General features: G+C 42.8%; 5 protein-coding genes and 2 long non-coding RNA genes across 14 annotated transcripts; 5 read left to right on the top strand and 2 right to left on the bottom strand.

Moving 5' to 3' along the window:
- Positions 1–1,869: 1,869 nt before the first annotated feature.
- Positions 1,870–21,137, top strand: LOC109205098 (uncharacterized). Of its 4 annotated transcripts, none has more exons than XM_025898052.1 (6): positions 1,870–2,087; positions 13,894–13,968; positions 14,109–14,120; positions 14,228–14,353; positions 15,876–16,027; positions 20,447–21,137. In XM_025898052.1, the coding sequence occupies exons 2-6, from the start codon at positions 13,902–13,904 to the stop codon at positions 20,651–20,653; spliced, it is 564 nt and encodes a 187-aa protein (XP_025753837.1). In that variant the 5' UTR covers positions 1,870–2,087; positions 13,894–13,901; the 3' UTR covers positions 20,654–21,137. The 4 variants fall into 4 exon arrangements, with proteins under 4 accessions (XP_025753837.1, XP_025753838.1, XP_019223281.1 ...); XM_025898053.1 differs by having other exon boundaries at positions 14,234–14,353; XM_019367736.2 differs by having other exon boundaries at positions 1,884–2,087; positions 15,888–16,027.
- A 328-nt stretch (positions 21,138–21,465) lies between these two features.
- Positions 21,466–29,800, bottom strand: sdhdb (succinate dehydrogenase complex, subunit D, integral membrane protein b). Its single transcript, XM_003457609.5, has 4 exons — positions 29,662–29,800; positions 27,190–27,300; positions 25,158–25,308; positions 21,466–22,691 (listed from the first exon to the last, which is right to left on the bottom strand). The coding sequence occupies exons 1-4, from the start codon at positions 29,708–29,710 to the stop codon at positions 22,526–22,528; spliced, it is 477 nt and encodes a 158-aa protein (XP_003457657.1). The 5' UTR covers positions 29,711–29,800; the 3' UTR covers positions 21,466–22,525.
- Positions 29,801–30,588: 788 nt separating this feature from the next.
- On the top strand, positions 30,589–32,777 carry timm8b (translocase of inner mitochondrial membrane 8 homolog B (yeast)). Its single transcript, XM_003457599.5, has 2 exons — positions 30,589–30,834; positions 32,372–32,777. The coding sequence occupies exons 1-2, from the start codon at positions 30,733–30,735 to the stop codon at positions 32,537–32,539; spliced, it is 270 nt and encodes an 89-aa protein (XP_003457647.1). The 5' UTR covers positions 30,589–30,732; the 3' UTR covers positions 32,540–32,777.
- Positions 32,778–35,475: 2,698 nt separating this feature from the next.
- On the bottom strand, positions 35,476–43,145 carry il4i1 (interleukin 4 induced 1). Of its 3 annotated transcripts, XM_003457603.5 has the most exons (9): positions 43,127–43,145; positions 40,423–40,485; positions 39,569–39,659; positions 39,134–39,348; positions 38,872–38,984; positions 38,387–38,588; positions 38,246–38,314; positions 38,032–38,168; positions 35,476–36,844 (listed from the first exon to the last, which is right to left on the bottom strand). In XM_003457603.5, exons 3-9 carry the CDS (start codon positions 39,597–39,599, stop codon positions 36,076–36,078), a joined length of 1,536 nt encoding a protein of 511 aa, XP_003457651.1. In that variant the 5' UTR covers positions 39,600–39,659; positions 40,423–40,485; positions 43,127–43,145; the 3' UTR covers positions 35,476–36,075. The 3 variants fall into 3 exon arrangements, with proteins under 3 accessions (XP_003457651.1, XP_005462478.1, XP_025753836.1); XM_005462421.4 differs by lacking the exons at positions 40,423–40,485; positions 43,127–43,145 and adding an exon at positions 39,842–40,416; XM_025898051.1 differs by lacking the exons at positions 38,246–38,314; positions 40,423–40,485; positions 43,127–43,145 and adding an exon at positions 39,842–40,416 and having other exon boundaries at positions 38,032–38,207.
- A 2,681-nt stretch (positions 43,146–45,826) lies between these two features.
- On the top strand, positions 45,827–95,856 carry snx19b (sorting nexin 19b). 2 transcript variants are annotated; one of them, XM_005462423.4, is made up of 14 exons: positions 45,827–45,977; positions 46,717–46,994; positions 51,656–51,850; positions 53,038–54,249; positions 55,537–55,735; positions 57,216–57,316; positions 57,407–57,526; positions 57,703–57,827; positions 58,721–58,814; positions 59,951–60,098; positions 64,020–64,161; positions 86,195–86,379; positions 86,505–86,592; positions 92,188–95,856. In XM_005462423.4, exons 2-14 carry the CDS (start codon positions 46,791–46,793, stop codon positions 92,309–92,311), a joined length of 2,937 nt encoding a protein of 978 aa, XP_005462480.1. In that variant the 5' UTR covers positions 45,827–45,977; positions 46,717–46,790; the 3' UTR covers positions 92,312–95,856. The 2 variants fall into 2 exon arrangements, with proteins under 2 accessions (XP_005462480.1, XP_005462479.1); XM_005462422.4 differs by having other exon boundaries at positions 45,855–46,067.
- A 10,092-nt stretch (positions 95,857–105,948) lies between these two features.
- On the top strand, positions 105,949–109,462 carry LOC109194605 (uncharacterized). Its single transcript, XR_002056400.2, has 3 exons — positions 105,949–106,679; positions 106,975–109,330; positions 109,412–109,462. It is a non-coding gene; the product is annotated as an uncharacterized LOC109194605 (long non-coding RNA).
- A 24,883-nt stretch (positions 109,463–134,345) lies between these two features.
- LOC109194658 (uncharacterized) lies at positions 134,346–135,652 on the top strand. Of its 2 annotated transcripts, XR_003213948.1 has the most exons (4): positions 134,346–134,613; positions 134,688–134,776; positions 134,848–135,230; positions 135,400–135,652. It is a non-coding gene; the product is annotated as an uncharacterized LOC109194658 (long non-coding RNA). The 2 variants fall into 2 exon arrangements; XR_003213947.1 differs by lacking the exon at positions 134,848–135,230.
- Positions 135,653–144,179: the final 8,527 nt, after the last annotated feature.

Consider the following 144,179-nt stretch of genomic DNA (forward strand, 5'->3'; position numbering starts at 1 on the left):
GGGATTTCTCTTTAATGTATTGTCTTGATGAAAATCCTTTGATGTCACTTAGTTTTAGTGTGTCTGGTTCACACCTTATTCATGCTGGGAAACCGATGGTGGGAGCCTGGTGAGCGTCTCTCGGGAAATGGAAGCTCACACAGGAAGGTTTGACCCGAGAGTGGGGGAGAGTCCCACAGGTGATAGATGATTTCTGTTTAGAGTGAAGGTGTGAACTACAACTGCGAAAAGCCTTTTGTTCCATGACTGTGTTTAAAAGGGGACCTGAATTGTTCATTGTCGGAGACGACTCTCAGTGCCCCCTGACTGACGTGTGGGAAATAAAGGTGTTGGGTTTTAACTGCTCATTGTGTCTGCAGACTTTGTTCACAAATTTCCACCACAAATGATTAATAGGTCATCATGATGTTGCTTCAAGAGAAAATCTACTTTTATAAGGGGGTGTCACAGTAGCAGTTCACATTTTGTCACAGTTTTCCACCACATGCCCTTTCTTACACAAATCACGGGAGGATTTGTCTCCTGAAATCACACTAGGGCGCACTTGCTTATTAGGAAAATGCATAAAACACTACACCATGGAGCTACTAAAATTAAAAAGAAAAAAACCCTCTTTCGAGGTTCACCTGAAAGCCCCAAGGTTTAAAGGTGTATTCAGTATTTTTATGAGGTTATTTAATGGAAAAAAGGTATATTTAATGGTAAATAATTATAGAGTAATTCCAATTCCAACAAACTGAAAATACAGTTGATCCAAGCTCTCTGAACAGCTTTCTCCTGTGATGGAAATACTTGTTGCACCCAAGTAGGATGTGCCGGACTGTTTCAGTGCTCTTATAGTCACTTTTGCCATCTGATTATATTCCTGTCAGAGTAAGGGAAACCCCCATCCTGAGCGCACAGCTGTCACGTCTCAGTCTGGTAACAACAACGGAGTCTCTTCTCTTGCCAAAGAACCCATTTTTTGTTCTACATTGAAATGCATGCCTTCTTTTTTCTTCATTTTCCAACATGCCCTTCCAATGTTTCATTTATTAACTTTTCATGAATTCTGATGAACCATACTGCAGAAAAAATCCATCATAAAATCCCTCATATACTTCATTTTTTGGCAAATAATCCGTTCCATTGGCTTCCTCTGATGAACGTGATGGAACTCATAAATCACAGCCTGTTCTGTATGGTGTTGTAAAATATTTTTAATAACAAGTCTGATCTGGATTTGAAATTCAGTTCCTTAATTGTGAACAATACTGCTGTTAAATCACTGCACATGAGTGAATGAATGAGTTTGCACTTGGTCCTGAATCCACCAGTGAGCCCATAAAACTGTAAAAACTGACATGTGATACAGAAGCAGTAAGCCTACAAACCACTCTGCTGCTCTCTGGCAAGGAATGGTGGTGGTAGAGATCAGTTTAAATACTGCATTGAGTCCTGAGAGAAAACGGAGGCCGTTGAGACCACGCCCACCACTTTATTTACACAGACACGTCAGAGAGAGAAAGAGGACAGGAGGGAGCGTGACACCGTGGAAGTGGTCAGCTTCTGGGCTGACAGTGAGTAAAAAAACGATAAACTCTGAGTACATTCAGAAAGTACTCAACGATTATTCAGAACCACTTTAAAAACTATAAGAAAGTCTGAGACTCATGTAAGCGAAACATAAAGACTTGACTAAGGACTTTTGCACAGTTTTATATACACAGGCTGTCTAAGCAGTAAATAAATTCAATCAAGTGATATTTCGACGTGAACTGGCTTGAGACCAGAGAAAATGAAACAAGAAATAGGATTTTTGTTTCACTTAATCTCGATTCCTTCCTTTTTTACTTCCGCCCTTAGACTTGAAAGCCCCCGCCCCGCTCTCCGTCTCTCTCACACACACACACACACACACACACACACAGTGTGAGAAAGTGTGACGCTGTAACGCGTCGAGGAAGGTGCGGTGACATATGAAGGCACTGTAAAGGCTGGGGTGCAGTGTTTTCCCCTCCTACAAACGGGCTCATTTCTCTGCCATTCAAAGGGAAGTAAGTGCTGACGTTCCGAGGACAAAGACAACTTCTGCAGGTTCGCCAAAGGTATGCTATGGTTATATTTATGGTTGAAGCTGCAAACGTGACTGGAAGGTGTCCGGTCACAGTCGTGACGAAAATACGAAAATTAAATATGAATGCTATTATTGTTTTTTACTCTGAGCTCCGTGACCGATAAGCAGGAACGTCACGAAGCTTTCGCTGTCTAAATTCGGACTATTAGCTGAGGTTAATGGCGGACCACGAAACATTCAGACACATGTCGAATAAAAAAGCATTTTTGGGGGCGGAGGGTTATAACGCTGACCCAACGTGAACTAATCCTAAACAGGCTGAAGTTTGCTGAAAGCTGACTTTACGGCTGAACTTGTGTATGCATTATCGGTCGTCGGGCTCGGTATAACAGGCTCGGTAACACGCCTTTATCTGACCGCGGTCAAGTGAGCCGTCATTTGTGAGCCGCGGTCAAGCCAGCCGTTTCCTCTCCGCCGCATAAATTTCCTTGCGCTTTTACACCAGTCTTTAAGGTATCGCCTTTTCGATTTATATCCCGATTGAAAGCCTAGACCCGCGCGCACGTGCACGCGCGCGAACACTCACACGTGCACGCGCACACACAAATTACAATGGAACAGCCCAATACAACCATCGTGACAGTCTGGTTGCATATTCAAAAATTCATTAAAAATCATCCTTAGTAGTTGATGTCCAACTTTCAACAGATTATTACTCTGGGACACCTACTGTACCTCTGTGCCAACTTTCAGACAGATTTACTGTGGAATTCCTCAGATATTAAAGCAAACTTGTATTCAATGCAATACAGTCAATACAATTATGTCAATTTCAAAAATTCATTAAAAATCATCCTTAGTAGTTGATGTCCAACTTTCAACACATTCCTCATCTGGGACACCTACTGTACCTGTGTGCCAAGTTTCAGACAGATTTACTGTAGAATTCCTCAGATATTAAAGCAAACTTGTATTCAATGCAATAAAGTCAATACACTACAATTATGTCAATTTCAAAAATTCATTAAAAATCATCCTTAGTAGTTGATGCCCAACTTTCAACACATTCCTCCTCTGGGACACCTACTGTGCCTCTGTGCCAAGTTCCATCAATATTTACTGTAGAATTCCTCAGATATTAAAGCAAACTTGTATTCAATGCAATACAGTCAATACACTACAATTATGTAATTTTCAAAAATTCATTAAAAATCATCCTCAATAGTTGATGTCCAACTTTCAACACATCCCTCCTCTGGGACACCTACTGTACCTCTGTGCCAAGTTTCAGCCAGATTTACTGTAATATTCCTCAGAAATTAAAGGAAACTTGTATTCAATGCAATACAGTCAATACAATTATGTCATTTTCAAAAATTCATTAAAAATCATCCTTAGTAGTTGATGTCCAAATTTCAACACATCCCTCCTCTGGGACACCTACTGTACCTCTGTGCCAAGTTTCAGCCAGATTCACTGTAAAATTCTTCAGATCTTAAAGGAGATTTATATTCAGTTCTCTACAGTCAATACACTACAAATATGTCATTTTCAAAAATTCATTAAAAATCATCCTCAGTAGTTGATGTCCAACTTTCAACACATCCCTCCTCTGGGACACCTACTGTACCTCTGTGCCAACTTTCAGACAGATTTACTGTAGAATTCCTCAGATATTAAAGCAAACTTGTATTCAATGCAATACAGTCCAATACAATAGAATTATGTCTATTTCAAGAATTCATGAAAAATCATCCTTAGTAGTTGATGTCCAACATTCAAAACATCCCTCCTCTGGGACACCTACTGTACCTCTGTGCCAAGTTTCATCAAGATTTACTGTAGAATTCCTCAGAAATTACAGGAGATTTATATTCAATGCAATACAGTCAATACACTCCAATTATGTCAATTTCAAATATTCATTAAAAATCATCCTTAGTAGTTGATGTCCAAATGTCAACACATTCCTCCTCTGGAACACCTACTGTACCTCTGTGCCAAGTTTCAGACAGATTTACTGTAGAATTCCTCAGAAATTAAAGCAAACTTCTATTCAATCCAATACATTCAATACAATAGAATTATGTCATTTTCAAAAATTCATTAAAAATCATCCTTAGTAGTTGATGTCCAACTTTCAAAACATCCCTCCTCTGGGATACCTACTGTACCTCTGTGCCAAGTTTCATCAAGATTTACTGTAGAATTCCTCAGAAATTACAGGAGATTTATATTCAATGCAATACAGTCAATACAATAGAATTATGTCAATTTCAAAAATTCATTAAAAATCATCCTTAGTAGTTGATGTCCAAATTTCAAAACACCCCTCCTCTGGGATACCTACTGTACCTCTGTGCCAAGTTTCATCAAGATTTACTGTAGAATTCCTCAGAAATTACAGGAAATTTATATTCAATGCAATACAGTCAATACACTACAATTATGTAATTTTCAAAAATTCATTAAAAATCATCCTCAATAGTTGATGTCCAACTTTCAACACATTCCTCCTCTGGGACACCTACTGTACCTGTGTGCCAAGTTTCATCCAGATTTACTGTAGAATTCCTCAGAAATTACAGGAAATTTATATTCAATGCAATACAGTCAATACACTACAATTATGTAATTTTCAAAAATTCATTAAAAATCATCCTCAATAGTTGATGTCCAACTTTCATGAGATTCCTCCTTTAGGACACCTACTGTACCTCTGTGCCAAGTTTCAGCCAGATTCACTGTAGAATTCCTCAGATATTAAAGCAAACTTGTATTCAATGCAATACAGTCAATACACTCCAATTATGTCAATTTCAAAAATTCATTAAAAATCATCCTTAGTAGTTGATGTCCAAATTTCAAAACACCCCTCCTCTGGGATACCTACTGTACCTCTGTGCCAAGTTTCAGACAGATTTACTGTAGAATTCCTCAGATATTAAAGCAAACTTCTATTCAATGCAATACAGTCAATACAATTATGCCAATTTCAAAAATTCATTAAAAATCATCCTTAGTAGTTGAGGTCCCACTTTCAACACATCCCTCCTCTGGGACACCTACTGTACCTCTGTGCCAAGTTTCAGACAGATTTACTGTAGAATTCCTCAGAAATTAAAGCAAACTTCTATTCAAAGCAATACAGTCAATACACTAGAATTATGTCATTTTCATAAAATCATTAAAAATCATCCTTAGTAGTTGATGCCCAACTTTCAACACATTCCTCATCTGGGACACCTACTGTACCTCTGTGCCAAGTTTCAGCCAGATTTACTGTAGAATTCCTCAGATATTAAAGCAAACTTGTATTCAATGCAATACAGTCAATACACTAGAATTATGTCATTTTCAAAAATTCATTAAAAATCATCCTTAGTAGTTGAGGTCCCACTTTCAACACATCCCTCATCTGGGACACCTACTGTACCTCTGTGCCAAGTTTCATCTCAATCCGCTGCATCAATAATTGTTTAATATTGATGGATCAAAAGTGTTGCTGAGAGAGTCATGACAGGGACTATAAAGAGACAGCATATTTCAGCCATATTTGCTCGTCTTCACTGACTCGCTTTGAAATCCAGATTTTAATTTTGGAATATTAGGTGTACTTGTGGTTCCTATAGAATTTTAAGGTTGAACGGGAATCAGAGTCTTGATCTCTCAGGCCTCTCTTCTGTGGATGCAGCTCACATCATTCTGTACAATACGATAATTTTTAATTCTACAACTGTTTATAACCTGCATAGTTCACATTTCTGTATAGCTGTATATCTCATATTTCTGTATAGTTTTTTTATTTCATATTCTGTATAGTTTTTCATATTTATTATTTTTCATAGCCTGTACATAGCTTGTACTCACTACAGCCTGTACATACTTATAGTTATAGCATATTCATAACATACCTTCATACCGTGTACATTGTAACATACCATAATAGACCCATTTCTGTAATATACTTACATACCTATATTATTGCTGATATATATTGTAATATATCTATATCATGGCTAAAGCACTTCTGGATGGATGCAAACTGCATTTCGTTGCCTTGTACCTGTGACGTGCAATCACAATAAAGTTGAATTCTATTCTATTCTATTCTATATTAATTCAGATATGTCTGTGAAGGTTCTCAGTCATCCAGGTCATCGTAGTCAAAGGAGTTTGCAAAGAAAAGCGTCTGGACTTCTTTAAGTTGCTTGAAGACGTTTCACCTCTCATCCGAGAAGCTTCTTCAGTTCTAAGGTCAAATGGCCGAGAGTCCCAGATTTAAACCCAGTGGGAGTATCCCCCCCAATGAGGGACAAAGGACCCCCTGGTGATCCTCTAATCACATGCACCAAGGTGTGAAAGCGGGTGTGGGACCTAATCAGCCAGGGTTTCGGGTGAGCCCATTGTGAAACCTGGCCCCACCTTGTCATGTGAATTCCTGAGGTCAGATGGCCCAGGATGTGAGTGGGCGTTAAGGCGTCTGGGGAGGGAACTCAAAACTGGATTATAGATGGCAGACAGTTGGTGTCGTAAACCACCGCCTCTGTTCAAAGATGGTCGCTCACAGTGGACATAGATGGCCTCTTTCACTCCTCTTTCAAACCATCTGTCCTCTCTGTCCAAAATGTGAACATTGGCATCCTCAAAAGAGTGACCTTTATCCTTAAGATGCAGATGGACTGCTGAGTCTTGTCCTGTGGAGGTGGCTCTTCTATGTTGTGCCATGCGCTTGTGAAGTGGCTGTTTGGTCTCTCCAATGTAGCAGTCTGGGCATTCCTCGCTGCACTGTACAGCATACACCACGTTGTTCAGTCTGTGTTTTGGAGTTTTGTCTTTCGGGTGAACCAGTTTGTGTCTGAGTGTGTTGCTGGGTCTGAAGTACACGAGGGATCCTCTCGTGGGGAACACCCCACACCACATCAAGAACTCCACCGACTTCACCGACAAGGTCCAGAAACTTACCCTGGATCCAGATGAAACCATGGTGTCCTTTGATGTAGTCTCCCTCTTCACTTGCATACCCACCACGGAGGCAGTGGAGACTGTCAGAAAACGACTACAAGAAGACAGCTCCTTGGAAGACAGGACCAACTTCACACCCGATCAGATTTGCACACTGTTAGACCTCTGCCTTACCACAACATACTTCAAATACAACGAAGGCTTCTACAGACAAAAACATGGCTGTGCCATGGGCTCCCCTGTGTCACCTATTGTAGCCAACCTTTACATGGAGGAAGTGGAAAGAAAGGCTCTTGGCTCTTTCAAAGGAGGAGTACCCAGCCACTGGTACAGATATGTAGACGACACCTGGGTCAAAATCAAGACACAAGAAGTGGAATCCTTCACTGCGCACATTAATGCTGTGGATAAAAACATCAAGTTCACCAGGGAAGACACAAAGGATAACTGTTTGCCTTTCCTGGACTGCGCGGTGCACATTGAAGAGAATGGCAACCTCAACATTGAAGTTTACCGGAAGCCCACACACACGGACCAGTACCTCCTCTTTGACTCCCATCACCCTCTGGAACACAAACTTGGAGTAATTAGGACCCTACACCACCGGGCAGAACATGTCCCCTCTAAGCCTGAAGGGAAAAAGAAGGAACACACACATGTAAAGGAAGCACTGAAAACATGCGGTTATCCTAACTGGGCGTTCATAAAGTCAGCAAAGAGGCACAGAAAAGAAGATCAGACACCAGCGAGGGAGGATAAGAAAGACAGACGCAACAACATTGTCATCCCCTATGTAGCCGGTGTATCAGAGAAACTCAGGAGAGTTTTCTCCAAGCACGACATCCCAGTGTACTTCAGACCCAGCAACACACTCAGACACAAACTGGTTCACCCGAAAGACAAAACTCCAAAACACAGACTGAACAACGTGGTGTATGCTGTACAGTGCAGCGAGGAATGCCCAGACTGCTACATTGGAGAGACCAAACAGCCACTTCACAAGCGCATGGCACAACATAGAAGAGCCACCTCCACAGGACAAGACTCAGCAGTCCATCTGCATCTTAAGGATAAAGGTCACTCTTTTGAGGATGCCAATGTTCACATTTTGGACAGAGAGGACAGATGGTTTGAAAGAGGAGTGAAAGAGGCCATCTATGTCCACTGTGAGCGACCATCTTTGAACAGAGGCGGTGGTTTACGACACCAACTGTCTGCCATCTATAATCCAGTTTTGAGTTCCCTCCCCAGACGCCTTAACGCCCACTCACATCCTGGGCCATCTGACCTCAGGAATTCACATGACAAGGTGGGGCCAGGTTTCACAATGGGCTCACCCGAAACCCTGGCTGATTAGGTCCCACACCCGCTTTCACACCTTGGTGCATGTGATTAGAGGATCACCAGGGGGTCCTTTGTCCCTCATTGGGGGGGATACTCCCACTGGGTTTAAATCTGGGACTCTCGGCCATTTGACCTTAGAACTGAAGAAGCTTCTCGGATGAGAGGTGAAACGTCTTCAAGCAACTTAAAGAAGTCCAGACGCTTTTCTTTGCAAACTCCTTTGACTACGATGACCTGGATGACTGAGAACCTTCACAGACATATCTGAATTAATATAGAATAGAATAGAATAGAATTCAACTTTATTGTGATTGCACGTCACAGGTACAAGGCAACGAAATGCAGTTTGCATCCATCCAGAAGTGCTTTAGCCATGATATAGATATATTACAATATATATCAGCAATAATATAGGTATGTAAGTATATTACAGAAATGGGTCTATTATGGTATGTTACAATGTACACGGTATGAAGGTATGTTATGAATATGCTATAACTATAAGTATGTACAGGCTGTAGTGAGTACAAGCTATGTACAGGCTATGAAAAATAATAAATATGAAAAACTATACAGAATATGAAATAAAAAAACTATACAGAAATATGAGATATACAGCTATACAGAAATGTGAACTATGCAGGTTATAAACAGTTGTAGAATTAAAAATTATCGTATTGTACAGAATGATGTGAGCTGCATCCACAGAAGAGAGGCCTGAGAGATCAAGACTCTGATTCCCGTTCAACCTTAAAATTCTATAGGAACCACAAGTACACCTAATATTCCAAAATTAAAATCTGGATTTCAAAGCGAGTCAGTGAAGACGAGCAAATATGGCTGAAATATGCTGTCTCTTTATAGTCCCTGTCATGACTCTCTCAGCAACACTTTTGATCCATCAATATTAAACAATTATTGATGCAGCGGATTGAGATGAAACTTGGCACAGAGGTACAGTAGGTGTCCCAGATGAGGAATGTGTTGAAAGTTGGACATCAACTACTAAGGATGATTTTTAATGAATTTTTGAAATTGACATAATTCTATTGTATTGACTGTATTGCATTGAATACAAATCTCCTGTAATTTCTGAGGAATTCTACAGTAAATCTGTCTGAAACTTGGCACAGAGGTACAGTAGGTGTCCTAAAGGAGGAATCTCATGAAAGTTGGACATCAACTACTAAGGATGATTTTTAATGAATTTTTGAAAATGACATAATTCTAGTGTATTGACTGTATTGCATTGAATACAAGTTTGCTTTAATATCTGAGGAATTCTACAGTAAATCTGGCTGAAACTTGGCACAGAGGTACAGTAGGTGTCCCAGATGAGGAATGTGTTGAAAGTTGGGCATCAACTACTAAGGATGATTTTTAATGATTTTATGAAAATGACATAATTCTAGTGTATTGACTGTATTGCTTTGAATAGAAGTTTGCTTTAATTTCTGAGGAATTCTACAGTAAATCTGTCTGAAACTTGGCACAGAGGTACAGTAGGTGTCCCAGAGGAGGGATGTGTTGAAAGTGGGACCTCAACTACTAAGGATGATTTTTAATGAATTTTTGAAATTGGCATAATTGTATTGACTGTATTGCATTGAATAGAAGTTTGCTTTAATATCTGAGGAATTCTACAGTAAATCTGTCTGAAACTTGGCACAGAGGTACAGTAGGTATCCCAGAGGAGGGGTGTTTTGAAATTTGGACATCAACTACTAAGGATGATTTTTAATGAATTTTTGAAATTGACATAATTGGAGTGTATTGACTGTATTGCATTGAATACAAGTTTGCTTTAATATCTGAGGAATTCTACAGTGAATCTGGCTGAAACTTGGCACAGAGGTACAGTAGGTGTCCTAAAGGAGGAATCTCATGAAAGTTGGACATCAACTATTGAGGATGATTTTTAATGAATTTTTGAAAATTACATAATTGTAGTGTATTGACTGTATTGCATTGAATATAAATTTCCTGTAATTTCTGAGGAATTCTACAGTAAATCTGGATGAAACTTGGCACACAGGTACAGTAGGTGTCCCAGAGGAGGAATGTGTTGAAAGTTGGACATCAACTATTGAGGATGATTTTTAATGAATTTTTGAAAATTACATAATTGTAGTGTATTGACTGTATTGCATTGAATATAAATTTCCTGTAATTTCTGAGGAATTCTACAGTAAATCTTGATGAAACTTGGCACAGAGGTACAGTAGGTATCCCAGAGGAGGGGTGTTTTGAAATTTGGACATCAACTACTAAGGATGATTTTTAATGAATTTTTGAAATTGACATAATTCTATTGTATTGACTGTATTGCATTGAATATAAATCTCCTGTAATTTCTGAGGAATTCTACAGTAAATCTGGCTGAAACTTGGCACAGAGGTACAGTAGGTGTCCCAGAGGAGGGATGTGTTGAAAGTTGGACATCAACTACTAAGGATGATTTTTAATGAATTTTTAAATATGCAACCAGACTGTCACGATGGTTGTATTGGGCTGTTCCATTGTAATTTGTGTGTGCGCGTGCACGTGTGAGTGTTCGCGCGCGTGCACGTGCGCGCGGGTGTAGGCTTTCAATCGGGATATAAAGCGAAAAGGCGATACCTTAAAAACTGGTGTAAAAGCGCAAGGAAATTTATGCGGCGGAGAAGATGCGGCTGGCTTGACCGCGGCTCACAAATGACGGCTCACTTGACCGCGGTTTTATACGCTGTCATGCTACGACAAGCGTGAACAACTCCCGAGGAGCCTGAGGAATTGCCTGAATGTGTTCTGTTATATAGCTGTACCAGGCGTCTGACGACTGCAGCGCTCTCACTTTTCAAAGAGGCAACGATACTGCCTTGAGCCAACAGTGCTGACTTGGGGAATAGTATTAACAAAAGATGATGGCTGAGGGCAGAGGTGGACTTGACCACTGTGGGTTGGCACTGGCACAAGTAGATATGGAATGGAAGTGGGCTTGAATTTACTCAGATGGAAAACATGATGAGGTGATAAAATCTGATATATTTCTTTTCTCGGTGTGGTCTTATTTGGCAGCGGTTAGAACAGAGGTGTTTCGTCAGGACAAGTGGGGCAAACAGTACTTGCCCTGTCAAATCTAAAAATAGACATAAATGAATGCAACAAAGGAATATTAGGGCCACATTTAGAAAAAATATTATCGATCCTTTTGTGAATAAAGTTGTAAGTCAAAATGTGGAGATAACAGTTGTTCCAAGACGAACAGCCACGGCTGCTGTACCCTCTACAAAATGTCTTGTATAGATGAGTTAGTGAAACAAATTGATCCATCTTGTGATACAACATGCATCTTCTTTATTACACGAGGGTTTAAGCATCATTATCCTTGGATCTGTCCATTACCAGCCCTTTCATTTTTCACAAATCCAGCCAACTTTTCCAAATTTGTGTGCTTCTTCCTTCTGAGAAGACGGCAGCTCTGACCATGTCTGGTCTAAAAACCAGGCAAGTTGAGCAGCTGCTCAGATTAACATCTATGAGAATAACTGAATGTAATATGTTTAACCAGCGTTTAGTCCCCTGTAGATATTGACTGTTAACCACGCTGCTCGAGCCTTTTAATTTAGCAGTTTTTTCTTTTTTAAATTAATATATTTCAATATACTTATTCTTCTTTAGTCTCAGCTGACTGCAGGTTTCCCCAATTTTTAAACAGCACATTTGCATAATTACTGAAACTAGTGACCTCACAGTTAGTCAGTGGTGCTAGTTTCTGTCATTATATAAGTGTACTGTTTATAAGGTTGGGGAAACCTGCAGTCAGCTGAGACTGAAGAAGTCACTTGGATGAGTGACGAAATGTTTCTCCCACTGAAAGCGCTACATCCAGAGAACAGAATCAACCTTTTGGTGATAGCGTTTTATTGCTTTCTTTCATCTCTGTTTGACTCTCTGTACGAGTGGATTAGACTCCTATAGTTGTTTATTTTGGCATCGTCAAGGCCAACTTGGAGTGGACTTGAAATTTAGGATAATAAGAGGACAGGCGTGTCATCATTGTCTGAATAAAGCCATTGTTTGAACTTTGTGAAGGCTCTCTGATGCCACTTTCACTTCTTGATACAAAATACTTTAGTCCATCCTGCACTGACCTGGCCTTGACAGCACGGCTGATTTATTCTATCAAGGTGACCGCTAATGCACATTAATGACTTAGCACAACTTAACACCTGCTCACCCTATGGCCTGATGCATTAGACCTCATCACTGTTACTAATAAAGTAGCAAATATCTTTTGAAGGAATGCTGTTCATGTGTCCAGAAGAGTTCAGGAAACTTGGAAAATAAATGCTAAGGTTGTGCACCTTACTAGGAGTTTTTCTTTTCTTTGTTTTCTTGTTTTTCTCTTTTCTTGTTGCTTGTCTGTATAGTGCTCTGTGTCTCTCCTGTTTTTGGTTGCGATGAGAAGAAGTGACATTCCCCAGAGTGAGGTTTGTAGTTGCTGTTCTCTAGAGGGGTGATGTATCTCTATTTTTACCTGGCTGTATTACCATGGTAACGTACTCTGAACACATAACCAGGTCATGTTCAGAGTTTTGGTTTAAACTTGTCTCCAGGTGCCATGTTTCAGTGCTTCTTACATTAAAGTATTTTTTAAAGTACAATGTAGATTCTTTTTTTTATTTCCATTGTTTGGGAATGCATTTTAAAAGTGCGAGCTGGTAGCTCGTACAGTACTAAAAGAACTGAATGAAGCATGACATAGCTCCTTCCTACTCTTAATGAATTTTAGGCCACAGGTCACATTTACCCGTACAGTTATTCTATGCACTTTAAGGACTTTGGTTACCAGCTTTATCTTTCTGATATCCATGGTCAGTTTATAACATCCTGTTCCCTGCATGCTGCTAGATGCAGTTACACTAGGTGCATGTGAACATTTTACAATCAAAGAACTTTGACTTCAGCAGCTTCAAAGACGTGTGCAGCAGAAAGCGATCAAGAGATTAAAGCGTGCAACACAGCAGATATCATGTTTGAAAGTTGCCACAAAATGAAATTCATGAGACCCCCTTTGGTGTCTGCTGCCCATATCCTGTCAGTTTATGATATTGTGTGTAGACAGGATGCTGATTGGTTGAAAAACTACCCAGAGCAAGAGCAGCGTTAACCACAGAAGGAAGGAGTGTGTCAAAAAAAAGAGCCAGCAGAGAAACCCTGACAGACGGCAGTGGACAGTTCTCATTGTTTTTAACACTTTCTTTTACTTTTGTGCAGCTAAGATAAAAGAGCAACCGACATTTTTATTAAAACGTGTAAACACGATGCAGAGCCTTGCAGACCCAGAGCACCAGCTGGTTATTGAATGAATTTTCAAAATAAGAGCGAGGTCCACTGAGGTAATGTGTATGGATATTTGGTTCTTGCGTGTAGACAGCTGTACACTGTGTTCAGCACAAGAAGCTTTGGTTATAAATGTGTTTAACTAGGATTTACTGTGCACTGTATTCATTAACCAACCAAGGACTCTGTTTGTGTTAACCTAGTCTACCTGATGGAGTCCAACAGCTGCATCAATGTTGAATTTTGGGATACAGCTGAGGATTCCTTCTACTTTGAAGGTAAATGGGATTTTATACTTTCTCAGTAGTTGCCCAGTTGGTACATTTGATAATGTCAATGGTTAATTATACAGTTATTTTAATTCTGTTTCTATTGTCTTTTTTTCAATATTTGAACGCGTCCTCTGAAAATCTAAAAGTGGTTCAACAAGGTAAACGGCTTTAATATTTCTCTTATTTAATTTCATTTTAGAATATGACAGAAGAGTAGTACTGTGAGGCGTGATGTGAGGATTATTATCGTGTTGTTCTCTCAAAGATACAGATTTCGAGGAGGATGATTTCAGACAGTCAAAAGAGCATCATTGGTCCATTGAGAGCAGGAATGGTTTTGGATACCTCATTTTAAACCAAGATGACACATTCGTGGTCCAGACCTGCTGTGGTAAGACGGAGTTCTTCTTGTTGTTATGGTTACTGACTTTTCAGTGCAGTTTGGCTGAACAGGGATAGCTCAGTAGGTAGAGTGGTGGCCCCATGATTGGAAGAGCGGGGGTTTGATTCCCCTGAACAGCTACCCTGAGGTACTCCTGAGCAAGGTACTGTCCCTACACACTGCTCCCCGGGCGCCCAATGGCTGCCCACTGCTTCACTGAGTGAGTGGGTTAAATGCAGAGAGGAATTTCCCCACGGGCATCAATAAAGTATACAAAAAAAAAAAGGAACTTGTGCACTAACTTCTTTAACATTGTAATTGTTGAAATTTTTTAAGAATAAAGCAACTTGCTGGAAATTGGTGCATTTATTATTTAGAGAATAAAACTGTTGACACGTGTTGATGGACATTTGTCTGCTCCGACTCGGATGCTCAGTCATGTTTTGGCCTGATTTAGTCAGTCAGGGCTGGATCAGGTGACCCCAAATCCTCCCTTAATTACATTGCAATAGGCCTCGGCTGCTGGGGCTTCCCATGATCCACGATCTCCCGTGATGAGGGTTTCTTGTTCATTACGTCAGTAATGTAAATCGGTAATGACTTAATGCACAGAGATGTATAAACACATAGTGAGTGAGAAAGGTAACTGAAGAAGAAGTACTCAATGCATCATGGAATCCCCAGCAGCCTACATCTATCGCAGCATAAGTGTTAATAAACTGAAGAGAAAAAAAAGGGTCAGCATGGTGGTTAGCACGGTGGCCTCACAGCAAGAAGGTCCTGGGTTTGAATCCACTATTTAGCCAGGGCCTTTCCTTGTGGAGTTTGCATGATCTCCCGTTTCTGTGTGGGATCTCTCCGGATACTCCGGCTTCCTCCCACAGTCAAAGACATGCAATTAGTGGGCTTAGGTTAACTGATTATTCACACCTATATGTGAGTGGTTGTGTGTCTCTGTGTTAGCTCTGTGACACATTGGTGACCTGTCCAGGGGGTACCCTGCCTCTCACCCTATGGCAGCTGGGATAGGCTCCAGCTCCCTGTGACTCTGAAATGTTTAAGTGGAAGAGGATGGATGGAAGTAATGACCACTGACTGTACCTTTAAATGAACAATACATTTGTAGAACAATTGCAGAGGTCTACACTGTGGGGAGGGATTCACATTAGAAATGATTACAACCAGCTACCTCTGCAGTGAGTCTCTCTTAATGTGGTTGAATTTCAACCCTGAGTTTAGTGTTTAGTGTTAATGTGAGTCCCAAATATAATAGATATATTAAGATCATATGTCCAAATCTGTAGTCACTACCGGTGCTGCCTGTCAAAAGGTAACCGCAGGATTTTAAATTGGTCGGTTCATTAAAAGCTAAACAAATACGTTTGTGGAGTGCTGCAGTTTGGTCTGTCCTGTTTTGCACACAGAACAAACACAGACACATATAGATGAACAGAACAGCATTATATCATCACCTTTGTTCTTTAAAACAAGACATAGCTGAATGACATGCTGCTGCTCTTGCTTGTCCTTGTTTCCTCTTCAGAGAAGAAACTCTGCATCAGGACCTATCGGAGCTCTTCTCTAAACAATCAGGAAAAGTTGCCAGTCATGATATATACCCAAAAGAATGACCAGACAATGGTGGTATGTTGTAAGGAGCACAAAATTCAAGCTGTACCAATGGTAAGTACAAAAAGTCATTCAGAGTTGGTTTTAGTGCACTCACAGTTATTCTGATATTCATCTCATTTCACATTAAAAACAAAAAGATAACATCTGTACCGGAAGCATTTTGCTCAGCGCTTTGAAGCTGACATTCAAAGTTAATCAGGAGTATACTCTGAGTGTATCTCTGAGGTTTGGCCTGTGCTGCAGAAAACTGGGTAGTCTGATGGTTTAGATATTAATAAGAAACCAGTATATCAGTAACTGTGTAATTTTACTGGCCCACAAAAAAGCTTTTATTTTTATATTTTTAAAAATGAATACAGTTTAATTAATAAATTAGATTTTTATTCCAAAACAATGTTACTAAAGCTTTGAAAAAATAGGATCTACTATACTCCATGCCCCCCTTTACATTCACCCCTGCTCGTTATATAAAATGGGATGGCTGCCGGCAGCCTTCAGCAAGCTGCCTGATTTTAAATATTGTATCACACAAAGTTAACAGTCTGTCTGCATTCATTTTAGCTGCTGTAAAGTTACTGAAGGTTCTCACTGTGTTAAACACTGGTTGATGGCAGCAGCTGCAAAATTATCTTCTCTTCATGCTGGAGCTTGTTGAACAGGTGGTTTGACGAAGGCTTTTTCCCAATAACAGTTTTAATTACAGGAACAAGCGTTGCTGTTAGATGCTAGAAAAACATTTTCTTTCAGTCCACCTGATTTCCCCATCTCTCTCTCTGCTCCTTGCTTTGAAGAACAGAGTAACATGTGTTCAGTTTATGCCTGAATCATTTCATTCTTTCGAATTAGTGGATTTTTGGAATTCAGCACAAAGATCCGCTTTGACGATCTCCCAAACCCTACAGTGACTGTCAGAATCAATTCTATAGGCTGTGTTTATGTACTGTGATGCAATTTGATAAAATCATTGCGATAGGAGACTTAAATTTACATACTGATAATCTCTAACTGCATAGGTACGGAAATTTATCTTAACATTGCAAAATCATTCACTTTCGGTGCAACATGTTGGTGAGCCGACACTGGATCTGGATTTTACTCTTGGCCTGTCAGCTTTCCTCTCTAATCTCTATCTACACCTCATTTTTCGGATGTGAATGATCTAGTTAACTGGTTTAAATGGTAAAATGGCCTGTATTTGTATAGCGCTTTACTTAGTCCCTAAGGACCCCAAAGCGCTTTACACTACATTCAGTCATCCACCCATTCACACACACATTCACACACTGGTGATGGCAAGCTACATTGTAGCCACAGCTACCCTGGGGCGCACTGACAGAGGCGAGGCTGCCGGACACTGGCGCCACCGGGCCCTCTGACCACCACCAGTAGGAAACAGGTGAAGTGTCTTGCCCAAGGACACAATGGTTTAATATTCAATGTTTATCAGTTCTGGACTGTGCAGAACTGATAAAAACCAGATTAGCCCGAACCCTTACCCTGGAGCACCAATCACATCTGTTACCACAGAAGAGTGTGCAAAAGCTGAGCACAGCTAGAAATCACTGATCTCCATGTTCACTACCTCCTCCTGATTAGGAGTTACTAACCATGTTCAACCAGCTGAAAAAAACGTCTCATTTTGCTAGTTCAGTTAACATTGATTGTCATCGTTCCTGTTTGACACCATCAGCAGACTCCTTAATCCCGCTTAGTCTGCTTTCCATGCCACATCTTGACTGCAAAAATATTCTAAATTTCTTTGCTAGCAAGATCAACAGTATTAGGTCACAGTTCAAGTCTGTACTCTTCAAACCTTCCGAATTTATAAAGGTTTTCAGGACAAGTCTCCTTGATACGCCCACTTCTTCCTCTCCAGCCGACAATAACTTTCCTAAATTCGTTAAAGAGGTTCTATCTGACATCTCCCCCGTCTTCACTTTATTATAAATCAATCTATTTCTGCACTCCAGGTTACTGTAAAATAGTCAGCATCTTCTCTCAGCTTATTAAAACCCTCCCTGCATTCCACTGTTTTAGAGGATTTCACGCCTAATTCACGACTGCTGTTCATTTCAAAAACATTTGACAAAGTTGTCACTAATCACGTCGTCCTTCCTGGGGTAGTAATTTGTCCCTGACCTGGCAAAAAGCAAAGATGAAATCCCGAGGTCGCCAACGTGGACACCTAGATATTCTGTCCATAATAATTATGAACAGAAATGGTGACAGGGCATCCCTGACGGAATCGGCCACCTATCAGAAACAAGTCCGACTTGCTGCCGGCAATACAAATAAGGTTGTACACTAAAGGCCCCTAACAATGTGCCAGATATCCCAGACTCTTAAAGTGGATCAGACCACAAACTTGTTTTTTTTTAACAAGTTTGTATTAAACTTTGTCACAAGAGTTGGGAGATTTGCCATGCTATTGTATTGCTGTTCGAATTCTCTGGTCTAGGAAGTCCTAACACAAATAAAATATGCATATAAATTATATCAGTATTTAATGTAATGTGGTTAATGCTGCCTGATATACAATTTATTACCAGAAGTATTGACACACCCATTCAAATCATTGCATTCAGGAACTAAGCCACAGAGTGGTAGGCCACATAAAACAACAGAGCAGGTTCAATGGATGTTGAGGCATATAGTGCACAGAGGTCCCCGACTTTCTGCAGAGTCAAACACTGCAGACCTCCAAACATCATGTGACTGTCAGATTAGCTGAAGAGCAGTGTGTAGAGCTTCATGGAATAGGTTTCCATGAAATGTCTTGATGCATGCTCAATCATCCGGGTAAGTAAATCCCCAAAAGTTGATTCTGTTCATCTTTACGTAGAGTTTTCAGTCGGAGAAACGTCACAATGTGAATGGTACTCATGGCCATTGATCAGTGGTCTTTGCTCAATGAGCTTTGATCAGTGGTTGTTGATCAATGGTCATGAGAATTTGCATATTAATGATGAAGGAACTGACCTCCCAGCCCATTGTTCCTTCAGTGGTGCTGGTTTCAGTCATGACCCTGAATCCTCCCTTAGTTATGCTGCAATAGACGTAGGCTGCCGGGGATTCCCATGATGCATTGAGTTTTTCCCTTCCAGTCACCTTTCTCACTCACTATGTGCTAATAGACCTCTCTGCATCGAATCATATCTGTTATTAATCTCTGTCTCTCTTCCACAGCATGTCTTTCATCCTGTTTTCCTTCTTTCACCCCAACCGGTCGCAGCAGATGGCCGCCCCTCCCTGAGCCTGGTTCTGCCGGAGGTTTCTTCCTGTTAAAAGGGAGTTTTTCCTTCCCACTGTCGCCAAAGTGCTTGCTCATAGGGGGTCATATGATTGTTGGGTTTTTCTCTGTATTTATTATTGTGCTATCTACTGTACAATATAAAGCGCCTTGAGGCGACTTTTGTTGTGATTTGGCGCTATATAAATAAAATTGAATTGAATTGAATTGAATTGAATTTCAGTCATTATGCAAATGTACTGTTTATAAGATTGGGGAAACCTGCAGTCAGCTGAGACTGAAGAAGTCACTTGGATGAGTGATGACACGTTTCTCCCACTGAAAACGCTACGTCCAGATGAACAGAATCAACTTTAGATGAAGGAGATTGTGGAGTGGGGTTGTTGTCCACGATTGAGCTCGGCACCTTAGTTCCAATCAAAGGAACTTTCACAGACATCTCATCCAAAATTAGTCTCTGACCTCACAAAGGAACTCTTTAGCATGCCAAGACATTTTGGACATTATCACGCTCCTAATTTTGTGGGAACACAAAAAGGGATGACCCTTCCTGTTCCAACATGATTGCATAGCAGTAGGATCCATAAAGACCTTGCTGAGTGAGTTTGGAAGAACTTGACTAGCACGCACAGATTCCTGACCTCAACTTGACAGAACACCTTTGGGATGAATTAGAGCAGAGACTGTGAGGCAGGCCTTGTCAGCATCAGTCTCTGGGCTCACAAATGCACTTCTGGAACAATGGTAAAAAATTCCCATAATCACACACCTAAATCTTGTGGAAAGGTATAGAGGGGTAGCTGCTATAGCTGCAAAGAGTTAGCTGACATCATCTTAAAACCTATAGATTAAAGGTATGGGACAGCCTTCGTTGCCTGGGTGTGACATCATCGGCTTTTAAATGCTGCCTCCGAAGGATGCGGCCCCTTAAGAATCGGATGTCACTCAAGTTCATATGTATGTATGATAGCAGTTGAGCAAATGCTTTTGGCAATATAGTGTACATTATACTTTACAATCATGTTTCATGTGTAAGTTGTTCAGGATCAACCAAACTGATATCAAGCAAGTGATAAACATACTGAACATTTGATACAGTAAAAACTTCAAAAGAAAACAAGTTTAATCTCCACGTGTGAAAGGTTCACTATACTTGATCTGCTGTGCATCAGGATGATACAGGGACCTTTTCCTCTTTTTCTCCTTATGTCTGTCCATAGATGCCCCCCACAGACATCACTGGAACGAATCACGACGCTTTGTTCTACCAGACGGAACTGCCTGGAACTAAGAGGTTTAAGTTTGTGTTCTCAGTGGATCCCAAAAAAGTTCTTGGAGTTGTCAAAGAAAACGACCTTTATAAACTGACCCTGCTTGATGATGTTGTTGATGTTGTTGATACGAGAGTTGCGTTTGTGGTCAAATAATTAAAGAAGTTGTCTAAATAATGAAAAAAAGTCATCTGACTTTATTGAATGCAGATATCCAATGTAACAAGTCATAACTCAGAGTCACTTTGTGATTTAAATGGAACAAATCTGATCTGATCTTAAACCATATGGAACCTCAACATGTTCCCTGTTGTATCATGTTGAGGTTAAAGTGTGTCCATCCATTGTGTTGACCACCTCTGCTACTAGGGTATGAAATCTTTAAAGGCAGCTTTGAAATAAGTTTTATCTCATTTGAGATTTTGTTTGTATTCAGTTAATCATTGAACATTGTGAGGTTGCACAGATGCATGTTTGGTTTCTCTGGCCAGTGCAACCTCAGATTGAACCCAAAATTAGAACTATAAGCTCATACAACAATCTAGCTATTAGCATTTGTACATAAGAATAAAGGTTTTGTACTTCTTTCATTGTGTTTCTTGTTTTGTCATGAGTGGTGTACTAGAAAGAAAGTTGAAAACGGCCAGGCTCTGTTAGCATGAGCTAACTCGACTAATCCCCGCCAGAGATGACGGGTAAGATGACAAACACGTCACAGGAAATCTGTAATCCTATAAAAATAAAAGGCAACACAAGCACTGTAAATTAGTCAAGAGTAATGTGAGATGAATTTTTCTGATGAAACAATATTTGGGCAGTGTAAAAAGGTTAAATGGAGCCGTGGCATGTACACACTCGGGGTTGACATGTATACTCTATAAGCTCAACATAACCTGCTAACCTATTCACTGCTCTGTAGTACACCCCAGCTGAGCCTTGATGGAAAGAACAGAGTGACACCAAATGTGGAAGCTGTAATAAAACATGTTTACTGCACAGGTGTTGTGACATCACGCTCACTCCAGCCAAACACAAAGAAGTGCTGGCGTGGAAGCTGCATGCAAAGACTGTATGTGTGTACTGTATATAAGTGCATGTTCCAAGATTATAATGTAATATCATAAAGCTTTGATTTGACTGTCATATTAAGTCTTATTTTACTGATTTAAGAACAGTCCTGGAATTTTCACAAATTGATCAAAATAAACATGATTTATTTTAAAGCATTTTTGTTTCTTTGAAATGTGCAGATTGCAGCAGAAACTGATTCACATACAAAGTATAACATGACCCCATAGAGACGCAGTCGTGTCCTGTTCCTGCCTCGAAGGTTAAAATACCTCTGAGGCAGGAACATGATGGAAGTTTGGAGCTCATAATTTCACACCCAGTCAGCTGGACATGCACAGGCAGGGTTAGCATCACTGGTTTGGTTGAATTTAAGATTTAGCCGGTCTGACCTTTATTAAACCTTCAAGCAGAGCATTAATAAACCTTTATATAAGGGTATGAGATCATATAAGCTGTCTGTTCCTACAGCAGAGGCCACTGCTCTCTGTATAGCCGCAGCATTGCAGGGACATCCTGGTCACAATGAGACTAAAACAGGAAGTGGGGCATGGAAATGGATTTTCCAAACAGGGGTTAGTGTGTGCTGCTGCTGATGGGTGTAAGAGAAAAGGCAGCATGCGCACACTGGAAGTAAACATGTTTAAGAGATCAGCCACACAAAGGACACAAACGACAAAGAATGAACGAGAGCTTAGACAGCTGTATTCTATAAGACTTGATCAAGTCATGGCTGTGTTGTTAAAACGTGTTTGTAGCTTAAATTTAGCCCACAGTTACTCAGGAACAGCCCAATCAATGAAAAGAAAGACAAAGCTTGAATCAATGAACACAAACACTTTTGAATCAATGAAATATTGTCAAAATGATATTTACAGAGAACACACTGATTTCTTTTGTTAAACACGCAGCCAGGACCAGCGTTTCGGTCTTCCTGAGCGTCCCGGCCCACAGTCATATTCACTTGCTCCAGAGCAGGGCGACAGCTTTGCATATGCCCACGTCGTTGTAGTTGAAGTAACAAAGACCAGTGAAGGTGATCGTGGACAGGAGGAAGAGAGCTGCGTTGGCCATCTTGATCTTTGTGTCCCCGTGAACGTAGTCTGTCAACACCTGCCCGAGACCCCTGCAACAACACAGGCAGAGGAAAAGATGAGCAGGCCTCCCTTTGCTTCAGCTGGGTGACACTGAAGCGCTTTAAATGACTGCACAGCACAGCACACGTGGAAAATGTGCAACCAGTGTTTCTAAATTTGACTCTGACATTAATGCAACTAATGCCCCATAAACATGTGCTGACATTTCCACGCGCAACAGATGTTGTGTTTTTCTTAACATCTGAATGAACTCTGTCCACACATGATGACAGCCAGGAGCCTCAGCCATCACGTCTATGACAAAGACCTCGCTCTGCAGCCTGACACACTAATATAGTAAATTCCTGCTGGGACTAAAATGCTGCTGCAGTTGCTCAATTTATCCAAAACTTATTTTTTTTAAAGGGATTTGAGGTCCAGATTCTAAAATATGATTTCTGAGCTGCAAAATCTTCATCCAGCAACAGTCACAGTAACATCTCGCCTTACGTTTGAGCCATTCAGACTCTAATTAACCAAGCTAACCAAGCATAAGAGTCTCCAATTTGCATAAAATAACTTACAGTTGTGTTCAAAATAATAACAGTGTTTTAAAACGTGAGTAAAACTCAAAATCCGTTTAATATTTTTATTCCTGTTCATTGGGAACACTGCACATTAATTTTTCATTAAAACATGAAGAAAAAAGTATCAATATTTCAGTTACATTACAGAAAATGAAGGAAAACTTGATATTGGGCTTCTCAAAAAATAGCAGTGTCTGCATTTTTCATTACAAACTCAAATATGTACTCAATAAACTGAAAAAACGTTAAGATTTAGCAGTCCTGTGAATCACTAAACTAACATTTAGTTGTCTAAACACTGCTTTTGAGAACTGCTTCCCATCTGTGCTGCATGGAGTCCACCAACTTCTGGCAGCTGTAAACAGGTATGCCAGCACAGGATGATTTGACAACCTTCCACAATTCCTCTGGATTTCTTGATTTTGCCTCAGAAACAGCATTTTTGATGTCACCCCACAAGTTTTCTATTGGATTAAGGTCCAGCAATTGGGCTGGCCACTCCATAACCTTAATTTTGTTGGTGTGGAAACAAGATGCTGCTTGCTGACTGGTGTGTTTGGGGTCGTTGTCTTTTTGAAACACCCATTTCAAGGGCATCTCCTCTTCAGCATAAGGCAGCATGACCTCTTCAAGTATTTTGATATAAGCAAATTGATCCATGATCCCTAGTATGCGATAAATAGGCCCGACACCTTAATAAGAGAAACAGCCCCATATCATGATACTTGCACCACCATGCTTCACGGTCTTCAGAGTCGACTGTGGCTTGAATTCAGTGTTTGGGGGTCGTCTGACAAACCGTCTGCGCCCCTTGGACCCAAAAAGAACAATCTTACTTTCATCAGTCCACAAAATGTTTCTCCATTTCTCTTTAAGCCAGTCGATATGTTCTTTAGCAAATTGTATCCTCTTCAGCAGATGTTTTTTTTGTTTGTTTTTTTTTAACAGTGGGGCTTTGCGGAGGCTTCTTGCCGATAGATTAGCCTCACACAAGCGTCTTCTAATTGTCACAGCACTCACAGGTAACTTCAGACCGTCTGTGATCTCCCTGGAGCTGATCATTGGCTGAGTCTTTGCTATCTGGCCATTGTTCGATCCATTCAAATGGTAGTCTTCTGTTGTCTTCCACATCTCTCTGGTTTGGCTTTTCATTTTAAAGCATTGGAGATCATTTTAGCTGAGCAGCCTATCATTTTCTGCACTTCTTTATATGTTTTCCCCTCTCCTATCAGCGTTTTGATTAAAGCATGCTGTTCTTCTGAACAATGTCTGGCACGACCCATGTTTCTCAGGTTTTCATAGAGAAATGCATGTACAACATGTGCTGTTTCTTCACATAATGAATGACCTCACTGATTGGACTCCACACTGCTATCATTTTGAACACGCCCATTTCATTTCATTCTTCAATTACACAGACTCAGGTGCAGTCATATCATGAATGTTGGGTCTGTTGGTTTCTCGGACTCTGCTACACTGACTGGTAAATTATTTGCCATGTAATAATAAGATTTATACCAAAAACACTGATTGAGCTGGTTAGTCATGTTGGACTGCTTTTGTTTTGAACACATCTGTATATTTTCTGTTTAATATTTATGTGACCTCCAGGGTGAGTAATCATTTAAATGTACATTTATAAAAATCTGCATGAAGGTCAATAAACATAGAAACATTGTTAATGTCAATAATACACAATCACTGTTTCTTTCTCTTAGTCATAAATGCAGCCTGCACAGTAGTCCTGGTATTGTGACAGACTGACGAGAGCTTATATAGCTTTCAGGAAGTGAAAGCTCTAAAACAGAACAGCTTAGCGTCACTGTTTAAATAAAACACGTGTCAGGAATATTTTATCTGAGGTTTGCGAATATTTGCGAACATTTTAGAAACAAGTGAAACCAGGGATCAGCTGACTGCTAGTCTTACCAGTGTCCGTGAAGGGTCAGGGCAGCAGCCAGAGAGTAATCGATGACAGGACCAGGGTTGAAATAAGCGACAGGGCCCATGGCCAGCAGCAGCACGCTCAGCATTCGCTCTGCCGTCCAGTGCAGAGAGGCCGCTTTGGAGTTGGAGCTCGCTGTGAAGCAAGACAAACTGCAGAGCATCAGAAGGCTGAACAATGTGAAGCTCTGAGCAGAACTGACATACAGACTTCAATCTGACTCAGTCACATGTATCTCAAATTCTACACATTCCACTGGAAAGACCGGGTCTCCTGAAATCTATATTAAGTTTGTCTACTTCACTGAGCCGCTTGTGTCTTTGCCATTGAAGTCACTGAACATCTTTCTGTGATTTTTTTTTAATTTTTTTGGTGTAATTTTGTATCCAATGTTGCACAAATTGTAGATAACAAGTATGTTCAGTGATCCATCAGCGTCATTGGCAACCTGTGAACTTGGCACCAATCTGAGTGTCTGAGGGTGACGATGTCTGCAGCTCTGATCTCACGTTAACAGGTTCAGTTTGTTTAAGCTGCACAAACCAGACGTGGAGCTGTGACACTGTCCTTGTATGGACAACCAAGTAAATGCAGTTTTAAATGATGATTTTATTGTTAAAAATAATAAAGTCATCATTAATGACTCTGCTTTAGCTGAACTCAGAAATCAGGAAGAGGGCATATTGATCTTATCTCTCTCAGCAGGACAGGAAAACTGATTCTTTCTTCACTATAACCTGATAGGACAAAGATTGGAAACCTTTCTATTATAATAATATAAGCTGGAAATCCACATTGTTACAGCAGCACAGTGGACAGGGCAGAAATAAATAGAGTATGAAGCTACGGATTATGATGGAGGTGACACATCCTATCAGGTGTAATTAAACCGATGTAGAATTTAAGGGCGATACAATTTAAACAGCTGAAATTGTGATATATTGGCCAAGATTTTATTTTCTTTATTTGGCTTTGCACTTATTAAGTGCCTTTGTTGAAAGACTCACGGGTGGTGTTACACAGCTTTACAAACTAAAGTTCATGTGAAATTGATCAGATATAAGGACTGGAGTGAAAAAGGAGCCAGTCCAAAGAAAAACTCTGACAGAAAGAAGAAGGACTATTACTCACTAAAACAAGAAAGCTAAATCATATTCTGGCTCAATATGAACTTATTTTTCATATTTGAGCAAAAACAGAAAGAAGGCGACTTCATTCTGGACCCACATAATGGGTAAACCACACGACCACCAAACAGGCCAAAGTGTCACCACCTGTGTTCATGTGGAAAAAAAACACCGTGTGTACACGTGAGGGCGAAACCATCAAGATCCAAAACAGGAACCAAAGCGATCCTGCTCCACTTCAGACACCTGTACCTGCTGAGCGGTTGCCATATTTGTGGGCCTGGCCACGCCCCACTGGACCACGTGACCACAATCACATCAGGGTTGTTCCAGGCTCAGTGATGACTGCGTGTGGCACTAAACACAATCGGCCTGCAATGAGCTGATGTGTGTTTCCTTGGTTTATGACTATAAATAAATAGATTACAGAGCGATCCCGTCTTACATGCTTTACTGCTCAAAAACGCACCAACAGTGTATTCTGTGCACAGCTGTAGCTCCTCCTTTCGCCCTCGGGGTGTAACGCTTCTGCTTCTCTCTCACCCTCCATAAAGATTATAGTTAATGCAAAACATGTCTGAACTAGCCATTTTCTGCTTTTGGAAAGTTAACCCAGCTCCTCAGATACCAGGACTGCCCCACTGGACCTCCACTGGTGCTGAAATGTAATGTGTGTGTCACACACGGTTCACACATGCTACAGTTACGTTGAGTCAAAAGTAGAACATGTGCAGCTTACTTGTTGATTTAAGCGTGTCAGAGCTGATAACTGCCAGAGGTTTCTGAGGTTGTGGTATTTAAATATTCTACGTGTAGCTCTCGTTCTGTACAACACCTGCACACAGGGCGCTACGCTTTCTCGTGCCTACGTCTGCTCGTCAACACTGACCCTGCAGATTCTGTGACGAATGAATCCTCGCTGTCAGCAGGTAGGGCTGCTCCTGGTGTTTGTGGGGTACAGCCAGCGGCCTGACCAGCAACGTGCTTTGGTAGAACAGAGCTGAGGAGAGAAAACAAAAAGTCACGAACAGATCTGGGACCTGGTGCTTTACTTTTCCTTTCCTCATAATGTTGTGTATATTTTGTGTGTTCAGTTTCCAAGTTTAAAAAAGGTACTTTCTGGAATTGCACAATGCAGAATTTCACCACAAGGGGACGGTGTCTCGCCAGGCAGTGTGTTGACATGTTTCAAGTGTATGACGTCGCTCCTTTAACCTAATTATTTTTAAACTCCCATCTTTTCCAAGAAGCTTTGCCTTTACTCAAACTTCCACTGCAAATAATAAAGTGTTCTTCCTGACTTGGCTGTATTATTAATACTGACTGTGAGTTTATTCTCTATGGTCTGATTAAAAATGTGTGTTAGGTTGATTATCTCTTTGTTGTCATGCTTTGTGGCAAGAAGTCTTATACTGTTGGAAAACCTGTTTGTTTCCTGAATGGTGCTACATTTGTAAACAAAATGCATTTGTGGGTCATGGTCATGAAAAACTTGCCTAATCTTCTCTGCTAATTCCAAACAGCTTATTCTGCTGCTCTATGTGACTGGAGATCGGCTGTTTGCAGTCTGTTCTTGATGGTCTGGGTAGAGAGCCAACAGGCATATCGTCCTGCAAACCTTGACTGTAAATCTTTCACAGACTGCCTATGGTTTCTAAGTACTGACGGCGTGAGGAAACTCTTTTTGTGGTGTCGTCTTCTTAGGACACCCCCGTGACATGGAGCATGGCCTTCAATGGTTCCAGGACTCACTGCAGATAACACTGCATCTTAGTTTTACAAACATCAGCATAAAAATTGCCCTATGGCATGGACCCTATCCAGAACAGTTAAACGTGGCATGCTTGGAGCAGACACCAACTACACCAGCAGTGTCCATGCTCGCAAGTGCTGCTAATCAGGCACCAATCAGGCACCTGTTGGTCATTGCAAGGGTTCCGGAAGCTCAAAACAAGAGACAATAGAAGAAGAATATGAGAAGACATGGCAAGTTTTCAAGGGCACAATCTACATACTCAACTCTGCTGCTCAACACAAAAAATGTATTTTCTTTACAAATGTGGCACCATTAAAGGTGAAATCACTGGCCTTCCAACACCTTCATTGCCAAGAAGCATTGTTACAAAGAAATAATGATCCAAACCAAATTTCCTTACTTTTTAATGCCAAATGTATTTTTTTAAACAGAGTTATTTACAATAAGTAAATAAGTTTCCAACGTTGCTTTCATTAACCACTCTTTGTTGCAGTGCTTCCTACATGTACTCCATTTCAATACTGTACATTCTCCCAGAACACGACGAGTGTTAAACTGCGATACATCACACACAATTAAGTTAAAAGAATTCGTGGTGTCTTTACTCTCAGAGACTATCCCCAACAAGCCCCATAAGAGCATTGGAGCATTTCCCTTTGTGCACAGCAGCACTGTATTAATGATCTGTTATGTCACGTCAGTCTGAACTGAAAAATATAAATAAATAAATGAGGAGCTGAAAGAAAGCTTTGTGTTTTTAATTAAGTTAAAAATAAATGCTTTTTTCCCTGGCACAAACGGGGAAGACAGCAACAACATGAACAGACAAAAGAAGATATTGGCGTAGGTCTGGAGGTTTTAAAATAGGTGCTTCTGTATTAGCGCACAATCAAAATCAAGCATTTTAAGATCTGTTTCACAATGAACACTAGCGGGATTTAACCAGATTTAGAGTAAGCGTAATTATAAATATAACACACTGTATATAATTCTTTATAACAACATTTATATTTTCTTGTATTTGTTATAAACATATGAAGGGTATGTAATTGTGCGATTACAGCTGGAAATCATCCACACAAACAGCCAAACGAGAGCAGCCTTACCCTAGCCTACCCTAGCCTAGCACAAACTTTACTGTGCTCTTCAAAATGTCTTAAAAAAAAAAAAAAAAGAGGCCTGTCATTGACTACAAATCTTACAATTCAGGTCTTTTGCCTCCTTTTTCCTTCAAAGTAATAATCCTCCAACTTCTGAATAATCTTCGGTGGACAGTCTCGAGCGACAACGCCGCGGTCCGACAGTGATGTCATCATCCTAGCAAACCGCCCTTTGGCACTTACTCATTACACCTTATGAGAGGATTAGCTCCTAGCTGGCGCTGGCCACTGATAGGTGACAATAAAGCGGCTAATACTGACACCAGAATGCTTCAGTCAAACCGTGAACTTGAAAACTGTAGTCTGCAGCTGGCGTGATTTGTTCGTGTACAGCTAACACTCGACTTCACTTCCATCAAATCGGCCTGCTGTCGAACTGCGGCACTCAAGTAAGCACACATACTTAGAACAGTCACAAACCCCGGAGAGAAGCAGCGCTACTTACGTTTAATTCCTCTGCGGCACACAGAACTCAACCTGATGACGGCCGCCATGATGAACAACCAACCAAGGTCACGACAGTAACCCGGATGTAATCCTGTCGTCGTGGCGCCTCAAAGATTGTGGATGTTCGAGATGATCACCTAATTATTATTGTATTTTAAATAAAATACAATAATTAATAATAGTATTATATGGTGCGCTATGTTGACTAAAAAAATATTATAACATATTTGTTTCATTCCTATTAAGTGTCTGTTTTTAGAAGGTGGTCAACAATGGCTGAACAAAACTACACAAGAAATAAATTAATCTAAAATAATAAGTTTTATATATATTATGGTTTTGTATGTTTACAAATATTTTTTTTTATTAAGCCGTATATGTTGTGTTTTCTTTTTCTTTTTAAACTATGGACATAAAGTCTGACAATAAAGATCGATTGATCGAATGGCAGCAAGTGATATAAAAACTGTATGGGAAGCAATAAATCACTAATATCTGCTCTATTATTGGTTGATTGATTTACGGACTGTTTTACTCTTCCATACTCATGGAACATCATTTGGACGCACACAATCAGAACTATTTAGTTACTTATCAGGTAAAGAAGACCTAAATGTGTTTTTACTGTATTGGCTCCACCAGTATAATTCATTCATACACACGTTCATAACTAAAAGGTACATAAACAGCACCAGTGTTTTGTTTGTTATTATTTTATTTTCTGTACTTTAAACTTCTTTATGTGAAAATAAAATGTGAATTCTCTGTAATCCTTTTTTAAGCCATTCCTGCTATAAAATACGTCTTTACAGCTGGATGTGAAACGTGTCTCTAAGCTAATAACCGTACCTGTCAGTGTTTGGGGGCTTTGCTGCTCAACATGAAACATCTTTGCACGCGTCATTTGTTGCGTCGCATTTAGCGCGTCAAACTACGCAAACAGGAAGCGCCGCCGCCTGCAGGGCACCGTGTGATCAGTGCTGTTTCCCAAACCGCGCCGGTGGAAGCAAAGGTCACTTCTGTGCTTGAGCAGTGCTCGGAGCTCCTGTGCAGCCGTCGGTCAGAAGACATGGACGGCTTTGATAACTTGAGCGCGTCGGAGAAGGCAGAGGCGACGGAGCTGCAGCGCATGATCGCCGTCGAGCAGCAGAAAGCGCAGTTCCAGGCTCAGGTCTGTAAGAGGACGGTGGTTGACTGTCCTCCGCCGTGATGTAGTTCAGTGTATGATGTGATCTGACGTCTTACACGTGCTTAGTTGACCATGAATGTCTCTGTACAAGAGACCAGTTTGTATTAGAACTGGACATCACACAGCTGGAAGAACATCTGCTTCTTGCCCAGCTGTTGCCGCGCGTGAAGAACATAGAGTTCCATATATCCTCTAGATCAGCGGTCCCCAACCCCCGGACCGGTACCGGTCCGTGAGTCGTTTGGTACCGGGCCGCGAGAGTTGAGGCTCAGGTGTGAAATGTATGTTTTTCAGGGTTTTTATCGGTTTTCAGCGTTATTTTGTTATCGTTTTTATCGTTAACTCGGTTTTCCTGGGTCTTTTCACGTGTGTTATGAATAAATCTTGTTTTTTTCGGTACCGGTACTAGTTTTATTTTGTTATATTTATCCGCGACACCTTAAAGGCCGGTCCGTGAAAATATTGTCGGGGATAAAACGGTCCGTGGCGCAAAAAAGGTTGGGGACCGCTGCTCTAGATCCCCATCCTGAGTTTTGTTAACTGTGGATTGAAAGCTCGGTGTAATCCAGTCAGTACTGTGTGTGGTTGTATTGGAGATTATATAACACACTCCTTCTGGTTGTCATCTATATAGGTTCCCCCAGTTCTGCAAGCTGTTCATTCTCGTTTACGTGCCCCACCCTCCCTCCCTCCTTTTTCTCAATTCTTTAACTTCTTCATTTCTATTTAGTACACGGGGATCTGCCAGGCCCGGGAGCCGTCGCCAGTCCCCTTCGAGGCCTTCCCCAAACCGCAGCTCAATTCATGTCAAAGCCATTCACCTTTATCTATTAAAAGGCTGTCAAACCTAAAATGAGGACGTGGGCCCAGCTAGTGAATTGCAGCTTTAAAGATGATCATTAATCGTTTTTCTGTCTTTTGGTAGAGCTGGGATAATTGGTGGATGTCCAAAATAAGGAGGAGGAAAGGAGTTAGCTGAATCACTAAACAGCAGATGTATAAGAAAATAAGATTGATGTGGCTGTGGGACAAATTTATTATGGGGTGCTTCATAGGGTGCCGTGTTCTATAAGTGATATACACGACCCAGTCAGTTCACTGAAGGAATTAGTAACCATCGTTGTGCCAAGAGCAGTGCACTTTAGTTGCTCCATAGACTAGCATCCAGTGTGCCAACTACACACTGGCCCTGGTAACCTTTCCCCCTCTCATTCTAAATAAACATTCATAGAAACAGCTATCACAACCATAACAGGCAGAAGACGCGCGTTTTTAACAGTATGCACATCATTTCTGTGTGAATGATTTAAATAGCTTCCTGTACACAGAGAAACTCCCACATAAGGCACACAGAAACATGCTGTCATGCAGTCCGGCATGAATCAGTTACATGTGTTCAGTAATCAGATTTCAGTCTTTTCTTTTTTAATAAACATTAACTGGCATCAGCCGTGATGTTTGACATTATATAAATAAAACTGAGCTGAGTTGGTTCCCGTCTGTTTCATGTGGATTGCAGGTGCACAGTTTCACCGACGTCTGCTGGGATAAATGTGTGGACACTCCAGGCTCAAAGCTGGACTACAGGACAGAGACGTGCCTGGTGAGCTGCGTGGAGCGATTCATTGACACCACCCTCAGCATCACCAACCGCTTCACACAGATGGTGCAGAAAGGCACTCAGTGATAACGCACCGCAGTGGGACTGTATTATGTTTTTTCTTTTTATTCCTAACTTGATGGGAGATGACACGAAGAAGACTTTGTGTACGTGGGTATAACAGCCGGAGTTTGAGAGATGATGGGGAACTCTTATAGGGGGGAGGGGTGTAGTCTCATGAGTAAACTGGAGGAAGGAAGGGAGCGGGAATCTCTGCAAGCCTGGAGAAGTCTGGTATTAATAAATCTTAAATGTTTCACCTGAAGACTCAAATGTTGCCTGATTTTTATTATTTGTTTTTCCTTTCATCCATCTGAAACTTCAGGATTCTTATTTACTTTTTAAAACAACATCTATACAGGGCTCGCAAAATTTCAAAATCTCTGGTAGCCCTTCGGGCAGGCACTCTTCAGTTTTTGGTAGCCCAAAATAAATTTAAGTAGCCCGAATAAAAAAGAGAGCAATTTTTTAATGTTTTGTTTCCTTTACAATATTATACATTAAAGTATAACATTGTAACGGAAACAAAAATTAATCAGAAAATTGTTAAATACAAATCACAACAACTGTATAAAAATTACAATCATCAACTCAAATACTTGTTTCTAACTGAACAGAAATTTCTATGAACTTGTAAGAACTGTGTGAATCAGTCTGTGTCAGATCCTGAATCTGAAATTTCCACTGAAGTCAAGGGTAAGAGGGAAGTGGAACCAAGATCGAGGACATTTGCTTTTTGAAGTTTGCAAAACTGCTAAATTTGGCCAATGGTAGTTCACTCTTTGCAACATAGTACGCTTTTGAAAGATTTTTCAGGACTTCTGCTTGTGCTTGGTTTATTTTTAGTATGTTTTTTGCAATTGCTGTTTGTTCTGGGAAAGATATTGCAGACTGGGTGTTACGGCCCTAGCTGGGCCTCCTGAAACTGCCCTTGTGTGGGCGTGGTGTTTTTCCCCGCCTCCTCCTCTCTTGCCACTCCTACCCCCTCTGTTTCTCTCACTCTCCTCTCTCCCCAGGACACAGCTGCTTTTGATTAGCCTCGTTTGCAGTATAATGCATTTCTTGCGTTTCTCATGGGTTCTGATGGGGTCTTTCTTAAAATTACTGGTCCCAGTTACAAAGGCGCTTGTCGACTCAAATGAAATGAAACTCACGACACACCTGGCAGAACATCATGTTATTTAGCTCGTCATATTCCAGCCACAGAAATTCTTTTGTCCATGAAACCAAAAAAGCTGAGCTTTCTTTTTGCCTCAGTCTGATTTGTCATAACTTTTCCGTTTTGTGGTCGGCTTTTATTTGGCTGCCCCTTCTTCACCCTGACCTGTCTTATTTGGCTCAGCAGAACTAAAATTCCAGCGTAAATCCTGCTGCTTTTACACACGCACTCACATAACGGTCAGTGATTCTCTGCACAATCAACCTCTCACATGTTTAAGCTTGCTGTGGGAGATTTCACTTGTCACGTTTGAATAGTAGCTAATGAGTGATAAGACGATGTCAGAGGAATTGGTGCGCAATTAATCGTCACTCACCAATCAGTGCTGCCGCTCTCTACACACCGTTCACGCGATCGCAAAGTGAAAGCAAAAAACAAGCACAAATTCAAACGCGATTTCAATATGTCACATATTGACAGTGGCTCATCGATGCCAATGACATAATTACTCAGCTACATTTGCGAAAGAAAATGCAAAAGCATTGACACATATTTTTCCTTCCTATGATAGCCTGACGGGCAGGGCTGAGATAGATTTTGGTAGCCCGACTGGAAAAATCGCTAGCCCCGGGACGTCGGGCTAGCGATTTTGCGAGCCCTGCTATAGAGCTGAAAGCAAAGGTTGGACAGCTCCTCGCTTGGCACCTTCTGCTTTCTCTTGATCTTCCATCCATCCATCCATCTTCATCCGCTTTATCCGAGGCCGGGTCGCGGGGGCAGCAGCCTAAGCAGAGAAGCCCAGACCTCCCTCTCCCCAGCCACCTCCTCCAGCTTATCCGGGGGAACACCAAGGCGTTCCCAGGCCAGCCGAGAGCTATAATCTCTCCAGCGTGTGCTGGGTCTGCCCCGGGGCCTCCTCCCGGTGGGACATGCCCGGAACACCTCACCCAGGAGGCGCCCAGGAGGCATCCTTGTCAGATGCCCGAACCATCTCAACTGGCTCCTTTCGATGTGGAGGAGCAGCGGCTCTACTCTGAGCCCCTCCCGGATGGCCGAACTTTTCACCCTATCTCTAAGGGAGAGGCCAGCCACCCTTCGGAGGAAGCTCATTTCTGCCGCTTGTATCCGCGATCTCGTTCTTTCGGTCACTACCCACAGCTCGTGGCCATAGGTGAGGGTAGGGACGTAGATCGACCGGTAAATTGAGAGCTTCGCTTTTACACTCAGCTCCTCTCTTGATCTTCTCCATCATTATGTTCTGATCAATAGTAGACATGGAAAATGATACAGAAATATAACTGTTATTTTGTCAGTGCATAGCACAGAGGATTCTGATTCCACTCAGCCTGTAGACTGCTTTAAATACTCGATTTCAGGACATTTCTCTACTCTTAGAGTTTTATGTCAAAAAGAAGATATCAATAATAAGGTCATTTCAACACTCCAAAGCTCCACTCAGGTGAAAATCAAATCTCTTTATAAGGGACAGCCATTAAAAGGAAGGTGGACTTAGAGGAGCAGTGTGGAGTTAGGAAGAATTCAAAGACAGGGTTTACTTTAAACCTTTTTTTTTTCCAAACAACAGCTGCGTAAATGTAATGGAGTTGTTCACTTAAAATCTAGCACCAAAAATGCAATGTTTGCATTAATTATATGTTGTGTGACCTGCAGCTCCATGCACATGTTAAAAAGCTAACTGCAGAGAGCTCATCACAGTAATGTGCCTGCAAACAGGCAGATGTTTTTGTACCACTGCCAGGAACTAGTCTGTTAGTGTTCCACCACATTAAATATGAACCTGTCGTTTTTTCATGGATGCTTACATCATTTTACTTCGAGTCATACGCTGACAGGGAAAATCCAGAGATTTACTTTGTGGTTCAACATACGTGCAAAATGAAGTCACTGAAGTACCACGTAGCTAAAATTAAATAAAACATAAATGAAATGAATCACAGCTCGGGCTCTGTCAATTGTTCATCCACTTTTCCTGCAAACAAGTTTCAACGTCATGTAACATAGAATCTCACAAATATAAAGATTTCTGCACTTAATCCAACTGAAACTTGGTATTTAGACACAGGACGAACTTTAAGAGCGAAGCCCTGCAAATCTGATAAAAGTGCCTGTAACAGACAAACCTTTTGTCTATCAATTAATAGATGTACATCAACAATACATTCATAACAGAAAATATACATCACACTGGAGTGACTTATACTACTACTACTACTACTGCCTGTTATCCCTCTCAGGGTACGGGCCGCCAAAGGTAGATCTCCAGAGGCTTTTTCGGTTCCCTTGGGGGTTGGAGGAGCCGACAGGGCTGAGCTGGAACTGTGTTCATGATATCAGACAAACCCTAAAGGAGTGAACATGGAAAAAATGTTTGCTGCACGAAACACTACAGTGTAAGACTGTTAACATTTTTAGCTGCCCTGAGTGCAGACTTGATGGACGTTTCGATCCATCCGTGAGGTGTGGCCGTGTGCTCCCCTGCAAAGTGTACCCGTCCCTCACTCTGGAACAGTTCTCTGGCATAGTGCCCCTGCTGGTAAGGTGTGAACAGGACAAAGGCTCCCAGACTATAAGGATCCAAGCCCCACTTCTTCACCAGCCCCCCTGTCCACAGAGGCCTGATATACTCTCCGTGGATCTTCACCAAGTCCTCCAGGACCACAGCCATCAGCTCCCCATCATTCATGCCCTGGAAGAGGGCGGAGTCATCAGAGCAGGTGTAGGATGCCAGCAGTGCACCTGCGGATGTCCTGGGGAAGGTGTGGCTGGGGTAGTAGATGAAGCGAGCGGGCCGGTCTGTGATGCTCTTCCCTCCTCTGATGCCCTCTTTATCCCAGAAGCGCTCCTTGAAACTAAGCACCACCTTGGTGGAGCTGGTGTAATGAACTGAGCGCAGGGCCTCCATCTTGTCCCCAGAGAGAGGGGGCTGGAAGTCAATGAACAGGGTGGCCTTGGCTGTGGCAGTGACCAGGGTGTAGTCCACCGTTAGGTTAGTCAGGGAACCTGAGTTGTGCTGGTCCTGATAGGTGATGGTCACATTTCTACCACCTGTCTGGTTTATGAGCTTGACCTTGGAGTTGAGGAGGATGGTGGCATTTAAGACCTGGTAGAAAGCTCTGGGGAGGTGTTCAAAGCCATCAGTCACCTCAAAGTACCTGAAAGAAATTCAAGAAAACATCCCTTAATACACAATACATCACTAAAGCTGAACTAATCTTTTTTTTTTCTATAAAATTTGAATTATGCCAATCAGCCATAACATTGTGACCATTATGCCCCCCTTTTACTGCCATGGAAGCTCTGACTCATCGAGGCCTGAACTCCACCAGACCCCTAAAGTGTGCTGTGGCATCTGGCACCAAGTTAGCGACAGATCATTTGACTGTAAGTGATGAGGTACGGACAATAGTGTCCATGGTCTGCAACGATGCTCAGGTAGGTGCTACGTGTCAAAGTATCATCCACATGGATGGTAGGACCCAAGGTTTCCCAGCAGAACATCGCCCAAGGCATCACACCGCCTCTGCCGCCGTGCCTTCTACCCACAGTGCATCCTGGTGCAAGGCGTTCCCCGAGTAAGCGACACATACACACCTAATGTAAAACATGACTCATCAGGCCACCTTCTTCCATTGCTCCGTGGTCTAGTTCTGATGCTGATCATTGGTGGTTTTGGTGGTGGGCAGCGGTCAACACGGGCACCCTGACTGGTCTGCAACTACGCAGCAACCAAACTCTGTGTATTCTGACACTTTTCTATCACAGTCAGCTTGAACCTTTTTCAGCTGTTTGATCTTCGTCTGTTGGCTCGGACCACATGTGCCAGTCTTTATTGCCCACGTGCATCAGTGAGTCTTGGCTGTCCAAGCGGTTGCTTGGACATGCTCTGACCCAGCTGTCTCATCGTTAGGCTTGTCCATTCTTCCTGCTTCTAACGCCAACTTTGAGGACAAAATGCTCACTTGCTCCTTAATATATCACACCAACTAATAGGTGCCCTGATGAGGAGAGAATCAGTGTTCTTCACTTCACCTGACAGTGGTCACAATGTTATGCCTGATAGGTGTATACCACGAGTAATATGAAAAAATACACATATAATGACAAAACAAAGGAGAAGTGCCACATGAATCTGTTCCCTCAGCTCTACAAAAAGTTTAAGCCAACTATTTTGTCCTTTTGGAGTATAATTTTAAAATTGTGGCACTAGAAGGTATGTTAAAGTGGATCTCTGTTTCAAAGACCAACCACTCAGGATCAGAAGCACATCTTAGCTGCTGTTCCTCTTCCCTGGCTTCCTAACATCCTACTGTGATATAACAGTTATATGAATATTTCTTACTCGACGTTGTCACTGATGTCTGACTGCATGTACATCATCTCGATCAGTGATGTGTAGAAGAGGCTGTTTTCATTCAGGATGTCCCCAATCATCCTCAGGGCTCCACGACTCAGATTGCCCTCCTTCACCAGATACTCCTGTGAGGACATTCCCCCCCAACAGATTACAGCTGTGATCTGTATGACATCAAGCGTCAAGGTAATTAAACCTTTACCTTCACTGTGTAGGAGTCATATTTATCCAATGTGGCACTACAGCCGATTGCCTTCACATCATCTCTCACCTGTGTGAAAATCACAATATTTACAGGAAAGATTCACATTGACATATGCAACAAAGCAGCTCGTGAACAAACCTTCCACAGCGCCTGGCTGAAGAGCTGAGCGGCCGTTTTCCCCCTCTCCCTATCAGACAAGCTGTAGTTGAGCACGCTGGGGTTGTTTTCAACTGTATAGGTTTTATGTAGCACTCCATTTACCAAGTAGTAGGTGTTGATGTCATCTTGGATGAAGCGGTTCATAGGTATTTGTAATTTGGACGCAAAAGAAAGCAAAATCCTGTGACATAAGCATATTAGACATCCTGTATGAATATATAGGGTATTTTAACCATTTACTTAGAAGATCTTTAGTGTTTTGTTAGACTCTTCCAAGTTACTTAGAGGCTCAGAAATAAGTGTTCTGAAATGTTACAAGTACAGAAAACTCGATGGGCTAGTAGATTTCTTCTGGCATCATTCAGTTCTTACTTCCAACAGGAGATTTTCCTTGATTAAATAAGAGGGTGTCTATTTGCCAAAATGTCACAGTCACACTATGGCATGTGCATCTCTCTACTCACTTATGAAAGCTCGGGATCCTCATGGCCCCCAGTTCTGCGTACCAGCCCTCTCTTCTGTTCCTGAAGGTCTCCACACGTCCTCCGATACGATTACTGGCCTCGATTATGGTCACCTTTGATGTCCAAGGGGACACACAGTGGGGACACACAGTGAGGACACAGTTTGTAAAGCATATGCACTTTTAGTACCAACAGTAATGACTCAGAAACTTACTCCCAGAGAGAGTGTAGTTCAAATAATTTTTCCCTGACTGTAAATTACCTTATGTCCAGCATCTTCTAGAAACTTGGCAGCCGTCAGTCCAGCGATGCCCCCGCCAACGATTGCTACGTGTCGAGGCGTCTTTGCAGCAGGAAGACCTTTCTCCACGATGTCAAGAAGCTCGCTGTAGTCTGTGTCTTGGAGGCACTCAAACAGGGGATCTCCTATTATCCCATTCACAGTGAGCACCAAAACCGCCACTAGAACCAGAGGAACTGATGGTGACAGAAAAGATGTTAACTCAGCCGATGAAGTCTAAGCAAACTGTGGCTCATAAAAAATCCCCCAAGGGATTGCCAAGTAACCACAAAGTTCCAGTTTCCTTTCTTTACCGCTAACTTTATAAATAGAGGAGAAATGTCAAGAAGATACCAGATTTTCCCAGTTAGTGGTTTTTTATGAGAGTGACTTCACAGCAGATTGTTTTGTACTCACAGAGTTTGCACAGTGCCATGTGAGACGTCATCTCGACGATGGAACTCCACAGTCTGGGCTTCTTTTTCACACCGTGAGAGGAAATGGAAACCTAACAGACACAAGCTCTAAGTTAAGTTGGGGAGGCTCAGGCAGAATGGTTACGAATAAAGAAAAGCCTAAGATTGTCTTTTTCTAAATATGCTGGAAACAATATACAACACATTAAATCTCCCAAAAGCACCACCAGCATCTAAATTCAGAGTGAAAGCAGTGCAGCTGTGTTTCACTCACCTCTGTCAAAGGTAGTGTCTCGTAAGTTGTCATGAGCCTATTCATGACTGAGGAGGAATGACCCACAGACCCTCACAGAGCTAACCTATCAACCCTGCGACTCTCCGTATGAAATAAGGCTTTCTGAAAAACCCGGACGCATGGCATGTGTGAAATTGCACACAAGGTCATTTTAATGAGCGACTGTGTAGCTCCCTCAGGTCTTCCAGAAATATTTTCCCACACTGGCTCCAGAGTCAACCACACTGAACAAATCAGATTAGTGAGGTTATACTAGTCATCAGCATACCTCATTTTACTCCATCTTCACTCGTTTTCATATCTGACCTGAAAAGGCTCATTTAGTGGTGTCCAAAAAAATGCCCAAGTCAGACCTAAAGCTGCATTACATTACATTCATAATCCAAGGAGCTTGGAAAGAAAAGCGTCTGGACTTCTTTAAGTTGCTTGAAAAGCAAAAGTGAAGACTACGATGACCTGGATGACTGAGAACCTTCACAGACATTACATTCATAACAACATCTGTACTTTTATTAATTTTACTATAAATGTCTATACGGAAAGGATGCGCAAACACTCACCTCTCAGCTCCTTCTGTGTCCGGGACATAATAGCACACGGAAGGCTTTTATATGATGTGGAAACTGAAAGCAAAGTGACAAGGGTTAAGTTTCATTTTCTGATTTTCATGTCCTCAGTTTTCATTTCTGAAATGAAATACCCGAAGGGAATCTGAAACTCCTGAAAGAATTTTATAAACAAAGGAAATAACCGAGGAAGTATTTAATATCCTGTGGTAATTTAAAGAAAAATGCTTGTATCCAGTGTAAAAGCTGGATTTTACAGCAAGAAAATCAGCAAACGCTTACTGATTTTTATAGCTCAGCTTGTACTCACTGGTTGTAAATTTAACAATATCTACATTGATGTATAGCTGAGCACAGCATTGTTCTAAGTCATGGGTCAGTGTATGGAAAAACTCCAAGGCTGATGAACTAATGAGGCTTTGGGAGTTAAGTCAGCCATGTTAATGTATAATGTGAAAGGCACAGCTCAGCCTGCACCCTGAGAAAAAGCTCAACTCAATAAATCTACTCAATGCATGTTTGGGGGAAAAGTACCACATAAGGCTCAGAGAGTTCTTTCTTTTCATGTTCTTTTGAAGTGAACTAAAATTCAGCTATTGTTGATTTAAAGAAATACTTCAGTTGAACCTGCTCTTCTTGTCTGCTCTCTCTCTTTTTAACATCTTGAAATTGTTTCCAGGTCATGTGAAGGAAAGAGCATTTTAATCAGGAGTGGTGAGGTATTCATCAGCACTTCTTCTGCTCACGAATTAAAACATATTCAAATTGTCTGATTTGTACACATGCAGTAATGTAATTATTTACCAGCGTTATTTTAGCTACTTAAAACAGAACCTAAACTGTAAAAAACAAAAAACCTAAATTGAATAATGTGTATTATTAATATTATTATTTTTACTGTTATTATACAACTTGTAACTGACACTTATTTTCCATTATGTAACTTCCTGTATTTAGATTCTGTGGTCCTGGCAGTGTATTTTAAAGACTGAGAGTAAGTCATTTTAGTCAAAATCTCGGCAGCATTTAATGACTGACAACATGTAATGTTCAGACCACAGACTGTTTCCAGGCTCACTTTAACATGGATTTAACTCAGTTTTCGAGTCCTTTCAGCCTCATCCTGACTCAGACATTCACATCAGCTACAATATCCAACTGTGACAGTCCTTCCGTCAATGTGACCGACCACAGTGAATAAATAAATGACTGATTATCAAAAACTTCATAGAGTACAAATAATTTTATTTAAAATCGTTGTAATATATCCACGGCAGACCTGACCACATTTGACTGCTTTCCAGCATACTTTATTCACGGTTCCTGTTCAGAAACACACACACACACACACACACACACACACGGCTGCAGCTTTTCAGCCGCCAGCCGACCTCATACCTCATACCATCAACACGATCGCACCCAGTACAGATTTTAAGTCGACGGGGCATGATTGCGGATGCCGTGCAAGTGCGTCCGGCATCCCTGCACGGCACCGCAGACCACGCCCCGCCACAATCAGTCACGTAAACATTTTCAGTGAAGCAAACTGGCTGGCAGACTGACAGCATCGCCCCCCATGGAGGCACAGAGTTAGAAAGATGGAGACTTCAGATTTTGTTGTGATCTGATAAATCATGGGTGTGATCGCTGTCTTGGTCCTTATGCATGTTGTGCATGTTGACGAGTGAATGAGTGTAAAAGCGGCCATGTTTACACAAAATAGCAAACTAATATTTAAATGGTATTTCGGGATTTGTAAAAATGCAAATTACAGACTGATTTCCAATGTCTCCATGTGTTTTTTATGTGTAATGTCTTTACTTATATTGGTAAATAGACTTTAGTGAACAGGATTTACAAAGAGGATATAGATCAAATTTAAAAATCACCTCTTCTTTTGTGACTCTGTGTTATTGTACCTACATATAACCAGTCCGGTCCTTTTTGGGCTCTAAAAATATGTTTACAGAACTATTGTTATATTTTTTGCAATTTCAGCTAAAAAAAGGGGGGAAAAAAATACATTTTTAATGCCAACGAATTTTTTAACTGGGTAGATCAAAGATATATAAAAGTCACTTTGCCATAAACTGATTGCGTTGTGACAGGAATGCTGTTTGTGGCTCACGATGACTTGATATCTTTCGTGAGGCATACATTTGAAATATAGTTCACATATTATAGGCCAACAAGTCATTTACAGCAGTTTAAATACGGGCGATCACTTTTTGGCAAATACCGGAAGTCAGTTTTTGGCAGACTATGGCTGTGTCTCAGGCCGTTTATCAATGCCCAAGTACGCGAGTACGTACTCGCGTTCTCGGTGAGTACGTACTCGCCGAGAACGCACAGGAGTACGTACCCGCCGAGAACGCGAGCACGGACTCGTGGGCCGTTTCTCAATTCTCAAGTACGCGAGCACGGACTCGTGATTTGTACAGTCGGAACACCAGCGTACGTGATGATGTCACAGGTCCGGAGTTTTTACTGCCGTCCCCTCCTAATTTAACTGTGAGTAACATGTTATGAAGCTTAACTTTAATCACAGCCAAACCGGTTTACTCAGGAACAAATAAAACACTGAAATAAACCAAACATTAACATTTAGAAGTGAAGTGACTTATATATCATTTTTAACCTCAGTAGTGAAACCTCTATTAATAAAAATAGTGTACATGTACATACGTGTACATACCTTAATAAAAACAAGCAGGTGAGATGTTAGAACGCTTTTATTTCTATTCTAGTGGACATCAATACTATAGACAGCTGCTGGAGTTTCTTTAACCTGAGTAGTGAGAGGACCGCGACCGGGGGGGGGCGACGATGTGCCGGGAGTCCGCTGTTGAGTTTTGGACGAAATGCATTCTGGGATATATAGCTGTCCCAAGTCTACACCGATGCATGCTCGATAAAATGGGCGGATCGAGAACACATCCGGGACTTTTTCGCGTTCTCGGCGTGATGCGTACTTCGAATTGGAACAGTACTTGGTCTCCGACTGATGACGTATCACGAGTACACGAGAACGCAAGTACGCACAAGTACGCATATTGATAAACGCCCTCAATTCAGGGTATGCACGCTTGAAGTACGCACACTACGCGTACTACGTACGGTGCGTACTACAAGTACGGGAAGTGCGGAAGTGAGAGGCTTGTGAAATGGGACGGTCTAGCCTTCGTCGCGCTGTTCAGGTTGCCTAGCAACCATGATACTAACCGCGAGAAATGTTTCATACAGCTTTGTGTGACAGAAATGAAGGAGAAAGAATGTTTTGTTGGTCATTCATTTTTGTCATGACATCACTTTGATTAGTTGAGTATCTGAGGCTGAGACCACAGGACTGTAAAACATGATTGTTGGGCTTCATTTCTGTACTGAACAGTCATTTCAAGATTAGTTAGTAAATAACAATTAGCTAATGTTGTTCATGAGACTAAAATCATCTCACTGTGGTAATGTTAATATAATATGGACAATATTATAGTATTGTCAGATTATATATATATATATATATATATATATATATATATATATGTATATGAGCTTGAACTCTGGGTCAAAGATGCAAGTTGCAGTTATTTATATTTCCTATCACCTTAAATCTTCACTCAAAGACAAGTATCTCTGACAGTGTATATACAGATGTATTATATATAAGAGACAAACATTGTTCTTTCAATATGTTGGCATTACTAAATTTGGCTCAATGCTTATATATATGTGTTTAAAGAAAATGTACGAGCTGTGATAACTGTTTCTGATAGAATGAAGAGCAGACTGATATATGAAATATTCCTTTATTGGGTGAGAAAATCAGAGCATGTCATAACTGCTTTAAGTCATACAGAATAGATATCAGAGCCTTAAACAGGCCGACTTCTGCTAAATGGGTCAAACTGGGCAGAAAGTCTACAAACACATAACATCCTTATAGAATATGATGTAACACTATAGATCAACTTACCTCAGAATATATAAAGCATATAAACAATTACAGCAATATGATGCAACAAACACAGCAGTGCTACTAATCCAAAATACTCAAAGCTTCATAGAACTGAAACAAACATTTATTTTTAGCTCCATTCTGCTGCTGATACATACTTTAGGTTTCTGAATATTAAACTTGTTGCTGCCTTTCATAGTGTGTAACTTGAAGGCCCTGAGTACTTTCTCCCACACTGAAAACACTGGGATGATAACATTATTTGAACATTACCTAATAAGACTGATTCAGGACAGACAATTAGTTATGTTAAACTTTCCTAGCAGTCCTTCACAAACAGGGAACAGTCTGTCTATTCTCTCCATCTGTCAGCTGCTGCTGGCTCTTCCTCCTCCTCTTCCTCACACACTGCTGAGTTTGTCCTGGTGGATCATCAGGGGTGCAAAGCCTCACAGATGATGTGCAGCAGTGGGTCCCTCAGTCTGTCCTCACTCTGGACACTTGCAGTTGTCACACATGGAAATCAAATGTGTGATAAGCTGCAGGATTCAAACACAAGTGTAACTTATAAACACATGTTCATACTTTTATTCCACAATCAGAGAGAAAGAAACAGAGAGAGAGTGCAGGACAGACAGACAGGTGACAGTCTCAGGTGTACACACTGCTACAAAACAGCACAAGAGAAGGAGGATTTAGTGTTTGTGTTATTACGAGTGCTAAACAAGAAGAGTTCCCAGATGGTCCAGTGGACACATGTGTGACTCCTGTGATTAAAGCATCTTTCTTTCAGCTTAACGAGTGAACCGTCAGCTCGTTCAAACACACGTTAAAGTCCGTTTGGTTCGACACCACCGAACAGAGGCAGCAATATAACATAGCTAACATTAACAGTGCAGTGAATCCTGCTTGTGCCGTCATATTCAGGACTGCAAACCGAGCAGCATCACTGACTTTCAGCTTGTTGTGTTTGTGGATATATGACTGACTTTAATTATCCATAAAATCATCACATTCTCTGTAAGATTAAGGTCGACTATATATATATTTAGAAGTAGAGGCTTTAAAACCAAGTTTACGCTGAAAGTACAAACATCACTAATGTCACATAACTTTCCCGACATGTGGCCAACAGTAATGTTTTAATGTTCTTAAACATTCGCACATAAATAAGTGACATAATATTCAGTACTTACTTTTGACAGTTCACTCTTCGGCCGCTCCCTTCTGCCGTATTTTGCGGCAAAATTATCCACACCCACCGCCGCGCTATGGATTGTGGGATATATGGGGCCACGAAGCGTGCACCGGACCACGCTTGATATTTGGGGAAATCGAGGGCGCATTTGGAGTATGCATTTGAAGTGCACTTTGAATTGGGACAGCCGTCGTCGCGTGGCGGTGACGTACTCGCACTTGAAACGCGTACTTCAATTGGGACACAGCCTATTATCGCCTCCGAAGCCTTGGAGCCTGCCCCAATCGATACGTCATTGCTCGCAATACAGGAAGTAAACAAACCAGACCGAGGAGTTGACGCCGAGAAGCTCACGAGACCTCTCACTGAGTGCTGGACGGCTCGTGCAGGGTGCAGGTCTGTTTGAGCTCGCCTCGCGCTGTAGTTCGTTGAATGCATTTATGAGCAGGCGTCGCGCGCTCCTGGAGTAACGTGTCTTTGGAACAGGTTGGTATCTGCGTGCTGCAGCTCTCTGACAAATACAGCGCGGTATCTTCATTTCAGCATCTTTACAAAACAGCAGCACCGATGCCACTCATATTTCCAGCTACCTCTCAGCCCGTCTCTGCTGCTGTTACTGACGGAGGAAGCAGATAAAGGGCAGACATTAATCTTGACATCTTGCTCCGCTACTGTCACAGCCTGTCGGACGCACACCATCATGAAACAAATGACATTTAAATGGTCACATTTCTGAGCGGAGTTCGGTCTCAGCACGACAGTTAATGCCTTTTGGCTAACGCTAGTACCACCGTTAGCAGACGGAGCTTATTATAAACGATAAATACACATAAATGACCGTAGCCTAGCTACACCGGGTTAGCTAGTGAAGCATGTAAACGTTCATTTACTACCGAAGCACGGTACAACCAACGTTAGCTTTTAGCATACACGCGCTGGCTCAGCAAATAAGTGCCAGTTACGCATTTTATAACACTTCTTCTGTTTGCTGTCAATACGTGATAAGCATCTTGGATAATATGTTTGTGTTACACATTCATTCCTTTTACTTCAACTTAATCCCACTCTGCTTGCACTCAGCTTCTCGTCCTGTTTCCGATGTTACACTCAGTTATTATTGTTTTGGTTCTTTAAGGAGTGATGGTACCCGGCAGGCCTGATCTTCACTTCTCCAGTTGAGGCCATTGAGACAGTAACCCCTGCAGCATTATGGCTGAGGTGTGGGGACAGAGGAGTTTGCTGGGCGTCGGTGTGGTGTTGGCCTGGCTTGTGCTGTTCCACCTGCTGGTCAACATCTGGCTGCTGTGTGTCTTCACTAGCCTGCTCTTGGTGCTCGGGGGCTGGCTCGGTTCACAGACTGTTCTGGAGTCCAACAGTGTGATTCACCTGGAGAGGTTTATCACCTGGGAGCAAGTAAGTCTATAATTAATGATGGTTTACTATGAGGTGCCGTAAGGGACGTTATTACTGAAACGCTCTCACACACACTACTGAAACGCTCTCACACACACAACTGAAACGCTCTCACACACACAACTGAAACGCTCTCACACACACAACTGAAACGCTCTCACACACACTACTGAAATGTTAGCTCTCACACACACAACTGAAACGCTCTCACACACACAACTGAAACGCTCTCACACACACAACTGAAATGTTAGCTCTCACACACACTACTGAAACACTCTCACACACACAACTGAAATGTGAGCTCTCACACACACAACTGAAACGCTCTCACACACACAACTGAAATGTGAGCTCTCACACACACAACTGAAACGCTCTCACACACACAACTGAAACGCTCTCACACACACTACTGAAACGCTCTCACACACACAACTGAAATGTGAGCTCTCACACACACAACTGAAACGCTCTCACACACACAACTGAAACGCTCTCACACACACTACTGAAATGTGAGCTCTCACACACACAACTGAAACGCTCTCACACACACAACTGAAATGTGAGCTCTCACACACACAACTGAAACGCTCTCACACACACAACTGAAACACTCTCACACACACAACTGAAATGTGAGCTCTCACACACACAACTGAAACGCTCTCACACACACTACTGAAACGCTCTCACACACACAACTGAAATGTTAGCTCTCACACACACTACTGAAACGCTCTCACACACACTACTGAAACGCTCTCACACACACAACTGAAATGTTAGCTCTCACACACACAACTGAAACGCTCTCACACACACTACTGAAAGGCTCTCACACACACAACTGAAATGTTAGCTCTCACACACACTACTGAAACGCTCTCACACACACTACTGAAACGCTCTCACACACACTACTGAAACGCTCTCACACACACTACTGAAATGTTAGCTTTCACACACACAACTGAAACGCTCTCACACACACAACTGAAACGCTCTCACACACACTACTGAAATGTTAGCTTTCACACACACAACTGAAACGCTCTCACACACACACAACTGAAACGCTCTCACACACACTACTGAAATGTTAGCTTTCACACACACTACTGAAACGCTCTCACACACACAACTGAAACGCTCTCACACACACAACTGAAACGCTCTCACACACACTACTGAAACGCTCTCACACACACAACTGAAACGCTCTCACACACACAACTGAAAGGCTCTCACACACACAACTGAAATGTTAGCTCTCACACACACAACTGAAACGCTCTCACACACACAACTGAAACGCTCTCACACACACTACTGAAACACTCTCACACACACAACTGAAATGTTAGCTCTCACACACACAACTGAAACGCTCTCACACACACTACTGAAACGCTCTCACACACACTACTGAAGCGCTCTCACACACACTACTGAAATGTTAGCTCTCACACACACTACTGAAACGCTCTCACACACACTACTGAAACGCTCTCACACACACAACTGAAATGTTAGCTCTCACACACACTACTGAAACGCTCTCACACACACAACTGAAATGTTAGCTCTCACACACACAACTGAAACGCTCTCACACACACTACTGAAATGTTAGCTCTCACACACACTACTGAAACGCTCTCACACACACTACTGAAATGTTAGCTCTCACACACACAACTGAAACGCTCTCACACACACTACTGAAACGCTCTCACACACACAACTGAAATGTTAGCTCTCACACACACTACTGAAATGTTAGCTCTCACACACACTACTGAAACGCTCTCACACACACAACTGAAATGTTAGCTCTCACACACACTACTGAAACGCTCTCACACACACTACTGAAACGCTCTCACACACACAACTGAAACGCTCTCACACACACTACTGAAATGTTAGCTCTCACACACACTACTGAAACGCTCTCACACACACAACTGAAATGTTAGCTCTCACACACACTACTGAAACGCTCTCACACACACTACTGAAACGCTCTCACACACACTACTGAAACGCTCTCACACACACTACTGAAACGCTCTCACACACACAACTGAAATGTTAGCTCTCACACACACTACTGAAACGCTCTCACACACACAACTGAAACGCTCTCACACACACTACTGAAATGTTAGCTCTCACACACACTACTGAAACGCTCTCACACACACAACTGAAATGTTAGCTCTCACACACACTACTGAAACGCTCTCACACACACTACTGAAATGTTAGCTCTCACACACACTACTGAAACGCTCTCACACACACAACTGAAACGCTCTCACACACACTACTGAAACGCTCTCACACACACAACTGAAACGCTCTCACACACACTACTGAAACGCTCTCACACACACACAACTGAAACGCTCTCACACACACTACTGAAATGTTAGCTTTCACACACACTACTGAAACGCTCTCACACACACTACTGAAACACTCTCACACACACAACTGAAATGTTAGCTCTCACACACACTACTGGAACGCTCTCACACACACTACTGAAACGCTCTCACACACACTACTGAAATGTTAGCTCTCACACACACTACTGAAATGTTAGCTGTCACACACACAACTGAAACGCTGTCACACACACTACTGAAACGCTCTCACACACACACACACACACACAACTGAAACGCTTTCACACACACAACTGAAACGCTTTCACACACACTACTGAAACGCTCTCACACACTACTGAAATGTTAGCTTTCACACACACTACTGAAACGCTCTCACACACACAACTGAAACGCTCTCACACACACAACTGAAACGCTCTCACACACACTACTGAAACGCTCTCACACACACAACTGAAATGTTAGCTCTCACACACACTACTGAAACGCTCTCACACACACTACTGAAATGTTAGCTCTCACACACACAACTGAAATGTTAGCTCTCACACACACTACTGAAACGCTCTCACACACACTACTGAAATGTTAGCTCTCACACACACAACTGAAACGCTCTCTCACACACACAACTGAAATGCTCTCACACACACACAACTGAAATGCACTCACGCACTCCACTGAAACCAGAGGCATTTCCGCTGAACAGGAAGTTGTTTCCTGACGAGTAAATTGATGGAAAAAGTGGTATATTTCAAAACACTACAAGGATGTCTACTCAACAACCTGCTAGTACAGCGGTCACCAACCTTTTTTGCGCCACGTACCATTTATGGCCGACAATAATTTCACGGACTGGACTTTAAGTTGTCTTGGATAAATACAGTAAAATAAAACCAGTACCGCTACCAAAAAAAGAAGATTTATTCATAACACACGGGAAAAGACCCAGGGAAACAGAGTTAACAATATAAACGATATAAAAATAAAAAAACAATAAATACCCTGAAAACCATAAATTTCAAACTCAAGCCTCAACTCTTGCGACCCAGTACCAAACGACTCACAGACCGGCACTGGTCCAGGACCTGGGGGTTGGGGACGGCTGTGCTTGTAGCCTAAGTGAAGCAGCCGCATTACTTAACAATATTTTAGCTTCCTTGAATCAAGGAATGGATTCAAGGTGCAACAGGGAATTCGTTAAGTATGTCCTGTTTCCCCTAAGCTTTTTATATTGGCAACTCAGTTGTTAACACTATTAATCAAAAATTCTAACGACATACAAGGAATATCAATTTTTAATAAAGACTTCAAAATAAGTCAATTCGCAGATGATACATCTATTTTTTTTGAAAGATAAATACGTGGTAGAGAAAACTAAATTTTCTCTAAAGCTTCTCGTTTATCTCTCAGTATCAAAAAATGTGAACTACTCCCGATTCATACAAGCTCTGACTCCTCAATAGCTTTGGTTAGAGTTGAATCTAAAGTTAAATATATAGGGCTGATAATAATATCTAAAAAACCCAATTAGCAGAGAAGACACTAATATTTCTAACTGTATCATGGAGATGAAGAAATCACTTAGCCACTGGTTAACCAGAGACCTCGCTATTTTTAGCAGAAACATCCTATCTAAAGCTGAAGGCATCTCCAAATTGATTTATCCTTGTCACTCTCTATATATCTCCTCTAAAAACATTAATAAGGCTAACACAGTTGTTTTCGAATTTTTGTGGAGGAATAAAACCCATTACATTGAAACATCTCAGCTTGTGAAGGAATACAATAAAGGTGGTATCAAAACTCCAGAATTAGAATTTATGGTTGGCACCCTTAGAATTAAATGGTTAAAATCTGAGATAATGAGATATACCCACAACTTCTCCCCATAATTAAACCTTATGGAATCATAGGGTAATAACTGAAACGCCTTCCTATTCAACTGAAATGCCTTGGTTTTTCAGTAGTGTGTGTGAGAGCGTTTCAGTAGTATGTGTGTGTGAGAGGTAAAGTTTCAGTAGTGTGTGTGTGTGTGAGAGCGTTTCAGTAGTGTGTGTGTGTGTGTGTGTGTGTGTGTGTGTGTGAGAGCGTTTCAGTAATAATGTCCCTTACGGCACCTCATAGTTTACGGCTTGATTTTTTTTAAATATATATGGATGTGATTATAAACAGTTTGGGCTAAGATAACCATAGACTCCTCTCATTCTCACTCATTATGGTATTATTAATTTTCAGATTCCAAATTCTGAGAAGGATGAAAATGATCTGGACCAGGAGATCCACAACACAGTGAAGAAAATCATCAGAGACTTTGTTACCTCCTGGTACTCCACCGTGTCCTCTGAGAGTGCTTTTGAAACAGAGATTGAAGAAGCCATGATCTCCATGGCCGCGAGGCTGAAACTGCGAGCAAGAACAGCTGACAGGAAGGTGCTGAGCTTTAAAGGCTCCTGAGCAGGGAGCTTTCACAAGGTCTAACACTGTGCTTGCAAGAATTTTCTGTAGTTAATATGAAGGGCAGGCAAACAACAAGTACTTGAAGAACAAGTGTTTGTATTAACCTGCTTACAGTTGTTGTTGTTCTGGATGAGGAGCACTTGTAAATCTGTATTAAAATCTGTAAAGACATTTCCCAAAGTCTTGGATGGTTAAAACCATCTATTAAAATAATGTCTACAGTAATTGTTCCACCAGTGTTGATAAGTGTTAGTAAACAAGACTGTAGCTGGGTAAATATTTAAAAAGGTGTGACCCATTACCACAGGTCATGTGACTGTTGAGTTCTTTGAAGATGGACTCAGACAGGTTTTTTTAGGAACCAGAAATGCACAGACCAAATGAAATGAATATATATTGTCCTCTGAGATTTAAACCAGGACCTGTTAGGACCCAGTGTCCTGCTGACAGTGCTGGCAGTAGCTTATACTCATATTCCAGGTTTAAGGTTAACTCTGCACGATTAATACCTTTTATTGGCATTGTTGTAGCGCCTTGAAGACTGGACTTTTGACTCATAGGGGTTATTTAACAGTCGCTGACTTCAACATTTGAAAATTTGGGCATTTTTATTGATAGTACGTTATTGTAACAAAATGTTTACGACAGAAAATAAGAGAAACCGCAGTAGTTCCCTTTATGTAACAGCTCAGACTCTGAGAACCGTGAGCTCTATAAGAAGCACTGTGACACATTGGCAGCAGGGTCCTGTGAGTTCTGATTTAGACTTCAGGTAGTTCAAATCCTCACATGAAGTATTTCAGCACATCGACCAACAGCTCAGCACCGGTCTATGGTATTCACCACAGAGTTGCTCTAACCCTGTCTTCTGCCTATTCGATCTTTGTCAGTGTCACTTTGGTCATTTTTCTTACATCCAGCATAAAACAGAACGGACTGTTTAAATGTGCCATCTTACAAGATGATCAGTAGTATTTGCTGCACGAGGGGTCACACCGTTATTAGTGTATGTTATTTTATATTTGACCATTAACAGCAACGTTCACAGGAATTATTAAAAGATTTCTTTGCTTGTAAAGAAACTAAATTAACATGCAGAATTAAAAACGGAGAATCAGAGAATTTCTCTAATGGGTCGTGTAAATGTGTGAATTCTGCAGGAACTGACCCAGAGGGTCCTCGATCTGTTCAGCTGCCATCTGCAGGACTACATCAAAGCCAAGGAGCTGGTGACCGAGCAGCAGGTGTCTCTGAGAGCAAATCGAAGCAGCGAGAACGAGCAGCTGTGGAAGGCTTATTCCAGCATCAGCACCCCTCACCTCGCCGTGACCAGTGAAACAGTGGAAATCAACTATGTTAGAGCAGTCACAGACTTGCTGCTGCATGTTTTAGTGCCTTCACCTCACTTGGAAACGCGCACTGGACGGTTTGTGGTTGGAGAGCTGATAACCTGTAATGTCCTGTTGCCTCTCGTTGCCAAACTGTCTGACCCTGACTGGTTAAACCTTCTCATACTTAAAATATTTGTCAGCCAACCGCCAGAGACAACAGAATCACCAAATTCATCCCCGCTGCTACCCTCTCCACCTAACGACCCAGAGGTCGCTCCAACATTGCAGACAGCACATGTTCCTCAAAAGAACAGCGACGTTCCTCTGCAGAGAGCGGAGGCTGAAAAGATCAATCACACAGAGACTGCCACGCCCACGCCCGCAGCCTATGATGTGCCCGACTCTGCGGAGGCAGACTTTCCACAATACAGCGCCGAAGAAGATGAAACTGTTCGACCCTTTTTAAGGCGTTACACAAGAGGAAGCAAGTCAAACCCATTTTACCAGGAAAATGACTCTGACCCGGATTCTCCTTTGGCTGATTTTAAACGCAGTTCCAGTGATTCTTTGGTCATGATCGGACAAGATGATGGTCTGGATGACAGTAGGAAAGATTGCGCCACATCTGTCGAGACCAACGACGGGTTGGATTTGGAGGATGTTTGCCACAGTCCAGTGGATGGCCAACCCAAATTCGTGCTGAGTTCAGAATCGGAGGAGCAGACTAATGGCTGTGTCCTGCCATCGCTCAGCACAGCAGAGGGGGGCTCCAGTATCAGCAGGCTTCATTCCTTGGAGAGAGAAGGAATCGCCAACAGAGGCCTTCTTATGGGCGCAGAGCAGACTGGGGTAGTGAATCCCAATGAGCTGAGTGTTGTCAGTACATTGCAGTGCTGTTCCTCTGTTCCCACGTTCAGTTTTGAGCCCCTCAGCAGCCCCGAGGGACCCGTCATCATCCAAAACCTCCGCATCACTGGAACCATCACGGCTAAGGAGCACCGAGGCACCGGCTCGCACCCCTACACACTTTACACCATCAAAGTAAGGACAATGTGTTTGTGACTTTGATACGATTGGGGTCTGGGATGCGGGGCCTCCCTGCTGCTGTGGAACCGGTGGTGGTCTGCTTGTCTCCACCCCGGGAGAAAGGGTTACATCTCCTGGGTCTAGGTGCAATTTCCCCCTCTGGGGGCGAGGGTATAAAGTGTTTTTGGGGAGTGTGATTGTGTGTACTGTGTCCATTTGTCTGTCTTTACGTTGGGTGAGTGCTGTGTATTTGCATATGTGTGCATGAGGGTGGGAATGCACGTTTGTGTCTGCGTGTACCTGTTCGTCTGTGTCTATATGTCAGGTCGGGTCTCAGACTCCGCCTCTCTGGGAACATTCTAGGCCCTCCAAAGTATAGAGGCCTATCTCCCCCCATCACACGCCCTGCCGGTGGCTGATGCCCTCAGGCGTCGGTGCGTTGGTGGTTCTTGGTGTCCGGGGCTGGGCGCTCAGGTATGTACCGGCTCACTCCCGGTGGCTGCTTGGCGGGGCCCGGCGCCCTTGGCTCGGTCGGGCCTATTCTGGGGTTGGGGGGCCCTCAGGCCTCCAGCCTCTGGGCCTGGGGCTCGGTTCACTCTGGCACAGCTGGCTGCCGGCAGAGCCCGCGGCACGTCACTGCAGCCCCCTCTGGCTTCTGCTCCGTGGCTGCTGAGTGACCCCACGTCTGGGGCTTTCCTCAGCTCTTCTCAGGGGGGTGGCACAGATGCCCCTCCGATGGTCCTCCCTGGGCTCTCGCACTCTGGGGTCTTTGGATGTCTGGGGCCTGGATCTCCTCCATGCCTGCTTCATGCCCTGGGGGGAGGGGGCTATGGCTCCCTACACCATCTAGCAGATCAACAACATTCAATATTTAGCATTTACTGTTATTTACTGTTAGCTAGGTTAATGCGATGGTGCTGTGTTTATTATGTTGCTCTTTTTTTGCTTGTTCTCCCTTTTTGTTTTTTTTTCCTCAACAGGTGATCCAGGAGATATTTTTTCTTTTTAAAGTGCCCTTTCTCACTGTCCCCCTTCCCCTCTGTTTTTCTTTTCCTTCATCTTTCTTTCTCCCTTTCCTATCCCCCAGTCATGTCTGTCCCATCTGTAACAACTGAAAATAAAAAAATAAAAATAAATAATAATTAAAAACAAAAACAAAAAACAGGGTCACAAACTTCATATTTTCCTGCACTGACTGATGGGATAGCAAATACAGTCACAAACATTTGGCCTGTACTGGTGCATTACTTACTATCACTGGGATATCAGTGAAGCCTTACAGTTTGTTTTTTATGTTTACAGTATGAGACAGCAATGGCTTGTGAGAACCAGGCAAGCATCCAGGCAGGCTTTGAGGATGCAGAAATCGTACAGACGGGCTGTGAGAATCCATCTTCTGCTCAGTCTGTAGCCTATCACATGGTCAACAGACGCTACAGCGAGTTCCTCAATCTGCAAACACGACTGGAAGAAAAAACAGAACTGAGGAAACTCGTCAAAGGTACAGAAGACGCGTCAAGTTTTATATTTTACTCGACATTTGAAAAGCAGTGTTGCATTAGACCAGGGGTCGGCAACCCGCGGCTCCGGAGCCGCATGCGGCTCTTTAGTCCTTATAGTGCGGCTCCGCGTGGTTTGGGAAAATAGAAGTATTTCGCTGAAGTGCATTTTATTTGTGTTTAGTTCTTTTTTTTAACTTGTAGTTCTAAATTGGAAGATTATTGTGATTTTGAAATATAAAAATAAAATTATATCTTATTCTTTTTTTCGTCGCTCAAAATAAGCGTCACACTCGCGGAAGCCGGTGTACCCGCCGAAACGCCGTGCATTTATCGAGACTTTCAACCCCAGATAGGCCAATTATGGATCTTCGGATCCACATTATGTCGGCAGCTGTTCTCCACCGTGAACTATGTTAAAAACAAACACCGCTCCCGCCTCACAGATGACAGCTTACAGTCCTGCATGAAGATGAAAGCCCCGATTTGCAGACGCTGTGTGCAGAGGTTCGGGACCAGAAGTCTCATTGTAAACACATCACGGCAGACCCGACGATGTTTCCATGAACACGCTTTTCAGCATCTCTTTATTGACCACTTTTCACACACGGTTGCTGTACGCATACAGCCGGCTGTAGCTTTTCAGCTCACAGCCCGACAACACAACAGCAGAGAGAGCACAGACTTTGGTGATTGCGGGTGCTGCTCAGGTGCGTCCGACTCCCATGCAGCAGCACTGCAGACCACGCCCCGCCACACACATTAACAAGGTAAAATAGATATTTAGGCAGAATTTTGCAAATATCTATTTTTTTTAGCGGCATAGAGCTTTTTTTTCAATTACTTTTTAAAAGTCAAAAGCCTTGACCTGAAAAGGGTGGCGGCTCACAACAGTTTTTGTTTGCTACATGGATCATTTTAGTTCAGCTGGGTGTCTTTGCTTTTGTTATATTTCTTTAAGAGTTCAAAATGTGTTAATTACATAAATAAAATGTAATTTTCTCTGTAGCACTTCATGGATTTCATAAGCAACACACCTTAGTTTCTCTGTGGATTCTTTTAAAAAGCAGTTAAAAACGTTTCTGTTCAAACAAGCCTTTTGTTGATCTACGTATTTTATATTCTTTACATTATTTACATTTGATCTTTTACATTGTGTATAATGTCTATTGATTGTATTGTTTATTTTAATATTTGTGTACAGCGCTTTGTGACTGCCTGTCTGTGAAAAGCGCTTAATAAATAAACTTTACTTACTTACTTTAGTTGTTCACAAAAAGCACAAAGGTAAAAAACAATATATACAGTGTTATCTTCATTTTAGATTTCAAAAAGTATTTGCGGCTCCCAGTGTTTTCTTTTGTGTGGAAACCGGGTCCAAGTGGCTCTTTGGGTGTTAAAGGTTGCAGACCCCTGCATTAGACCTTTGAGAAACTTAGAGAGTTTGTTTATTTGAGTCTGACTCATCTGATCTTTTTCCAGGCGTGAAAGGTCCAAAGAAAATATTTCCAGACATGCCGTTTGGAAACATGGACAGTGACAAGATAGAAGCCAGGAAGGGCCTCCTGGAGAGCTTTCTAAAAGTCGGTGAAAAACTTTTCTGTATTCCACTTGTGTTGTTTGTTGGCCTGCTGCTACATTTCTGGTGGCTTCTTTTGTTTCAACCTTTTCAGCAACTGTGCGCCATCCCTGAAATAGCCAACAGTGAGGAGATGCAGGAATTTCTCGCTCTCAATACAGATGCCAGGATCGCCTTTGTCAAGAAACCTTTCATTGTGTCACGCATAGACAAGGTGAATATTTCATTCTAACACGAGTGAGTGACACATGAGTGTTTATATGGAAGAAATAACCTGCACTGGTTTGACAGTTTGTGATGCCTCGTGGCAGCTGTTGTTGGGATTTGGTGCTCGATAAATAAACCTGAATAAATGGAATTAATACAGCTCATACGTGTTTACTCGTGCAGATTGTGGTGAATGCCATTGTCGACACCCTGAAGACGGCGTTTCCTCGCTCAGAGCCTCAGAGCCCCACAGAGGATAATGACACTGAGGTGGATGGAGGCAAAATAGGTGCCGATAAGAAGACCAGGTGAGACACACATGCAGGCTTTTTGCAGTCTTCTTACTCTTGACTTGCTTTTTAACCCGTCTCAGTGAAGCACGCTCCTTCCTGCACCTCCTGCGTCTATCTTGTGATCATCTCACCATCAGAGCTAGCTAACAGCAATGCTGTGAGGACTGACTTTTATGTTTTTTTAGAGTAGCTGCTGCACAAGAGTTTGAGCAGGTCATCCACGAGTCAGAAGGTCAGCGGTTTGAGTCAGGTTAGGTCACAGAAGTCAAACGTATTTTTTAATTTTTGTGCTCCAGGTGCTGAATGTTTGTTTTTCTTACAGATGCAACATTTAGCGATACACTGTGCATTTCTATTTGTACTTTTATGACGTCTTTCCCAACCCGTCCTGCCTGTCCTGCCTTAGACATTGTCATACTGTATACCACCTGTATAATGTAAAAACTGAAATAACAGCAGTAGAAATGGAGAAACAAACAGATCAACTCTGAACAAGGGGAGCCTTGGAGGTCTTGGAAAAGCAAAATGTGTTTGGCACCACAGTTATGATCTGAGTGCACTGTGTGTGTGTCACCAGTGCATTCAGCTCATAAATCTGACTGCAGTTCTTACTGAACTTTTACTGACACACACTGATGCAGAGCTGTTGTTCCCGACAATGAAATCAACCCAGACTTAAGCTGGGAACACTGAAGAGGCCCTCCATGGTTTCAAAGCTGAGTGAGACGCCTGTTCAATAGTATGGATCTTTACTGGTTTAACACATCACTTGTCTTTGTAGTGGGGATGATTGCGGTACATGACGGTTATTACTGTGTAATAAAAATCAGGCTTGTTTTAAGTCAGGTTCAATAATTGCTTGAGTTGTTTTCAGTCATGTTTATTGATGTGTGTTTTGTTTGTTTCAGATCTCGTCTGAAGTTCTCCAGTAAAAACGTTCCCTGTATGAATGGCTCAGACATGAGACCTCCAGTTCTGTTCAGTATGGAGCAGACCAGCACAGTAAGCAACTTCCATCACAGCTCGGGTGCACGCTTTTTAAATGATGCAAAAGCTCAAACTATGGAGCTTCTTTTGTGCCTTTATGAGTGAATCAACCAGACTAAGTTAACAATGAATTAAAATATGACTCTACATGTTTTGTAAATGCAGACCTTCTGTTTGCTGATGATAAGAATATTGTATAGCGGACCAAGAAACTCAAAGAAGTCCGGTCGCTTTTCTTTCCAAAGGACAACTTTTTGCAACTTTCTGCCTTGAAGCAGATGGCCTCTGGCAGCAGTAGACCAAAGGGCTGCCACTCCTGTCAGCTAAGGAAACAAGGTCATAATTCATATGGGCTCACCAAAACTGGACAACAGAAGGGCGAAAACAACATTTCTACTGTGGCATTCAGATAGTCGGGGCTAAGTTCGATTCAACAGTTCAGGCTCGTGGTGATGGTTTAACCGTGTGGGCTTTTTTTTTTTAGAGGCATACCTTCGGCCTCTTACTGCCAACTGAGCTGACCCTGTCTGTGCCTTTATGTCGATAGTGTGTCAATGGCTGCCCCCTGCAGGCTAATACAAAATGTGTCACAAAGCTCAAATCATCTCAAAGTCAGTTCCTTAACATGACAGTGAGTTCACTGTGGTCTCCACAGTCTCCAGGAGAGGAGGAACAGGAGATTTACACCTGAAAACCCTCCCTGAGCCTGGTTCTGCCGGAGGTTTCTTCCTGTTAAAAGGGAGTTTTTCCTTCCCACTGTCGCCAAAGTGCTTGCTCATAGGGGGTCATATGATTGTTGGGTTTTCTCTGTATTTATTATTGTAGGGTCCTCCTTACAATATAAAGCGCCTTGAGGCAACTGTTGTTGTGATTTGGCGCTGTATAAATAAAATTGAATTGAATAGCTGCAACCACTATGTGACTCCATCATGTCAGCATGGACCAATCTCTGAGCAATGTTTCTGTCAACCTGCTGAATCTGTGCCATGAAGAACTGAGACAGTTCTGAAGGAAAATGGGATCCAGCCCCTTTGCTTTCACTGAATGTTATTAAGTGCAAACCTTTTCTTTTGAACTGTATTATAGAGGACCGTACCAAGCTGATTAAAGTTTAAATAACTATTAAAAAAGACTCTGTTCTGTGATTCCAGATGTTGAATGGGATGTCTCTGGGATATTTGCAAGCCTTTATCAATGAACAGGAGAAACAGACCATGAAGGATGAGACAGAGAGAGGGACCTGTGCAGGATTAAGAGAATTTGGAGGCCATCTGGATCTCAGGAAGAGTTGGGAACATGGTAAGGACATGGGCTAATATTGGCTTCACATTGGTTTATGAATGTTTCAGTGCTGCGTGTGAATTTAAACCAATCAAGTAAATACTCAATAAGACTATTGAATAAAATAAAACTGGCCATCATCACCCTCAGTCACACCCAACAGCTAACACAGCAGCACAGTTCCAGCAGTTCTGTAATCTGTATGTTTTTGAGGGTTTTTGTTTAAACTACTGCAGAAATCATCATGTGGCCTTTGGCTGATGTCACTGCAGTAAGATGGATAAACTTAAACGGAAAAGTTAAAAGCCAGTGTTGGATCTCGAATCACCATTATCACAACTATCATCATGTCTGTGTGTGTGTGTGTGTGTGTGTGTGTGTGTGTGTGTGTGTGTGAGAGTCATGCTGGCTTGTCTGCTTTCGTTTTCCTTCGTGTCTGACTAGCTCACTGACTCATTAAGTCACTACCACTTTCCATTCAGTATCTGTCTGTGATTACAGCTGGGAATTCTGTTCCATATTCCAGTCACTGCTCCAATGCATCAGACCATATGTTCATATTTTGGCAAACTGACATGCTGCTGTGGATACAAAGAGTGAGGCAGCAAAGCAAGAATTAGATGTGAAACCTAGCTTTGTGTTTGAAATGAAACGTCCTGCTTCAGACGTTCTCACAGAAGCCATTATATTTTGTAGACTAAACAGACGTGTATATGAACACAAATGGGTGTTGGTCTTTAACTTGTCATGGGAGGATGGCAGTGGGTGCCTTGGGGGGGCATTTATGGGGAATTCTGAACCGTGGGCTTCACGTGTCCTTTCCCCTGCACTGTCTGTCCAGGCAGCTCCCTCACCAGCACCAGACAGAGCATTTCCTGCTGTGTGAAAGCAAAGCTCCTTCCTCTGTGAGATTAGACACTTATGAATGGGTTTAATGTAAATATTTATGAGTGCACTGCATGTCTAGAAAACAGGAAACTACAGTCTATTACTACATTAGGTCTAAAACCGGCATCTGTGGCAGAGATCCCGGCTGCTGCCCAGGTTGGGCGTTCCTAATCTGTATTAACCATCATTGATGGTTGGTCAGTCACTAGTTAATCTTTAATCAACAGTTGTTGTGCTGCTAAGAAATGATAAAAGATAATTTATTGGCACAAACAGGTATTTCTGGATGTCTTGGTATACACAGGTGTGAGGGAAATATCCTCGTTCCATCAGTTTCCTCTGAGTTTTCAGGCTCATTGAGTCCTCGAATATGATCTGTTCATAGCAGAGATTGTATAAAAAGTTGGATGCCATGATGTCTCCCTGAAGTGTGTCAGAAATGTTAAGACATTCAGACCAAACCCAAAACATTAACTCTTATCTACCTTTAACTCTTATCACAAAGGACTTGTTGCATCATGCAGTGCTCCATCATTATAAAGAATTACCACAGGAAAAACCGAGGCCCTTCCCTTCTTATGCTTGATGCTGTAATGAGACATTTAGTGTTTAATAAATCAGTTTTTCACAGTCAGCCAGCGAAGTGTGAAACTATCAGACTCTAGTTTCTTCTTGTTTCTATAAGAGAGGATGAAGTACATCATAAACTGCTTTAAATATTGTATTGGTATGATGGACAGGCACATGTCTGCTAACAAGTGCTAAGTAACAGAATAATATAATGCTAGAATTTCATCCAAACTGAAGCACAAATTTCATTAACAATTGTTCCAAAAAGTATCAAACATGATAGCGGACCAGCTAGGCGGCTAGCCAAGGTGAGGCCAAACAGACAGCCATCAACTACAACTGTTGGTGTTACTACAACTGTCAGTAAGAGCTGCCACACCCCTACTTGAACATTAACGTACATGTTTTGCTTCTGTTTTGCTGGTTTGTTTCAATTTTAGTTACAACTTCAGACCCAAAATTGGGAAACTGTAAAAATGTAAATAAAAAGAATGCAGTGATTAGTAAACCCATATTTTATTCACAACAGAACATAGAAAACATGTTTAAATGGAGAAAATGTTAATGGATCTTAACAAAGTTCCAAGTAGAGCTTCAACGTGCAACAAGTAGAAATTGGAGTGAGACAAAACATTATTTTGAGCATGCAGTTTACCGAAAACAACACTTAAACTGAAACAGGCTGTTTTGTGTGGATTCACTGTCATTATCTGTCAGGTAGTCAAACTGTCATGATGCTCTGATGGCAAAGGCAAAACAACGTTCCCTTTTTGAACGTGGTCGGGTTGTTGAGCTGCATAAGCAGGGTCTCTCACAGCTGCTGAGGTGGGACGCAGTAAGACAGTCATTTGGAATTTCTTAAATGATCCTGAGGGTTATGGAACAAAGAAGTCAAGTGGGAGACCCAAAAAGCTTCATCAGCACTGAGCTGGAGGATCCAGTTGGCTCTCTGTCAAGACACTGGACGATCCTCGACCCAAATGAAGGTCGTTACTGGTGCCGACTGCAGCCCCATAACCATCAGACGGCATCTGAGACTGAAGGGCTGCAAAAACAAAACACGTCTTCAAAGGCCTCGTCTCCTTGAACGCCACAGAACTGACCGTTTGGACTTTGCTACGGAGCACCAAACATTGGACACTCAAAGGTGGAAGGTGTTAGCCTACATCAGCTCATGGCTCAGTTTATACTGTTCTACACAAACACTTGACAAATCTTATCTGGGTCATGCTGTGCATGCTTTATCCTCTACCCAGCTGCTGTGCAAATGCAAGCTGCTTTGCAACCCACCTGTCGTCACTCCACCTCATGTCTTCTGCTGCCAGTGATGGATGCTGTTATGTGCTGGCTTGCCATGTATTGCACATGGAAGGTCAAGGTGACCCTTAACAGAGCCCTGGCTCCATTACTGCAGATGGGATTCTTCACTCTGGTCTTCCTGATCGAAAGTTCATACATGTGACAGCCAGTAAATGTGTATGCATTGTTGTAGTTGATGTGGCTTTTCTGCAGTGAGTTTTGCCAATATTACAAACATTTTGTTAGTTACAGCAGAGTATTTAGTACCGAGGCGTGTGTTTGACCTTTAGGTCAGCTTCTGTTGTTTTCTGAATCAGATTTTACTCTTATGTTTAAAATTCAATGCAAAAATCATTTAGAGGCAAAGCTGAGTGAGAAACCTGTTGCTGAGGCATGGTAGCATTTGAGTCCAGCCACATGAGGGCACTATTGATAAACATATGAAAAGGAGCATTGGTATGCTCTTCAGATCTACACTGCATCAGTTATACAAAAGTATGGGGCCAGCCCTCATTTCTTTATATTTAGCTGGGAAAATGTGAAATAGGTGCAGCGATTTAGTGAAAGACGAGCAAACATTAAAGGAAATACAGTATATAAGGAAAAATAGACTGTATTATTCTAATGAGCTTGAAAGTCAATATTGGGTGTGACCACCTTTATTCTTCAGCACAGCCTGCACTCTTACAAGCTGTCCTGTGACTCCTTAGTCACAAGCAGGAGCAGCTCTCCAGGCTTCTTGAAGGACACTCAAAGCTCTTCTTTGGTTGGTGGCCTCCTTTTGTCCTGTTCTCTGTGAATATGCTCAGAGAACAGAGAGGTCTGGACTCTGGGGAAAGCAGTCCATGACTGATAGTATTTAATTGTGTGTTTTTGTTGTGTCTGGGATCGTTGCTGTACAGAAAATTGAACCAGTTTGTGAACAGACACTTTCCAGATGGTATTACCAGGTGCATCAGTCTGATGGTACTTTTATTGCTTTAAATGAGAATCTGGCTCAAAACTTTTGCACAGTTCTGTATATTGAATGTGTCACCGAAAACAGATTCTATTACGTTAATACATGTATGTCTTTCTACGCCATGCTGAGTTAACAGTCATGTGATCTTTAGCTGTACCACAGTAATAATGTGGCTGGATGTATTTATGCATTTATTTCTTTTGTTTGTTCCTTTTTCAAAGGCATCAGCTTTGAATCTGAGATGGCGCTGGCTGAGGTGGCTCTGAACATCCTGTGTTTACTGATGAAGGAGCAGTGGAGCTGGCTGTGCATGGAAAACATCCAGAAGACCATCAGACTTGTGTTTGGGACCCTTATTAACAGGTGACCAGTTTTTTAACAGTGGTGAAAGTCAACATACATAGAAGAGGATAGATTTACATTCATGCATAAAAGGAATAAAAGCATGTTAATGGTTGGCAAAGTTGTGCAGTCCACCACTGTGGTACAGGCTGTTCCTACCTACACGACTCAGTTTTTATTATACCAAATGTAATACATTTCAAAGTAGTGACTGAAAAGCTGCAGCACACACAGACAGTACACGGGCAGTGACTGAGTAGACTGAGATGTTAGCCTTTGTGAACACTGTGATAGAATCGGTTTACACGCAGTAACTACAACATTTTAATAACATGTTGTTGACATAAAGTTGACGTTCAGTTCAGACCTGTCGCAGCACTTGCACATTCAGCCTCATTCTGGATGGCGTCTGCATTACTGATGGTGCTCCAGGTAAATTAACAAAACAGCCACTTTCATGCTAACAGAGTATAACGACGCAGCAGCACGGTGACTGAGTGGTTAGCACTGTTGTCTCACAGCAAACCATGTTTTTAACTGCGTATATGTTTCATAGTTTGGAGGTTTGGAGTCTGTCTGAGCTGTCATTTGACAGGAGGTGCGAGACATCCTGCAGAGGTCATAGTCCATTACAGGGCAGGATGAGTTAAATCACACAGCAGCTTTAGCTATATATTAAATGTATAAAAATATAACCCACCCATTGTGTTAATGAATAAAATAGGGGCGTAAAAACAGCCAAAATGTGGGAAGAACAAACATCTGAAGTACCTGTTACATTACTGTGGTGTGAATCTATCACAATAATATGCATTTACATTTAAATCTGTCTTTCTTTTTTGCACTGTAGTGGGTTAAATTCAGTTCAATTCAATTTTATTTATATAGCGCCAAATCACAACAACAGTCATGATTTGGCGTAAATGTCATAGCTCAGGTGTTCTAGCACTTTCTAGTGGATCCACATCCTTCCAGGTCTGCTGTAGAGTTTGCCTTTGGTTTTCCTGATGACCATATGCAAGCGCTGGAACGACTTCACCCTACAGTCTGGTACACGTTGAGTACGGTTGTCATCACTGCACCAATCTGTCTCTGGCCCCCTCGTCCATCTTACCCCGCATGTAATCAAGCCTCAAAGCCCCTCTCTTAGGGAACCAGCTTACTCCAAACCAGACCTGGGCAACGCACCAGAATTTCTTCATCTTCTTAATTACAATGATGTTTATTCGTGTAACATTCCAGAGACTAAACCTCACTTAGATGCTGTACATGTTGTGCTTTTGGCACCTGAGAGCTACTTAGTGCAGCTAAAACACTTCATTGGTGCTGAAGCATCACTGAGCTCATTTCTCACTCTCTTCACCAGCAGCAACGTTTTGAAACAGCCCAGAATGACTTTCCAAGTAAATCTGGCCGATGCTGCTGCAACCTGAGGTGCTTTTTACAAGGCTTTCAGCTACAAAGCGTCTGCGTATCTCTGTGCCGTAAAGTCTCCGGACGGAGCCAGGTCAGGACATGAAGACACATGTTTCCTCGTGGAAATTCCACAGAGAGGGCTGTTTATGAGCTGGAAAGGCAGTCTGGGTTTTGTGCAGTCGTTAGAGAAAAGGAGTTGAAATGTTAGACGAGGCTTCGGGACGATCCTTTGCAGCGGTCCGTGTGAAAAATGTGTAAATAAAAATCTAATTCAAGGAAAGTGCCCCCACTTTTTTGAATCCCAGTGTTTTCATGTATGCTGTGAGTCTGTGTGAACATGCATGTCTGCACTGCCTGGCCTCTGAAGAGAATGCAGACACCAACTCCCCAAACATTTGTCACAGATGGGTATAGCTCCCACTGCCAGTAAACCGGAGACAATGTTCTCGGGTTGTGGCGTTTGTGCCGTCAGTCCTGTGACCTCACGTTCCCTGGGGTGTTAGCACCAGAATATCTAGCTTCATATTGATACCGAGTCCTCTATTTTAAGAGGGTCCGCCATCCAAGTATGTAAGGCCTTGTGCTTTTGTTTGGCCTCGTCTATATTAGGCAGCAGGCTGTCAGCGTCGCCCTGACAGCTCTGTCCTCTCATCACAGAGGTTTGTCTGTGCAGATGAGGTGAGATGCTGTCGATAGAACCGCTACATATGAAACTCTCGTCTTATGCAGTTTAAGCCGTTTAAAGCAAATGAACTGTGGCTTATAAACAATAACACAAGCTTAAATAATAATTCCTGGAAGAACTGCTCACAGTGTAAATTATAAAAAAGCTTTATGTAAACGTCCTGCTGCTGAAAGTGAAAATGATGTGAATGATGGTTAGAAGTGTTTTAAAATGTCTCAGGATTTAGTGATAGTTACCAGAAGCCTGCCTCAGCACCTCGGGGACGGTTGTAGCCTTTCTTAAAAGCAGCTCGTTGTCAGTGAGAGGCAGACGTGTTGCTCATTTTTCTGCTGCTTCACTCAGGGCTGAAAAAACCTCTCACAGGCATCCATGTCTGTCAGAGGATGATATTTATATTCTGCTGCCTTCCTCCACCATCACACTTGTTGGTTTGTGTTGAACTGTACATTAATATTGCATTTTAAAACTTGATGCACCGACCTAGCTCTGTCAGTATTGTATTTAGCCAGTGTGATACTAGTGTAGGATTAACGAACTATAATCTGAATAATAAATTAGAATGAAACCAAAAACTGAAACAATGAGCTTATTTTTCATCTCTTCACCAGCAGGAACAGTTTCGAACAGCCCAGGATGGTTTTCAAAGTAAAACTTGTAAAAAGTGTTTTTCTGTTATTAACAGCGGGACACATTTTTCTGCATCAGTGTGCAGTGCTAGTTACTGAAATAATTAGGGTTAAATGGATGGGTAACTACATCATGCTTTTTACTACAGGCTATGTTCAACCATCACACTCACAGTGATGCACAGGGGCTCGTTTGAGTGCAGTCCTTTGCTCAAGTCCACATTAGCATGCAGACTGAAGGAGTAAGGGTTTGAAACTTACTTACAGCATGTGATCGTGTTGCACTTCTGGTCATTGCAGTTTTGTTTTTTGACACTTTTCAAACTGTTTCAGTCTGATTTTTAAATCATTGATTTATCTAAAAAGGGCCCAGAAATCTGCAGAGTGTATCCGAATGCTTTGTGATAGTGTTACTCTGCCACGAACAGCATCCCCGCTCTGCTGTGCTCACTGGGTGAGTGAAGAGGTCAGAGAGTAACAAAGGGCAGAGATGTGAGAGAACCTTTGGGTTTTTCTAACTTTGTCTCTGAGTGATCATGGTACACATAATTATAGTTGCAATCACAGCATCTCCTGTCCAACTCATGCTTGGGATTCTGTCTCAGTCAAGCTTTCAGTTATTCACTGTTGATGATTACCAACGTTTAACAATGATATTCAGAGACTGGGACAGACCTAGAAATATGCAACTGTTACATATCTACTACACTCAGTTCATATGAATTTGCAGTAAGACCACGCAGTGCTCCTAGCTGCCATGAAAGTCCGTTCAGGTGCAGAAATACTTGGAGCCTACCTTGCTGAGGTTTTTATATATTTTTATAGCTGTTTAGTGGGAAGCAGCAGAAACCTCGTCGCAGGTCAGTCAGGCTTGAATTTGAAATGGCGAGTTGATAGAGAGCTTGTGTGTGTGTGTGTGTGTGTGTGTGTGTGTGTGTGTGTGTGTCAGAGAGAGATGACGCCAGGATCCAGTGGGCCAAATCTGGGTCTGTGTGTGTGACATGTCTGGCTGGAAAAGCCGTCTCTCCTATAAATGGGGTCCAAGGCGAGACTCTGGTTTGGGAGATGTCTGATTTTTATGGACTGGAAAGTGGGACGGTTTAAAATGAGTATAGTCTCTTTCTGTTAGACGGCAGTCTGGACGGAAAATTCAGCTGCAGCCAGATTGTTGTTAGTGTCTAGATGTACTGGTGATATAGCAGCGAGTGCAGATGTCTGCGTCAGGCGTCTGTAGTCCATGTTGTGTTTGGTTAAATGTGGCTGTCAAGATAAAATGTCAGTTGAAAGTTGTAGATGACCATCCTGAGGTGAAATAAAACTGTGAACAGGACACACTGAGACCTGTGGAGGCTTAGAAATGTGTACAATCATGTAAGGTTGCAGTAGAAGGAAGTATGACACTCCTGTACTCTGTGGATCGCAATCGTGTGATAGGAAAACTGGGTCAGTGATGATGATGATGATGATGCACTGTAATGAATGCAATTAATCAAATGCAACAAGGGCCTGAGATTTTCTCGGAAAGCCGTTGGACTAAGTTTTAACTCTTGTGCAGGTGCCTCTAGTCTGCACACTCCACCTTCGTACTGGTTCCTTGACAGACGCCCACAAACGATTCTCGGGAACTTTGTCATTGGTCTGAAGGACGTCCTTATATGTTCACTACACGTTTGGCTTCACCAAACTGCATGTGGCATCTCTCCTCTGCCAGTCTCCTGTTGCACCTGTCATACAATATGATTCTTTATTTTTACTGCCTAAAACAGCTCATTAATACTTCCATAAACAATTCAAACATTACCACCAGACCTCGCTGACAGCTTGATGATGGAGGTGAGGATGAAAGGGAGCATGGAGGATTTAAGCCCTGTCAGCGGCTGTCAGCGGCTGTCACGGCGAACACTCGCGCTCTTTTTTGTTTGCTCGCTCTGGTTATTCCTCTGCCGTGCTGTTAATTACTACCCAGAGATCCCACTCTGACATCCAGTGCTCTGCTTGGGTTTCACTCGTGGTGAACAAGTTGTTTGGCCTCGCTGACTGCTGCAGTATTTAGCCCGTGATCACACTGTGGCATTTGGACAGAAGCGTAAATGTGCCGTCAGAACTCTGATGCTAAGAAAATCATGACTTTTCTGTCTATTTGATCTAATTCTCTGTGTGGCTGCTTTGAGCAGGCCGATTGCTTCAGAGCAGTGGAGAGAGGATTCACGAGGAACACTCGCAAATGTTGAAGGACCTCTGTGTAGACCTCTGTTTGTGGCACAAAAAGAGAGCCTGGTGTGCGCCCACACTCAAGGGCGTCCACATGCTCGCGTTCGCTTAGTGCCAGTCTCAAGTTTTGATATATTGGAGCAGTGTGTGAGGAAAGGTGCTTGCTCTATGTGTTTGATATAGCAGCTTAAGTAGGAAGACAAGCAGAAAGCATCAGAGGAATAAAGGCAGACGTGTCGTTCTTGTCTTGCAGATGTTTCAAAGGTTAAAAATGCACGACTGATTTTGATCAATGAATGATCTACATAACACCTAATTTTCACTGGTTTAGCATCATGGATGCATCTTTGAATGTTTGGCTTCCAGAGCCACAAAAAATAAATAATTTTAAAATGCAACATTTTTTATTTTTGTTGGAGCTGGAAAACCAGATGTGTCTGTCGCTCCGCATAAACCACAACACAGTTCGAGCTCCATGCTGCTGTCTCGCATTGAGCACATCCAAATGCAGTTATGTTTACCCGCATCATCATTAATCTGCTGCAGTGTCGCCACTGAGCAAAAAAAGATTGTGCAAGTTAAATAGTTCAGATGCTCTAATCTAAACTTATTACATGTGAAAATACGTATTAGCACACACTTAGACCAGGTTATTATGAGTGTAAGAGAATAGTCGTGAGTCAGGTGTTGAAGACGAGGATATTTTTAATCTTCCACTTGTGACTTTATGTTGTTATTGATAGAATTAGAGTTCATATTTTATCATAACAGACAACATCATGCCTTATTACTGCATGAAGACCAGATGCTTCTTTTTGACAGTGCTGTGGGCTTTAAATCAGTGATTGACCTCGTTGACGCGGAGAACATGATATCAGAGTCGTCCGCTGTTCTTACTGTTGTGCTGCTGTCCCAGGGCAGGTGTGACACGTGAACAGAGATCTTGTGTCAGCAGGAGACTAAAAAGTGCAGGTGGGCAGAGGGGTGGCCCATGCATGACAGAATATTGGTATAGATGGTAAGCAGGGAGCGGGGTGTTGGATGTAAGAGAGGCTTGTTACATAATAGTACAGGCTGTCTGTCAGCTACTGTGGGCTGGAGGAGGTGTGACATCCATGAACAGGCCGTTACTCACAAGATAAATCAGACTTTGTGGGATCAGCTGTTGTTTTTATCTCAAACTGTTTAAGTTGGAAGTTTTCTCTGTATCATGTCACCGACATGGCATTATTCCCTCTCGACAGGTGGTCCTCCACTACAAATATTGTGTTATGTTACGCTCCTATTCCTGCTGAACTATGCAATCGTCTCCCTGGGACATTACAGATCAGATATCTACATAGCCCCAGTGTGCCATCGGTCAGAGCTCGCCTTCCTCCTTGTCTGTTTGTCCTTAGCTAGCTTTAGAAACTTGCAGAGACACCGAGTCCTTGTTTGGCAGGAAATAAAAGTTAATATAACTCTTTGTTGTTCACATTCTTGATAAAGTTAGATGGAGGGCGAGAGGTGCATGTTTAAAGGCTGTGAGGATGTTTGCAGAATAAACATGTCTTAAATAAGGACAGGAGCAAGATGGAGTCGTGTCCTGACCCGTTGGCCTCTTCACTTCCCCGGTGTCATGTTTTCACCGCTCACCTGAGCCTGTGGCCTGAGATGTGGCTCCAAAGTCACGGTTGATCTTCTGTGTCCAGAGACATACTTGAGAAATGACACGTCTGTCAGATTCTGGCTGCGAGCTTATTTTAGTTCAAACAGGACCTGGTTGTACTTTTCTGTCTTTACCTTAAATGGTTACTGAAAAAAATCTCCCGGCCGTGCAGCGCTGCTTGGCCTGCTCAGCTGGTGTTTTTGTTCTGTCCCTCATTATCGATTTGCTGCCAGGTTTTCAAAGCATCTTGCTTTCCTCCTGATTGTCGCTGATTGCTGGTTTAGTATATTGCTCTTGTTTCTGTAGGTTTGCCTCTATACTCCACCACAGTGGATTGTAAATAATACTATCAATATGGCATTGACGTGCACACTTTCAGCTTTAATTCAAGGTGTTTAACAAAAAGTTTGCATGAACTGTTTAAGAATTACAGCTGTTTTTACGCCCAATCACATTTAAACAAATTAACATAAATGTAAATATAACAGCTGTTTTTAATAACTGGATGAAATAAAGTCTGCAGCCATGCAAAGTATGAAGGCGCTCTTTCATTTCAAGGCTCCTCAATAATGACCGACCAGAGAACCTGTGTTTCTGGCTGAGCACAGACGCGCTTATCCGGCAGTCTTCTTCTTTCAGTGGGTACCCACAGCTGTAGGTGGGAGTGGGAATGTAGATCAACCACTAAACGTACAGCTGAAACCTTCACGCTCAGCGTTCACAACAGGCTAATACATCATCTGCATTCCTGAACAAACCTGTACCTACGTCTATATCTGCATGAAGTTTGAAGGATGATGGCTGATTACATGCACATGATTGCAAATTCCTTCTGAGCAGATCCTAACATGTGTATCACAGTGATTTTAATGTGGTTGTACAGTATGTTTTGTTTAATTGAAGCCACATTAATCCTCGTGGCAGAAAGCTTTGCTTGGGCACTTTCCTCTTAGTTTTCCCTGAAAACATGTGTCTGACAGCAGAGCTGGAAAACAACTCTGGTGGTTTTCATGGTGGCAGTAATGCTGTAGTGTCTAAGTTTCTACCAGACCACAATCACTCATATAGAATTACTTGGCGTTTGTTAGCCGTCACTGGTCGAAAGCGCTGTGCTCTGTTTGTATGTGTCTAAATCTGTGTGTGCGTGTGCCAAAGGGAAAAGTAACATCTCTGCTGACTGCCATGCGGCTGCAGCAGTGATGACAGTACACACAGTTTGCTGGATGTCACTGTAACGTGGACACGGACCCTGACGTGTGTGTGCATGCTTGCACCTTTTAACTGGTCCCCTGCAGTTTTGTCCTTTGTGTCACGTACGCCGGTGTGTGCACTGCTGTGACACACATGGAGCTGTGAAAGTGTGAGCCTCTGTGGGCCATGTGTGATGACAGTCTGGCTCATGCTGTAACATTACATGTCTTTGTTTTGACCAGGCATGGGGACTGAGGCGCCACAACAGTCCCAATAAAAGCAGCCTGGCATGTGTGCGCTCACACTCAGGCATACAGAGAAAAGCTGAGCCAGACTGCAGGGCCGAAGGCTGGAAGTCAGCACCGTGGCCTGAATGAAGGTGTTGATGTGATGAGCCTTGAGCGGATGTGTGTGTTTCACTGAGAGTAGGCGCATCACATCAGGGAACACTGTGGACTAGTGTGTGCACTGTGGCTGTGTGGGCTACTCGATGAATACGTACAGATTCTGTTGATTTTTTTTCAATTCCTGAAATGGTGTGTTATGCCTTATAGCCATGGCCTAATGTTCTTCACATCATATTTCACATTTTGTTCATCATACACAAATTCTGAATACATTTAGTGTAAAGAAAAGACGACACTGAAAGCTTCTCCTTGAGTTTTCTTATAAACAAACCAAAGTTTTTGTGAAACAGCTGGCTGGGATCTGTGCCAGAGGTGTGCACCAGGTCGGCGAGCAGAAATGAGGCCACAGTTATTAGTACAGCCTAACCTCTGGACGTGCACAAGGTCATCAGTGTAAGTCAATCTAAAGCTAGGATTTGTTTTTGTCTCCATGCTAAATATAACAGTTTTCTGAAACTAAATGTTACCTTTCAAATAAACTCTCAGTGAGTGAGTGTCTTCGTTTGGTAACCTAAGCTAAAACCTGTCAGTAACCATAAATGGTGTGTTGGATAGAAACAGGTTAACATCCTCAAGAACAGAAATGGAACAAGGTCCTCATGTAAACCGTTTCCCCAAAGATGAGATCGTTTAAGTGAAAAAGGAGGAAACGGAGGTCATGATGTGGACCGGTCAGAAAAGGAGTCACGCAGAGAAGAGCATGTCCAAAGACCAAAGGCTAAAAGGACACTGAGTTTCTACATATAAGCACACCGCAGAGTCTCATGAGAGCAGAAGCTGTGGTAGAAGTGAATGAGAGCAGGACTAAAAGAGAGTGTGCGATCAAGTTTCTGGGTTCTGTCTTCTGCTTGAAGCAGTCCAGCTCAGGGTTTTCACCTTTAATAGTACACTGCTCCATAATGTTTCGTATTAGTGGGTCCGTCAGCACGCTGCTGACATAATACAAAGTCTTTCACTTGACTGTTGGAGATATTAGTGCACTAAGAAAAGCAGTAATACTTTAATGGATGAAGGAAACAGACTTACACTTTAAGAATTCAGGCTCCATGAAATATGACTCACTTAATTTTTTTACATGTTAAATATCTCCTTTTTAAAAATAACCTATTACATGAATAAAACTTTAAAAAGTACAGTATAGTATAGCTATGGAAAGTCATGACAGCCCAGTAAACTGTGACATGAGGAGTCATCAGTGTTTCCAGTACAGTTCGAGTGTATTTGTAATGGTAGCAGCACAGCTCGAGCATTGTCAAATCAAAGTTGTCTATATCAAACAGTGCATTCAGAGCAGGATTAAAATTGCTGTAACACTCATGCATTTTCAAAAATAATCCAATCAGAAGTAAATCCTGTCCAAATGGGTTTAATACTCCTCAGGAAGTTCCCAAGAGGCCCATTGAAGCAGGACAAAGAGTGCAAATCATGTGGTGACTGAGCTCTACCATCACGATTAATCCCAGACATTCAACATAATGTCCTTTTACTTAACTGCCCTGATATTCATCTCCAGCAATGATAGAGCCTTTAAAACTTTACAAGTTTTCATTGTTTCTTTTACTCTAAACTCCTTTGTAGTAAAAATACAGTCAGAGCTCCAAGGTCAGAGCCAGGTGCTCGCCTAAACCGGCTCTCTGCAAACTGAGAAGCTGGGGTAAAATTAGAGGTTACTCACGATGATGACGTGTTAATTATCTAGTGTTAGCAGCCAACCCTCGCTCACAACTGTCATGGATATAGATGGAAGTGGAGACTAAAAGTGATACTACATCTTTATTTATACATTGCATTTATGGACATAGTAGCATAAAGGTGTTTACAAAGTCATACTGGCTACTGCTAAATCAACAGGTTTGCTACGTGTTCTGTAATTTTGGTCATGTATCTGAACAGATATGAAGCATGCACGGCCAGTTTTGATTTGTAGCCAACATCACCAAACAAAAAATGCCAACCAAGGTAAAGTCTGACATCGTACTGGGATAATAGCTTTGCAACAAGTACAGTCAGGAAATTTCCTCATTACTAAACATTCCAGATCCAACTGTTAGTGGTGTTATAATAAAGTGGAAGTGATTAGAAACGGCAGCAACTCGGCCACAAATTTGGTCGGCCACATAAAATCCCAGCGTCGGGTCAGTGATACTGAGGCGCACAGAGATCGCCTGCTTTCTGCAGACTGGATCACTACAGACCTCCAAACTTCATGTGGCCTTCAGATTAGCTCAAGAGCAGTGCCTAGAGAGCTTCATCGAATGGGTTTCCATAGGCGAGCAGCTGCATCCAAGTCTTACATCACCAAGTGCAATGCAAAACAAAAAGCAGTGGAGTAAAGCACACAGCCATTGGACTCTGTGGAGACATGTTCTTTGGACCAACGAATCACCCTTCTCTGTCTAGTGGTGTGATGGATGAGTCTGGGTTTGGCGTTTGCCGGGAGAACAGTGCTTGTCTGACTGCACTGTGCCAAGTGTAAAGTTTGGTGGAGGGGGGATTATGGTGCGGGTTTGTTTTCAGGAGTTGGGCTCAGCAACTTAGTTCCAGTGAAAGGAACCCTTAATGCTTCAGCATACCAAGATATTTTGGACAGTTTCAAGCTCCCAACTTTGTGTGAAGAGTTTGCGGATGGCCCCTTCCTGTTCCAACAGGACTGCACACCAGTACACAAAGCAAGGTCCATCATTTTTTAAATTTTTATTTTATTTAACCAGGGAAAAAAATCCATTGAGATTAGAAAATCTCTTTTACAAGGATGTCCTGGCCAAGATGAGAAGCAGCAGCACAGTGTGCAAAGTGCAAAACAAGCCAATTTCTATTGTAGAGCAACAATGTATAAAATTATTCACATTTACCACAAAATATGAAGTAGGATAATATATAAACATTTAACATAATTTAAAGCAATTTGAAATTCCAGCCATTTAAATTTTACAGGTACAGTTTGTGAACCTGTCAGTCTTTGTTTAGAGATTCCAACCTCAACCTGAGACTCAGATCAAGACCACAGACTTAACTCTGTGCTCGCAAGGGGTACTTTAAACCACAGCCAGCTCCTGATGTTCTGGAGGGCAATGGACTCGATGTAGATATTTGATGACCGTTTTCATAGAATGGGTTTGTATATAAAAATATACCAGTGCTTCATCCTTTGATTATTGAGTGAATTAAATCCAGCAAGGGTATACAAAGTGCAGTGATGAGTCATGAAGCGTGTTATATTGGGTAGGGCAGCACGGTAAATGGGGTCTAATTTAGCTAAGGTAGGCAGGCAGATGGATGGACGGCATCACCGTAATCCAACTGAGATAAAAACGAGCTTAATACAAGTCGCTTACGGGAAGCAATAGAGAAACATGATTTTAATCTATACAAAAAATGTACATTTGAGCTTTGTTATCAAGTATGATGTTTAAAGTCGAGATCCTTATCAAATACCAGGATTTTTGTATGAGTCAGCAACCTGTATGCTATCACCTTCCAGAGTTTCGATGTTCAGAGCTTCAGACAACATAACGTTGGTTTTGCCAGCATTCAGGACTAATGAAGAGCAATCTGACAAAATCAGTCTGTTTGTGTATACTTCATCCAGAGAAGGTGCTGACGAGTATAGAACTGTATCATCTGCATACATACGGTAGGAAGAGAATTTGAGCTGCTCACAAATGTTATTATATAAAAACATGGATCGGCGAGTTTGATGTGGAAGAACTTGAGTGGCCTGCACAGAGTCCTGACCTCAACCTGATTGAACGCTTTTGGGATGAATTAGAGCGAAGACTGCGCGCCAGCGTTCTCATCGCACATCAGTGTCTGATCATCCAAAAGCATGGCCAAAAAATCCCATAAACACACTCAAACCTTGTAGAACAGGGGTGGGGAAATGTAGCTGTGGTGGGGCGTGGTCTGCGGTGCCGTGCAGGGAGGGCAGATGCACCTGCGGCATCCTTAATCACGCCCGCCGAGTTAAAACACGGGGACTCAGGGGTTGGTGTGTGTTGTGGTGTGATTTAAATAAAAAGGCTCAAAACTATGATCCCTGGACCCGCCGAGTCTCATTCACACCACACTGGTGCCGAAACCCAGGAGGCGGCATGGCGGGTCCTTACTGGAGCCAGGGAAGGGAGGAGCTGGCCCAGCAGGAGCAGGCGGCGGAGGTGCGCCGCCAACAGGAAGAGCGAACGCCACCTGGGGAGGATGATGGAGCTGGCGGCACTGCTCCAGGCCTGGGCGACCTCGTCACCGCCACCCCCACCGGGGTATCCTGACGGTGGGAAAGCGGTGGAGGAGCCGTGTGGGGCACCTCGGCAGCCGGAGGTGGTGGACAAGGCGTGCGGGCGTCTGCGCCTGCCGGAGGAGGGGGAGCAGCCGGGTGAAGGGCTGCTCCTGCCGCTCGAACCGGGAGAGGCGGTGGCGGAGGAGCCGCGCGAGGAGTGATCTAAATAAAATGGCTCAAAACTATGATCCCTGGACCCGCCACCACAGTATTCAATTCAATTCAATTTTATGTATATAGCGCCAAATCACAACAAAAGTCGCCTCAAGGTGCTTCATAGGTACAGAGAAAAACCCAACAATCATATGACCCCCTATGAGCAAGCACTTTGGCGACAGTGAGAAGGAAAAACTCCCTTTTAACAGGAAGAAACCTCCGGCAGAACCAGGCTCAGGGAGGGGCGGGGCCATCTGCTGCGACCGGTTGGGGTGAGAGAAGGAAAACAGGATAAAGACATGCTGTGGAAGAGAGACAGAGATTAATAACAGATATGATTCAATGCAGAGAGGTCTGTTAACACATAGTGAGTGAGAAAGGTGACTGGAAAGGAAAAACTCAATGCATCATGGGAATCCCCGGCAGCCTACGTCTATTGCAGCATAACTAAGGGAGGATTCAGGGTCACCTGGTCCAGCCCTAACTATATGCTTTAGCAAAAAGGAAAGTTTGAAGCCTAATCTTGAAAGTAGAGATAGTGTCTGTCTCCTGAATCCAAACTGGAAGCTGGTTCCACAGAAGAGGGGCCTGAAAACTGAAGGCTCTGCCTCCCATTCTACTTTTAAATACTCTAGGAACAACAAGTAGGCCTGCAGAGTGAGAGCGAAGTGCTCTAATAGGGAGATATGGTACTACAAGGTCATTAAGATAAGATGGGGCCTGATTATTTAAGACCTTGTATGTGAGGAGCAGGATTTTGAATTCAATTCTGGATTTAACAGGAAGCCAATGAAGGGAAGCCAAAACAGGAGAAATCTGCTCTCTCTTTCTAGTCCCTGTCAGGACTCTTGCTGCAGCATTTTGGATTAGCTGAAGGCTTTTCAGGGAGTTTTTAGGACATCCTGATAATAATGAATTACAGTAGTCCAGCCTGGAAGTAATAAATGCATGAACTAGTTTTTCAGCGTCACTCTGAGACAGGATATTTCTAATTTTAGAGATGTTGCACAAATGGAAGAAAGCAGTCTTACATATTTGTTTAATATGTGCGTTGAAGGACATGTCCTGGTCAAAAATGACTCCAAGGTTCCTCACAGTGTTACTGGAGGCCAAGGTAATGCCATCCAGAGTAAGAATCTGCTTAGATACCATATTTCTAAGATTTTCAGGGCCGAGTACAATAACCTCAGTTTGATCTGAATTAAGAAGCAGAAAGTTAGCGGCCATCCAGGTCTTTATGTCTTTAAGACATTCCTGCAGTTTAACTAATTGGTGTGTGTTACCTGGCTTCATGGATAGATAGAGCTGCGGCAGATATCAAGCATACCTGCCACTGTTGTCAAGTCCTGTGATCTTGTTGTGTGTTTCAAACTCTTCACCAACACCAGCTACACAAGTTGCAGAATTTTGGTCTATTACCCAACAATAGTTGTGTTTCAGCTTGGGTTCTGCCAGTGGTCAGTGACACTGGGGACAGAAGATCATCAAAGTGGATTACAGTGATAGTCGACTTTCTCTGTGCCATCCTCCTAAATTCTGACGTTGGCCCAACCATAGGCGAATGTGAGTCTGTCTCTGAGTGTTAGCTCACTGACAGACTGGCGACCTGTCCTCAGTGTCCCTCTCTTAGTTGATAACGCTCATTTTTTGTTCACCCTCTATTCTTCTGAGTAGAAATAACCAGATTATCAGACTATTCTGACAGTGCAGTGAAAACATGAATTGGGAATAAAATTAAAAGAATACTTTTGGTTCAAGATGTTTGCCTCACATTTGATGTCCTTCCAAAACAGCCCGGACCACTGGCATGTCGATAGTGTTGTGCAACTCAGTGGTGGTATGAGCAGCAAAATAGTTGTATGTGTTTGTCTTGTTTAGTATCTCATGTTTTCATGTGTTTAGCTCTGAAAAGAAGTCTAGGCTTTTATGAGAGCTGTACTTTAGCCTGCAGCTAAGACATGTGGAGCTAATTTAAACTAAAAGCTTTGTCTCTGTGAGTGCTGATGCACTCACAGAGACCACAGACATTTAAATTGTGTCTATTTGGTATTACTGACTCCACATCCTGTCTGTGTTAATCCACGAGTCTGTCCTGTGTAAATCCTGACAAGTTTGTCGTTAATGCTCCAGAGTTTAGCGATGCAGGCTCAAACGATCACTGATGACAGTCTGTATGTAGGAGCGGCTTTCACGCCTTTGTACAGTCTTTGTTCACATTCATTTTCAGTGCCTGACATAAAAACAAAATAAAACATTAAGACTATATTAAATAAGTCAAACCTCATGTGATGTTATTGCCTTTAATTTTAGAGTCATTCCTGTGCTCCCACCAATTTCCAGCACAAAACAGGAAACTGAAAAACATGTTTACCAACTCTCTGTGCTCTTAATGGTCTGTTGTGGAACCTAAAAAAACCCCAGTCCACTCACAGAGGTATTATTGTGAATGGATTTGTTCTTACTTTCTACTCTGATTACTCGCAGTGCTCTGCACCTCGTTCTTACAAACACTTTTTTCAAACACATTCACACCAGTGGATGCGTCAGACTGGAGCAGCCAGGCATCAAACCACCAACCTTCTGATTAACAGATGACCCGCTCTGCCTCCTACACTGCAGCTGGCTGAGTCCCTTATTACTGTCATAACTTGAATTTGCCACAGCGATTGTCCAACAGTAGAGCCGGAGACTCTGAGCTGGCATGTGTGCTGGACTGAGCGGTATCATTTTGTAGGTACGAGTGTTAAAGTAGGGATCTTGTTGTCCTTGTTGTGCGTGCTTTTGTTGCACGTTTGCAGGACAGCCATGATTGTAATAAAATTTACCGCTTGGCCTCGACGGTCTGTTGCCAGTTATTCTTTCCTAGCACTTCAAACATTGTCTCGTCATTATATTGATCGTATTTGATTAGCAGGCTGGAAACTTGGAATATTTTATGCACGTCATCTGCAACGTGTCTGAAGTTAAAATTGGCTTCTGGACCTAACGCTGCCAGCAGCTTCATTTAAACTACAGCGTGATGCCAACTAGGACACTATTTTATTTAAAGTTACACAGTTACACACTGCACCATTTTTATTTGCCCTCATTTGTTGAAAGTCCTCTGAGACCTTTCCTACAGTCTGCGTATAGAAAACGATTTTCTTTATTTGGTAAGAAATAAGGACAGTCCTGTTATTGTTTTTATGCTGTTTAATGTTTAATGTTCTTTGCCTGAGAAGGAACACATGTTCATAAATCACTGTATTATGTAGACACTGTGTGGGATCCAGTTTAAGGATGTTTGGTTCAAAACTTCATGCATGGGTAATAATTTCTTACTGTGAGGCGACAGTGCTGATCTCTGCAGCACCCTGCTGTCTGGTGGAATTACTGGAGTTTTAATATTACCAGCCTAGATGTTTGCTTATTGTCTAATTATTAAGTAGTCACATCCTGTGTAAAGTTTTGGAAAACATGCATCACTGTTGATGTGGATGTAGCGATGGAGGCCTGAGGGTACATCTGTCACCATCTTACAATGCTGTGATTGCAGCCATTCCCCCACTCTCTGTGAATGGGACTCATGGTCATTGATCAGTGGTCATGACAGTTTGCATATTAAGTCATTGTGTAAATGTCCTGTTTGTTGGAAACCTGCAGTCAGCTGAGACTGAAGAGGTCACCTGATGATGCTGAAAGATGAACAGAATCAACCTTTTGGGATTATTCACCTGGATAAAACGTGCATCACCACAGTAATAATGTAGTAATATAGGACTGTAGTGACTGACTCTCAATTTAAATTAAAGCTTGAAAGAGTAAAATAAAAATGTCACAGCAGCTGTGACAGAACTTGAGTTGACTTTGAGAGACAAATGCTTAACTGTAAATAATGTGATAGTTATGTTTCCAACTCCGGCTCTTCCAAAGCCCGTCTTTTGTCCCGTCTCCCTTCTCTCACACCCAGAACATGACTGGCCCTCCCTGAGTCTGATGTCTGGTTCTCATGGAGGTTTCTTCCTGTTAAAAGGGAGTTCTTCCTTCTTACTGTCACTAAGTGCTTGCTCACAGAGTATTGTTTGATTGTTGGGGTTCAGACAGCTGTAGTTGTGATTTGGTGCTATATAAATACAGTTCTACTTCACGGTTTATAGAAATAACAATTCTTAATTAGGTGAGCTTAAAGTTGGAATGATGTAAACATGGATCCTTATAACGCTCGACTACAAAACTGAAACTGTGTCAGAGAACTGAAGATTAGTTTCAGCTTCATCAAATATTAGTTGTAGCTATTATCTGTGTTTTGGACAAATTAGACATGCTAACATAAACCAAGCCAACATGCACTCATTAAATAGCAATAGGTGTTTAAAATGAGGTCTGAAAAGCCGTGTACTGAGGTCTGAGAAGAAGCTGCCCCTCAGCCTCTGCTGCCAGCCTACACACGAGTCATTCATTATCTCCTTCACTTGTCAAAATTAGCATCGGCTTTCCTTCTCCTCACTCATACGGCTCAGCTCTGTTTGCTTTTCCAGTCGGTTAGACTGGGCTGTGTTCCAGTAAAGACATGGTGTAAGTGATTGTGTTTGTGTTGTTGCAGTGTCTGTAGAAAGTGAACTCCCCCTTCACTCTGGCTGGAGGAAGCTTACCAAATGCATTATTGTTAAAACTAAACAAATCGTTGTCACTGGTGATTTCTGTAGCTTCATGTATCTGTGAAGCCCTAACCTCTGTTTGTTGAGTTCATACAAAGTCAAGCAGGAGGCCGTGTGCGTGTTGTACCAACCGTAGTGCTGTTACAGCTGGATGCTGTTAGCATGAACTGATTGCAGAGAAAGAAAAGATCAGAAGGTTTACTACATTTACTATCTGATGCTCAGTTTTCAAAAGCACGGAAAAAAATCAACATGTGGATTTTTTTCTTTGGAGCTATTTCCCTAAAGACAACAGCTGCTACATAGAGTGCTGTATTATTACTTAAAACCATGCACCTCTACATACATTACCCCAGTTATGAAGGTGTACTTCAAAGTCTCATACACAAAGAGGTCAGAAGTCTCACACCTGACCTGTTTGCTGTGTTACTCAGAGAGTTTAACATCCTGCATTTCTTCAGTTTTATAGCTCTGCCAGTAAATGTCTTCTCTGTGTTTATGCTGTTGTAATTTCAGTTAAAATCACTGTAATGTGTCAGCTTTATTAGCTCCAGCATGATTTGCTCCGTTTCAGTTTGAAGTACATAAAGAAGCTGAACACTACAGCATAGTAACAGGTAAAATTACAGGATGCAGTGATGTGTGTGCTACAGTAAACACTGCAATTCACGTTCAGTCAGAATTTAGTTTCTTTTTTGTTCTAGAAAATTGACAAATGTTATAAATCATAGTAGCTAAAGTCAGAAGGTAAGATTTTATATAAATCTGAAACTGGAAAGAGAGACAAATTTTATTTGCTGCATCTCTGCTTTCTTCGGTGGACTTAGTGAGTGCACAGAAACATAAGAACCAGCCATGTTTCCAGCTTGATGCTGGTCAGTCCAAAGCTCCAAACTGTTCCTGTAAATGTGTTAGATTACTGTAGCTTGTCAACTTTAGCATGGCAGGCCCTTAAAGGACTGATAAGTACATTTCTCCTACAAGTGTCCAGTAACCACAGACCTATAGTGTGAAATCATGGCACTGAATTACACGCTTCAGGGCGTTCCTGTATTTATCTGTCAGGAACTGTAGTACTTCCCCTTTGCATTCATAACTAAGTCTGATTTATTATAGTTGTATCTTAATTATGTGAATATCAGTGTTTGCTTGCTGAGCTTTAACCAGCACCAAGATAAATTCATTGCTGTCATTGGGAACTAGGCTAATCTTACATTACCTGTGTTGAATTTTGCACTGTAAGTTGATAGCTATTATTCTAGGTGTTCACTGGATTGCAAGTGTTTCAAATAAATTCACATTTTTCAACAACCAAACCTTTTCAGCCAAATGGTTCCCTTGGAAAACATCATTCGCTGATTCATTCTGCTGCTTGGTAACTGAAAGCATCTGCAGCCACAGTTTTGCAAAGCTTCACAGAGGAGAAAAGCCTCTCTGTGGGGATGTCCATGACTTCCAGATTTCAGCCAGCTATTCCAAAGATTCTCAAAATGTATTAAAACAGACAATTTGACACTGATAGATGATGATTATGTTCGACTTAATACAATTTAGGGGGGAATGTGTATAAAGTATATAAAATATCTCTGTCACCCCCTGGTGGTGGTGGTGGGAGGGGATGTTCCTCAAGCCTCAGGTCCTCTGCCAGAGGCCTGGGAGTTTGAGGGTTCGGAGCATCATCTCTTCCTAGGATTGTAGTCTTCTGGACAAAGCCTGGAATCTGCTGTCCAGTTTTGGGGTCACAGCTCCCAATGCTCTATTACCACTTTGGACTTTACCTTCCACATCTGCTCCACTTGTTCCTTCACCCCCTGGTACTTCTTTTGTGTGCTCCTTCTTGCTGATGTTACTGTCTGCTGGGAATGACACATCTATTAGAACTATCGCCCACCACTGTGTCTGGCTGGTTGGCCAGCAGCTGCTCATCTGTCTGGAACTAGAAGTCCCACAGGACCTCAGCCCTGTTGTTCTCATCCACCTTTGGTGCCGTCTCCCATCAGAACTTGGAGACCTCTAATCCATATGGTATACTCTCCTGTACATTATCCTAGTCTCTTGTGCTTCTCAGTGTACACTGTAACAGCTTTCATCAGTTTATCTTGCTACTATGTGCTATTTAATCTCACTAGGCTTTATCCAGTCTGCAGCCTGGGTGCTGTCAGCTCTGATGGACTCCAGCCTCTGTAGCTCTGGTGCTTAGGCTCTGTGCTGTCCCTTTAACCAGCCTTTTCTGCCCACCGGTAGAGTATATGACTCAGAGGTGAATTAGATTAAATGCTTTGGTTTGTTTCTGTGAATTAAAGTTCTTCACTCTTAGAAACACTGAAACAACATATTTCCTAAAATAGTCTGACCAACCATACCAAAAGATATTTTACTTATTTATTTGCAGTTTTAGCATTTTTGTTTGAAACTTGATGGCCTGTCAAAGTTAACTAGAGTTCTTACAGACGTAACTTGAGTCTTGTTGGAAGCTTTTTTTTCTTTACAGTTATTTGTGAGTTTTTTTGGTGGTGTTAGAATGAGTAAATCATTGTAAACCAAAAGTGATGCCTGGCACAGCGTCCATCCATTGTTTCTCTGTGCTGCTCTGCGCTGTGGTAACTTGGGCCTCATTCCTGTTTTCTTTTCTTCGGAAAAAATGTTGCATAACAGCGTCTGTATGGATAAACATTTCGTGCCCTGGAATTCTTAGTAGTAACTGAAATGTAATTTAAGAGGGACTTTGTCATTAAACCTTAGCTATCCAACTTTCACCTGTCTACTCCAACCTCAGCATGGACATTCAGTGGCTTGACCCATACGCCCTACGCTGTGATGTTGTGTTTAGCTTTTACTTTGGCTTTAAATAACCTCCCCATCGAGTCTGGGTGGTGACTGATGGTGTTTCCACTCCTCTGATGGTAAATCTTGGTCTTAAAGAGGTCAGGTTAGAATGAAAGAGGTCAGAATCTTCCAGCTAAACGCAGCCTATTGAATCTAATCATCACAAGACCTTAAATTCAGCAGTAATGTGAAAGGCTTTAGGGAAATAGGATCAGTTTGAGACCTGTCAGTGCAAGACTATGCCAGGCTATTCTGATGACCTTAAGAGCTTCAAATCTGCGTGGGAATGCAATTAGGCATTGGTTATATCTAAAAGGATTGGCTGGTTGGAGGACATGATCTCTGGCATTAGGGAGGTCAGGCATGAAGACGAGGTCACAAAACATTGAACTGATGAAGTCAGGAAGTTAACCAACTGTTGGTATTTGGCCTTGAAATTAGATGCATGTTTATGTAGTTGGGGCAAATGTTAAAAATCATCATTGATATATTAATCTGGGATTTGGGATACCACAGTGGTACAGTCACAACAAAGTTCTGGTGTTTAGACTTTTACCATCTGAGGGTTATTTCTGATTCTAAGTGGCTCTAAAGGTGTGAATATAAAAGGCTGGCCCTGAGACTGGCAACCTGTCCAGAGTGTGTCATATCATTGTTCATTATCACCTGTGAGACGATGTGGAAAATGTAAAAGTAATTAAAGCACCTTAAAAAAAAAAAAACCCCAAAAAACCCAAGCCTACATTGCCAGCTGTTCTGGTTCCAGGTGCACTCCCAGTCAAAGGTTTGGACAGAGCTTCTCATTTAATAGTTTGTGAAGGCATCAAAACTATGAATGAACACATGTGGAAGTGTGTAGTAAACACAAAAGTGTGAAATAACTCACAACATGTTTGATATTTTACATTCTTCGTAACATCCACCCTTTGCTTTGATTACTGCTTTGCTCATCTTGGCGTTCTCTCCATGAGCTTCATGAGGTCGTCACCTGAAATGGTTTCCAACAGTCTCGAAGGAGTTCCCAGAGATGCTCAGCACTTGTTGGTCCTTTTGCCTTCACTAGTGGTAGTGGGTCATGCTTCACAGTGGGAACCATGCATGTAGAGACTATCGTTCACCTTTTCTGCCTCACACAAACACACAGCAGGTGGAACCAAAGATCTCAGATGTGGACTCATCAGACCAAAGCACAGATGGTCTCATGTCCATCCTTGTGTTTCTCGGCCCAAACAAATCTCTTCTGCTTGTTGCTTTTCTGTAGTCATGGTTTCTTAGCAGCTGTTTGACCATAAAGGCCTGATTCACACAGATGTGTCTGCTGCTGGAGCTCTGTGCAGCATTTATCTGGGCTCTAATCTGAGCTGCTGTTAACTTGTGATTTCTGAGGCTGGTGAATCAGTTGAATGTATCCTCAGCAGCAGAGGGGACTCTTGGTCTTTCCTGGGCCGTCCTCATGTGAGCCAGTTTCCTCGTAGGGCATGATGGTTTTGCGACTGCACTTGGGGACACATTCAAAGTTTTAGCAATTTTCCGACTGACTGACCTTCAGTTCTTAAAATAATGATAGACTGTTGTTTTTATTTACTTAGCTGATTGGTTCTTACCATAATATGAATTCTAACAGTTGTCAAATATGGCTGTCAGCTGTGCACCAACCTGACTGCTGCACCACACAACTGATGGTCCCAACCCCATTAATACATAACTCCATATATCTTGCTTCATATATTTGATGTCTTCAGTTTGTATCTACAGTGTAGAAAGTAGTAACAATAAAGAAAAAACATTACATGAGGTGTATGCAAACCTTTGACTGTTGGTGTACTGTTAACACTGAGAGGCAGCAGATAGTGGACGTGCGTTTGCAAACCTGTATATTGCACCAGTTCAGAACCAACACACTAACATGGGGACAGTGAATACTGTCACATTGTTTCTATTAACTGAAAGCTCTGTGTTTTATTTTTATTCATTTCAGATGGCTTGATGTGAGTGTGTCCAACCTCACATGTACCAGGTACTGGGTGGTGTACCTGCAGGTCATCCAGGAGGCTGTGTGGCCCGGTGGAGTTTTGCCAACTGCCCCGGTGTTTGAACGCAGCCAGCAGCAAAAGGATGACGCCAAACAACAAGCTTTACGCTGTCTGATGAGACTCTTACCAGGTACGTGTCACATCTCATGCTCGTTATAGCGCGATCCTTGAATTGATGTCATTCCTGTTACAGTATTTGCTCTTATTCAGTCAGTTTGAGTTGTTTTTACATCTCACTCTTTTTTCTGTGTCTAGATCTGGTCTCAGATGTGTTGGGCTCAGAGAAGTACAGACTCAGCTGGCAGACTGTTCTGGACTCTTTTCAGGACCCCCACATCAACAGGTCAATATACCCACTTTGTGCCCTTTAGGTAGCGAGCCTGTGTGCCGTCTGATGCAGCGAGGATGTTTTGTCATTTGCACCTCTTCTTCTCAGAAATGATTTATCATAAACACATCATCATAAAATTATACAAAATATGGTTCTTACATCAGATTTTGCTTCCTGTTGTCATGCTCAGTTTTTATTTGATTTCCTTAATTAATAAACAAAATGATGTAGTATCCATCTTCTGTGGGACGCCATATGAACTAATGGTAGAATCAGCACAACCTGTAACAGCTCCGTTTTTTGTCTATTTGTTTGCATTCGAGCATCCACAGTTTTCAAGATATAACTTTTGTCTGAAGGTAGATACCAGTAACAGCTTGAGGTCATTTCATTTTGGTGAAAATCAGTAGAAACTTTAGAGTGGTGTAAAAAAGTGTTTGCCCCCTTCCTGATTTTAGATTTCCACGGCGCTGTGAAACACAGTTATCACAAACACGTAATTGCAGTTGTTGCTGCTAAGAGTGACCCAACCAGGGAATCACTTTTTCTCTTCAGCTTCACAGGATTATACTCGGCCTCGGAGGGCATGGTTAGCTAAGTGTTTGACTTTCACTCTTACTCCACAAGGTTAAAGTTGATGAAAGGTTGTGGAGAGATCAGTACAATACCTTTTTTTTTTTTTTTTTTTGCGGTGCCATACGATGTCTCAATACTGTTATAAAGTTTTGTAAAATCACACACTGCATATCTTAAAATCACAAGTTTTTACAGAAGCCAAAGACTTCAGCCAGTACTGTTTAATTCTGGTTAATCATCAGCATGTTGTGATAAAGACTTCATAAAACATTAAAGTTTTAGTATAGCCCTCACCCTTCAGAGGGTTTCATAGCGCGGCCCTGCCAATTCCAGTTTCCAACAATGGCAGCAGCTACTTAGTTTAAATATTACTCTTATTACTCTTTCTGGGTCACAAAATAAACTTTTAAGATATTTTCAGGTGAGAATGTAATAATAATAATAATAATGATAATGGATTGCATTTATATAGCGCTTTTCTAGGCACCCAAAGCGCTTTACAATTCCGCTATTCATTCACTCTCACATTCACACACTGTATATATGTAGCTGTGTAAACTTCAAATATCTGCTCAGTTTATCGAGACATCACGTTTGCAAACTGCTCCAACGTTTTCAGAGACGTCTGTTACCCACCAGCTCGATAGCTGACTGGGAGGGCGGGGGTCACTAGAGCCAGCGAGAACAGCGAACCTCCCGCACGTCGTTTTCACCCCCCCCCCGCACGGTCTTTGGCTACTCAGGTTAAACATGATATACAAGTCTCTTAGATAACTTAAAAATGTTATTGTTTGGCTTTTTTCAGTGTTTTATTTGTTCCTGAGTAAATCGGTTTGGCTGAGATTAAAGTTTTAGTTTTCACACAGCTGAATAAACGTCAAACAGAGAAGTGATTGTGAGACGGTCGAGAGTTTACTCCAGTGTCCTGTTATATTTTAGATAGTAAGGAACAGACGGCCGAGTTTATTAAACTCCACCGAGACAATCTGCAAATTTCATTAAAAGTTGAATAAACTATCATCTTGTCTTTATCTTTAGTTAGCACATACCTGAAACACTTCCAGCTGTAAGCCAATGATAGTTAGAGCAGATGCGTGCTGGTGCAATCAGCTGTACGTTTTACGTTCAATGGATGCATGATCTGATTAGTCGACTATCCAAATAATCGTTTGTGGCAGCCGCAGTGTGTACTGTTTCTAACAAAGCTATGTCTCCACACTGACTCTTCTTTTATGTCACCAAACCAACTGCCATATCTGTAAATGAAGATCTTATAAGCTTGACTGGGTTCGTCTTGATGCATGCTCAATCATCCAGATAAGTAAATGTCCAAAAGTTGATTCTGTTCATCTGGACGTAGCGTTTTTGTGGGAGACTTGGATGAGTGCCGAAACGTTTCTCCCACAAAAACGCTACGTCCAGATGAACAGAATCAACTTTTGGAGGTTGACTGGGTTAGCTTTACTCACTGTAGGTGGTAACTAGCTGATCTTGTCCCCTTCCAGATCATTAATTGTTCCACAGTCAGAACAGCGACCTTTCAGTTTTGGTGTGGAATCAGGGACCTTTAAACTGAAAGCTGATATTTTTAGCCCCCAGTATGAATGCTGTTTATGAGACTGCAGGGAGCAGTCTCATAAACAGCATTCATACTGGAAGGTATCTGGACATGTTGGGGAAATCATCCAAATTTAAATCAGGTATATTGTTTGATTGTTATGGGAAGACCCCTGAGACTTTTATGCACACGTCTGATTTTATTAACTTCTGCTGCCTGCAGACATTTGAGACTTTGCTGTAAATTGATTCAGTTATACCACTCGTGCCTGTTAGTGTTGCCATTTGGATTTTTTGAGTTCTGAAGTAAAAATAGGTCAAACAGTAAGTGTGACATACTAGTTAACACTGCTTTTAGACTTTAGCAAACTGGCAGCATGAGATTGAGGTGTGACAACCTTACACAATATTTTCAGATGGAAATATTCCTGCAACCTTTGGATGGAAGGGTTAAAACCTTCACTTTTTTCAGCTACCAGCAGGTTTGACAGTGCTGTAGCAGACACTTCTCTAGTACTGACCAAAAACCTCATAAACTGACATTTTATCCAGTTTCTCTTGTAGTTCTGGGCATTCTGACACTTCAAGCTGAGATGATGTACTTTAAATGTATTGTGTGCTAAATGTGGCTATGCTAGCATTGTTGTGATAGGATGCTTATGATAACATTTATCTCAAAGCACTGCTGTGTCAAAGTAAGTCACAGCAGGTGATAGATTCTCATTTTTATTTTGAAAAGCGAGCGTCAGTCACACATCACAAACTGGTTGCAGTTTTTTGTTTTGTTTGTTTGGTTACAAAGAGGCAGCCTCGCTCCTTGTGATTGCCCTGTGATCACGAGCAGTTTCATGTAGCTGAATGTTCACCTGCACCTGCCGTGGGGGAGGTGCTTATCAGAAGCCTTTAAAACCTGGGTGGTTTTCGACATTGACTGATTAAACTCTGAGAGAGTAGCCATATTTTCACCTTTTTTTAACCCAAGGACCTGATGACATGTGATGACAAAAAGCAGAACAAGTAGAAAAAAAAGAAACGTAAATTCATAATTGGATTTCATCGTTTTTGGGCTTTTTTGCTGCTGATAAAGTCCAGAGAGATTTTTGAATCGGAGAGAAGAAGAAAATTCCAGTAATACCCAAAACTAATCTGACAAAATCAAAACATTTTCTTTTCTTTTTAAAAGTGTATTATTATTATTTATTTATATTTTTACAGCAGTAAGAGTCTAAAAACCGTAATAAACTCACCCGCACCTCCACACAACCTGGTGGGAAGGAGGTGTCGACACTGTAAGAGCAGGCTTCAGCCTGCCCGCTGCCTGGTGTGCCTGTTGGCATGTACTGGCTGTCACACAGACCTGGGTTTGGCAGAGAAGAGGAACAGCAGACTAAGACAGCCATGATGTAATCTGGTCCATAAGTTTTTATAAACAACAGAAAAGAAAGAGAGCAGCTGACAACAGAAAGCTCCTGATTCTGCCTGAGTACTTGGTACACTCTGATGGACACGGTTTGGCAGAGACAAACAGGTGTATCTGATCAAGTGGGCAGTTAGTGTACGTGCTCAGTCTCACACAGACACAGAGGCAGGCTCACCTGGAACGATACTGCACAGTTTACTGTAGGTCTGAAAGGATTTACAGATGTCAAAAACAAACGGTGCAAAGAAGCAGTCACGTCCACATCATGTGATGTTTTTACCTCTTCAAAGGAGGTAAAAACATCTTTTATAGCTATTCTGTGTGTGTGTGTGTGTGTGTGTGCGCGTGCGTGCGTGTGTGTGTGTGTGAAATCTGGCTTTTTTGAAATACCATTATGCAGTATCGGTGTCTTTAATAGAGCAGTCACTTGGACGTATAATGTATGCAGGAGCACTTGAACTCTTTTAAAGATGACATTTGACAGCAACTTTAACAGGCGTCCGAAGGGGGAACAGTTAAATATAATCAGTCCAAGCTTCTCCCTCTGGATAAATTGTTACAGTCTGAATCTTAATGTGGACTTTGAACTCGTCCCGCTGTGCCCAGCAGCACTGCTCTGCTTCCTCATGTGGTTATTGTTGTTTATTTCTGTGGTGCATTTACATAATTCTTTAATCATCTGCATCCAGCTGTTTACTATCATTTCCGAAAATTGTGCCACAGGTTGATTGGAACTGACACGGCACCTTCAGTGATTTGGGTAAAGGATATTCTGTTACAGAAAAGTTTTAGTCAGGCTGCTCGTGGGACTGGATTGAACCACAAGTGAAGAAGTGTCCACCAGTGTGTTAACATGAGGCTTAGACCACTGCAAGGAGTTAGTTGTGTGAGGAAAACAAGGAAAATATGGCTTGCTTCTTGTTAAGGTATGTTAAGATTGCACAAACTATACCAAAAACCCATCACTAAAATACTGTGTTGAGCTCCTTTCAAAAATATACTAATGTAACCTATTCTAGTCATAGCCATCGTTCTCCATCCATTATCTTAACTATATCCTATCATGGCTGTCATTGAGAAAGAGGCTGGAGAACATCTGAGACAGGCCGTCCGTTCCATGGTAGGGCTTAGACGGAGTCAACACATCATGCCACCATCTAAAAAAACTGCTAAAAAACCAATTAATATCCATCTGTCTGCAAAGGGTTACAAAGTCATTCCTAAGGCTTTGGGACTCCATCCAACTACAGGGCCGTTATCCACAAATGCAGAAAACTTGGCGCTTTCCCAGGAGTGGCCGGCCTACCAAAATGACTCCCAGTAGCACATGAATGTCTCATCCAGGAGCTCACAAAAGAATCCAAAACTAAATCTAAACCTGTCTAAAGGACTGCAAGCCTTCCAATATGAAAGAGCCTGGGCAAAATTGGGACCAAAAAGGACACAAAGGGTCTTCTTACATTTGCCGGAAAGACACTCGATGACCTTGAACGTGACAAGAATATTCTGTGGACTGACGAGACAAATGTTGAATCTTGAATCATTAAACCAACACTGAAGCTCCAGTGCATTTGGAGGGTGATGCACACAGGTGTGGAGTGGAGCTGAAGTGAAGTGAACTGAGTTGATGACAACACTGTTACCAAAAGTGTAACAAATAGTGTCGCACAAAGTTACAGAAGCATCATTATTGAGCTTTCTTACTCGTGCCACCTCATTTTAACCACGGTGTGCAGTTAAACACTGTCCCTGGTACGTATTCCTGCTTTTAGACCGATATCCATGCGTCCCTAACAGAGATGTGATGAATCAGGATGTATCAGCAAATGTTGTTGTGTTTTGAACTGAAGAATGGATTAGCTGTCACACAGAGTGATGTATGCTAAATGCTATAATAAGCTCAGATGCTGTATCCTAACACACTTTCACCAAAACGCCTTTCTGAATGAGTGTGTTAGTAAAGAGCAGTGTCTAATCACACAATACTGACACTTTCACAGGTTGATGACGCCAGCTGTTTCATGTCACTGATTGTTGGTGCTGTGTTCCCTCAGACACCTGGTGTACTGCATATTTGATCTGCTGCTGGAGTTCCTGGTTCCTGAAATACCTGAAGAAAACTTCCAAAGAAGCCTGCTGCAAACCCTCTGCAAGAACCCAGAGAAGCTACTGACATGAGGAGATGCATGTAAACCCACCTTCCATCATCTTAGCTTGTCTCATCTACAACTCCCAGCAGTGTGACAGCAGGGCTGCTTCTAATATCATGTTCTGCACTGAGAGTGTGAGTGGGTGATTTTGGTCAAGTTGCGTCTCTGTCAGCCCGACTCTTCAGGGTGACTAAGATCTGTGTCTAATTATGTGTTGATGTAGTGACATACGATATGATGCTCTTGAACATGGTGTCCTGGACACACACACACACACACACACACACACACACACACACACACAGACTACATTTGAAACAGATGTGATTACATGAGAGCACCTGGTGTGTGTTTGATCTCACAGTGCACTGTTCAGATCTAAACATGTGGTAAAGCCTCCTGCGATATCCACTTCCAGCCTCTTCCTGTCTGCTAAACACCCCAGATTTCATTAAACTCCCTTCAGATGGTCTTCACACCCTGCCCTTATTCCCCTCCACGGTCTTTTGGTAGAAAAGCTTAAGAAGCAGGATTGCTTCGTCCTTTTCCACTTAAGTCTCACAACACTCTCTCAGAGTCGCTGTATCAGCTTGTTTCTGACTCATCCTTCAGTATCGCTCCGGATCTGTACAGAGCCACACATGTGATTGTTACATTATACATCTGGATACGATCTAACCTCTAAGTGAGGTGAAGGGTTGGACAGATGATGTTTTACTGGCCTGACGTCACAGTCCTTTAACAGTTGATGCCTACATAACATAAGAAGAGTCAGCACAAAGACGGAAGGATGGAAGGAAGAAATAAAGGATGTAGGAAGTGTCTTGGCCTAGATCCATTTTAATGTCTCGCTTTAGTCTTTGCTTAAATTGCAGAGCTTGAATTACTAATTAACCAGTTTTCCTAAAGAGTTGATACAATATGTCATTACTCAACTTTTCCTTTGATCTATGTACACTGATGACTGACGAGTTACCGCTGCGTTGAGGAAACAATTCTGCACTTTTTCCCAGCCTGTCAGCATAAATAGAAGCTGTTTGCTGGGGTCCATCGCACGTTCTGACAGTTGATTTTCCAAAAACAGCAGAACATCTGACCACTGTGTATTTGAGGGTCATTCATTCTCTGGATAAGAATGTGCCGGCTTGTAGATCCAGTCTTTATGTGTAGGTTGTCCAACGTTGCTTTGTGGGAGTACAGGGTTGAGATCTGTCCAAAGTTTAATATCACCTCGGTGTCTGATGAGCATCCTCGCTGTGAGTGACTCCTTTATGTACTGTCACACTGAGCTATTTCAGGAAACCTTTCACAAACTGTGCACACGTAGGTTTCTTTCTTTGTAACGACAAACTCTTCAGCTGTGATCAGTCCTCAAACAGAAGGAAGGAAGTGATGACACAGCTGATAGCACCTCTCATAGCTCAAACTGAAAGTTACAGCTCAGTTTTGTCTGTCGTGGAACAAAAATGACCCATCTTTGCACTTTGCCGTGTTTTACTTAGTGTCCCAAGTTTTTTGTGGAATGGGGCTGAATCAGTTACAGCGACTAAAAACCTAAACTGATCAACGGCAACATGAAACCCAACTAATGTTGTGCAGCTCCCCTTCCCACCACCAGAACAGCTGTGACTCATCAGGGATGTGGGAACTGGACCTGTGGGGGTTTCCTGTGGTGCCTGTGTGCAGGTATTTGGTCCTGTGGGTGTACTGCACATATTCAGTCAGATCTGTGAAAGGTTGGAAGCTCGGCTCCACGTTTAGTGTTGTCCTGCTGACAGAGTGATTTTGCCATTATAGATTAGCTGCTCTACATGATACCCATATGGATGCTGGGACCCGCGGTTTCCCTACAGAACAGTGCACTGTACAAATCTCATCAGTTTATAGACTTCAGCAAGTTTCACATTTTTAATTTTCAGAGTTTTTCTATTGTGCACGCTGAAAATGTTCATAAAGACGCTTCTTGAGCCAGTATATATGACCTTGTTGCAGACCTGCCTGATGACCATGAAGTGATGCTGGTAACCCTCCCATGAGAGCTGTAGCACATGGTCTGCAGTCACTTTGAACATATTGTTGAAAGTTCTGGCACCTTTAACGGGCAGCCTTAGGGTCTCATGATCACATAGAAAATGTTACAGTTTCTCAAAGCATCCTTATGAACAATGTTACAGCATTTCATTTGTTGTTACCCTCCCGTCTTATGTTGAGCACATCTAATGTGACTGAATCTGCACATTCGCCTTGTTACAAACTGAGATGTTGTTGTGTTTTGCACTCATGTCCTTGTGAAGTTGTATCAGTCTTGTCTTAACTTCCTGTCTTTCCTTTCCATTATATTAATGTGTCACTCGGTGTATTTATGAAATTATTTATTTGTGCCCATAAAATCGAGACAGATGTGCCAGTGACAGAGACGACAGGCCTCTGCTGTCAAGTGCTTCTATGTCTCTGTGTCCTGCCTTACAGTGTGACTCTGCAGTGGAACCATGCCTCAGCACAGCCCTCTGTACTGAAACACTTTACAAGCTTTGTGTTTTTTAACCGTGTCAGACTCTGCTGACTGCTGTGAAGGATGTGTGTAACAGATGGAACAGCACGTTATCTTCCTGCTGTTGCTGCAACCGTGACAGGTAGTAGGTAGGTAGGTAGTAGTTATTACCGGTGTAACATTTACAGCAGCTGGTCCAGCACAAGCAAAGTGTGTTTCTCTAAGAATGAAGACGTGCTGTTTTACGTGGGAGTGATAGTATAATATCTCACACATTAAACTGAGTGGATATGCAGAGAAATCCTGATGTGTGCCAGGCTACAGTGTTCCTCTAACCCCTGTAAGCGCTCAGCCTTTCACATAAAGCATTTTCTCAAAGCTTACTGCCAGTTTTCTAAAATAAATGACTACGCGCTGGAGGCTTTACATACATAATGGTAAATGAGACATTTTTCCCAATAATGAAAAGGTTTTAATATAAGAAGATATGGAGCCATGAGTGTCATGTGAAAAAATGGATTACCAGTCAGAGTCAGTACTGTAAATACTTTCACGACAAATCAGTGATGCTGAGTGATGCTAGGGAAACAGGAAGGTCCTAATGTGGTCATCTGTGAGCACAGCAGCCAAATTCACTGCTGTTCAAATCTTCAGTTCCTGAGGGAACAAGATGGTTGGTTTGAAAGGTTTGTTTCATGCAGATGAACTGTGCTGCACCAAGGCCCAGTATGAGCCAAATATGGCTCATTTTAAACTGTGAATCATGCAAAGCTACTCTAATGGAGTCTGAGAAATACAACATGTGGCTGGAAACAAATAGGCCTGCTTTACTCAGTAGTAGATGTGAGACATTATCTTTGTATTGTGTTAATGCCAAAATATACAGTAAAGAGCCACATTTTTGTAAACAGCACAGACACTAATGCATTATGTTAACCTGTTTGACTGCTCGGTTCCCCTCCTCGGTGTTTGTTGCCCGTCTGCACCGTGACTTGTGACCGTGTGCTCGTGCTGTCTTTGTAAACCTTCACATTAAAAAAACCCCAAAACAATAAAGTGACGAACCTGAGCTGTTAAATCTGCGACTGTTGTTCACACTCATTATTTTCTTGGCCCCAGGTGGAGGTGACACTTTTTACAAGAGGCCTGTGAGCGTCGTCTTTTATGAGATTTTATATTAAAATAGACGTTGACTGTCTCCCCAGAATTCTGCCTGCATTCCTCACAGTTAAATATGTTTTTCCACAGTGTCTTTATTCCCCCTGTTGTGTGGCCATTTTGCTTTCTCTGTCCTGTAAGCACCATAGTCATTTCTAATAGCCCACAATAAGGATCATAGATGATTCTGATTATTTTAAATTGGATTGCTTTCAGTTAATCCTAATGTTTCACTGCTTTTCTGTCCTCATATACACAGTCGCTGTCACACAGTCCCCAATCATCATCCACTTGGAGAAGTGAAAACTTTCCATTATTCCCACCATTTCTAGGAATTCTGATCTACATTTGATTAAAGGTTGAACCTGAAAGCACATCCTTGGCAGACGTTCTGTGGAACGCCTAAGCAAACATTCCATAAAACACTGGGAATAATAAAATGTTTTATCATCCATGCTTCCATGGCAACCGATGATAATACAGTTTCAGAATGGAATGAGCTGCTTTGAAGACTCGTGACATCAGCCACATAAAGGTGAAGGGGGCCTTTGACTGGATTTTGTGACGGCTGATGCCAAATGTTCCGGTTCAGCTCATGTCGTGCAGTCGTGTCATTGTATGGTCAGTATCAGCATGGTGCTGTATGAGCAGACAGCGGCAGCACTGCGGAGGAAGAAGCTTCCCTGAACAGTCAGAGAGGTACGTAAATGACATACGACTGTACCATGTGAACACACGAGGGGGGAACCCACCGTGGACACATGAAACACAAGCTTTAACATGTTGTCCTCTTAAGGCAACCAGAGAAAAGGTACCAGCATCATTTCTGTCAGATTCAGATACTTTTTTTTCGTGCAGTTCTGAAAGCAGCAGGCTGTAATTAGTCGAGTGTTTGCATCTTTCATGAATATAATTTAAATTCTTTTTTTAATCTAAAAATGAAAATGAAACGATTATCAAGATGAGTCCAAAGTGATCCTGTGTTATTTTTACATATTTGTGGTTGTAAGACAGAAAATTCTCCCACTGAACTTTGACCAACCAGATGTTTGGAGCTTTTAATTTATTACTGACATTTACTACTGATGTTTGCATCTAACCGAGCAGTTTTTACCCAGACCTGCTAAAGCTGACAAAACAAACTCCAGGATATTGTGATGTAAATGCACCACAGATATAAAATGTCCCAGACAGAAATAGCTCTGTTGCACTGATAGATGTTATCGCCTCCTCTGATCGTACCACACGATCAAACATTAGCAAACGCTCATAGTTTCGATAACAGAGTCCCAAAGAGAGCAGCAGTGCCAGTAACAGCCTCAGTTCCTGGAAGTCTATTCAGGGAGCTTCTCAGAGGTCTGTGGGGGCGGAGGACCCACAGAGGAAGAGTGACATCTATTAGGTTTGATTTCTTAAAATAGTTTCAGACGATTTTATGGCAGAACAGTTAATCTTGTGTCAGTGTCGTAAAACACTAAAAAATCAAGTGAAATCTACTACAGTAAGTTTGGCAGAACAGCAAAACAGCCTTTAAATGAAGTAATTCCCCCCAAATTCCATGAATTTTCCTAGCTGGTCATCCAACACAAGCAGTCCAAGACAAATCCGACACGACTGAAAATTCCCTCCACACCGTGCATGAGTCGTTCCCTGGATCATGGAAGGATTAGTGAACGTAAACAGGAGATTTCATGATTTTTCTTTTCAATTTGACATGTCCTCATCATCTCACAATCCTTCCAAAACATTCCTGCATCCAGATCCAAAGCGTCTCTAATGGTTATGGAAAAGTAAAAATTGTAATGCAAATCTCGTCATATTTGATGTAATGTTAACAAAAACACCAAAAATCATTGCATAACTTCTGTGGCAGAGGTAACTTTGTAGAGTGTCCACTTACAGAGACACACTCACATCCAAATCAATGTCTGGAATTCCCAACCAGAGAGGAATCAGCAGGTTTGACCCCTAGTTGCTGCGAGCCGACGCTGCCTTACCGCCTTCTTCCAAACGCTCTTAATTAAATCGAGGCACGGCCCAGTACGGTGGGGGGATGGGTGGGCAGATTAGCGTCGTTTTTGTACCGCAAGTAGAGTTGCGCTCACTCTGACAGCAGCGCTGATGCTCTGTGTGATCCTGCACAGGGTTTGGATAGAGGCCATCGCACCCACATGACCAGACCACCTCATAGAGTCTCTGTAGCAACTGCAGCCCCGAACACTGGAGGAGGCTGCAGGTTTGGAGCAGGTCGCAGGTTTCCATGACAACAGCCCATCCCAACTTTATTGCAAATTAATAACCTTCAGGCCAGTTCTTCAAAAAATAGCTTAAAACTTGTGTATGTTATCACTACTGCTGATATGTGGCGGTAAATGTAAAAAAAAGAAAGAAAAGGATTAAAGTGAAGCGTCTACAAATAGACGACAGCCATCTCTAAATCAATCTATGGAAAAGAAATATCAGCTGGGCTCCGTCCAAGTTTCCATCAAGCACAGAGCACTGAGACGGTCTCGATCAGCAGCTCTCCGATGGAGCTCTGCTGAAGCCTGAGTCAGTTTTGGTGTGTTGAAACCACTTTCTTAATGAAAGCTCAGCATGTAAACACAATATGAGGTCAACAATGAACCTGTTTGCACTTTGACATTTTGTACTGTAGCTGAGGAGGTGAAGCAGGCTGCGTGGGAAGATTCCTATCCCTGCTGCATCCTTCTTCAAGCACACAATAAAGAGCTGTGTGTGTGTGTGTGTGTGTGTGAGAACAGGTGACTGCAGCTCTTGGTGCTACAGCACAAAATGTCCAGTAATAACACGGTGAACTCGGAGGCTTGATCAGTCTGCTTATTAACATCACCTAAATGCACTGTGTGAAACCTGCTGCGCTGTGATAAAGATGTGTCTTCTGTACAGGATGAAACACAGACGCATGTTTAAATAGCAACATTGAAAGACATTTGTTGGTGTCCAACTTGTCCAAAACCCAAAGTTAAATCTGCCATGTCATTATTGAACCCCCCCCCCCCCCCCCCCACACACACACACACACACACACACACCTGGCAGCATGCGTCCAGCTGCTGTTGTTTTGGGCAGTAAATGACTTTAAAGTCTTGCTTCTCTGCTGATTTACATGGAAACCACATGTTCTTCATCTTCAGCAGGTTACGCAATCTGCTCTCATCAAACCTTCCACACACACACACACACACACACACACACACACAGATACAGACAGACATTCTTAAGTACTGTCTGACACTGTGGGCTCTTGTTGAGGGAGGCACTCCACCTTCTGCAACTCTTGTTTCCCTTTCTGTATTACATAATAGAATACACACACACACACACAGATACAGACAGACATTCTTAAGTACTGTCTGACACTGTGGGCTCTTGTTGAGGGAGGCACTCCACCTTCTGCAACTCTTGTTTCCCTTTCTGTATTACATAATAGAATACACACACACACACACACGTGCATGCGTGGTTCAGCTGATTGCCCTTTAAAGGACAAAACTGAAGGCAGAATCCCAAAAGATTCTATTTTCAAAGGCTTCGTTTTCTGTTATTTAAGATGTGAAACAGGGAAATGTGTTTAAAAGCTCTGTGAGGTGTTTGGAGTTTGTCCTTTGGGAAACTGTTTTTGCATCTTGAAACGAATGAAGCAAAAATCACCCACTTCAGTCCATTTCTTTTCTTTTCTTTTTAAAAATGAAAGCATTTTATGCACATTCGACAAAGGGCCAGCTCGTGCACACAGAATCCCAACACACACACACACACACGTTTTTGTGTGTTTTTGCACCCAAGTTTTGCTGCTGTGAACAACAAATCAGGACTCTTGTAATGTACAGAGAGTTATTGTTGTTACCCTGAAACAATTTGCAGAGATGAAACATTTTTAGTTTGATGCAAAATTAAACTACACATGTGGTATGATCACACCATTGCCCCCCAGTGGATCATAAAGTTAGACTGCTTGTTGTTTTGCTGCCGTACAGTTTTTGAAGCACTTTGGAACACAATTCATTTGACAGCTTCAGTTTCCAGAAATCATGGTTGGACATCAGGGCGAGAGAAGGAAGTATACAGCCTGACATCTGAAGCAGGAAGGAAGTTGGCTGCTTACTTATTTAACACAGGATTTAACTGGAACCCAACATCTTTATATCCAGTAAAATGCTTTAAAACTGAACATAAAATCAAATAAGATTAATATAAAAATATATGGAGTCATATTCACCTGCACACACTTCCCTGGCTGACTCCTATCACTGCGTAACATCATGTCTTCACTCACAGCAAACCTGCTGGATGGCACCAGCTGATTGGACGAATGTGTAAGACACATGTAATCCCTCTAGATGGCGTCATAAGCAAACTGATGCTGTAAGCTCCATTCATGGAGGTGGCCACAGGGAGGCGCTGTATGATAAAATAGGAGTAATTCACCTGTTACAGTCATGAGTGTGGAAGCAAGGACAGCAGAGGGTAAACTCTCCAGAAGCCTGGGTACAGTCAGCTGAGACATCCACATACACTTTAGTTAGAGTGGTAACAACTGGTTAAAGGTGGGAAATTCTTATTTGTACTGGTGATCCTATTGTAAATATTATGATCAATTTATTCTTTTACACATTAGTTATTATGGCATGAGTAACACAATAAAATCAACAAGAACAAAGAGTGAAAACGAACGAGCTGTCTTCAGTCCTGCTGTTTCAGCCTTTAAAGGGAAACTAATTTGTGGTTTTAACCTGACAGAGAGCAGCCTTGAACTTTTAGTGCCCTCGTGTAATGACATAAAAACGAACTTTAAAAAAAAGTCTGACCAATCAGATAAAAGATTGAAAGATGTTTTTGATACCCATTATTTATTGCAACTTTGAGCAACGAATAGTAAATAATAAACTGGGACTGAACTTCTCTAGTCATGGGACTTCTCTTAAAATCTTATATCTGTGCCCACAACCAGGTTAGAGTTGGTGTCTGAATGCTTGAGATGCCTCCACGAGGTTATTGAACGCCCATCTAGGGTTAGGGTTGGAGTAATATCCATCCGGGACGTAAAGGTGGTCGAACAGGCTGTCTACCAGTTGGAAGGTGGGTAGATCGACCTCACCTCCCTGAATCCATTGGTATTTAAATATGTCCAAAGTGCACAGGCATAGATAAACACTGTATGAATGTGTGCGTGTGACTGGGTGAATGAGGCTTGTACCAGTTCAGCTCTTTTTACAGAAATTTCTCCTGTTTGGCAAACCAAAATGGGAAGTCTTGAACTGGAATTCCATGAAATTAATTTCATTTGAAATGTAATTTATGAAAATGTAATAAAGTATTGGAGTATTTATCATGTGGCTAAAATAAAATCCACAACGCTCGACAGCTTGGACTTACGAGGTTCAAATCTAGTGTTTCCTTTGTTGCAGTTCCCAACTCCTGTGATACAGCTGTTCATATAGCTACAATTTTACAACTACAGTATATTGATTAGCACAAGGATAATACATAATAAGATAATAAGATGCAACAGGGAGTTGCCCTAACTTAATTATCTAATGTACGCTTAACGTAGTTTTTTAAAGCAACGGGTTTGTCTAAAGTTCTGGGAACTAATTTGATTTTACAGTGCAGTTGTATTTCACTGTGTTAATGCAGTGGCTCGTACTCTGCAGGGTGGACATGTTTTGTTTGCAGACTTCATTGGAGCTGAAGTCTTCTTTCAGTAAAAGTAACTCTTGTTTCAGAAGTCCGACACGAACAGTTTGTTTTCATTCGTGATGGCAAAATCTATAGGAAATGTAAATGCAGACCTTTACCCTTGAATCGATCCAGCGGGGTCTGTGAGGTACAGCTGTGCAGACTGTATCTGTATAGGGACAGAAATGGACTGTAGCGTTTCCCTATTTCTGAGAGAAGAGCAACAACAACTGGGGGTGGGGGAGTTAGCTCCCAGTACAGCCAGTTGTTAGCTGGTAACCAGCTCTGGGCCTCGCTGTTGCAATGCAGTCAAAACAAGCTCCACAGCTGTATTTGTAACCAGACCCCCCCACCTCTGTGTAATTGACTGGCACTATATTTGTTATTGTTTCACCACAGAGCTGTGTGGAGCCGGGCGAGTCAGGGGAAATCAGCCAGACTTCTTCAAATGGTGAGTTTAACAGCGTGGCCTCGGCTGGATTTGCTCATCAAGACTTTGTTATAGACGGTGATGTCATGGTGAGGAAAAGGTGGAGGAGCAATGGCCTCCTGTTAGTGTGCCTCATTAGCTCAAAATATGTTTGATTCATAGAAGAACATTTGTTTTGGCAGTTTTTTTCTCACAAACTTATGACAAGGACAAAAATACTGTTCTGTGTGTGTCTGAGTGCTGCAGAGAAACATCCAGAAACACTACGCTACTTTTAAAGAAATAAGTGAAGATGAACCCCATCTTCACAGCCTCTGTAGCTGGGACTGTTTCCTTCAACTTATTTTGTTTCTGTGGTTTTAAGTAAAAAATGTGTTAGAATGTGTTTTATTGATTTTGTTGCTCTGTTTTATGGTTAATGACTGTCATCGTGGTCAGCAGGCAATGGCAGCACCAAGACATTTTGGGTCATTTCATCCTCCCAACATTGTGGGAACAGTTTGGGGATAGACCTTCCTGTTCCAACTTGACTGCACAGCAGCGCACAAAGCAAAGTCCACAAAGACATGGATGCGTTTGGTGTGGAAGAACTTGACTGGCCTGCACAGAGTCCTGACCTCAACCCAATGGAGCACCTTTGGGTTGAATTAGACTGCGAGCAAGGCCTTCTCATCCAACATCAGTGTCTGACCTCACAATGCGATGGAAGAATGGTCACAATTCCCATAAACACATTCCTGAAGTTGAAGCTGTTATAGCTGCAAAGGGTGGGCCAACATCCAATGAAACCCTGTGGACTAAGAGTGGGATGTCACTCAGGTTCACGTGCATGTGAATACTTTGGGCAACATAGTGTCTGACAAGTTTTTCCATCCATTTTCTTGAAAAAGTAACACCTTAATTGTTTTGGTATTATTAGCTGACATTAGCACGTATATTTCTTTTTAATTTTTACTTAATGTTGGTGTTCCTGTCAGGAGTAATGTGGCATCATCAAACAAAGTCAATGAAACCAGGCTCACCTCACTATTTCCTCGCACGATCACTCCTCCTGGCCATTTTTAATATTTTCACTGAATAATTCATGAGCTGGCAGCCACAGGCACATGTGGAAAGAGGCTGACTCCTGTACCCCACAAAGTGAGAACACATGGGTGCTGCTGAAGTAATGGTGGCACATGTTGATGCTGTCAGGCCAATTTTCCTGACCGTCTGGTCTACAGTTGCACTTGTGTCTGAAAAAAAAGATGAACAAAGCAGCTCACAGTGCAAAACTTTGTCTTTTCTACCTCAGGTTTATGTGCCAACGCAGGTCAACACAGGGCGCTACGCAGCCGTACAACCTCTGGGCCGACTCCAGAGAGACAGACGTCTGTAACTGCAGGTTGTCCATGCCTCATGGAGCTTGGATACGTGTTTGAGGAGGTTGAACCAGGTGTCACAGTTTTCCCTCATTGGCAGTGGACACAGTTTGGTCTTTTAAACTGTAATTTAAATGTGACAGTTGCAATATTACTTTTTCTGTGTGCCCAAGGAGTCAGAAGGTTCCTGGTTCTCCCTATGCCTGACTCTGAGTTCCTTACTAATTTAATTAAAACAAATACACACTTTAATTACTGCTTTGCAGTATTTTGATTCATTTTTAGACAGATAAAATACCTGCCTCCTTTTTCTCCTTCATTCCTATTTTCTGTTTTAACAGCAAAGTTTGAAGTCTGAAAAGTTCCAGATGTTTGTAGAAAAAGTGCTTTATGATAAATTAGAATTGTAACAGCTGTTATGTATGAACCAAGATATATGGTGTGCTATACAAGCTATTGCAAGTAGGGGGCACCACGCCCAGTTATGTGTATGTGTAACTTCTGTGTTTTGTTAATAAAGAGAAGACGTTGAAATGTAAACAAACTACGGTGTGTATCAGTCTGACTCTGTATAAGCCCTAATTAGTGTACTGACACCACAGGAGGGAATATAACAACAGCTAAGACTCATTTTTACAGGAGTCGTGTGACATTTTCTCAAACATGACTCTGTAGTATCGTAGTGCATTTATCATTCATGTGTGTATTTACAGCTGGCCGGTATGTGGACTGACCTTTGACCTTGGCATTCTTAGCACCACGCGCAGGCCAGCCTGTGCTTTAAGCTTCTATACACAAACTTGTTTCCATAATCAAACAGGCACGGGCACTAAAAACAATGCTTGTTTCTGTTAAATCAAGTGAACAGAAGATACAAATTTAAACTCAAAGACTTTAAAACCATTAATCCTGATTTTAAATGAGCTTCTGTCTCAGTGTGTGTCTGTCACATGAACAACAGTTTATAGTCTCTGCTCAGTGACGGCTAGGACTCATTTTTTAAAAAGGTTTTTGAAGCACAACTTTCAGTGTAATACTAAAAATTCTTTACTGTCTATTAAATGTTCTAGCAAAGCCTTGAAGTTATTTTCAGTACGGGATTTGAACCCATGCTGTTAGTATTGCTCTATAGCAGGCGGAGCTAACTCGCCCATTTTCCATTGAAAGCATTCAAGAGAAAAAAATGAACAAATCGAGCTACCATCCACAAATGAATACATAAAAAAACTACTGAAACAAACTGAATGCAAAACAGGAAATAGCTTTAAATTCCCTTAAAAGTGCAAGGCTTTAGGTTCATATTCAATTCAATTAAGTTTTATTTATATATGCCAAATCACAATAACAGCTGCATCAAGTCACTTAATATTGTAAGGTAAAGACAATAATACAGAGAAACTCATAAATGCATAAACTAGTTTTTCATCATCACTTCAGCTAACATGTTTCTCATTTTTGCACAAATGGAAGAAAGCAGTCCTACATATGTGTTTAATATGTGCATTGAAGGACATCCTGGTCAAAATGGCTCCTCACAGTGTTACTGGAGGTAATGCCATCCAGAGTAAGCAGCTGGTTAGATACCATGTTTCTGGAATTTTAAGGGCTGAGTACAATAACCTCAGTGTTTTCCAGTAATATCAGTTCATATTACTACAAAATTGTTTTGAAATTGTTACCAGCCAACAGGAAAAAAACAAAAAACAATTAAGAAGAAATAAAGTTGCTCTACTGATGCTCACTAGGGAAAATTACAATGTTACATTACATTATAATACTTTAGACTCATTTACCATCCTTTACGATCCTCAAGCAAATAATCCTTCAATATAAGATGATTCTTCAGGTAGGCGTGCACTACGGCAGCATGTCCCACTAAGGACCATCAATAGGATTAAGAAGCCATCAGGTTTTTCACTTCTCCAGTACAAATACAAGTGAGACATGTCAGACATATACTGATCATCTCCAGGATCAGTAAAGTTATTCTTGTTCTTTTTTGTAATGCTGAAACCCAGGAATATCTCGCTTAACCCTAAAACCTGTGTTATAGTGCAGACCCCCCTAAATGGACTTCAGTCGGCGTATCTTTGAGGTGTCACTGCTGCACTGTCATTTAAAATTTTACCCCAGATTAGCTAGCATGGGCGCTGAACTGGTGGCCGTGGTGTTAAGAGCACACTGGAGTGTATCCAGCCCTTTGTACAAACTTTTATCATTTTCCTGCTATTTCAGGGTCAAATCAACTGGTGTTCAATGATGGGAAGCAAATCTGAACCCCAAAGACTTTTAAACTGTTGTTCTCTGTTTTAAACTGTCTTATACTATCTACTTATTTTACAGCTTGTGTTCACTGACGGCTTTGACTCATTTTTCAACACAACAGTTTTGTCATGTTCAGTTTATTCTTCACATTCATGGTTTTCACTTCCTGTTTTCTGTGTCAGCATGTTGCCTGTGTATTGTGTTCCAACTATTTCCATGTGTCATTAGTCAGACTAAGTTCAGCTGTGTACTCACTGGTTTCTAATCACTCATCTTCCAGCGTGTCCTCAGTTTCCCCTAGTTCATTGTCGATGTTATGTTGTCGTTCCCGCGTGTGTTCAGCTGTTCAGCCAGCCATTGGGTCTTCAGTCAGTCAGTCCTTTAGTTCCTGCACTCGCTCCAATTAAACATCATCATCCTGCACCGTGAGTCCTGCGTTTGGGTCATCTCTTCCTCGCCTCCACACACAACCTCTGACAGAATGACACGACCCGTGCCACGAATGAAACACGTTTTTGACCCAGCGGACTCAGCTCTGTTCAAACGGCAGGGGGCAGCGCTCTCCGTTTGGGCGGAAAAGCTCAGGGGGAAACAGCGGCTCTTCGCGGAGCGAGAGCACGTCTTCCAGGCGACTTGCCTGGCTCTGGGCGGGCCTCAGAGATGCTGCATTCTCCTTTTTTTTTCTTTTTTTTTTTCTGCGTTTATGCTGCGTTCTCCTACCTGCTGCCTCACCTGCACCGGAGCTTTCGCCACGGAGAGTGGGCGTCTCTCACCGAGCTTCAGCCTCTCACTCTCTCGCCCTGCGCTCCTCGCTCACACACCGCCAGCCGCTTAACTCACCGGCCTTTCCAACTCGCTGTGCCGCAGCAGCTCCACCTCCCACCTTGGCTCAACGGAGGCTCCCTCGCTCAGTGGCTCAGCTGTTCCTGCTAAGGAGAAGCGACGCTCACGCTGTCATCGCGCTTCCCGTTTGGAGCAGTAGCATCCGGTGGTGAGTGAAATGGACTTTTTTCTTTCACCTCACCGCAAGCCAGAGACTGTACACCATCCACCCAAACAAAAGACTGTTTATTATGATTACGTTCTCGACTATCCTATTAATACTCACCATCCTGCTTCCAAAGAGACTGTACCATCATCCCAGGCCATCAGTTAAAAACATTCACACCGCTAAAGCTGATAGTTTCTCCCACTCAATCATCATTTCCTCACCCATAGTTCAGTCTTTTCCTGTTAGCAAGGTGCCTCAGATTCAGCCATCCCCTTAACCTGTTCATCCTTCTCAGGTAAAGGCAGTTAAGGCTCAGCCCATCCCTGTAACAGCTCCCAAGGCGGTTAGGGCTCAGCACGCACCGCACCAGTCCCTCGGGATGATGCAGCTGATGGCCAGCCAACACCCATTCCTGTGCCAGCTCCCAGGGCGAGGGCAGCTGAGACCCAGTCCACTTCGGCACCCGTTCCTGCTCCTCGGGTGGGGGTGACTGGGGTCCAGTTAGCTCCCGTGCCTGTCAAGCGCCCAGGGTGAGGGTGGCCAGGGTCCCACCTGACCACCCTAGAGGCTCAGCTGAGGCTCTCCAGCCAGTGTCCTCACGCTCTGGAGGCTCGGAAGAGCTAGCCTGTCTACCTGCTAGTTCACCGCTTCCTCCGCCTCCTCATCCAGCTTTTCAGCCCCTAGCGCAATCCCTCGGTAAATTACCAGATCTGTTTTCAACTCAAGCACCAGGTTTGCTAGCCCAGGCTGCAGCACGGTCACCATCTCTAGCCCAACCATTAGCTCAACCTTCTCCCCAGTGTGCAGCTCAGCCACTAGCCTCGCCAACCTCAGCGCAGCCCTTAGCCTCACCTCCAGTAACCCACTCTCCAGTAGCCCAGTCTCCCGCTGTCCTCCAGTCTGCTGTTCAGCCTCCAGTCCAGTCAATTCAGTCACAGTTACATGTAGTCACACTCCTTGTGACTACATGTAATAGATGTTATTGAACCTGTTCCGTGCATGTATCAGTGTTCTGTTGGTCTCACAGCATGTCCTGTATTTACAGCTGTTTTTCCTGTTTTTAGATGATTCATTTAGCTTTTGATTCAAATTCTTATGTTTCTCGTTAAACTGTAAAAGCTGGGCACTCAGATTTTGTCTACTGAGCATCTTGATCTGGGCAGATTTGTTTGGTTTGATTCTTCCTAGCCGGGTGGCTAGGCTAATCACCCTGCCTGGGTGTATAATCTGTCTCTGTCACAGCTGAAAATTCCTGAACAAAGGATTTCCATACTCTACCAGATCAAATAAGGTGACCAGCTCTTGGATTTGCTGGCAAGCTTGCCTTAATCACTCTACAACCAGAGAAGAGCTCAGTGCTACTGTGCCATGGCCAGCACTAGCCCAATCGCAGGCTACAGATCCAAATTAGGTGGATGGAGCAAATTAGGTGCCAGACTAAAGTCTCTGGTGAGCTCCACTTCCTACTCATCGCAGACCTGGCCCTGGATGACTGTCAAAAAGAGCAAGCACTGGAAAAAGTGCTCCCATGCTCCTGTGACATCCAGGTGGCCAACAATTTTAGCACCCTGAATGAAGACTTTCCTCCAATAGGAAGGCTCCATCATAGACCCCTGTAGAGAATTTGACTGGACACGACTCCCAAAGGAAACCTGCATCTCTACCAGCCGTCACACAGGCTGAACCCCCATGGCCTGGCACTGCCTCATACCCAATCCCCAGCCTATTACAAAGCTGAGAGGCCGGTATGTGGATTGGACCCAGAAGCATACAATAGACAATAGACTGGTTTACTTATCAAAATTTATTTAACCTGGGGGGAATAACTGGGACGTGTGATTGGAGTGAGAGTCTCAGGTGTTGAAACCACTGCAGACACAGGGAAAGTGGGGTCAGTGCAAGGCAGAGAGTAACTGACAGGTAGTGAATCGTAGTGAAGTGAATGCTTACCTTCCAGGGAGAGGGAACCAGGGGTCTCGGGAGGGCAGCCGAGAAAGTGTCCAGGAGAGGGTGGTAGGATCAGTGATCCAGACGTGAGTGGCGAGCAGGAGTGGAGTACCGTGTGTTTCCAGAGGAGACCCAGCAGAATCACAGATGTGCATGCACCGAACAGCGTTTGTGAGGCAACTGAAAGTGAGTTGAATAATGATCCTAAGTAAAGGTAGCAGAAAGCACAGGGAGACACTCGAGAAACCCAGAGCGTGAGAACCACTTTACCACCACGGGGTAGCAGACCATCAGGGAGAGCAGAAGTCAGCGCTGGTCCTAAATACTGGTCAGCTCATTGCTGCTTGATGGCCTGCAGGTGGAAACAGCAGGTGAGAGAATTGAAACCCCACCCTGAGGGCAGGACCTGGACAGCAGAGCCACAGTGGAATAATACGCCACACACCAGAAACACTCACATGGACCATGACACAGCCAGGATATTCTGTGACCTTGGTCCTCGCTCCGTCTTGCTTCAGGATGAACTGCCACCCTTTCATCTCTGCTTAATCCCTACTCTCGCAGGGTGGGTTGTTTCAGTCCACCTGCTGAGTTTGCAGACCTGGTCGTCATAAGACTGTAGTGACTATTGCACCGAAGTCTTCAAGATATGGTTTGATGTGTCCAGCAGAATCTGATGTCCTCTGGGTACCAGCCATTCTCAGGTTTGTTTCCCCAAGCTGGTTACTGCTGACAAATTTAATAACACATTTTAATAGAGATTTTAATATCCATCCTCTTTTCAGGGTCTCGGGGGTGCTGGAGCCTATCCCAGCTGTCTTAGGGCGAGAGGCAGGGTACACCCTGGACAGGTCGCCAGTCAGGTCTAACACATAGACACTCACATTCACACCTATGGACAGTTTAGTTTCCAGTTAACCTAACCCCACTAACTGCAGGTCTTTGGACTGTGGGAGGAAACCGGAGTACTCAGAGAGAACCCACACAAACACGGAGAGAACATGCAAACTCCACACAGAAAGACCTGGTGGTGTGTACAGTGTCCATTTCTGTCTGTCTTTACGTTGGGTGAGTGCTGAGTATTTGTATATGTGTGCATGAGGGTGGGAATGCACGTTTGTGTCTGTGTGTGCCTGTTGGTCTGTGTCTATATGTCAGGCCGGGTCTTAGACTCCGCCCCTCACCACACTCCCTGCCGGTGGCTGATGCCCTCAGACGTCGGTGCGTTGGTGGTTCTCGGTGTCCGGGGCTGGGCGCTCAGGTATCTACGGGCTCACTACCGGTGGCTGCTTGGTGGGGCCTGGCGCCCGTGGGTCAGTCGTGCCCCTTCCAGGGGGCCCTGGGACCTCGGGCCTCTGGGCCTGGGGCTCGGTTCACTCTGGCACAGCTGGCTGCCGGCAGAGCCTGCGGGCACGTCACTGCAGCCCCCTCTGGCTTCTGCTCCGCGGCTGCTGAGTGACCCCACGTCTGGGGCTTTCCTCAGCTCTTCCCAGGAGGGTGGCACGGATGCCCCTCCGATGGTCCTCCCTGGGCTCTCGCACTCTGGAGCCTCTGGATGTCTGGGGCCTGGATCTCCTCCATGCCTGCTTCATACCATGGGGGGAGGGGGCTATGGCTCCCCACACCCTCTAGCAGATCGTTACATGGAGAAACCTTTTGAATACACATGTGCTGATCCACACAGGTGTGCACACAGGTGTACACACGGATGTTCACAGACACAAACTACACCTTTCTTGGCTGCTACCTCAAAGCACACTGTGCGCACTGTGTTGATCTTACGTACTGCACAATAACATGTAATATTTATTATTTACTATTACTGACATTTACTTAGGTTATTGCAATGATGTTGTGTGCTGTGTTGCTCTCTTTTTGCTTGTTTCCCTTTTTTCCCTCTCAACAGGTGATCCAGGTGATTTTTTTCTTCTTTTTTTTAAGTGTCCTCTCTCGCTGTCCCTCTTCCCCTCTGTTTTTCTTTTCCTCTCTTTCTTTCTCTCTCCCTTTCCTATCCCCCAGTCATCTCTGTCCCGTCTGTAATAACTTAAAATAAAATAAAAATAAATAAATAATAATAACAAACGTCAATCAAATGGATCAATACGGCAAGGCCGTGATGATCCATTTGGTAAAGTAAATCCGTTTGGCATCTTTCTTGGCCTTCAGACAATAATTCTGATGGCTAAAGATCCAAACGGGACAGGCAAAAAAAAGACCCCAATAAAAAAATGTAATAATTGACTCAACTGGCTGTTGTCAACATATGGAAGAACCAACTCATCGTTTGAATCGCTCTCTGGATATCGTCCTGACTTATGAACCAATGCTGTAATCAAATTTGCTTCAAACCCATGTGCCAACACTCTGCAGTGCAGTTACCTAAACTTCACTCCCACAGAGGTTAACTGTTTTTTTAATAGTGTCTCATCCTCACTGTGTATGAGCCTGGATAGTGTGGCTCCTGTGAAAAAGAAAGCAACAAATCAGAGACGTTTGACTCCTTAAATCAGATAACCAACAAGCTGGAGAGGAAATGGCATTGCACTAATCTAGAAGATCCTCATTTGGCCTGGGAAAAAGTGTTACTTTATAAAAAAAAGCCCTGCATACAGCTAGGACATCTTAATATTTATCACTGATGAAGAAACAACCCCAGGTTTCCTTTCAGTGCACAATACAGACTCATAGCTCTGTTGAACCTGTAACCTGAATTTATTCACAGATTAACTAAAAAATTACTCACATTTGTCCCACAGCATTAAGTGTAGTAACTTTAATTATTGCTGATATTGATTTAAATGTTGCATTTTCCGAACTAACTTCAATAATTTCTTCCTCTGAACCATCAATATGCTCGCTGCTAATTATGAAGCTGCTCGCAGTCACTGGCACACAGAGTGATCAGTGAAAAATTAAATCACAACGAGGACTCTGGAAAATCATTCACACAATGCTGCTTTGTTTTGTTGCACAAAACAGATGTTGATTAAAAAATTCCACCCAACATCATGTTCATCGTTGCCAAAGCAGAAGCCTTAAGCTATCAAGAGCAAGAAACAAAGGTCCCTTTGCAGCAGGAAGAGGCAAAAGCTTTGGGAAACATAAACCTCATGCTGACAAAGACTGTAACAATGACTCTGGTGTCTCTGGTTTTCAGTTAATCGTGTCATATGATATCTCACTGTGGTAAAACAGCAGCACGCGCCCTTGCTGCTTAAGCCTTGAAGACATTTCATACATATCTGCTAAGCTTGGTCAGGTAAAGCTGAGAAGACTGGAGACACTGAGTGACCACCCAGGCCTAACACAACTCACCAGGTACACCTCAGTGACTAGCAGTACGCTTTGGAGGAAATGGTTTGAGAGCTGTGTGTAACAGATGATTTACTGCACATTTTATGTGCAGGAGGCTGAAAAGCAGCCAGGAATAAACCAACACTGAACACCAGATGCACACTACTTTAAACTTTTTATTAACATTCATCTTTTATAAGCTGACACTGCATCATAGAGATTCTCATGTTAAAATGGCCAACTGTACTGTAAAATATTAAAATGTCTCCCTTGCACAAAGAAGTGTTTCTTAAGCTAATTTTCACCTTTGTGACAATTATACTGGAAGGAGGGGTACGAGTGGACAATTTATCCATTTGAAATGTAATAAGATCAAAATTATGCATCATTACAAGCATGGGCTGAGTTACAGTGGGTAATGACACAGCTGGTTGACAGCCAGGCGATTCAGAACTGTCGACAAGACTGAACAATGAAACCTACACAGAAGTTCTAATTAACTAACTTATCCAGAAATTCCTGGTTAATTCCTGGGATGGCAATGAGAGAACTGGATGTGAGCTTGAGAGGAACCAGGCTGGACTTAGTAATAAACAAAGCTCTGAAGGTAAAGTGTGCTGGGATTTTCAAAGCTGGCGGTAATGGCCCAATGGCTAGTACGGGCTTACAGGTGAGTTAATCTGGAAATAGAAGATGGTGTTGCCTGATGAGCTAGTTTTACTTTATTTGAGTACAGCAGCGATGAATACCAAGCAGATTTTGTAAACAGACTGAGATGATGGTAAGTAGCTTTTGAGGTATTGGTTTAATTCAGAAGGCCAGTTAGCGGAGAACCACTTTCCACCATGATAACCTCAAAGCAAACAGATGAGCTGAATGTCATCAGGGGAGAACAGCTGATCATCACAGAAGATGACGATGTCATTCAAGATGGTGAGAAGATGTTGGCAGAACAGCATTTCAGCTTGGAAGAGCTGTCCAGAGAGATCGTGTCAGTAAGAGAGGGTTTAGATGACATGAGTGAGAAAAGTGAGATTCCTAAATAATCACTAAAGACACAGATAATGATGACAAACCCAAAGCACTGCATGCACACTGACACATAACAGTTACTGAAATAGTATGATACACTCGTCCAGTACCAGAAACTACTACCCAACCTCCTCAGTGTCTGTCTTTCTTGACTGCTTATCCACTTGTCTGTAATTCCTGCTGTTTGAGAGAGGTCTGCCCGTTATTAGAGATATGTCTGAATCATAGACACAAAATAAGAAGATGGCATGGCTCATTGGACCCTTTAGTCCAGAAAGCATCATCACATTTAATCACTCTGTTGTGTTTCTGTGCCCACTGGAGGTTCACCTGACCCCCTGGAGGGCATGCATGTCCAAATGTGCCTTCCCCTAAGCTGGCTGACTTTTTGGCACCATGTATGCATGAATGGGTTAAAATAAAATCTAGATACTAAATACAAATACTCTGTGACTGACTGGACTAAAGTCTGACTTCAAAGTTTCTGTAAAAAAGAAAGAAAGACAGAAAAAGTATCACTTTGGATCCTGATGACTGTCACATCCGGCATTACTCCCAAAACATGCAGTACCCAAAGTGACCACTGTGCCAAAAAACAACAATGACTAACACAGTAGTGTTTAGACTCATTTTTCTTTGCTATCACAACATATGCTCACAACAAGCACGTCAACATAGGTGACAATGACGTAGTGATGATGTGTTGTCTTCTATTCAGAGGCTGTTACACGACGTGACAGCTGATACTGATTGGGCCAAACAGATGCAGCGCTCTCTCTCTCGTGTCGTTCTTTTGTTAAATGAGCTGATGAAACCTCAGTGGACACTCTTCGGTGGGAAAGTTAGAGTATCTGAGGAGTTTACAGATATATTACCACATATCAGCACTGGCTAGTTTGCCAACAAGACCACCTCATCAATTCCTCCATGATGCTAATTACCATGAAGGAATTGTATGGCACTGTTATATAACCATCCTTTTTTCCTGAGACACAGCTGCTTTCAGGTAATATTTTCATCACTAGTTGTACTACAACAAGTAAGGAAGACGTAGGAGGAGGGAACAAGAAGAGGAAAGATTATGGCATTACACGGAAATCTGGTGGAGGAATAAAAGGAAGACCAAACCATCTACTGAAATCTGTTCTTTGATGGAAGAGAGGGATGGAGGTTAATCTTACAGACATTTGTATGTTTAAGCACCTTGTTTGTCTGGTCATTTCCAGGCTCTGGCTTATCAGCGGAGGAGTTCATTTATCCGTATGTCATCTCACCTTTTGTTATTCTTCGAGTGCTCTCCCACAGTGGAATATCTTTCAAGGATTTGTGCAAACACTCTCTATTATTGTCAAAAAGCTGTTTCCTGTCATTTCACCATTACCATCTGACCCTTAACTTTATTTTGCTAAAGCTGTTTCAGCCTGCAGGCTTTAACAGAACGGTCTTGACAAACTGCAGAGGTTACTGTGATGAGCATGAAGATTTGGCTCTCTTTCTGTTAGTTTTGATATATTCCCTTCTTCTATATCTGCACATGGCAAGACTGCTCTGGATACACTTAGCTCAGCGATAAAGAAACAAGACTATATGCTGAAAGGAACAGATTGATGATTATGTGGTTTTCACAATCTATTTTTTGGGTGGTTACAGTAACACAGGAATGACAAGATGACTCCAGGAAGTCTCTCCAACAAGCCAAGAAATAGTCCAACTCATAACACCAGTGAAGCCACAGACTCTCATTTCATTTTCAATTAAAAAGCCATACATAACAAGTTTATTAGTGGGATGACTTGGAGAAGCCAGGCTCTCTGTTCCCTTGCTTTTCCAGTTTTAAAGGGGACTTGTTGTCCTCATGTCCAACCTCATGTTTTTATTCTTGGACTCTAATAGAGTAGCTTTGCATGATTCACAGTTAAAAATAATCCTTCTTTATCTTATACTGCTCCTTGGTGCAAACCCTGAGTTCACCCACTGTCTGAAACAAACCTTTGGTTCTTTGAGTAGAATCCTTATGACTGGCTGTGCATCCTGAGATGAGCAGATGAAGGATATCCTCTCTGGATGACAGAGGCAAAAGCAGGAAAACATGCCTGGACTAACTATTAGTAGCAGGATTACGTTCACATACGCTGACCTCAAACACTATGACCACTGACAGATGAAGAACACTGATTAACTCTTCATCATGGCACCTGTTCATCGGTGGGATATATTTGGGAGCAAGTGGTCATTGTGTCCTCAAAGTTGATGTTAGAAGATTGTGGTGATAGAAAGGCGTCAGAATACACAGTGCATGGGATCAGGATCTGAACCTGATCAGGTCTGGACCATGGAGCAGTGGAAAAACCTTGGGTCTACCATCCAGTGGGTGTCACTTTCCTAAACATTGTTGCAGACCATGTACAGCCTTTCATAGAAACAATATTCCCTGTTGGCTGTGGCCTCTGTCAGCAGGATAATCCCCCCTGCTATGTTTCAGGAATGGCTTGAGGAGCTTAACAACAAGTTTGTGGTGCAGACTTGACCCCCCAGATACCGAAATCTCAATCCAATCGTGCATCTGTGGGATGTGCTGGACAAACAAGTATGAGGATGTGTTGCATTTTTGTGGCAGGTACCACTACAGCATGTCTACTGGAGTGCAAATCTCAATAGGTCAGGGCTGTTATGGCTGCAAAAGGAGGGCCAACACAACACTAGGCAGGTGGTCACAATGTTATGCCTGATCAGTGTATTTTAACCCCCTTCCTGGGGATCGTGCTTCCTCCTGCTCTTAAACCAGGCATCTTTCACATGTAAGGTCAAGGTTTTATCAGAGATGAAATCAATATGAACACAGCCAAAATTTCCTTTCCACCAAATCAAACTTTATTAATATTTTGATGTGTATGAGTGTGAATGCATTGGGATTGGAGTAATTGCTGATGATGACTGAAACTTTAGAGCAGGGGTGGGGAACTGCAGGCCTCGAGGGCCAGTGTCCTGCAGGTTTTAGATGTGTCCTTGATCCAACACAGCTCATTTCACTAGCTGGGCCGTTTAGTAGGTAAAGCGTTTTAGTAGGTAAAGGTCAATGCTTGGACATGAATTGAGCTGCGGTTTGGGGAAGGCCTCGAAGGGGACTGCCGATGGCTCCCGGGCCTGGCAGATCCCCAAAGAAGGCATCCCCTAGAAGCAGTAATAACTGTGCGATACGAAGGTCGAAGACCTCAGCGGTAATAATTCGATTTTCAGTTCAACTTGTTTATACAGCACCATATCACAGTGACGGATGCCTCAAGACCCTACGATGATGTCTAGAGGAAAAACCCAACAATCATATGACCCCCCATGAGCAAGCACTTTGGCGACAGTGGGAAGGAAAAACTCCCTTTTAACAGGAAGAAACCTCCGGCAGAACCAGGCTCAGGGAGGGGCGGGGCCATCTGCTGTGACCGGTTGGGGTGAGAGAAGAGAACAGAACAAAGACAAGTGCAGGGAGAGCGAGCGCTGAGTGACATCGCCACCCAAAGGAGAGGAAACTGGTGGTAGGCTAGCGAAGCTGAACAGCTCTCAGTAAGATAGTCGAGGATTCCATGGAGTGGAGTGAATGAGCTCGGACAATTAGGAAGGAATGGCAGGAGAAGAGATCAAAGGAAACTGTGAACAACGGAAATCTTAATAGATGAATGAGGGGAACCCTCGATCAGGTAGCTACATGGCTCGACTTAAACTGAAGCTCTGACAGAGAAGTACGCTGGATTTGAGATTTGAGGTAAGGCTTGACAGCTCGTAAAGCTTGTGTGAGCTTGTCTTTGAGTAGAAGTTGGAGAGGGGGTGCTTAGCAGGTTAATTACTTAAAATAAGGTAGCAAGCTGATTTCTGAAATGAACAGAAGTGACAGCAGCAGCTTGGGGAGGGTTGATGAATTGAAAGACTGATTAGAGGAAAATCGTCTTCTATAATAATAACCCCCAAAATCATCAGAGAGTAGAGTGCGAGTCCACTGAACTTTATGAGAGATGATAAGCTGTTTAGACGTCGTCAGAAACGTGAGTCAGCTTAGAGAGCGATCTCGAATGACTGTGTCGAGGGCGGATACAGGATGATGCTTGTGAAGGTACGGGAGAAGTGAAGGGACGCCATGAAGAATTATGTGCAGATTTCCATTGTTTGCAATTTCCAGTTACTGGATTTAGCGGAGATAAGACGACTGGACGAATCGACGTAGCGGACCGTATGTTGGGTGGCAAGAAAACTGCTAGAAGGTTGTCAGGATTCGGTCTCTCGGAAGCGCCGCTGTGACGTTCAGTGTGTTTCTTGGATTGCCGGAGGAAAAGTGATGAATGCAGAGCTTGAGTAGTTGTTCGTCTGATGCGCTGATGGATGAGAGGGCGATTTTAGCGAATGGAAGGGTGAGTAATATTATATCACTCTTTAAGATAAGCTGTGTTAAAGGTATTCACCAAGAACGGATCCTGTTTGCACGTAAACGAGAATGACAGCTTGCAGAACTGGGAGAACCGTTTGAGAGTGTTTGGAGGTGTGGTACCGCTCCTGAAATTCCAATACATAATCTTCAATTAAATGGCTAAATGACCTCCTCAACTAATGGTTTGATTCAGGTGTGTTGACCCAGGGTGAGATCTAAAACCTGCAGGACACCGGCCCTCAAGGCCCGGAGTTCCCCACCCCTCATTTAGAGGGTTATCATATGTGAAAGATGGGAAATGCTAGACCCTCTAGTGGTCATGTGCCTGCGGACAAACATGACAATCCACCAGTTCAGTCAAATCAGCAATCCAGTGTTTAAAACTAAGCAAATCTGAAAACATAGTTGGTTATTCCCAGGCCCAGGTTCACCTATATACTGCACTATGCCAAATCTTGTGTGATTTTTATGAATTTTCGATGACTGCACCTAAATCAGTTAGGGACTTCAGCTTTGAGTTGGGAGATGTGGAGATTGATGGATGGGAACGTCTATCCTGAAAGCAGCTGAGATCTCTCTATTCTGTCTGGGGCGAGGCCAGATGGACGAAAAGCAAATGTTCCCACTGGGAGATGAGCGGAGTGCAGTTTTCCTCTTGCAAATTCCTCCAGGAGAGAGGCGGATTAGTTAATCAGCTGCACCTGTTGCACGACTGCTTGGTGGGAACACACACACACATATATGCATTCGCATACACACTCATGTCCACATCCCCATATGGATGTACCAACACACGTATACACACAGACACACACAGTTAGACATGGGAACAGGTCTTTCTGATTGCTCTGCCTCTCTGGAGGTAGCTGAGGTCAGAGGCGAGTGTTATGCAGCGCTGTGATCACTACTTTCGCTTCTCACCAGAAAGAGAGGGACTTTCCACTGCAGAGAGCTCTAGCACAAAATGGTTTATGCATTCATGATGTCATCCTTCAGTGTGTCACAGCACATTTGGAAGACGTTAGTGCTTAAATTGTGCTACAGCCTAGTTTCAACACATGCATGACATGGCTCAAGTGCATATTCCAGTCACCCATTTGATGTCGGAAAGAAACATAGATGGAGATAATGGTCAAGGTCGCAGAAAAGACTCCCGCCTTGGGCCGTACCAGAGTGTGGTTTAATTCTTTGCTTGAGCCTGGGCCACATGACAACAAGCCAAAGGAGGAACCGAAAAGGCATATGAATTTGATGATAACATCTCCAAACAGTTGTGCATTTGTTCATGCTCAGACTGAGGGGCTAATGCGGGACAACACTTTCCTGCCCCCTATTAATCCGATTATCTGATTGGTCATTGTAGTATTTCCCTCATGAGATTAACATTCCTCTTCTGTTTGACTTGATTGTCACCATCGATTCTGTTCAATACATTGGGCAACGTGCCGAGAAATTTCCCACGATGACAATGAAACGTCCAAGGCTGTTAACGTCAGCGTTAGGACCACGAAGCCATGCAGGATATTGGTGACATGCTTGTGAATATGAGGATTATTTAACATCAGCTGTATATGCATTTTTACCATTAGTACAAACTGTTATAACGAGCCAGAAGCTCATCTATGCCCCACTGATCACACTGTGAATGTTACATATCAGATGCACTCACATGCTGTAAAACTATATTATATATATATTTACATATATATATTTTAAATGTAAAAGAACAACAAATTTCTTTCTGCAGACTTTGTACAAATATGTGAACCTCTGACAGCAGTGCATTTCCTTCCACTGGGAGTGCTTGCTAGCAAAGATGCTAATGCGGAACATCTGGTCCTGCACTGAGCTGCAAATTTATTGGAAGCAAAGTTATTATGACGTCCTTGTATTCACAAAAGAAAAGTGTGCAAATGTAGTGCGTAGCGCAGCGCATCTATATTTGGAGAGCCTGAGCCCCGTCAGGATAAATGAGGGTGACGTGCTAAGCATCTTGTTTGTCTCATTAGCGCAGCATTTACCTGCAGCTCGAGCAAGGTAAAAGGGAGATGGAAAAGGGGGATTTAGGCCCGCTGTGGATCTGGGTGTGGTGGCTGCAGGATGGTGTCTAACTGAGCATTAAACTCACTGAGGCGTTTCAGCTGTTAGTGTTGGCCAACAGGCTCTGTGGTTACTACCTAATGTGGTGGGTCTGGCCTTCGGGGAGGGGGCTTTTCTCTCTGTCTCATATTTGCTCACTCACACTCCACCCTGTTACCACACACACACATAATCGGGGGTGTAAAATATCAGTGATGTCAAATGAGGGGTGGTAAAAGAGCCATACAAAAGTAACTCAGTTTACTCTAGTGACATGTCAGTTTTCTGTGCAGTAAATGCGATGCTGATGATATTTTAAAATATAAGTTTTTTTAAATGTTTTATTTAAAAAAAGGATTTTAGTGTTTTTTTGTTTTTTGCATTAAGTTTTCTTAAAACATTATTTTTCCACACAGGTTGTCCACTGAATGATGTAATGGCTATAAAAAAAACAGTCATTTGTTTTTAAAGCAAATTTTCATCAGAGTGCTTTACAGAGCCACTACACAACATGCAATAATAAGATTCAGAGAAATACAGAATTTAAAGAAAAAAGACAAAAGTATCTGTTGGTTTATTCGTGTAAACAGATACGGCTTTACCTTATTTTTAAAATCTTCCATTGAAATGGCAATGTTACAGGCAAACCGTTGCAGTGACCCGTGCATGACAGACAAGTTTATGTTAAAGAGAGTCGTTAAACAGGGATGCTGAAGACAGAGGAAAAGAGTTATGTGCACTGATATATGAATAGCAGAGGACAGGGGGCTCTTCATCTAATGAGCCTTTCTGGCACAAATTTGAGACTGAAATCCCAGTTAGTGCAGTCTAGTAAAAAGGACAGCTCAGCTGGATGACCCAGAGGTTGAGATAAGATATGCTCCCAGGGCAGGAAGTTGATGACAGGGACCGAAACCCTCTGGAGGCCAAGAATCATAACTTTGGGGCCAGAGTGGAGGTCGGGGTGGGAACTCCTCTCAAGGCCAAGCAGGACGGACAAGAAAGAGGCAAAGTTTGTCACAGAGACAGGCTGTATGGATGGTAAGCAGGCGTCATGTGCAGCAGTGGGGATGTCAGGCTTGTGTCTGTCACTGATTAGGAGAGGCCTGGCCTTCATATGATGATGGGCAGGGAATAGGAAAAGCACTGAATGGTAGAGATGCCCAAAGAACATGAAACTGAAGAGGAGGCCCATCGGGGAGCACTCGTGTGCACTAGAGAGTGGTGAGCCTGGGCTACCTGGGCAGGACAGGTGATGAAGAGCTGGGAGTATGAAGATCAATGATAGCAGAAGCCAGGCTTTCCTCTGCATCACCTTCAAAATGACGACTTTGACTGCAGTCTGGATATATGACAGCAGGCTGGGGGTGGCAGGTAAGATACGAAGTCCGAGATACCGTAAATCTTAGTACACCATGGTTAAAAATGGTGAACAACCCAAGGTTTCTCTTCAGCACTGTAGCCAGGCTGACAAAAGTCAGAGCTCTACTGAGCCAACCATCCCTTTAACGTTAACTAGTAATGACTTCATGAACTTCTTCACAAATAAAATTTTTATCATTAGAGAAAAAATTACCAATAATCATCCCACAGATGTAATATTATCTACAGCTACTTTTAGTACCATCGATGTTAAGTTAGACTCTTTTTCTCCAATTGATCTTTCTGAGTTAACTTCAATAATTACTTCCTCCAAACCATCAGCGTGTCTTTTAGACCCCATTCCTACAAAACTGCTCAAAGAAGTCCTGCCATTAATTAATGCTTCGATCTTAAATATGATCAACCTATCTCTAATAATCGGCTATGTACCACAGGCCTTCAAGCTGGCTGTAGTTAAACCTTTACTTAAAAAGCATCTCTAGACCCAGCTGTCTTAGCTAATTATAGGCCAATCTCCAACCTTCCTTTCATATCAAACATCCTTGAAAGAGTAGTTGTCAAACAGCTAACAGATCATCTGCAGAGGAATGGCTTATTTGAAGAGTTTCAGTCAGGTTTCAGAGCTCATCACAGCACAGAAACAGCTTTAGTGAAGGTTACAAATGATCTTCTTATGGCCTCTGACAGTGGACTCATCTCTGTGCTTGTCCTGCTAGACCTCAGTGCTGCGTTCAATACTGTTGACCATAATATCCTATTAGAGCGATTAGAACATGCTGTAGGTATTACAGGTACTGCACTGCAGTGGTTTGTATCATATCTATCTAATAGACTCCAATTTGTTCAAGTAAATGGAGAGTCCTCTTCAGACACTAAGGTCAATTATGGTGTTCCACAGGGTTCAGTGCTAGGACCAATTCTATTTACATTATACATGCTTCCCTTAGGCAGCATCATTAGAAGACATAGCATACATTTTCACTGCTATGCAGATGACACGCAGCTCTATCTGTCCATGAAGCCAGGTAACACACACCAATTAGTTAAACTGCAGGAATGTCTTAAAGACATAAAGACCTGGATGGCCGCTAACTTTCTGCTTCTTAATTCAGATCAAACTGAGGTTATTGTACTCGGCCCTGAAAATCTTAGAAATATGGTATCTAAGCAGATTCTTACTCTGGATGGCATTACCTTGGCCTCCAGTAACACTGTGAGGAACCTTGGAGTCATTTTTGACCAGGACATGTCCTTCAATGCACATATTAAACAAATATGTAAGACTGCTTTCTTCCATTTGTGCAACATCTCTAAAATTAGAAATATCCTGTCTCAGAGTGATGCTGAAAAACTAGTTCATGCATTTATTACTTCCAGGCTGGACTACTGTAATTCTTTATTATCAGGATGTCCTAAAAACTCCCTGAAAAGCCTTCAGCTGATCCAAAATGCTGCAGCAAGAGTCCTGACAGGGACTAGAAAGAGAGAGCAGATTTCTCCTGTTTTGGCTTCCCTTCATTGGCTTCCTTCCCAAGGTCTTAAATAATCAGGCCCCATCTTATCTTAGTGACCTTGTAGTACCATATCACCCTATTAGAGCACTTCGCTCTCACACTGCAGGCCTACTTGTTGTTCCTAGAGTATTTAAAAGTAGAATGGGAGGCAGAGCCTTCAGTTTTCAGGCCCCTCTTCTGTGGAACCAGCTTCCAGTTTGGATTCGGGAGACAGACACTATCTCTACTTTCAAGATTAGGCTTCAAACTTTCCTTTTTGCTAAAGCATATAGTTAGGGCTGGACCAGGTGACCCTGAATCCTCCCTTAGTTATGCTGCAATAGACGTAGGCTGCCGGGGATTCCCATGATGCATTGAGTTTTTCCTTTCCAGTCACCTTTCTCACTCACTATGTGTTAATAGACCTCTCTGCATCGAATCATATCTGTTATTAATCTCTGTCTCTCTTCCACAGCATGTCTTTATCCTGTTTTCCTTCTCTCACCCCAACCGGTCGCTGCAGATGGCCCCGCCCCTCCCTGAGCCTGGTTCTGCCGGAGGTTTCTTCCTGTTAAAAGGGAGTTTTTCCTTCCCACTGTCGCCAAAGTGCTTGCTCATAGGGGGTCATATGATTGTTGGGTTTTTCTCTGTATTTATTATTGTGCGATCTACTGTACAATATAAAGCGCCTTGAGGCGACTTTTGTTGTGATTTGGCGCTATATAAATAAAATTGAATTGAATTGAATTGAATTAAAAATGGGCGTATTCTATAATTACAATTACATTATACACACTTGCCCATGCACACATTTGCCATGTGCACCTGGGATGAGGTTGATTCCTGGGTGACTCGTGGCGACAGCCAGGGTAACCTCAGCCTGGGTGACGTTGCTGCTGCTTTGGGCTGGCCGATGCTGCCAGATGTGAGTCTGCTTCAGGTTTTCACAGCTGTGCAGTGAGTGAGGCATGGACAATATCCAGTAACAACCTGCTCTGGTCTCATGGTCCCTGCAGACTGTGAACCACTTGAAAAGACTGAGAGACTGAGTTTATGCTCAGAAACACTTCTGTTGCTCTTTAAACCATTGAAAGGTGAACCCAGTCAACACGTTCTTTCATTATAAATAAGATTATGCCCCATGGAAGAATTCATTATGACCCAAAGCTAAACACCTTTGAGAATAATCACCCAAAAGGCTGTTTTTTTTGCCCGGTCAGTAAAATATCCATGACGCTGGAAGCATCAGATGTGAACAGTGACCCACCGGCAGTTTTGGAAGTATCTTGTTTCTAATGCCAGAAATACTCTGATGTCAGATTTTGAAGCTTTCAGTGCTTCTTGGGACAGACACTCAGCTCCAAACAATGCTCTCTCCCCACTGGTTGGCAGTGAAATGTTAGTTGTTCATTCGATCGGCTGTGTGAGCAGAGTTCAGCCGAGCTGATTGTAATGTAAATACTTCACACTGTGGCTCATTCCCAGGATGAATACTTTGCTAATGAACTGTCCTTTGGAGCCTTTTGAAGGTCTGCTATAGCACACGCTCACATGCTAAAAGCAGTGTGTGTATGTGTGTGTGCTGTTGTGTGATTTGTGATGTGTTTTTAAAGGGGGTGGTGTGAAAGGCTCTCTCGTTCAGTACCATGTGGATGAGATGTGGACCAACCCATTAACTCGTATTTAGACAGCTGACTTAATTTAGACACCTCTTTTTCTCCTTCTGCATGACATCATGTGACCATTTTACAAAGTGCTCTGAACATAGCTGGGCTCATTCATCTGTGGACACGCTCACAGCAGACTTCAGTCTGTAGCCTTTGAACAGTAAACCTCAGCATGTCGTCTTTATAATAATACCAACAGCTTAGCTATAACATTACCACCATGTGATTTTTATTTCTATGACAAACAGATCAAATTCACACTCTTGTGTATTCACATTCAATATAACATATATTCACTGAATACTGGAGGAGTTTAAGTTCAAGGTAGGAACACAAAACGACTCACGTCATCTATTCGGACCAAATGTGGAACATAGTCGCAATCTGCCTGCCCCAAGTGATGCAGCTGAAGGAAGGACAGAACAGCATTTATTTCTGCACATCATGATAATGATCTGGCATCACTTTATCATTCAGCCCTACTAGGTATGTTTATGAAATATATTCATAAAAATATATATACATTTTGAGCTAACTGCGGACCATTATATGACTGAATAAATATACATATGCTGTCAATCTGAACATGTAAACTATTGCAGTTATATAAAAGTTTGAATGTCCATAAAAATAATAATAATGATAATAACACAACAAAGACTGTTGCCCTTTGTTTATTCCCTGTGACGCTGATCAGAGTCAGGGGTGCTCACTGTGCAGAGCTGTGAGCCTCAGCCGTGTGTCAGAGTGGGTGTGAGTGTTAGTAAACTCATTCAAGCGCTGCAGTGAATCAAGAGTGAATTAAAGCTGAGCTAAAGGTTAATTTGACATTTTTGGACATTGATAACCTGCCTGCAGAGAAGCCTGCTGTACTCTGTCTCCTGCAAAGTGCCGTGAAGTGTCAAATAGCATCCACAGTGTAGCCTGATTATGATTTAGATCTGTCATATTATTTTCTAATGCTGAGCCTGGTTCTGCCGGAGGTTTCTTCCTGTTAAAAGGGAGTTTTTCCTTCTCACTGTCGCCAAAGTGCTTGCTCATAGGGGGTCATATGATTGTTGGGTTTTTCTCCGTATGTATTATTGTAGGGTCTACCTGACAATATAAAGCACCTGGAGGCGACTTGCTGTGATTTGGCGCTGTATAAATAAAGTTGAACTGAATCTCTCTCCTGCGTACAGCTACTTTAGGCTGTTTGCTGTCATTTGTACATCACTCTCACAAAAGTCTAAAATAAAACAATAATAAAACAAATTATTACCATAACAATCATAATCAGCAGTGATCTTTGTAAACTGCTGCTCATCAGTGAACAATTCATGTGTACATTTCATTACTGTGAACTTTTGTCAAACACATCTCTGAGCCAAGATTTTATATTTAATGTTAATACCCATTTTAAGTATTTAAACTCTTAAGAATACCCAACTTCTTCAGACTCTTGCTCTTTATTCTTACTGCAGATACAGATTGTGCAACCACAATAGTCCACAGTCCCACAACCTGTCATCACTGCAAGAAAGGGAATGGGCCCAGAGCCGACCCTGAGTGAAATCCCATCTCCACCATGAAAAGATGTGTCACTCCCACCGTACACCTTACTGCCGTCTCACTTTCCTGTTAAATATCCTACGCTGCTCTTACAGTACATACGTCTGAGCCACTCGACTGGCTCAGTGGAGTACATCTGTCTACACTCTGTCACGTTTTCTGTAAGTCACAGAGACACAGTACAACTCTTTCCAAGCTTCTCTACACTCTGTCAACAGCAGTCTCATCAGTAGCACTCTTTCACCTCTCATCTTAACTTCATACAGTGGCTAGTAAAACGAATTTCTCTGAAGTTCGTACAGCTCGTACAGCTTTATTCTTGAAGATCATTTGAAAAAGATTTCTCCTCTCGTCAGTCAAGAAAACGTTGCACAGAAACTCTTCTGACTGTGTTTTCATGACTCTGCTATTGAACAGTGATCTTATTGGCACAGCTAAAGTAACCTGACATCCCGACAGTGCATGTAATAGACACGCTGGTCCACCGTGTCCATTCACTCTTTGCTTCTCCAAAATGTCAAACAGACACACATGCAGGATTTGCAGTAAGGTGCAGTAACTACAGAGGGAGACATTTTATTATAATCATGGGAAAGTGTTTAAACAGACATCATTAACACATTTTTAACACATACCAGCTTGATTCTGACGATTGTAGACGCTGGAATCTACTTTCTGGAGATAAGTATCAGAATTTCAGGAGCGGAACCACGTCTCCAAACATGCTCCTTACTGTTCTCATGTATATAAGTTCCCCCAGTTCTTCAAGCTGTTCGTTCTCGTTTACGTGCTCCACCCTCCCTCCCCTTTTCAATTCTTTAACTTCTTCACTTCTATTTAGTACACGGGATGTGCCAGGCCCGGGAGCCGCTGCCAGTCCCCTTCGAGGCCTTCCTCAAACTCCAGCTCATGTCCAAGCCGTTCACCTTTATCTACTAAAAAGCTGTCAAACCTAAATGAGGACGTGGGCCCAGTGAGTGAAATACGTTTTTTGCTCACTACCAACTGACGTTAAATTTATTATCTCCTCCTGCTGGTAATGCAATTTTTGCATGCGCGTCCATTTCATGTTTTGGACTGGAAAAGCTTGAAATGGACACGGTGGACCGGTGTGTCTACTGCACATTTTGCCGTGACACTGGGTTGGCTTATTCTTCCTCATCTTCATAACTTCATCCTTGCTAGCTCCTCTCCTCTCTTCTCTGTTTGATCCAACCTGCTCTGTTAGTGTTCTTTCCTTCCTACCATTGCAGTGTTGGTCACCAGGGTTCGTTTGATTTATGAGGTTTCCTTCAGAAAACTCTACAGATTCTACCTCACAGACCGTGAGATTATTTTTTTTTTGTTGCGATTTAGTGATACATAAATAAAATTGAACTGAATGGAAATAGTATTAGCATAGAAATATATATTGGAATATATGCAGCTAAAGAAATATCTCTGACATTCTCCGGGCTGGGCTGGACAAACTTTTGAAGTTCACACAATATGAACACAGAAATAAGCAAAACAACTACAAGGAGACAAAAATCAACCTTAGAAAGGTGCCTTGTTGGCCTTGAAGAGATGCAACAAAACTTGCTTGTTCTTGTAGAGAACTGGTTCCCAGTAGTTTAATTCCTTGGAATGTGTAGTCTGCTTACCTATTGGTCCCACTTCCCAGTTCCAGTTGCACTTGTTGCAATCAGCTGATTTACATTTGTGTGGCAAATGAAGAAAATAGTGGCACAGGCTACAGCTTGGTTATGGTCATTACTTTAATTTCTACTGCTGAAAATGATGGTAAAGTGTAAACTGTATAAAGGACAGAAACGACCAGATTATGCTCCCAACAAAAACTTTGTAAGTGTAGCCGGATGGGCTACTCGCCTTTCTTTTCTCTCTCTCGCTCGCTCGCTCTACTGCTCTCGCTCTCTCCTGCGCTCGCTCTCACTGCAAAACTAGGTCAATTGGGAACCCACCTGCATGTTGATTGCAGGCTGGCATCAGGTATAAAGCAAAGCCTGTGCTTCTCTGAACTATTCCTCCCATGCATTCAGCACAAAGCAGTAGTAAATGCTGGCACTCTGCGACGGACTGATCGGCAAGAGTAGATCATATGACAGCCACAGGTATGCTCTTGCTAACCTCAGATTCCCTCTCAGTATTGGAATGTATTGTAATAGTTTTTGCGGCCTGTTGTAGCGCGGCAGGTTGTTTTGTTCCGGCGTTGCGGAGAGAGGTGCTTGTGTGATTTCCCCCACCAGTGAGAGTATAGCGCCTCCGGTCCTGGGGTAAGCTGTTCAAACTATTTTTATTAGCATTCACAGCTACCAGAGGCTAAGGTTACATTTATCTGTTTTAGGGTTGGAGCGCTGCCTTCACCTCCGTGGCAACTCACACAGCCTTAAGTGAAGAATCAAGACACCTGCCTAGCCGTTGTTGTGAGGGCTCCTCCTCAGTGGAGCCTGCTGTCTTGTCTTGTCTTGTCTTGTCTTGTCTTGTCTTGTCTTGTCTTGTCTGGTTTTGAATTGTTTTATCGTGTCTTATCTTGTTTTATTAAGTAGGCCTACCATTTCCTGGTTCGCCTGGTTTTATTTTATTTTATTTCTGAACTGTGGCGTGTGCCCACGCTTCTGTGATCGGGCTGAAGCCATTCTTTGCCCGAGTGTCGTGCCGGGGATTTTAAATTGCCCCCGTTGCTGGTCTTAGCCTGTGGGGAGCCAGACCAGCTCGCGATTGAGGCTGGGACCATTACTACCAGTACGAGTGGACCCGTGGGGCACAAGCCTTCCTGTGTGTGTGTGTGTGTGTGTGTGTGTGTGTGTGGTTTCTTTTATTAAAGTGTGTTTTAGTTCTTTTTATCATCTGTAGCGAGCCTGACGCTCAGTGTCCTTTTATTCTTTTAACATATTTTTCTGTGTTTTCTTTTAGTGAACGGAGGACGTACCAGTGGCCCTGGGACCTTAGGTGGTGGGTCGTTTTCACACTTTCTTTTGTACAGCACCGGGTGGGCTGCAGTGATTTTCGTTTTGTGTGATTTTCTTTTGGGTCCACGGCTGCTGGTGAGTCCAAGTTCCATGTTTGTTTTATTTTCACTTTAGGACACTGTCAACAATGACGCTACATCTTGGTTTCTAAATATTTTATTTATTTTTACTATAAATAAAACTGTTTTAATATTGGAGCCAACCTGCCTCAGTGTGCATCCTTGAATCTGTGCGGCCTCCTTTTATTCTTTTTTATCTATTTTTCTTAAATATATTTCCTGGGGGTGAAATTCCCCTAGGTGGCGTTGTCATTTTATTATTTCTTTTATAACCCCGCCGACCACTTGGTCACATACTTGGCGTTGGTCGACAGGATGCACATTTGAGGTAGATATTTGGTTTTGTAAATTGTTTTATTTTTGTAGAGAGCATAGTTTACCTGTTTGAAGGCTCTATTTCTTTTTAAGTGTGATTATAGACAAGACAGCAGTATCCAGGTTTAGGAGGAAGAGTAATAGGATTTTAGCACCTTGCTGATTTAATTTTCCCTGTTTTGGTCTAAAATTTATTATGGAGGAAGAATTGCAGCAACTTAGAGACTTGGTAGCACAGTTAAAAGCAGATAATGAGCAATTGCGCCGGGATAGAGGCGCTGTGCTGGAGTCTGGTGGTGGTGCCGCGTCGGCCTCCTTCGCACCAGCTGGTTGCATACCAAATGTTGGTAGCCAGGCTGCTGTTACAGAGCGTTTGGTGGTGGTGCCTAGGGACCGTAAATGTCCCATGTTTAATGGCAGAACGGGCATCAATATATCTGAATGGGTTGAAGAGGTTCAAGCGTGCATGCGTGCCCGGCACCTGTCTGTTGCTGATCAAGCATTTTTTATTTTTGACCATTTAGAGGGAGAAGCAAGGGAGGAGATCAAATTTCGCCCTAATTCAGAGCGAGGGGATCCTGCTCGTGTGTTGACCATTTTAAAGGAACTGTATGGTAATGCGCAGTCCTATGTCACTCTGCAGCAGGCTTTCTTTTTGAGGAGACAGCGGGAGGGAGAGACGTTGCAGGAGTTTTCCTTAGCGCTAATGGCTCTGATGGAGCAAGTGAAACAAAGTGCACCTGATGGCATGCGTAATGCAGAGGTGCTGCTCCGAGATCAGTTTGTAGAACATGTTGCTGATAGTGCTCTCCGCAGAGAGCTTAAACAATATGTTCGCCGTGAGCCTACTGCCACCTTGTTAGAGGTGCGCGGGGAAGCAATTAGATGGGAAAGAGAAGGGTTTTCAGGCGGTGTTCACGATCGTGACTATTCTCATCCATCAGCGTACGGTTTCCAGTGTGGGGTGCACACTAGCCCTAGGTTCACTCCTGTTGGTACGCCTGAGTCCGAGTGGCGTGAGTTAAAGGAACTCCTAAAGCGCCAACAAGAGCAGCTAAATCAGCTCACTGAGACAGTGGTTTCTTTACAGAACCCCCGAAGAGGTGTTCGGCCTTCACGGGCTGGCTCGGTGATTTGTCGCCGGTGTCAGCAGCCAGGACACTTTGCTAGGGAGTGCACTGGGGAGCGGGTTTCACACCGCACCAGAGCAGGTTCTGATTCAGGCCCTCCTCGTACGGCAGTTGGTAATCACCTTTCCGCTACCCAGTCGGGAAACTAAAACCCTCTGAGCTGCAGAGCCACAGTTCAGGTGGGGAGTTCACTGGCTCACAGAAAGATAGGATTGGCAGGTTAATTTCATCGTGTCCAAAGATGGATGTGCTGATTAGTGGGGTGACTGTCCCTTGTTTGGTGGATACTGGTTCCATGGTTTCCACCATTACAGAGAGCTTCTTTTTGATGCATTTTGCCCCTTGGGGACAAGAACGCCTTCAGTCATGCCATTGGTTACAGCTTCGGGCTGCCAATGGGCTTGCCATTCCTTACATTGGCTATTTGGAGCTCAGTGTACTCCTGTGTGGCAAGGAAATGCCCTCTTGTGGGATCCTCATAGTGAAGGACCCTCCTGGTGCCACGCCCTCTGTTCCTGGTATTTTAGGAATGAATGTCATCCGTCGCTGTTATCAAGAGCTGTTTGGGGCTTTCGGTGGCTCCTTGTTTAATTCTCCTTCTGTGTCACAGGCACCGAGACCAGTTTTGGAGGCCTTACATCAGTGTCACCAGTCTGCAGCCCAAGCCCCAGAGGACCGTGTTGGTACCGTCAAGGTACAGGGCCCGCGGGCCGTGCGGATACCTGGTGGTGTCATGCAGCTGGTGGCCACCACTTGTTCACAGCAGTTGTCAGGCCAGTCTGTGCTTTTCGAGCCTCCTGAGTCCGGGCTGCCAGTTGGGTTGCTGGCCTCTCCATGTTTGGTCCAGGTGGATAAGGGTGTTGCCTATATCCCAGTCACTAATGTGGGAACAGCTGAAGCTGTCCTCCACCCACGGACCCATTTAGGAGTGATCAGCCAAGCTACTGTTGTTAGCCTCCCTGCTGGTGTTAGCGAGGAACACTCTTTTCCCGCCACAGTTTCCTCCCATACAACCAGCAGCCCTGCTCGAGACATGGTGGATGCAATTGACCTGTCTGCTCTCGCTGAGTCAGAGCAACATGAGGTACGGTTACTTTTGCAAAAGTACCGCTCTGTTTTCTCCACTCATGAGGGAGACTTGGGCTGCACGAACCTTATCTCGCACGATATACCTCTGCTTGATGATGTACCCGTCCGGCAGAGGTATAGGCGGATTCCTCCTTCTGATTATGAGGCCGTCAGGGCCCATATCAATCAGCTATTGGAGGCCCAGGTAATTCGGGAGAGTAGCAGTCCTTATGCTTCTCCCATCGTGTTGGTCCGCAAGAAGGATGGAAGCCTCCGTCTGTGCGTTGACTACCGTTTGCTGAATAGCAAAACGAGGAAGGACGCCTTCCCTTTACCTCGCATCGAGGAAAGTCTGGATGCCCTTGCTGGCGCACGCTGGTTTTCTACCATCGATCTGGCCAGCGGGTACCACCAGGTGCCAGTCTCTGAGCAGGATAAGCCTAAGACCGCTTTTTGCACACCGTTTGGCCTGTTCGAATGGAATCGAATGCCATTCGGGCTGTGCAATGCTCCTGGTACTTTTCAGCGCCTAATGCAGCGGATGTTCGGGGATCAGCAGTGTCAGTCGCTACTGCTGTACCTGGACGACATCATTGTGTTTTCCTCATCCGTTTCTCAGCATCTGCAACGGCTAGAGATGGTGATGAAAAGGCTGCAGCAAGAGGGGCTCAAGGCTAAGCTAGAAAAGTGTGCCTTTTTCCAGCAGAAGGTTAACTACTTGGGCCATGTAATCTCTTGTGAGGGTGTCTCCACAGATCCAGCCAAGGTTGACGCAGTAGCCAAGTGGCAGTGTCCTCGTTCCGTGTCAGAGTTGCGATCCTTTTTGGGTTTCGCCAGCTATTATCGGCGCTTTGTGGAGGGGTTTGCCACATTGGCGGCTCCCCTGCATCAAGTGGTGGCTAAATTGGCTGGCACCAAGACAAAGAAGGGCTCGGGACAGAGTTTGAGTGCTATCTGGACACCTCAGTGTGAGGAGAGTTTTGAGGCCTGAAAGCCAAACTTGTGTCTGCCCCTGTGCTGGCGTATGCTGATTTCACACGTCCATTCATATTGGAGATTGACGCCAGTCACAGTGGCTTGGGTGCAGTCCTCTCCCAAGAAGTAGAGGGTGTTGTCCGGCCAGTGGCTTATGCCAGTCGAGGTCTCCGGCCCCATGAGCGCAATATGGACAATTACAGCTCTATGAAGCTGGAGTTTCTTGCGCTCAAGTGGGCCATGGCCGAGAAGTTTCGGGAGTACTTGCTGGGGCACAAGTGCGTGGTTTACACTGATAACAATCCACTCAGTTACCTCTCTTCAGCTAAGCTGGGTGCCACCGAGCAGAGGTGGGCCTCCCAGCTGGCGGCATTCGACTTTGAGATTAAGTATCGCTCAGGCCGCAGTAATAGGAATGCTGATGCTCTCTCCCGACAGTATGAGACGAGCTCCAGCCTGGCCGAGGGCGTGTTGCTTGGGACTCCCATCCCCCACTTCGCTTCAGCAGGCTCCGTGTCCAGCAGTGCTGCCCGCTGTTACTCAGTCGGAGATTGGGGCCTTTCCGTCTCATTCTCCAGGGGATATTCGTGCTTTGCAGGAGGCTGATCCCCTCCTCAAGGATTTCTTGGTATACTGGAGGAGGCAGTCCCCGCCCTCTTCGGAGGAAAGGAGTCAGCTCCCCAAACCAGTCATGGTTCTGCTGCGTCAGTGGGATCGTCTGGTGGAGAAGGATGGCATCCTTTATCGCCGTATTTTGCGTCCGGGTGGAGGTGAGGAAGCCCTCCAACTTGTTCTTCCAGAGGCTCTGAAGCCTGAGACCTTGAGGCAACTGCACCAGGACCATGGGCACCAAGGTATTGAGCGTACCACTGAACTGGTCAGGCAGCGTTGCTATTGGCCCGGGATGTCCTCTGACATCAAACAATGGGTTCAGCGTTGTGAACGCTGTCAGGTCGCGAAGGACTCAGAGTTGGGGCCTCATAGTTATATGGGCCACCTGTTGGCATCCAGGCCAAATGAAATTCTGGCCATAGATTTCACACTGTTGGAACCTTCTCGTAGTGGAGTCGAAAACGTCCTGGTCATGACTGACGTTTTCAGCAAATACACTGTCGCAGTCCCTACCCGGGACCAGCGGGCCTCTACTGTGGCCCAGGTCCTATTGACGGAGTGGTTTTTTAAGTTTGGCGTTCCTAGCCGCCTCCACTCTGACCAGGGTAGAAATTTTGAGAGTCTGGTGATGCAACAGTTATGTGAGTTGTATCGGGTAGCTAAGTCCCGTACAACCCCCTACCACCCAGCGGGTAATGGGCAGTGTGAACGGTTTAACCGAACCCTCCATAACCTCCTTCGGACCCTGCCATCATCGCGGAAACGCGACTGGGCTGCATGCTTACCACACGTGCTCTTTTGCTATAATAGCACGCCCCATCAGGGCACTGGAGAGTCGCCCTTTTTCCTGATGTTTGGCAGGGATCCTAGGCTGCCTATTGATTTCCTTCTAGGCCGGGTTCAGGACCCAGTGCCTGGAGAGGTTCAGGACTGGGTGGCCGAGCATCAAGCCAGGTTAATGGTGGCTTTTGAGGGAGCTCGGGCACGGTTGTCGCTGGCTGCTGACCGTCGCAAGGAGCGCCATGACCAGAGAGTCCACCCTGTTCCTTTAAAGGTCGGTCAGCTGGTGTATCTTCGAGATCACAGCGCCCGGGGCCGGCACAAGATCCAGGACCTATGGAGCTCTGTGGTCTATCAGGTGTTGAGGGCACCCCAAGAGAATGGGGCTGTTTACACCATTGCCCCCGTGGGAGACTTGGAGAAGGTTCGACATGTCCATCGCGACATGTTGAAGGCACAGGTCAGCCCAGGACCTCCTGCACCTGGTCCACAGGCTCCACCCCCGCCTGTGCCTGCTGACTTGGAGCGGACCTCTCTGAGTGATGATGAGTTGTGGCTCCTTGTCCCTGAGGTACCTTCACAACCTGTGGCACCTGTGGCGTCATCTTCTGATGCCTCTAGAGTTCCATCGGTGGAGCTCAGGTCTACTCCCAGTGTGATTGTAGCACCCTCGACCTCTGCTCCCCCAGGTTCTTCCTCAGGCTCTGTTGAACAGTCTGAGGTGAGTGGGTCACACTTGCGGAGAACAGCACGTTCAACAGCTGGTCAGCACTCGAATGTACATCACTTGCCACGTCCTGTTGAATCTGCACCAGTCGCTAATGCGCAGCTTGCCGTATTCAGGCCATGGTGTTAGGTTTCTTGAGTTATTGTCGGGGCGCCAATACAAAAAGGGGGGTAGATGTAGCCGGATGGGCTACTCGCCTTTCTTTTCTCTCTCTCGCTCGCCCGCTCTACTGCTCTCGCTCTCTCCTGCGCTCGCTCTCACTGCAAAACTAGGTCAATTGGGAACCCACCTGCATGTTGATTGCAGGCTGGCACCAGGTATAAAGCAAAGCCTGTGCTTCTCTGAACTATTCCTCCCATGCATTCAGCACAAAGCAGTAGTAAATGCTGGCACTCTGCGACGGACTGATCGGCAAGAGTAGATCATATGACAGCCACAGGTATGCTCTCGCTTAACCTCAGATTCCCTCTCAGTATTGGAATGTATTGTAATAGTTTTTGCGGCCTGTTGTAGCGCGGCAGGTTGTTTTGTTCCGGCGTTGCGGAGAGAGGTGCTTGTGTGATTTCCCCCACCAGTGAGAGTATAGCGCCTCCGGTCCTGGGGTAAGCTGTTCAAACTATTTTTATTAGCATTCACAGCTACCAGAGGCTAAGGTTACATTTATCTGTTTTAGGGTTGGAGCGCTGCCTTCACCTCCGTGGCAACTCACACAGCCTTAAGTGAAGAATCAAGACACCTGCCTAGCCGTTGTTGTGAGGGCTCCTCCTCAGTGGAGCCTGCTGTCTTGTCTTGTCTTGTCTTGTCTTGTCTTGTCTGGTTTTGAATTGTTTTATCGTGTCTTATCTTGTTTTATTAAGTAGGCCTACCATTTCCTGGTTCGCCTGGTTTTATTTTATTTTATTTCTGAACTGTGGCGTGTGCCCACGCTTCTGTGATCGGGCTGAAGCCATTCTTTGCCCGAGTGTCGTGCCGGGGATTTTAAATTGCCCCCGTTGCTGGTCTTAGCCTGTGGGGAGCCAGACCAGCTCGCGATTGAGGCTGGGACCATTACTACCAGTACGAGTGGACCCGTGGGGCACAAGCCTTCCCGTGTGTGTGTGTGTGTGTGTGTGTGTGTGTGGTTTCTTTTATTAAAGTGTGTTTTAGTTCTTTTTATCATCTGTAGCGAGCCTGACGCTCAGTGTCCTTTTATTCTTTTAACATATTTTTCTGTGTTTTCTTTTAGTGAACGGAGGACGTACCAGTGGCCCTGGGACCTTAGGTGGTGGGTCGTTTTCACACTTTCTTTTGTACAGCACCGGGTGGGCTGCAGTGATTTTCGTTTTGTGTGATTTTCTTTTGGGTCCACGGCTGCTGGTAAGTCCAAGTTCCATGTTTGTTTTATTTTCACTTTAGGACACTGTCAACAATGACGCTACATCTTGGTTTCTAAATATTTTATTTATTTTTACTATAAATAAAACTGTTTTAATATTGGAGCCAACCTGCCTCAGTGTGCATCCTTGAATCTGTGCGGCCTCCTTTTATTCTTTTTTATCTATTTTTCTTAAATATATTTCCTGGGGGTGAAATTCCCCTAGGTGGCGTTGTCATTTTATTATTTCTTTTATAACCCCGCCGACCACTTGGTCACATAAGCATCTGCACAGACGGCATGCTGAGGCTAAGCTAGCCAAGAACCCAGAGTGATGTTAAAGCTGAGCCAGCCCAGCAGACACACCTCCGACCTCAACAGGTAACAAAGTGATGAGCAGTCAGGCTGCAGCCTCTGTTTCTACATGTTCAGTGAGTCAAAGTAAAATCACTGAGGTGATCGCTCTGTGCTGCTTTTCACTTTGGCTTAGTGTTCATACCCAGTGTTGGGAAGGATACTTTTAAAATGTATTCCAGTACAGATTACAAATTACATGCCCCACAATGTATTTTGTAATATACGTTACTCAACAAGAGTAACGTATTCTGAATACTTTGGATTACTTAATATATTATCATGCTTTTTACAACATGAATGTACTATTGCTGTGATTTATTACTGTTACTGAAGGTTACTCGCCATACCAATACCAACTAGATTTTTAAATCTTAATATAAATGAGTAACAGTAGGTGGACATTAGGTAAGGCTGCACTTTTTGCAGCGATCTCATAGAAAACTATTCCGCGCGTATATAAAACAGGTCCGTGGCTCCGAACCGTAGTAAAGGGACCTCTGGCTAATACGTCGGGTTCATGTCGGGCTCGTAGCTGAAAACTAGCTTTACTTTGTTGTCTGGGTCAACTTTGCTAGTGAGAGACAGAGAGAGGCGTTGAAAGGCCGCTCCAACGGAACTTATTGTTTCGGAGGAAAACACGAACACAGTGTACAGTCGAGTCTTAATAGCTTACTTACAGCTGGGCTACACTGCCCATCAGGCTACAGTCTTTAGGGCTATGCCTGTAACACTCTGCCTATTGTCTTCATATTCAATCATTTTTTGAACAATAAGTTTTAAAAATATTTCTTCACGTCATTATGCGGCCGCAAGTAGAGGTGACATGGGCCGCGAGATAGAGACACAGACATTGGAGCCTCTTAATGTGTGTTTTGTTTGGGTTTCCACCGGCGTGGAATTACTGAAAATAGAGAGAGCATAGCCAAACATATGTAACAGGAAAATACCGCCGTGTAATCCATTTATTTCAACAAAGTAACTGTATTCTGAATACCAGCTTTTTAAACGGTAACTGTAACGGAATACAGTTACTCATATTTTGTATTTTCAATACGTAATGCCGGTACATGTATTCAGTTACTCCCCAACACTGTTCATACCTCAGTACTAAAGACAAAGATCATATGTGTGTCCTCGTCAGGATAAGGATTTATGTTGGTGTGTGGGCCTGTAGGTTTATACTGGTAAATGATATACTGGTAGTTTCAGGTCATTTTACAGAGAAACACAAAGTAAAGTAATGAGTAGTGTAACAAGTTACTTTCTCCTGTCATTAAGTAATGTACTGCATTACTTGTGTAATTACTTTTTTTGAATAATGACCCCAACACTGATGACAACAAAGAGAAAATATATACAATACAGTACAATACAATTTTATTTATATAGCACATTTAAAAACCACAGGCATGCCAAAGTGCTTCACAGAATGAGTTAAGAGCAATAATAATACAAATATAAAGCATAAAATACAAAATACACATAAAATATACTAACAGGCAGGTGACATAACTAACCAATAATACACCAGGCATAGTAGACACAACCCGAAAGGCTGAAGGTTAAAACATTATAATCGTTAACAAGTAATAAAAATAAGTTCCAATAGACTAAGGATGTGGGCTCTAAGACCTGGGGAAGGCAAGGCTAAACAGATAAGTTTTTAATCGAGATTTAAAAGATTGAATTGAATCAGACGCCCGAATAGCTAGGGGGAGGTTATTCCAGAGGTAGGGTGCGACAGCGGCGAATGCGCGGCCACCTCTGGTCTTGAGCCGAGATCTCGGTTGCACCAGGAGCATATCTCCAAATTGCACAAACATTTGACCACAGAGCAAACGCCTGATATGCACAAATGTAATGATGATGGCGACTCAAAGTGGAGCCAATAAAAAATCAGATTCGATAAGTGATATCGATAATGGAATCAGAATCGCTAAATTCTTATTAAATCCCATTCCAACGCAGAGAGAAGCAAAATAACTAAACAAAAGACACAAAGTTAAGATTTAACAAGTGAACACAAAATAAAAAAACAACAAGACAACTACAAAGAGTCACAAAGTAGAGTTTTTATTTTCCTTAATTTGTCACAAATCTTTGAGTCTGATATGGAAAAGAATCCAGACATATACAGGATCATGAACATGTTTTTCGTGTGGTATTCTGGGTCAGAGTGGGTCAGTTTGATGACAATGATGACAGCGTTTCCTTAGAAACACTATCCCAGTGCAGCTAAAGAAACACCGCAGACACTTGTTATGAGGGCTGAGCTGCACAGGGTGTGGAGGTGCAGTTCTTCTTACCTCTGTTTGACACGGCCAACAAGGAAGGCTGTTTTTATATACGCATGATTAAAAGCCTGATTCAGTAACAGTGATAAAATTATATGCTCGCTTTTTATCTTAACTTATCCTAACTGCACTACTGTATAGTTCTGTGTAAATAATCATTCTGTACATACAATAATTTTTAATCCTACAACTGTTTATAACTTACATAGTTCACATTTCTGTATAACTGTATATCTCATATTTCTGTATAGTTTTTTTTTTCATATTTATATCCTGTTCATAGCCTGTACATACTTATAGCATATTCATAACATCATACCGTGTACATTATAACATACCATAATAGACCCATTTCTGTAATATACTTACATATCTATATTATTGCTAATATATATTGTAATATATCTATATCACGGCTAAAGCACTTCTGGATGGATGCAAACTGCATTTCGTTGCCCTGTACCTGTGCATGTGCAATGACAGTAAAGTTGAATTCTATTCTATTCTAATTATGTACTGAGAAAACACCGTGTATACATCCTCTACACTGGGATTTGGAATAGTATGAAGATTTGATGACCTGCTCGCTGGATGAGTAATGGCCGGTGTAACATTACACACGTAATGCAGAACATACAGGGCATTGTGTGTTAATGTGCTCTTGTTCATTCTGTCAATCTAATATTCAGAGCTAATGTGTCCCAAATGACAAAAGCATTAGCCGTGTTCCTTCTTCTCTGGGGACTTGTTAGTGCTGCAGCTCACATCTTTGAAAAACATTTACAGAATGTTTCATAGCGTATCAGGTGACGAGAGGATTTCAGTCATGTGTTAAGTAAAGGTGGACTCCATAGTTGGACATCTTTTTAAAAACAACAACATACCGCATCAGTGAAGTCATCAGGGAAAAAAAAGTCTGTTTTTGTGTTTCTGACATCTCAAAAGGAGAACGTGAGCTCACTTTCATCATTAGTGCTCTTTCACATATAAACCACTGCAGGGTGCAGTAACAGTGCAGCTAATTAATTATTTGCTTATTACTTAGAGTCCACTTTCATATTTCTGCAATGGCACAGTCCCCAAAACTGAGTACTCTCTACTACTGCTGTTACTTTTACCACTGACTGATTCTAAAGCAGGGGTCTCACACTTACATGAGCTGTGGGCCACTTTAGTGTTCAAGTAGCACAAAACACACAAACAAACAAACAAGAAAACACCCACAAATATTTCCTAAAATGTGTTTTGTTTGTTTTTTCAAATATTGTATAAAAAGACTGCAAACGTGAACACAGATTTTAACTGAGTCCTTTCATTGAACGACCAAACAAACACACCTCTCTGTCTGTGCACACGTGGCAGCACTGCTGCTGTCGTTGTGTTCGTGTTTAACAAAATCAAACTGCAGACATGAGTTTGTGAGTCTGTCACTGAGCTAACACAGCGTCAGCATGTTTGTGTTCTCTGCTCATATCGCCTTCATATTAAATCATTTTTGGCTTTTTAAAGAACATTGCACTCGACAACAAACAAAAAAAGTCACTTCAAGGGACAAACTGCATTATATTTCTTCACATCAACATACGTCAGCAAGTAGGGCTGACATGGGCCGCGAGTGGCCCCGGGCCACGAGTTTGAGACCCCTGTTCTACAACATTTAAAAATATATAACCTTAAAAATCATACTTCTTTTTAAAAATATTCTGAATGTGTTCAGTATCGCATTTCCTTTGGCAGCCATGTAGTGAAGGCTTTGTTTGTTTCTCTTTCTACTTTACACTTCGCTGTTTGTTTACTCTGTAAAGCAGCTGTTGTCGTGAATTTGCACTATTTAATTAACATTGGATTTAAATTGAATTAAAAAAAATGCAACATTAACCAAAGTCATTTATGTTTAATTCCCAACATTAAATTTCAAGGATATTTAAGGCTGTTTGGTCCCTTTGGTTATAATGTAAACTACGTCACGTCTAGTTTCAAGTTCAGGAAAATAGAGGGAAAATGCCAGCGTGTAGCAGCGATGCAAGAAGCAAGAGTGTTTAATGTTTGTTGTAACGGCGTGGTTGTAGCTCAGGAGGTGGAGCTGCCATCTGCTAATCGGTTAGTCGTTCAATCCCTGTCTGCTCATGTATGCGTGACACACACACACACATTCATCATCGAGTATGAACGTGTGTAAATGTTGAGTGGAAAGCAGTAGGTGTATACCAGTGTGTTGTACAGAGTGCTCAGACAGAGTAGAAAAACGCTAAATAAGAATGAGTCCATTTATGATGCCCATTAAGTCCATGGACCACAGCAACCAGCTGACTTCCCTTCAGCTGCTGTTTGTCAGAATAGTTGTATATTTGATCTGAGTAAACGCCCCAACACATTACTTGACAGTTCACAGAAATGACTCGGGCTGTGCAGGATGAAACCTAACAGGACCTCTCAGTGCGGTCCAGGCAGCAGACTAAACATGTTGAGGCCGTGCTGCCTTATAATGAAGGCAGAGCAGCTACAGGGGGCCTACCTGTGTATTATTGTAAGCGTTAAACAACGTTGAACTCCACAGGAGCGAGTTCAAAGTTCAGGTCTCAGATTAAAATGAGCTAACTGACATTCAGAGTTCACCATTTTAAATAGTCAAGTTCAAAAACACAGTTTGTTTCTATGGTTGAACTCTTTATATATTTCAGTTTATGACGAGCATGAAAAAACACTAGAGGAAAACATCAGCCGAAACTGAGTATATTCAGTAATAATAATAACAGTCTGCACTGTGGTGGCTTCAGTGTCAAAGTTAAAATATGTTTTATTAGACCTGTGAAAGAGTGCACACAGTTTTACTCTGTCAGCATCTCAGTGTCAGCTCAATAAAACAATGGTCTGTTTTTACATTTGCACTGAATGCACACAACATTTCATATAACATACAACAAGACTGAAAATGAGAGACAACAAGGTAAGTGCAAATTCAGAGTAACAGCGTGACATGAGTGGCTCTATGGAAAAATACTGCCATTCACCCGGACCATGACAGATGGGCGGATGTTCACCGATCAGGACAATCTGCAAATTGTCTTGATCGGACATTGATGTTGCTCAATGTAAAAGACTGTACTGGACGTTCAGGCCTTCAGACATGATTCTGTCACTGCATGAATGGTAAATGGCCTGTATTTGTATAGCGCTTTACTTAGTCCCTAAGGACCCCAAAGCACCTTACACGTTCAGTCATCCACCCATTCACACACTGGTGACGGCAAGCTACATTGTAGCCACAGCTGCCACCGGGCCCTCTGACCACCACCAGTAGGCAACGGGTGAAGTGTCTTGCCCAAGGATACAATGACCAAGACGGTCCGAGCCGGGGCTCAAACCGGCAACCTTCTGATTACAAGACAAACTGCCAACTCTTGAGCCACGATTGCCCCATTGTATGTTATATGAACTCAGGGATGCTTCCAGAAATCATTGTCTTTGTACACAGTTACACAGTTCAACATCCCAGCAACAAATACAGGTTAAAGTTCCCCCAAAGGGCCCGAGCTCATTCAAGATGGACTGAGATGGAAAACATCAAATTCAAAGTTTCAAAAACATGGATGCCTTGTCCTCTAGAGTAATGAGGAGAAACCAGTTTGGCTTTTACCAGCTCCCAGTTCAAAAGCCTGCTGGTGGAATTGGTGGCTTGACAGACACAAGGTATATACAGGTGAGATCTTTCAGGTAAGGCTATACTGTATCTATAACAAGGGCATGGCTTCGTAGTAGAAGAGTAAGAGTCCAGGTGCTGACCTGGCCGTTCACCAGCTGAAAACATCATGGAATGAAACATATCAAATGTATACATACACAGCAGAGCTGGGACTGTTGAGCAGCTGGAATAATCCGTGAGACAAGACGGAAACAACATTTCTCTGTGAATAGTCCAGCAGCTGCTCTCCTCAGCTCCCAGATGTGTACAAGCTGTTGTTAATAAGAGGGAATGCTACAACTTTTACTGGGACAGGGCCATGTTGCTGTCATCAGATTCTCAGTGATCTCATTTCCTGTTTTCTATGTAAATAAAATATGGGTTTATGTTATTTATCTATTTTTCTTTACATATTACACAATGACCCAACTTTTTTGGAAGAAGTGTTTGGGATCTGTCGCATTTTTCCTTCTGTGGAGAAAAGAAAATGTTACTGAGAAAATGTCAGAGCCAGACAGCACACACACACACACACACACACACACACACATTCATACAGCCAGTAAATTAGATTACAGCAGACACTTTCTGTACGTTTTACAACTGTTTCTGATTTTGTAAGTCATGGACATGAAACTACCTATTTCACAGTCTGCTGCATGTATTGTGCAACAGTCTCATTTGCTGGGGTAGTGGGAAAAAAAACAGACAGATGAGCAAAAACCTTGAAACCATAGAAAAATATTTTCCTTCAGCATGACATCAACACACAGCAGAGTGTTTTCCCTTCGGGAGCTGTGAGTAAGTGGGCAGGTGAGCGCATGCATCCCTGCAGCCCCCAGCCCTCACCATCTCTTCAGCCCGACAACATCTGTCAGCAGACACAGTCCTGCTCCCTGCAGCCAACAGCACCCCCATTGGCAGGTTACCATGGTACTGAGACACACTGGGTAGAAACAGTGTAGCTGTCCCTACAGAGCCTGTGCTGTGCAGTGTTTGCACATTTTAGGCGCGGGTTATTACCGAAGTCAATACTGAGGAGATGACAAAGAAAAGCTAAACATCACATCTTGTTCTCACTGAGCTTTATTTGGTTTAACTCCAGGTAGTTCTTTGTGGAACAATACAGCATTTACAATTTTACTGGTTTTTAGTGAGAAATGAAGTCCACACAGGAGAGAAACACGTGTTCATTCGATCATGGCACAATAAAAACTACATTTAATTGTTTTAGATTGTTTATTGTTATTAATGTCATAAACAGAGATGAGCAGTAACATGTAATCCGATTACTTTTTTCAAGTAACGAGTAAAGTAAGGGATTACTATTGCAAAAAAGTAATTGGATTACTATTACTAACGCAGCACGCTGTGTTACTGCGTTACTAAACCGTGATTTTGTTTGTGAGAGTTTTTCATGACAATGACATACGAGCGTGTGATGTCCGTGGCAGCGACAGACGTGCGCAGATCAACAGTGGATAATATGGAGTGATGGAGAGAGTACGACCATGCAGCGTTTAAAGCATGGAAGTACTCGCATTACTTTGAGTTTGATTCAGTAACAAGTGACACAAACATTAGCGTCCGCTGTTCACTCTGCGTAGGAAGAAAACATCTTTCTACAGCGAAAAATTAAACTTCAAATCTGAGCGAGCAGCGAGCACGCTGCCACGGGAATGTGACATTAGAGCAGGGCGATATGGCGAAAAATATTTATCACGATATATATTTGAAAATTTGCGATGACAATATAACTGACGATATAATTGATGTGAGACAAAATACAAAATACAACTCCACAACTTTACTAGTTTACTTTACTAGGATATATCCTGAGCATAACCATGTATAATATCCACTGTAGTTAAAAAGAGGTGCTTTGCAACATTAAACTGCAGTGTGCCAAATAAAAAAGTCAAATATGTATTTTTCGGACCATAAGGTGCACGGGATTATAAGGCACATTAAGCAAAACAAAGCAGTCAGATAAATCAAACTTTATTCATCTCAGTCTTCTTGCTTCCTCCACTTCTGTACCATTGATGCATTAATGCTGTATTCTATCACAGCTGCTCTATTCCCATGTTGTTGCAGTATATTAATGACTAACCTCGTATTGTGGATGGATTATCTCAGTTGTTCTCCTGACTGAAGTTTGGTCCATTTACAGCATCCTGCCATGCGATTGCATTTCTCCCTAACCATCGGGAACCCTCACGTTAACTTTTATCGAGTGGAAAAGTGTTAGCCTTCATCCTTCAGCTTCACTGTTTATGTTATGCTAACATAGCTGTGTCGCTAGCGATCACGTAGCA

This window comes from Oreochromis niloticus, linkage group LG14 (assembly GCF_001858045.2).
Source record: "Oreochromis niloticus isolate F11D_XX linkage group LG14, O_niloticus_UMD_NMBU, whole genome shotgun sequence".
Classification (NCBI taxonomy): Eukaryota; Metazoa; Chordata; class Actinopteri; order Cichliformes; family Cichlidae; genus Oreochromis; species Oreochromis niloticus.

Coding starts and splice junctions, on each gene's coding strand:
- LOC109205098 (XM_025898052.1), top strand. CDS start 13,902: ATGGAGTCCAACAGCTGCATCAATGTTGAATTTTGGGATACAGCTGAG. Junction 14,354..15,875: donor CGTGGTCCAGACCTGCTGTG/GTAAGACGGAGT, acceptor TGCTTGTCCTTG/TTTCCTCTTCAGAGAAGAAA. Junction 16,028..20,446: donor AAATTCAAGCTGTACCAATG/GTAAGTACAAAA, acceptor GTCTGTCCATAG/ATGCCCCCCACAGACATCAC.
- timm8b (XM_003457599.5), top strand. CDS start 30,733: ATGGACGGCTTTGATAACTTGAGCGCGTCGGAGAAGGCAGAGGCGACG. Junction 30,835..32,371: donor AAGCGCAGTTCCAGGCTCAG/GTCTGTAAGAGG, acceptor TGTGGATTGCAG/GTGCACAGTTTCACCGACGT.
- il4i1 (XM_005462421.4), bottom strand. CDS start 39,886: ATGAATAGGCTCATGACAACTTACGAGACACTACCTTTGACAGAG. Junction 39,660..39,841: donor AGACACTACCTTTGACAGAG/GTGAGTGAAACA, acceptor TGTGTCTGTTAG/GTTTCCATTTCCTCTCACGG. Junction 38,315..38,386: donor TCAGCCAGGCGCTGTGGAAG/GTTTGTTCACGA, acceptor ATTTTCACACAG/GTGAGAGATGATGTGAAGGC.
- sdhdb (XM_003457609.5), bottom strand. CDS start 29,710: ATGGCGGCCGTCATCAGGTTGAGTTCTGTGTGCCGCAGAGGAATTAAA. Junction 27,301..29,661: donor GTGCCGCAGAGGAATTAAAC/GTAAGTAGCGCT, acceptor TTCTCTCCTCAG/CTCTGTTCTACCAAAGCACG. Junction 25,309..27,189: donor TTCGTCACAGAATCTGCAGG/GTCAGTGTTGAC, acceptor CTTGCTTCACAG/CGAGCTCCAACTCCAAAGCG.
- snx19b (XM_005462423.4), top strand. CDS start 46,791: ATGGCTGAGGTGTGGGGACAGAGGAGTTTGCTGGGCGTCGGTGTGGTG. Junction 57,828..58,720: donor GGTGCCGATAAGAAGACCAG/GTGAGACACACA, acceptor TGTTTGTTTCAG/ATCTCGTCTGAAGTTCTCCA. Junction 86,593..92,187: donor CAGGACCCCCACATCAACAG/GTCAATATACCC, acceptor GTGTTCCCTCAG/ACACCTGGTGTACTGCATAT.